The following is a 134,256-nucleotide window of genomic DNA, read 5'->3' as shown; positions in this document are numbered from 1 at the left end:
CCATGAAAGTCGAGGCTTTGTCCCTTTTATTCTCTGCTATATCCCATAGCATCCTGGCAGCTAGAGTGTAGATGCTAATAAAGAAAAACAAATGTATTGAATAAATGCAGGTATCCAGAAGGGATCATAATAATTAATAATATCCACCCATCATGGTTGTTACAAGGATTAAATGACATCAAGCATGTAAAGAAACTAGAACAGGGTCTGGCACACAGCAAATAATACATAATAACCATTAGTATTATCATCATTATTGTTATGTCTTTTGGGTGGATTTTTAAGATCCAGACGAATTTAGCCACTAGCTTTGCCTTGTCCCGGCTGGGGAACCCCGAGCAAGTCACTTTACCTCCTGCTCCTTCAGTTTCCTTGTCTGTTAATTGGGCTGGAATCCTCCACACCCAGCAGGCTAAAATTGAAGATCAGCAAAATGCTTATTGGCAAAATGGGATGATGGTGACTCTAAGCAGGACTGGTGGCATGGGGGATGGGAGGAAGTGATGAGGTTCAGCAGATGACGTCAACAGGAACTGGTATAGATTGGACCTGGGGTGAGGGAGCAGGAAGGGATCACCTGTAGCCATTTCTCCACAAACCAGTTATGATGATGACTTTTTATGCTGTAGCTGTTTCTTCTCTTGTTTTGGGTTTGTTTGTTTTGTACATATTGGTGGGGGTCTCTCACTATGTTGCCCAGGCTGGTCTCGAACTCCTGGGCTCAAGTGATCGACCTACCTTGGCCTCCCAAAGTTCTGAGATTATGGGCGTGAGTCACTGTACCCGACCATGTAGGCTTTTTTTGTTTTTTGGTTTTTTTTTGCTTTTTTGTTTTTTGAAACAGGGTCTTGTCTGTTGCCCAGGCTGGGGTGCAGTGGTGAGATCTCAGTTCACTGCAACCTCCACATCCCGGCTTTAACCAATTCTCCCATCTCAGCCTCACGAGTAGCTGGGATTACAGGGCTGCATCAACACACCTGGCTAATTTTTGTATTTTTAGTACAGATGGGGTTTCACCATGTTGGCCAGGCTGGTCTTGAACTCCTGACCTCAGGTAATCCACCAGCTTCAGCCTCCCAAAGTGCTGGGATTACAGGCGTGAGCTACCATGCCTGACCTTGGCCATGTAGATTTCTTTCACACCTTCCTTATTCCTTCTTCAGAAGCTGAGGCCCCATGAGGGGAAGCTGGTAGCCAGGGGTCTTTTCAGGTATCTGTGGCCCAATTAGGCCCAGATGTTAATGCTGTCATCCACGGCTGGAAAAGGCCAAGAAACTAAGAAGAGCTGTGGACGCACAGACTGGCAGAGACACCGAGAGGGCACTGCGACCGCACTGCACAGATGAGCAAAGGATGGCCAACTCCAGCATTCCCTCCTCCTCTCTAAGCACCTCCAAAAGGCCTGCTCAGGGAGCTCTGGCCACCGTTCTCAAGCAATTGCCTGACGTTTTTACTGACACTGAGGGCTGGAGACAGTCCCTTTCCCAGGCAGCTATGCGTCCATTTCCTAGAGAGGGAAACTGAGTCCCAGAGAAGGCGGGTGTGGCTGGAGGCCATGGGTCAGTCACAGGCAGAACCATGCCCTGAATAAACGTCTTGGCACTCTCTGACTTCTTTCCCTGGCATCACAACGGATCCCAGTGCCCATTTGTCACATAAGGAAACTGAGGCTGGCGTCTTCGATGAAGCCTGGCAGGGGTCGGGGTCACACACGGAGTGCAAGGCTGTCCAAGCCTTCAAGGTCATTCTGACTGATCTCTGAGCCTTAGCAATACAGGACGTGGGCCCAAGAGCATTTCCAGCACAAAATGGCGCCTTGTAGAAAAATGTAGCCGGAGTTCCAGCGCCCACCTCCACCACGGCTCAAAGGAGGGGGCGCGGGCGGCAGCGCACACTTCATTTGCATATATAAAAATCAACGGATTTCGTTGGCTGGCAGCGGTTTGATATGCACGAAACTGGGTCGTCCTCTGACCGGTCTCTGTCAGCCATTGGCCCATGCGAGTCTCGTGACCCACCAGTCACTAAAGCGCATCCCTATTGGCCCGAGCGCCTTCCATCAGGCGTTTAAAACCCCGAGTCCCGCCTCTCCTCGCCACGCTCCAGCCCCCAGGAAGACCGTTAGTCGCGTGCGCGACTTCCTCAGCGTCAGGGCGCGCCCGCGCGTATGCCGGGCCGTGGCGGCGTCTCATTCAAACGGCCCAATCAGCGGCCGCGTCGCCTTCCCCGTCCCCTTCCTCTCTTCTTCCCCTTTTCAGCCCCTCCCTTCTTTAAGAACCCTCCCCGACCCCCGCGGGCCCCCATTGGCCGGCCTGCTACCCAGCCCTCTCCGCCACTTCCCTCGCTTCTGACCACAGTTTGCGGGGAAGGGAGCGAGCGCGTCGAACACCAAGGAACGTGCGCGCTGACGTCACGGTTGAGGCTCGGGTCTGAGGGGCCGCGGAGGGCGTGGCCTGCGGGCGGTTATAAAGAGGCCGTGGTGCGCGCGCGGCCGGTTCAGTGCTGCCGGGCACCGGGGCGGCGGATTAGGGTAGGCTGTGCGCGGCGGACGTCGGAGGCAGCGGGGAGCGGAGCGGGGCCGCCGGGGCCTCTCCAGGGCCGCAGCGGCAGCAGTTGGGCCCCCCGCCCCGGCCGGCGGACCGAAGAACGCAGGAAGGGGGCCGGGGGGACCCGCCCCCGGCCGGCCGCAGCCATGGTGAGCACGGGCGGTGAGGCCCAAGAGGGTGGTCCGAGGTGTCCCTGAGGGAGGAGTTGGAGTCTCAGGGGCCTCCGACGGGCGGCCTTGAGGGGTTTGAGGGCCAGCCTGGGGGTCCCTGACCCGGGATGGGCCCGAGGGCCTTCCCGCAGGCGGAGCAGGAGCTCGGGCGGCCCGCAGTCTCCCTGGCGGCGAGGGCTCCGGGCGCTTTGCGGCCCGCCCATGGGTGTTACCAGGAGCAAAGACGCCCCGCCGCCATCTCCAGACCTGAGCCGGGGTTTCAAGGATGCTCTAACCAAAAATTAGTGGAGAAGGGGGAGAGAGTAGATCTCTGGCCTACGTGGAACCACTGGGGCCCAAGCAGGGTTAGGAGCGGGCTTTAGGGGGTGGTTTCTAGGGTGGGTGGAGTTATCTGCAAGCCCCCCCCGTGAACCGCCCCCATTTCTGTTGGAAACTCTGCCTGGGCTGGTGGCTTGAAGCATCCTGGGTGAGAGTCTGGGAGTTCAACGGTGATTGACAGCCTGGGGCCACTGAGTCAAGACTTGGGCAGTCTCAGCAGCTTTAGGCCCTGCGGGAAGTCCAGCTCTTAACACTCGCTCACCCTGCTCTCCCATCCGTGCTCAGAACTCCAACGTGGAGAACCTGCCCCCGCACATCATCCGCCTGGTGTACAAGGAGGTGACGACACTGACCGCAGACCCACCCGATGGCATCAAGGTCTTTCCCAACGAGGAGGACCTCACCGACCTCCAGGTCACCATCGAGGGCCCTGGTGAGTTTGGAAGGAAAGAGAGAAGGGGCTGCTGCTTAGATTCTCCATCACCCTGCTCTAGATCACCCTACCGGGAAGTACCCATTACAAGCTGGCCTCGTGTCAGGTGCTGGGGATGCATTGGTGGATAGGGCAGGACGCCACAAATGACAATTATGTACTCTTTTCCCGTAAGGGTTGACAAATACCTGGTTATTGAGTTAGTATATCATGGGACGGTACTCTACATTTGAAGCAAGGCTTTCAGACATGGCTTCCCTGGACCTGAGGGTGGGTAGGAATTAAGTAGGAATGGGAAGAGAGTTCCAGGTGGTGGGAATGGTGTCAGCAAGGGTCTGGGAGGGTGGGCCAGATGATCTCAAACTCCATCCTGCTGTGAGTGTCAGGGATGAGGAAACAAGCCAGATGCAGATTGTGCGGAGACGGGTCATAAATGATTTGCGGGTCACATGATTTGCGGAGCGATTTAGAATACTGTTTCATGCAGGCTACATTTCTATTATCACCAGAATTCCTACAAAGTCAGGATTTGAGCAGAGCCCGTGAAGGAATGGTCTCGTCCACTGTGGTGATGGTGGTAGGTGGTCAGGAAAGACTTGGCAGTGGTGACAGTTGAGGTCCTTCATGCCTTGCTGCAGGGGGCACGGGATCATGACAATGGGAAGGCTCCCAGAAAGGCCCTGGGGCAGGTGGAGCTGGGTGCTTGGTAAAAACACATGAAGAAAGTTGATGGTGAAGCTGCCAAGATCTTTTAGGGCTTCTAGGCCTCTGCAAGGAGTTTGTAGAGGAAGCTGGTGGAAGGTTTAAAGCAGGGGTGTGATAAATCCCTCCAAAGTTCCTATTGACTGAAGTGAGGAAAGCCGGCCTGGCAGGGGAAAGAACCCAGAGGCCAACCAGGAAGCTAGCCTTGGAGATGGGATGAGATTCGGGAGAGGACCTAGCAGGCCCATGCTCAGGCTGCTGATGGGCTAGGGGAGGGACAGTATTTTGACCCAAGCAAGTGGGTGAGTGGGAGAAGCGTTCACTGAGGTGGGAGGTTGTGGAGTTGACAGACAGTTGGATCCTTGATCTGAAAGGCATATAAGTGGGCATCTTATAGGAAAGTGCGTACTTGGGTCCCTGCCACCTGGGAAGGGCCTGTGACTGGAGTGGTCACTTGGGCTGAGAAGGGGTATCCAGGAGGGTGCAGACAAGCTTGATAGTGACACAGGTGGGGGCTCCAAGATGGGCATCATCTCTGACGTTCTGGGGGAGGTCCTGTGGCCCCCTAGGAACCCAGCCATTCTTGCTCTTTTTTTTTTTTCCTCTCTGAACGGAGTCTTGCTCTGTCACCTAGGCTGGAGTGCAATGGCGCAATCTCTGCTCACTGCAGCCTCTGCCTCCTGGGTTCAAGCAGTTCTCCTGCCTCAGCCTCCCAAGTAGTTGGGATTACAGGCGCGTACCACCATGCCCAGCTACTTTTTTGTATTTTTAGTAGAGACGGGGTTTCACCATGTTGGCCAGGCTGGTCTCGAACTCCTGACCTTGTGATCCACCTGCCTCAGCCTCCCAAAGTGCTGGGATTACAGGTGTGAGCCACCACGCTTGGTTTTTTTTTTTTTTTTTTTTTTTTTGGAAACAGAGTTTCACTCTTGTTGCCCAGGCTGGAGTGCAATGGCGCGATCTCGGCACACTGCAACCTCCGCCTCCCGGGTTCAAGGGATTCTTCTGCCTCAGCCCTCCGAGTAGCTGGGATTACAGGCATGCGCCACCACGCCTAGCTAATTTTGTATTTTTAGTAGAGACGGAGTTTCTCCATGTTGGCCCGGCTGGTCTTGAACTCCTGACCTCAGGTGATCCGCCCACCTCAGCCTCCCAAAGTGCTGAGATTAGAGGCGTGAGCCACCACACCTGGCCTCATGCTCTTAAGAATTCTACAGCCTGACTGGGCATGGTGGTTCACGCCTGTAATCTCAGCACTTTGGGAGGCTGAGGTGAACAAACTACTTGAGCCTAGGAGTGCAAGACCAGCTTGGGCAACATAGTGAGACCCTATCTCTTAAAAAAAAAAAAGTAGCCAGACCTGGTGGCATGCGCGTAATCCCAGCTACTTGGCAGGCTGAGATGGGAGGATCACCTGAGCCCAGGAATTGCAGGCTGCAGTGAACTGAGATTGTGCCACTGCACTCCAGCCTGGGTGACACAAGAGACCCTATTTCAAAAAAAGAAAAAATCCTCCAGTCTGTTGGCAGAGCTGGCGGGGCACCCACCTGCATCACAATCAGACTGCGGAGACTAGACTTTGGGGTGTTGAGGTGCCTTGGGACTCCTGAGTGCCCTGACCCTGTACCCCTCCCTCCACTCCAGAGGGGACCCCATATGCTGGAGGTCTGTTCCGCATGAAACTCCTGCTGGGGAAGGACTTCCCTGCCTCCCCACCCAAGGGCTACTTCCTGACCAAGATCTTCCACCCGAACGTGGGGGCCAATGGCGAGATCTGCGTCAACGTGCTCAAGAGGGACTGGACGGCTGAGCTGGGCATCCGACACGTACTGCTGGTGAGTTCTGGGCTGGGGCTGGGCCTCCTGCCTCCTGCCTCTGGAGGTCTGCTGGTGTCTGAGCCATAGCGCTTTGTTTAGTTTTTCTGAATCAACTCTGAAGTAGTTGAAGGTTTCCACATGAAAATCCATGTTGCTAGCTTTCCTAGAAAGACGAACAGTGCCAGACCCAGGACACCCAAGTACTGTTGAGAAGTGCCCAGGGGCACCTTACTATGCAACGAGTGGTGAGTTTGTATTGTAGGATGGTTTTTCTCTTCTCTCTTTTTAAAAAACAAGGATAGGGTAGGCCAGGTGCAGTGGATCACTTGAGCTCAGGAGTTCGAGACCAGCCTGGCCAACATGGTGAAACCATGTCTCTAGTAAAAATGCAAAAATTAGCCGGGCATGGTGGCACATGCCTGTAATCCCAGCTACTTGGGAGGCTTGAGGCAGGAGAATCGCTTGAGCCTGGGAGGCGGAGGTTGCAGTGAGCCGAGATCGCGCCACTGCACTCCAGCCTGGGTGACAGAGTGAGACTCTATCTCAAAAAAAATAAAATAAAATAAAAAATAAAACAGGAATGGGATCTCATTTGTTGCCCTGGCTGGTGTCGAACTCCTGAACTCAAGTGATCCTCCCACCTCGGCTTCCCAAGGTGCTGGGCTTATAGGAGTCAGCCACTGCGCCTACCCTGTAGGACAGTTTTCTGACAGGTGGAGGTCAAGGGTCTAGTTAGAAGCTCTCTTTCTTTCTTTTCTTTCTTCTTTCTTTCTTTCCTTTTTCTTTCTTCCCTTCTTTCCTTTTTGTTTTAAAGATACAGGCTTTTTGTTACCCAGGCTGGAGTGCAGTGGTGCAGTCATAGCTCACTGTAGCCTTGAACTCCTGGGCTCAGGTGATCTTCCTGCCTCAGCTTCCTGAATGGCTGGTGTTACAGGCATGCACCACCATACCCAGCTAGTTTTTATATTTTTATGGTTTGCAGAGATGGGGTCTCATTAGAGGCTTTTTTGCTAAAGCTGAGCTTACATGCCGTAAAACTCACTGTTCCAAAGTATACAGGTCAGTGGTTTTTTAATAGCGATAGGGTTCATAAACCAGTGTTTCTCAGCCAGAGGTGATTTTGCCCCCCAAGGGGTATTATGCGTTGTCAGGAGACCAAAAAGGTTGTCACAACTCGGGGGTGCCACTGCATCTAGTGAGTGGAGGCCAAGGGTGCTGCCCAAGTCCTGCAGTGTACGAGATGGTTCCGTGACACAGAATGACCTGGCTGCGGTGTTGCCGAGGTGGAGGCGTCCTGGTCTAGGCTGGCGCTCCAGGCTGCTTACAGCCTGCTGCCTCCCCACCCTTCCCACAACCTGAAAAACAAAAAGTTAACTAAATTTCTAATGAGTCCCTGAGGCACGTGGCAGAGAGGGTGGGGAATTGGGGTTTCCTGCCATGGGGAGGGAGAGGATTGAGCTCCAAGGTAAACAGACCCCAAACCTTTCCCTCCCACATGCACCGCCTCCCTTCCCCTGGGGTGTCATTGGAGGCTGCTGGGGACATTGGCACCGAGCTCCAGGCCTACTTGCTGCTAGGTCAGCATCTGGGCCTGTCAGGGGCTCAGCCAGCACGAGAGCCGCAAGAAGAGCAGCCAGACCTGCAGTTTGGGTGCAGTGATAAGAATTAGGGTGGGAACCTGCGTCCTGGTCACCATCAGTGATATCTGCTGAGCATCTGCTGAGCCAGGTACTGTGTGTGTCATAGTAGCTCCAGGGAGCAAACTGCTGTGGCCAGTTTGCCCAGACCCACTTCAGAGGGTCCAGCTGGGGCTGCTGGAGGCCTGGCTGCAGGTCATACCTCTGCACTCCAATTTACCCCTCAGGACGGGCTGTGAAGAGTGTTGAGAGGAATCTCTGGACCACCCTCGAAGTGCACCTCGGCCAGCAGTCCTGGTGTCTTGCCCTCTTGTGTGTGGTCCAACCCAGCTGGAGTCTTAGGCTGTGAACTTCGGATTTCTGATAAAAGACAGTGAGAGGTCAGGATTTATGCTGTATCTGGAAAGATGGGGAGCTTTAGAGTCCAACACGCAGGTGTGATTTCCTCAAATCCTGAGGCCCTGGGGAAGTCTCTTCCCTCTCTCCAGCCTCCAGGCCTCACTCATTGAACCAGAGGGCCTCTAAGGTCATGCTGAACTGCACGGAGGCAAATTCAAAACCATGATAGGACTCAAGTCTGGGGCTCAGGCAAGTAATGAACTCCTGAGAGGGGGCCTTGGTGTTTCCCCCATCACCCAGCAAGTTCCACAGAGGACCAGGGATATTTTAAACTATTGGGCCTATGGTATCGTGTCCTTTTGGGAACATCTGCTGTGAGGCAGGTCACAGGAAAGTGGCCTCTGAGGGAGACAGGGAGCAAAGATGAGGGAGGATGTAGCATAGGTGGGGCCTGGATCTGCAGCTGAGTTGGGAGCAGAAGGAACAGCCAGAGCGGAGGCCACCCTCTTGTGGAGGCTTGGGGGTCCCTGTAGGTTGCCCGACCCACTGTGACCCTGGGCCTCTTCCCACAGACCATCAAGTGCCTGCTGATCCACCCTAACCCCGAGTCTGCACTCAACGAGGAGGCGGGCCGCCTGCTCTTGGAGAACTACGAGGAGTATGCGGCTCGGGCCCGTCTGCTCACAGAGATCCACGGGGGCGCCGGCGGGCCCAGCGGCAGGGCCGAAGCTGGTCGGGCCCTGGCCAGTGGCACTGCAGCTTCTTCCACCGACCCTGGGGCCCCAGGGGGCCCGGGAGGGGCTGAGGGTCCCATGGCCAAGAAGCATGCTGGCGAGCGCGATAAGAAGCTGGCGGCCAAGAAAAAGACGGACAAGAAGCGGGCGCTGCGGCGGCTGTAGTGGGCTCTCTTCCTCTTTCCACCCCCAACCTCTCCTGTCCCCTCCCTCCAACTCTGTCTCTAAGTTATTTAAATTATGGCTGGGGTCGGGGAGGGTACAGGGGGCACTGGGACCTGGATTTGTTTTTCTAAATAAAGTTGGAAAAGCAGCTTCTGTGTCTCACAGATGCCCCAGGACCGCTGCATGGTGCCACGTGGCTCTGGGAGTTTGGCTCCCCTGCACAGGCCCTGGGTCCTTGTAAAGCCTCATGGACTGCAGCAGTGGGTCCATCTAGCTCACCAGCCTTGCTGTTTGAGGTTTGGGTTCACCTCTTTGTTCTGTGGGGGTAGAGCAGTCACAACCCCCCTTTGGAGTCAGATTTCCAATCTAAAATGGGGTGAGGACCTGGAGCTGCTGTTCCTGGTGGCCTGAGTGGCACTGCCCTATTATTTCTCCCTCTAGAATAATGGACATGTTGGTGTGGCGGTGGTATTCCTGCTCAGGACGGCGCGAGCAGTCTGGCATGAGGCTCGCCTCGTCTGTCTGGTTCTAGACTGGGCCAAGGTTCAGTCCCCTTGAATCATCTGATCCCGCTTTGTGCTAAAGATTGGTTTTTCCCTTGTGAGCAGCAAAGCCTGTTCCCACGTGTATATCTGCACAACAGATCACAAAGCCAGTGGCTTAAAACAACACCCACTTCAGACTTTCTGTTGGAAGTCTGGACACGGCTGAGCTAGTCTCTGCTCAGTGCTTTGCAGGCTAAAATGGAGGTATTGGTTGTTGGTGTTCCTTAGTCTGGGTCCTCTTCCAAGCTCATGGTTGTTGGCTGATTTCAGTTCTTGTAGAACTAGGGCCTTAGCTCCAAGAAGCTGCCCCTCCTTGGGCCCTGGCAGGTCTGATTTAAGGGCCCATTCCCTTTGAAGTGCGCACCCGATTAGGTCAGGCCCATCCAGATACTTAAGTGATAATGACTAAATCACAGGGGTAAGATCCCAGCTTAGTCTTAGTTTCTGCCCTCAAGGGGAAGGGATTAACCTGGGTGTGCACACCAGGGGGTGGGGAAACTTCCCATTCTATTAATGGGTTTAGGTTATTTAGACCAATGTCTCATTAATTTAAAAAAAAATAAAAAATAGGCCAGGCGCAATGGCTCATGCCTGTAATCCCAGCTTTAGGAGGTGAAAGGATCACTTGAGGCCAGGAGTTAAAGATGATGAGCACGGGCAGCACAGTGAGATCCCATCTCTACAAAAAGTAAAATACATTTACAATACAAATCTAAAAGTTCTGACCCATAGGAGAGTGGAAAACTCAAAGGCTGCTTTTGTCCTGAAAGAATTTGCCTATTCTAATAAAACAGCTGAGGTTGAAACGGCACTCAGCCTCTGAAAGGGGTCTGACCCTTCCTTGAGCCCTTGCCTCCAGTGACAATCTCCCAAGCTAAGGGAGAAAAGGAACCAAAAGTCTGCACTCCTCCCTACTCTAGCAGTGCAGGGAGCGAAGGAAAAACAAGGGAAGAAACCCTTCAGATTTTCAGATCAAATTCACATCACTGGCCGTCCAAGAAATCTTAAGCTCTGCATTTATCGTGAAGCATTTCTGCATGAGAGAAGCAAACAGTCCTTGCTGAAGGAAGGTGCCCGCATCCTGGGCCTCAGGGAACCCACTGAGATAATTTAACGTAGTGCATAATAAAAATAATATTTGCCCTTAGCCCCTGACAGAGTTCCTAAATCCCTTGTAATCTCCTGGGTATTAATAGGAGCAGTCTTTGACCTAGTGAAGTCATCTGTGGCGGGTCCCTGCGTAGCTTCAGGAAGGGGGTTGGTCACTAGAAATACCAAGACAGAATTAGACAGCTGGGAATGTCAGCCCCACCCATACCTACCAACCTCTGGGAAGAGAGGGGCTGAAGGTTGAGGTCAATGAGCGATGCTCAATGACTTGTCTAATATGCCCATGTAATGAAACCTCCATTAAAACACTAAACGAGGTTGGGCGCGGTGGCTCATGCCTGTAATCCCAGCACTTTGGGAGGCCAAGGCGGGCAGGTCACCTGAGGTCAGGTGTTCAAGACCAGCCTGGCCAACATGGTGAAACCCTGTCTCTACTAAAAATACAAAAATTAGCTGGACGTGGTGGTGCATGTCTGTAATCCCAGCTACTTGGAAGGCTGAGGCAGGAGAATCTCTAGAACCTGGGACACAGAGGTTTCAGTGAGCTGAGATCATGCCACTGCACTCCAGCCTGGGTGACAGAGCGAGACTCCGTCTCAAAGAAAAGAAAAAAAAATTAGCCAGGCATGGTAGTGTGCACCTGTAATCTCAGCTCTTCGGAGGCGGAGGTGTGAGAGTCACTTGAGATGGGCAGGTTGACGCTGCAGTGAGCTATGATCGTGCCACTGCACTCCAGCCTGGGTGACAGAGGGAGATCCTTCCTCAAAACAAACCGGGCATGGTGGTTCACCTGTAATCCCAGCATTTTGGGAGGCCGAGGCTGGTGGACCACTTCACGTCGGGAGTTCAAGAGCAGCCTACCCAACGTGGCGAAACCTCGTCTCAACCTCGTCTCAACTAAAAATATAAAAATCAGCCAGGCATTGTGGTGCATGCCCGTAGCCTCAGCTATTCAGGAGGCTGAGGCAGGAGAATTGCTTCAACCCAGGAGGCGGAGATTGCAGTGAGCCGAGATTGCACCACTGCACTCCAGTCTGGGCAACAGAGTGAGACTCTGTCTCAACACCCCTGCCACTCCCCCCAACACACACAACAAAATGTATAAAGAGTTCCTACAAATGAATAAGAAAAAAACACACAAAATGAAAGAAAAATTGGCAGAAACACTTGAACAAGCACTTCACAACACAGGAAATCCAAATGGTTACTCAACACATGTAAAGGTACTCAACATCATTAGTAATTGGAAAAATGCAAACATAAACCAAGATTGATGCCATTATACTCCTAGAAGAACAATTAAATCTGAGAATACCAAGTGTTGGCAAGGTGGCAGAGCACTAGGAACTCCTATAGACTCCAGTTGGAAGAGTGAGATGGTAAAGCCCGTTTTGAAACTTTGTAGTAAAGGCAAAAGAACTCAATACTCAACAACCTTTTTTGTTTCGGTTTGGTTTTCATTTACATCGAGGTTCCCTTTGTTTCTATTTCTTCACAACCATCCATGCCGGGGTAACTCCCTCCTCTGTCTCAAGCCCAAATCCCACTCTAGAAATTCACATTCCCATTTGTTTCTTTTTGTTTTTTTGAGACAGAGTTTCACTGTGTCACCCAGCCTGGGGTGCAATGGCGCAATCTCAGCTCATTGCAACCTCTGTTTTATGGGTTTCAAGCGATTTCGTGCCTCAGACTCCCGAGTAGCTGGGATTACAGGCATGTGCCACCAAGCTGGGATAATTTTTGTATTTTTAGTAGAGACAGGGTTTCACCATGTTGGCCAGGCTGGTCTTGAACTCCTGGCCTCAAGTGATCCACCTGCCTCAGCCTCCCAAAGTGCTGGGATTACAGGCGTGAGCCACCGCGCCCAACCTCACATTCCCGTTTCTGACTCTATAGGACACAGGTTGTTTTCTTTAAAAAGATGCGGTATCACTATGTTGTCCAAGATGGACTCAAACTCCCGGGCTCAACTGATCCTCCCACCTCAGCCTCCCTAGTAGCTGGGACTATAAGCACGCACCACCATGCCCAGCTCTCATGTACTTGAACATACACAACAGGTTTAAAACATTTGTCCTGGCCGGGCGCGGTGGCTCACACCTATAATCCCAGCACTTTGGGAGGCCGAGGTGGGTGGATCACAAGGTCAGGAGATCGAGACTATCCTGGCTAACACGGTAAAAACCTGTCTCTACTAAAAATACAAAAAAATTAGCTGGGCATGGTGGCGGGCGCCTGTAGTCCCAGCTACTCAGGAGGCTGAGGCAGAAGAATGGCGTGAACCCAGGAGGCGGAGCTTGCAGTGAGCCGAAATCGCGCCACTGCACTCCAGCCTGGGAGACAGAGCGAGACTCCGTCTCAAAACAAAAACAAAAACAAAAACATTTGTCCCAATTACAAACAGTATAAACATGCTTGTATAGTCAAGAAACAATACTATACAGCACAAACATAATCAAAACTAAGCAAGTCACAAAAGATACTACTACAGCTTGAATGCCTTCATACACAATTCAAAAATAGGCAAAAATAAATTCTCCTGCTAAACATACATATGGTGGTGGTAAACTATAAAATAAAACAAGGAGGCCGGGTGTAGTGGCTCACGCCTGTAATCCTAACACTTTGGGAGGCTGAGGCAGGCAGATGGCTTGAGCTCACAAGTTCGAGACCAGCCTGGGCAACATGGTGAAACCCTGTCTGTACAAAAAACACAAAAATTTTCTGGACGCTGTGGTGTGCACCTGTAGTCCCAGCTACTCAGGAGGCTGAGGTGGGAGGATGGCTTGAGCCTGGCAGGCAGAGATTGCAGTGAGCCAAGATCGTGCCACTGCACTCTAGCCTGGGCGATAGAGCCAGACCTTGCCTCAGAAAGAAAGGGAAGGGAGGCCGGGTGCCGTGGCTCACACCTGTAATCCCAGCACTTTGGGAGGCCGAGGCGGGCGGATCACAAGGTCAGGAGTTCGAGACCAGCCTGGCCAACATGGTGAAACCCCGTCTCTACTAAAAATACAAAAAATTAGCTGGGCATGGTGGTGCGCGCCTGTAATCCCAGCTACTCGGGAGGCTGAGGCAGGAGAATGGCGTGAACCCGGGAGGCAGAGCTTGCAGTGAGCCGAGATAGTGCCACTGCACTCTAGTCTGGGTGACAGAGCAAGACTCGTCTCAAAAAAAAAAGGCGGGGAGGGGAGGGGATTCCTAAAAGTGGCCAGGGTTGAATACTTGGGTGGTTTTGAGGGTCTGGTAGTCTTCCACTTCCTGACCTGGGTATTGGTTACATAGGTGTTTTATGATTTTTTTAAGTGTATAAATACATTTTATGCACTTTTCTGTGTGTATGCTGTATTTCAGAATTTTTAATTTTAAAGTTTTTTTTTCACAGGGTTACATTCTTGTTGCTCAGGCTGGAGTGCAGTGGTGCCAACATAGCTCACTGCAACTTCAAACTCCTGGGCTCAAGTGATCCTCCAATCTCAGCCTCCCAAGGAACTGGAACTACGGGTGCACACTACCACGCCCAGCTAATTTTTTTGTACAGATGGAATCTCACTGTGTTGCCCAGGCTGGTCTCAAACTCCTGGGCTCAAGGGATCCTCACATCTCAGCCTCCCAAAGTGCAAGGATAACAGGCGTGTGCCAGCACGCTCAGCCAAAGGTTACTGTTAAGTCAAAAAAAGCAAGGTGCAATATGCCATGTATGGGACACTACCAGTCATGTAAAGAAGCAGGGGGCAAAAGAATACATATATAAATTTCCTTGCATTTGCATAGAATTTCTCCAGAAAAATACACAAGAACCTGGTAACATTGGTTGTCCCTGATCTAGGGAACTGGCTGTCCCAGATACAAGAATGAAAGGGAGCCATTTCATTATAGAAATGTTTATCTTTAAAATGAGAAAAAAAGGCCAGGCACGGTGGCTTATGCCTGTAATCCCAGCACTTTGAGAGGCCAAGATGGGTGGATCTCTTGAGGTCAGGAGTTCAAGAGCAGCCTGGCCAACATGGTGAAACCCTGTTTCTACTTAAAATACAGAATTAGCTGGGCATGGTGGCGCATGCCTGTAATCCCAGCTACTTGGGAAGCTGAGGCAGGAGAATCGCTTGAACCCAGGTGGTAGAGGTTGCAGTGAGCCGAGATCGCACCACTGTACTCCAGCCTGGGCAACAAGAGTGAAACTCTGTCTCAAAAAAAAAAAAAAGGAAAAAAAAGAAAAGCTAATATTCATCACATGGTATTCCAACTCTCCTTCCTTGAGACAAATAATATTTGCATATTGTGACTATCCAGAGGCATCAGATGCATAAGCAAGCAAATACACATGCATCTTATTTTTTAAATATTTAAAAATATTTAACAGGAATGTTGGCATATCATTTACACTATTTGCAGGTTGCTTTTTTTCACTTAATATATTTTAGAGATTGGTCCAAAACATAAGCTTTTTCATGTCTTAAAAATTCTGGGTGGGGCCAGGCACAGTGGCTCACGCCTATAATCCCGGCACTTTGGGAGGCTGAGATGGGAGGATTGAGCCCAGGAGTTCAAGACCAGCCTGGACAACATAGTGAGATCGTGTCTCTCTACAAAACAATTTTAAAAATTAGCTGGGTGTGGCAGCACACACCTGTAGTCCCAGTCTCTCTGGAGACTGAGGTGGGAGGACTGTTTCAGCCCAGGAGTTCAAGGCTACTGAGAGCCTTGATCTCGCCACAGCACTCCAGCCTGGAAAACAGAGTGAGATTCGTTTTAAAATATATATAAATAAATAGAAATTCTGGGCTAGGTGCAGTGGCTCACACCTGTAATCCCAGCACTTTTGGAGGCCAAGGCAGCAGGATCACTTGAGGTCAGGAATTCAAGCCCAACCTGGGTAACACAGTGAGGCCTTGTCTCTACAAAAATATTTAAAAATTATCTGGGTGTGGTGGTGCACACCGGTGGTGCCAGCTACTTCGGAGACTGAGGTGGGAGGATTGTTTGAGCCCAGGAGTTCAAGGCTGCAGTGAGCCGAGATTGTGCCACAGCACTCCAGCCTGAGCAACTGACCTTTATCTTTTTGTTTGTTTGTTTGTTTTTGATATGGAGTCTCGCTCTGTCACCCAGGCTGGAGTGCAGCAGCATGATCTTGGCTTACTGCTACCTCCGCCTCCTGGATTCAAGTGATTCTCCTGCCTCAGCCTCCCAAGTAGCTGGGACTACAGGCGTGCACCACCACACCCGGCTAATTTTTAGTATTTTTAGTATAGATGGGGTTTCACTGTGTTAGCCTGGATGGTCTTGATCTCCTGACCTTGTGATCCACCTGCCTTGGCTTCCCAAAGTGCCGGGATTACAGGAGTGAGCCACCGCACCCAGCTGAGACCCTGTCCCTTTAAAAAAAAGATTTGTGGCTGGGTGCAGTGGGTCACACCTGTAATCCCAGCACTTTGGGGGGCCAACGTAGGGGATCACCTGAGGTCAGGAGTTCGAGACCAGCCTGGCCAACATGGTGACACCCCGTCTCTACTAAAAATACAAAAATTAGCCAGGCGTGGTGGCAGGCCCCTGTAATCCCAGCTACTTGAGGGGCTGAGGCAGGAGAATCACTTGAACCCAGGAGGCGGAGGTTGCAGCGAGCTGAGGTCGCAGTGAGCCGAGGTCATGCCATTGCACTCCAGCCTGGGCAACAGAGCAAGACTCCGTCTCAAAAAACAAACAAATAAATAAATAAATAAATAAATAAATAAATAAATAAATTGGTGATTGGCAGGGCAGGGGCTAGAGGGGACATGAGTGGGAGTGGCTACTTCATGGATACGGTGTCCATTCGGGATGACAAAATGTTCTGGAATAAGATAGGGGTTGTGGTTGCAAAGCTTTGTGAAGACTAAAAATCACTGAATTGTGCACTATAAAAGCGTGGACTTTATGCTACATGAATTATACCTTTTTTTTTTTTTTTTGGAGACAGTCTTAATCTGAGCCTAGGGACCAGCTAGGAGCTTCAAGGAGGAGAGAGGCCTCAGAGATTGCAGCCTAAGGAGGCTGGGGAGACTGGACAGGGCCAGATCCGAGGTCTTGCTGGCCCTAGAGAAGGGTTTGGGCTTTTATTCCTCATGGGGGTGGGGGGAGGGGCGGTGTCGGCCAAGGGAGGATGACAGGTCTGATTTATCATTTATAAAGATCAATTTGGTACTGTGTAGAGAGCAGCCTGGAGGGACAGCAGGGGAGCGGGCGGGTGTGGGAGGCCGGTGGGAGCAGGGGCTGCTGGAGGTGTGATTCAGACATGCTAGGGATGGCTGGGCCTGGTGGAGGGCCACTTGTTCAAGAGAAACAGAGGAGAGGGGTGCTGGGGAGCCTCTGGGGGATTAGCCATTGAGGGGTGTGTTTAAATGAGTGGCTTCGTCAATGCAGCGCTGATGGCCATCGAAAGGGGCCCGCAGCCTGTGTGTGCTGATGGAGAGACAGCCCAGTGCGTTAGGGAAAAGGAGCAAGGTGGAGGTTCCTGTTGCCATGATCCGATCTGTGTAAGACATTAAAAGATGAGGCTGGGGCCGGACGCAGTGGCTCACGCCTGTAATCCCAGCACTTTGGGGGACCGAGGCGGACGGATCACGAGGTCAGGAGATCGAGACCATCCTGGCTAACATGGTGAAACCCCATCTCTACTAAAAATACAAAAAACATTTAGCCGGGTGTGGTGGTGGGCGCCTGTAGTCCCAGCTACTCAGGAGGCTGGGGCAGGAGAATGGTGTGAACCTGGGAGGCGGAGCTTGCAGTGAGCAGAGGTCGTGCCACTGCACTCCAGCCTGGGTAACAGCGCGCAACTCCGCTTCAGAAAAAAAAGATGAGGCTGGGTGCGGTGGCTAACGCTTGTAATCCCAACACTTTGGGGGACCAAGGCAGGAGGATTGCTTGTGCCCAGGACTTCAAGACCAGCCTGGGCAACACAGTGAGACCCTGTCTCTACAAAATATCTTTTTAAATTAGCCAGGCGTGGTGCTGCACACCTTAGTCCCAGCTACACAAGGGGCTAAGGTGGGACAATTGAGAGAGCCCAGGAGTTAGAGGCTGCAGTGAGCCATGATTGCGCCACTGCACTCCAACCCAGGCCACAGTGAGACCGTCTCTTAAACAAACAAAAAGATGAGATCTGCATGCGTCTGTGTGAGGCGGCTAACTCAGGGGCTGGCATCCTGAGGCTTTCTTCCCCGGCGTGCTCTTCTTTCATGACCACGTGCATATTTCATAATGCAAGATTTTAAAGCAGATGATTTTATTCCAGTAACTGGCTACAAGAGAAACAGGGGAATCAATACCATTCCTGGGCAGAGCCAAACAGCCTGGGCTGGAAATGCAGCTGAGGACAGAATGATATTCACAAACACGGGCAGGAGGCTGGGAAAGCTCACAGCCCCACAGGACAGTGGGGCAGACCCGGAGCCACCAGGCATTACTGCACATGGATCTGGCATGTCTTCCAGGTGCTTGGGAAACACGAGCATTGGTTTATGTACAAATTAGTCATAGGCTTGTGAAGACATCTGTGATCATCTGAGTCCATCTGATCAAAATATTTATAAAAATACTCATTAATTTATTCCTACAATCAAGATTTGTGGGCACAGTCAAGCAGGTTTTGCACATTTCATTTTCTCATCAACCCTGAGTAGTAGGGTCTATTGACATGCATGTTACAGATGAGGGTACGAAGACACAGAGAGGTTGAGGAACTTGCCCAAGGCTGCAAAGCCACAGAGCAACGGAGCCCTGACGCAGTAGATGCCAGCATGTCCTGCGAACAGAGCATGCCTCAGTCCCGAGTCTCTGCTGCTGTGGGGAGTCTGGAGTCCCCAGCGCTCTGCACAACCTTGGGCTTGGCAGCCTTCCAGAGTGTGCCCTACGCTCACTCACTGTGCAGTTACTGGACGGAGAGCTGGAGAGACAGCAGTGAACACTGAGACACCTGCCTTATGGAGGGCTGTGAAAGGCACTCAAAATGGTCTTTTACATATGGGAAACTGAGGCATGGTGCTACTAAATGAGCTAAGTCCCCACAGCTGGGAATAACTGGCAGAGCTGGGACTGGAACCCAGGCAGTTTGATTCCTGGCTTCTGTGAACCATTAGCCCTGAGCTGAAAATGCTGCTGGGCATCACTCTTGGGGACAGGATGACCTGGGGGAGGTTCTTTCAGCACTCTGGATGTGTCCCCACTGCCTGGGCCTGTTGTTTCTGATGAAGACAGCTACTAACGTTATCAGGGACCTTCTGTATGTGACAAGACGCTTTTCTTTTGTTCTCCAAATTTTGTCTTTGGCTTTCAGCATTTTTACTATGGTGAGCCTGCCTGCTTTTTTCTTAAATATCATGTTTTTGGTTTAACTGGTTTTCCAATTTCCAGGCCAACAGACATGACTTGTGTGAATAAAGTTTGAATAGATGGCCCCATCCAACATCTCCCTCTCCAAGATGAGGTCTAGAGGAAGGAAATGGTGTATCCATGTTTGCTCAGCACACTGGGGACTCCAAACTCTCTGGGGCTGAGAGCATCTCCCTCCCTCCAGCCCTCTCCTGGTTCCTCCACCCCAACCCACCAGTAGCATTCAGATACCAGACATGGCCTCCCCAGCCCAGCCACACAGACAGGCTGGCCACCCACAGGAACAGAGGCCCACTAAGCTGGGCTGTGTTACAGATGAGACCAGGGGAGGCCACACAGCAGGGAGGATTCAGATAGGGATGGAGGAAGCCAGCAGGACTCCACAGGGGGTGGGGCCTAGAGGGGCAAGGCTCCAGGGCAGGCGAGGAGGCGGTTAAGGACAAGGCCTTCTGAGCAGGAGCAGCTACATCAGAAAGCCTCAGGTGCCTGTAATCCCAGCACTTTGGGAGGCTGAAGCAAGTGGGTAATTTGAAGTCAGGAGTTCGAAACCAGCCTGGGCAAAATGGTGAAACCCCGTCTCTACTAAAAATATAATACTGAGCTGGGTGTGGTGACACCTACCTGTAATCTCAGCTACTCGGGAGGCTGAGGCAGGAGAATCGCTTGAACCTAGGAGGTGGAGGTTGTACTGAACTGAGATCGGACCACTGCACTCCAGCCTGGGCAACAGAGCAAGATTCCATCTCCAAAAAAAAGTCTCCAGCGAGCAAACTCTCAGGACCGGTGGGCCTCAGCCTTTAGACATTCAATATTCACCATTCATTAAGCATCTTATTATATGCTGGTGTGCTAGACCAACCCCTTGCCCACCAGCACAGGACAAACATGACACAGATAAACCTGCCAGCTTGTTGGCTGCAAATCAGTGCTGTGGAGGACAACTGAAGCAGGTGCCAGGGGAGAGGCCTCACGAGAAGGGGCCATCTACTAAGTGAGCAGTGAGCTCTCCTTATGCAGGCGGAGTCCCAGCGGAGTGAGGCCAGCCAGAGATGGGCCTGAGTGGGATTGGGACAGTGGAGGGTCCTGAGCAGGTACCAAGTCACCCAACTCAGTTTTAAGGCAACCCCTCTCAATCTGAGTTAACAGCCCCAACTAATGGAAGGACAGAGGATATGGTAATCCACAGCAGAGGCTGGCAAGAAGTGGTCAGATTTGCTCTCCTTCGAGCTGGGCAAGGCTGCAGCAGGCAGAACTGAGGTCAGAAGGGCAGTAGTCTGCCTCAAAACGCAGGGCTCCCAGCCCTCTATGACCCCAACCAATGGCAAGTCGAGGCCCTGACAGTCCCTTTACCTCAGTCAGGGCCATGGGTGGTCTCAGACAGGGAGCAGAGTCCTTCTTTGAATCGGGTACCCCAGGATGGCAGGAACCAGGGGTGCCCTGGATGCTGGATCCTTGGCCCCTGGCAGTGGCTGACAAGAGAGTTAGGTGCCCAGGAAACATGTGAGGATCAACAGCAGGACTGTTTCCCCATCCAGGCCTCACTGCGTGTCATGGTGTCTTCCAGGCTGGAGTGCAGTGGTGGGGCTCATGGGCTCACTGCAGTCTCATACTCTTGGCTCAAGTGCCCCGCCCACCTCAGCCTCTATTCAACCTCTGAGGAGCTGGGACCACAGGCGGCGTACCAGCACACCCAGCTAATTTTATTTTAGAGACGGTGTCCCATTATGTTGCTTAGGATGGTCTCAAACTCCTGGCCTCACAAGCTGTAATAAACACTAGGGAGCAAACAGGCCAAAGGAAAGAGGGCTGGGCAATCAGGAAAGCTTGGGTGACAGGGTGGCCCAGGAGCAGCCATTGAGCTGAGACCTGAGTGACAAGAGCCAGCTCAAAGAGACAGGGGAGAGATGGGGACACCTGGAGGGCTGGGAGTAGGGGGACGATGCTAAGGCTGTTCAATTCCTGCTGGCTGTACCCTGGGGCTGCCACCTCCCTTACAGGTATAAGCCACCACACACCAAGTTGCCCATCTGAGAGACGAGGTTGCATCAAGTAAAGCCCATCCCCTCCAAGTGTGGCTGCACCCACTGCTTGGATGCAAAAGTCATCTCATCTTCCTCACATGATGTCTGTCATCCCCCAGGTCTTGGGAACACCCCAAGTCCCCAAACCGTGCTACAGCACCAGGGCCCAGGGCCCTGCCCTCAGCCTGCACCCTTCTGGGCTAGAAAAGGCCTTTCTTCTTCTGAATGGAAGCCACTGCCCCAGCTGGGATTCTTCAGGCCACCTCACAATGGAACAGTAGGTCTCGATCACAAGTCAGAAAGCTTTTTCTGTGAAGACAGTGACCCTTGCCCTCACCAGGGTCAAGGCAGCTACCCCACCCCTCCTGCATGGCCAGCCATTGACATCACCTCCAGATGGACAAGGTGACATGCAGAGTTTTGATGACATGGCCTGAATGACAACACACAGGGCCAGAGCTCCCCAGAGCGTTTCAAAAAGGGAGGCCCAGTCGAGGCAGGTGAGAAAGCCAGCTGACTTTATTGCTTTGGGGGCAGGGGGCTCAGGAGCTCTTGGTGGGGCGGGTCCGCTTCCTCTTCACCATCACAGGCTTCTGGCTGCGCAGGATGGCGCTGGCCCTGCGGATGGCTGCCTGGGGGCGGGGGAGCAGAGCAAGGCTCAGCTCATACACTCCACAAGCCGCCCCCTAGGCCCATGCTGGGGGGTGGGGAGTAGGTTGAAAGCAAGAATCCATCCCTCTCCAGCCCATACTGCAACCAGTAGTGGGAGGCCCTTCCCCACAGCACTGGCCAGTCTCCCTCAGCCTGATCCCCAAACCCCAGCTCACCATGCGTAGGTCGGGGCGGTACTTATTCTTGCGGATCATGTGTCTGATGCTGCTGAGCGTGGCGCGAGCATTCTTGTTGATGGTGGTCCGCACATAGGAGGTGGCAGGCTTCCGCTGGCCTGGTTGGGGGTCAGGGAGGTCCTGGGGTCAGTCCACCTAACCCGCACCTTTAGCGCACCTCGCAGGTGTGGACAGTCTCACACTGAGAAGCTGAGCACCCTGGGCCCATGGCAGGCGCCTGGGCAGGCTAGCAGGTAGCTGTTTCCTCACCTGTCCATTTCACAGAGGCTCACTCATCATCACAGAGTACTGAGGACACAGCTTCTGTCACACTCATAGCCCAATTCTGTCCACCACCAAAACACTCCTTTCTCATGCCAGGAAGCTGCTGCTTCAGTTAGGATCTGATCCAGGTCCAGCCAGAGCCCACGCTCCTGGCAATGGGTATGAACAGCTTCTCAGGAACCCCAGGCCCATCCCCACAGCAGTGGTTCAACATCAGCTTGGCTGAGAGGCCCAGCCTCACTCAGGCCAGACCCTTAGTTTAGGAAGGGCCACCCATGTATTCGGCAATCCAAGAGGGGAACGCTTTCGGGACTCCCCAGAACGGGGTCCCCAGGTGCCAAGCAATTGGCTGCTCCCTGGACTACGTGTCCCTGAGACAGGAGGATCACTAGCCAACAGACTGCGTTTGTTGCTGCCACTGAATAAAAGGACCCTTGGCTCTGAGGCAGTTCCAATCAAGGACCTGAGAAAAACTCACTCTAAAAAAACAAAATACAGCCCTGTCAAGAACACATGTGAAGCTGGACTCCTCCATTAGAGACCCCCGACTCACATGAACACTCAGGGAATCCCCAAAAAGGCCTGCACCTGACAGCACAATGTATGGAGTGGGGTCCTCAAGACCTCTTCTCTAATCTACACAGGCAAAATGGGAATCAAATGGCTGCGACCAACCCAGCCTGTCCTCTCGTAAGTGTGGTAGCGAGGGCCCCTCCCCTGTTGTGCCTCAATTTTCCCACCTGTGGGATGAACCCATCCATCCCCACCCTGACTTGCTTTGAGAATTTCATCTGAAAACATCAACCCTGTGCCTTAACTCTCAACAACCACCGAGGAAATTCAGGTCCTTTTCCGTTTCTCCACTTTACAGGTGAGGACAAGGGCTCAGACGCGCGCGGCTCACAGAGCTGGCAAGTCGGCCGAGAGGGAAGCGGGTTCCCAGACCAACACCCTGGCGCCAGGGATGCCCGCCGCGATGGCAGTTACCACTCTTCCTGCCTGAGTAAAAAATCACAGCTCCCTGACCCGGGAAAGGGGCCGCTCTCTGGCCCAAACCAGACAAAACTCACCGGATCTCCGCTTAATGACCACCACGACACCTTTGCCGTCGGCTGCCGGCTCCACGCCCACAGTCTTGCGGTGAATCAGTCCGTTGTAGCGGAAGGAATTGCGGGCCTTCAAGTTATTGGGCTCCTGGGAAGGAGGCGGCACAAGGCATCGTGAAGAGGCGACCCGGAGACATGCGAAGGTCCCGCCCTCTGACCCAGAGTCAGGGACTCAGGACCCTCCTCCCGCAGGAGCCACGCATCCGGGCCCCACTTACAGTGCTGTAGGTCTGCTTATTCCTCTTGATCAGGAAACTGGAGCAGTTCCGCACGACCATCCATTGCAGATGCGCAGACATGGCGGCGGCTACGGGGAAACGGGCACATGGAAAGCGTCAGACACAGAGAACTAAACCGGCTTTGAGCCACGGGCACCGCTCGGACAGCAGAGGAAAAGAGCGACTGGGAACTTGGGTGAATGGGAGACTCCTAAGGGCAGTCAGCGACCTAGAACTCTTGTCAGGCGGGACTGAGTGACCTAAGGCGGCGGGACCGAACTCAGGCAGCCGAGACTAACCGCGGGGAATGAGAGTGAGGGGAAAATAACGAAAATTCACAACGACTTCAGGGGGAGGGGTTAGGGTCCGCCAATGATCCTTGAGGTGCAAGGGAAGAGGGCAGGCAGAGGACTGAGAGGGAATGCGCGGCGGGCGCGAGATGGCGACCACGCCAGGAGGACGCACACTCACCTCCTTTCGCAGCGGCGACCTGAGACGGAAAGAGGAACGCAAGGGGCGGGGCGACGCCTTTAATACCGTACACGCATTTCCGCTTCCTCTCTGGGCGGGCACGACGGGAGTTGCCGGTCCCCACCTCCGAGGCGGCTCGATGATGTTCGGCTACTCCCGCCGACCAATCGCTCAACGCTCGGGAATATTCGGAACTCTTCGGTTAGAGGGCCGAGAGCGTATTCCGAGGACCGTTCGGAAGTTTTCGGAACTCTACCTCTGGATTTCCGAGTGGCTCCAATTCGAGAGGTCCTGGGACCCATACCTCAGCCTTGTCTCTCCGGTGTTGCTCACCCAGCGCTTGTCACTGTGATTGGCATATCATGGGCGCTCAACAAACATTTGTTTTATGAATGAACTGGTGAATGTGTGAACTATATAAGCCTAGCCCCGGCACCTTTGGATATTTCCGGTCTTCGTAAGCCCTCGAGGTGATGGCCAATGAGGGCGCCGAGGCCCGCTCGGGTATTTTCGGAACCCTCCGGAAACGCTGTTGGGAGAGGTGTGTATGTTCGGAAATACTCCGTCTTCATTCGGAATCCCTCGGCTAATCCCGGCAGCCCCCTTGCAGTTCGCCCTGCCCAGGGTTTTCTTGAAATAAAACTGTTAAACTGTTTAACCCTGGGGAGAACCTACACGAAAACTTCTCGCAGACTGCCACCCCAGGGGAGCGCGGATGCTCTCTAAGGGAGAGTTGTTTGGACGGAGGGAGATTTTCATGTAGCTGCTCTGGGCTCCTTTTAGGATTCTATAGATTTGCCAGTCCTCTTCCCTGCCCTCCACCTGTGCCTCCAGCCTATGGTGTGCCTGTCACACCCCATCAGCTCCCTGGGAGGTTATGATCCGTTGTCCGGGCCACCCTAAAGGGGCAGGAGCCTTGCCTGATATTTCTCTGTGTCCTCGGCCTCACCCACGCGGCATGGTGCTGGGGAGGCCTCAGAGACTCCTACTGAACAAAAGGAATGAGGGTGCCTGTGTCACCTCCCCAGGGCTCCTTAACGTGCGGTTACACCTGGGCACTCCTTGGGGCAGGGGCTTCGTCTGGTCCATAGGACTATCCATAGGACAGTCGGGGTTCGCCCAGCTTCCTCCACGGGTGCGCTCTGGACCTGATGGGTCTCGTCCGTCTCTGTGCCCGTAGCTTCATTCTCTGGGTACACAGGAGACCCCAGAAGACACGGGCTGAGTGAAGGAAACTCAGCTTCCGCGGAGCCCGGAGCTTCCCCTCTTAGATCACCCCGACTACTGGTTCTCGCGTCCGAGTTCCTTGGTGTCTAAGGGCCTTGTCTGATCTGCACTGTCTGATCTACACAGGCTTCGGGAGGCGGACACTGAGCAGAAACAACGCCACGCCTGGCTCCGAGTGTCCCACGCTGCCACCACTAAAATGCCCTGATTTTTGGCCATGTGTGACCTCCCTGGGTGGCACGGGCCCTAGGCACCCGTGGCTGTGCGCCTGGCTACCACCAGCTCAGGCCTCTGAGCAATAGCCCCTGCACGGAAACCACGGCCAGGGTAACCCCGGCCGGGCCGGTTCGCGCCCAGCCCGGTTCAGGTGACCAGGCGGGAGCTTGGCACACCTGGCGCCGTCCCCTGACCCCGCCCCGGGCCGGGCCGCACCCCGGAACGCTCTCTCTGGGCGCCAGTGGCGGCGGTGCAGGGCCATGGCGGCGGCGCCAGCGGTGTGCGCCACGCAGGGGACCACGCCGGGTGCACCGTCCGCGCCGGCGGCCGCGCCAGCACCCGCGGCCGGCCTGGGCCGCTGCCGGATGGCGCTGCTGCTGGCCGTGGCGCTGGACGTGGCGGGCATGGCGGCGCTGCTGACTGGCGTGTTCGCGCAGCTGCAGGTGCGCGGCCGCGACTTCGGGGACCTGCTCATCTACTCGGGCGCGCTGCTGGTGTTCCTGAGCCTGCTGGGCTGGATCCTCTGGTACACCGGCAACATCGAGATCTCGCGCCAGGAGCTGGAGCGCGACTACGGCCTGCGGCCCTCGGCGCTCGCCCGCCTGGCGCGCAAGCTCTCCCGCCGCTGGTCGGCGCCCGCCGCCGCGGGCCAGCGCCCCGCGCCCGGCTCCCGGAGAGCGCGCCGAGCCGCCCGCGCGCCCCCGCCGCCCGCCGCCGGCTCCCGCCGCGTGCGCCTGCAGCTCTCCACGCTCGAGGCCGGGCCCGGGGTGGCGGGCGCCGGCAGCGAGTGAGGCCCAGGTGAGGGGCGGGCGGGGCAGGGCGGGGAGACGGAGGGACCGAGGGAGGGACGGGAATGAAGACAGACGGGGGAGCGATGGACAGATGGAGACAGAGAGCGGCCATGGGGAGGTAGAGTCCCAGGGCGGGGTGGAGACCGGGACGGGAAGACTGTGGCGGAGAACCGCAGACACAGCAAGCACAGGTGCATACGTGGGGGAGGCTGTGAGACCCTACCCCTGGCGATGGGAAGTGTGGGGGCCGAGTCACACAGTTAGGCCCCCCGCACGGGGAGAGCCCCAGCCTCCAGGTACACCAGGCTCCATTTTTTGTTTTGTTTTGTTGTCGTTTGGGGTTGTTTTGAGAGAGGATCTCTCACTGTCACCCAGGCTGGAGTGCAGTGGCGTGATCTCAGCTCACGGCAGCCTCGACCTCCTAGGCTCAAGCAGTTCTCCCACCTGAGCCTCCCAAGTAGCTGAGAATACAGGCGCGCCCCACCTTGCCGGGCTAGGCACCTCCTGAGCTCATGCGATTTGCTCTGCCTAGGCACCTTGCCGGGCATGAGCACCTCCTGAGCTCATGCGATTTGCTCTGCCTAGCCTCCCAAAGTGCTGGGATTACAGGCGTGAGCCACTGAGCCCAGCCCAGGCCCCATTTAATCCTCTCGATGTAACTGGTCTCCGAGGTCACTACTATTACCATCCCCATTCTGCAGTGGAGGAAACTGAAGCGCAGAAAGGCGCCACATTTGCCCAAGGCCACACAACACGTAGGTGGAGGAGCTGGGATTCTCCTGACCTGTAGGCATGGGAAAGGAGGAGTAAGAAGGACCAACAGCAGGAGAAATGAAGCCACCACACATTCACTCCCCTTTCCCCTCTACCTTCTATCTCTTTCCTAAACACATCTTTCCAGCTAGCCTGCCTCTGCTCAAAGACCTGCTGTGGCTCCCTCTTCACCTTTGGTTAAACTGAAGCACTCACTGGCCTGTGGACCCCCCATATTTTGGCCCCATTTCTCCTGCCTCCCTGCACTAATGGTGTCTCTCAGTCCACAGATGGCCAGTTGGTCCCTGTTCCTGCTCTTCTCTATACCGGGAGTGCCCTTGGCTGTCTCCACTCCACCCAGAAAACTTCCCACGTGTTTAAGATTTAACTCAATTTCTCTGGGTCTTCATATTGTCTGAGTGACCCCTCTTGCTGCTTGTATGGCCATGTGCTGTGTCTATGTTGTTACTGTCTCGCCCACCTGACAGGGAGTGCCTTGAGGGTAAGACCTAGGTCCCTAGCGTCCTTGTTCCTAGCATTGCCCAGCAAAAAGTGTGAAATCAGGAAAGGTTGATGGTTGGGTAGGGAAGTGAAAGGATGGATGGATAAATGGATGGAAGAATGGATGGCTGGATGGGTGGATGGACGGATGGATGAGTTGGTTGATGGATGGATGGGTGAATGGATGATGGGTGGGTGGGTGGCTGGGTGGATGGGTAGATAGATGGGTGGGTGGATGGATGAGTTGTTTGATGGATGGATGGGTGAATGGATAGATGGGTGGGTGGATGGATAGGTGAATGGGTAGATGGATGGGTGGATGGACGGGTGAATGGACAGATGGGTGGGTGGGTGGATGGGTGAATGCATGGGTTGGTTGATGCAGGGATGTGGTTGGATTGATGGATGGATGGGTTGTTTAATGGGTAGATGTGGGTAGGTGGTGAATTGGGGAATGAACCATGAATAGATATGGTTGGAGAGGGAGCCCTGCCTGATAAAGGGGCAAGAGCCTTTCCTGATACTTCTCTGTGTCCTCGGCCTCACCCATGCAGCATGGTACTGGGGAAGCCTCAGAGACTCCTACTGAACAAAAGGAATGAGGGTACCTGTGTCACCTCCCCGGGGCACCTTAACTTGTGGTTACACCTGGGAACTCCTTGGGGCAGGGGCCTTGGCTGGTCCATAGGACTATCTATAGGACAGTCAGGGATTACCCAGCCTCTGCGCGCTCTCTGGATAGATAGGTAGATGGGTGAATGGGTAGTTGATTAGATGGTTGGGGCTGAATGATAAGTACACAGATGAGTGGATGAATGCATTTAATGACATTTAATGACACATGGATGGTTGGGTGACTGAATCCATTTCTCAAATAGGGGTTTGGTAAAAGAATTAAACCCTGTTATCCTAGGACATTCTATGCAGGTAAATAATTAACTTTTTTTTTTTTTTTGAGACGGAGTTTCACTCTTGTTGCCCAGGCTGGAGTGCAATGGCGCAATCTCGGCTCACCGCAACCTCTGCCTCCCGAGTTCAAGCAATTCTCTTGCCTCAGCCTCCCGAGTAGCTGGGATTACAGGCATGCACCCCCACACCCGGCTAATTTTGTATTTTTAGTAGAGACAGGGTTTCTCCATGTTGGTCAGGCTGGTCTCAAACTCCCGACCTCAGGTGATCCGCCCACCTCGGCCACCCAAAGTGCTTGGATTACAGGCGTGAACCACCGCGCCCGGCTGGAATTAACTTTTCTCCTATGCATCCAGAATGCTACCAGTTATATATTATTCTTTGTGAGATTTGGGGAAATAGTCACCCCAATCATATGCTATGTGCTGTGGTTCAGAGAAGGAACTGGGGTAAGAAAGCATGAACATCTGCTTGCACGGGCGAAGCGTAAGCTAACATGAAGCTTGGCATAGAATGCAAACATAAGCACCTGTAGTTACTGTTACCTTTGGAAATCCTGGCTGAGCACAGTGGCTCACGCCTGTAATCCCAGCACTTTGGGAGGCCGAGGTGGGAGAATTGCTTGCTTGAACCTGGGAGGCAAAGGCTGCAGTGAGTCAAGATCACGCCACTGCACTCCAGCCTGAGTGACAGAGTGAGACCCCGTCTCAAAAAAAGAAAGAAAAGCAAAGAACATTCTTTATGAGGTCGGGCATGGTGGCTCATGCCTGTAATCCCAGCACTTTGGGAGGCCGAGGTTGGTGGATCACCTGAGGTCAGGAGTTGAAGACCAATCTGGCAACCATGGCGAAACCCTGTCTCTACTAAAAATACAAAAATTAGCCAGGCATGGTGGTGGACGCCTGTAATCCCAGCTACTAGGGAGGCTGAGGCAGGAGTATCACTTGAATCTGGGAGGCGGAGGTTGCAGTGAACCAAGATCGTGCCACTGCACTCCAGCTTGGGCAACAGAGCAAGACTCCATCTCAAAAAAAGAAAAGGAAAGGAGGGGAGGGGAGGGGAGGGGAGGGGAGGAGGAAAGGAGAGGAGAGGAGGGGAGGGGAGGGGGGAGGAGGGGAGGGGAGGGGGAAGGAGCGGAGGGGAGGAGGGGAGGGGAGGAGGAAGGGGAAGGAGGGGAGGGGAGGGGGGGAGGGGGAAGGAGGGGAGGAGGGGAGGGGAGGGGGGGAGGGGGAAGGAGGGGAGGAGGGGAGGGGAGGAGGAGGGGGAAGGAGGGGAGGAGGGGAGGGGAGGGGGGAGGGGGAAGGAGGGGAGGAGAGGGGAGGAGGAAAGGAAAGGAGAGGAGAGGATGGGAGGGGAGGAGGAGGGGAGGGGAGGGGAGTGGGGGAGACGAGAATCCTTTACGTAGCTTAAACACCTAACACAGCTGCACAGGCCTCCACTCTTGGAGCCTCCACCAAAGACTCAGACCACACTGACTCGAACTTAGGCCCCACTTACAAGGAAAATGGGCCTGTTCAAACCCAGGACTCTTGTTTACTGGGGAGAGTGAGCAGCTTCCAGCACATGAAAGACAGAGAACCTGAATTTTAGCAGAGGGACCCACAGGTTCTGGCTCTGGTAGCCCCCACAACCTCCGAGACCACCATGAGTAGCCGGGCAGAGCCACCCCCATCGCTCTGTTGTTCAGGCTGGAGTGCAGTGGTGCAATCACAGCTCACTGCAGCCTCCATCTCCTGGGCTCAAGCAATCCTCCCACCTCAGCCTCCCAAGGAACTGGGACTACAGGTACCAGAGACGGGGTCTTCCTATGTTACCCAGGCTGGTGTCAAACTCCTAGGCTCAAGTGATCCTCCTGCCTGCAGCCAAAATGCTGGAGTGAGGGTCTGAGATGAGGACCACCATGCCCGGCCTCCCTCTGTCTTCTCTGTGTCTGCCTGTTTCCCTCTCTCTCACTCTTTGTCTCTGTGTCTCTGTCTCCCAGGTCTCTTTCTTTGTCCCTGTGCTTCTGTCTTTCCCCTTCTGCATGTCTTCGTCTCCCCGTTTCCGCCTCTCCCTGGCTCGCATTCCCTGTCTTCTACCCGTTGATTTCAGAGCGTTAAAGGCACACACGCGTGCACACACTCAGCAAATGGGAGCATGCAGGGCGAAGGAGCAAGTGTGTGAGTCCATGTGAGCGGCAAGGGCGGGTGGATGGGGCTCCCTGCCTCTGCCACCCCAGGCAGAGAGCCCGGAACAGGGATGGGAGGGGTTCCTGAGCAGTCGCTCACTCCACCCTCCCTCCTGCAGACAACCCCTCGGCTTCAGCTGTCAGGACCGGACTGAGATGTGCAGCTGCCCCTACATCCGTGGCCAGCCGGACGCTCCCTGTCCCCTCTCCCTCCTCACTTGGATAAAAAGCAGATTTGCCTTAGCGCTGCATGTCTGTCTGGGAGAGGGACCCTGCTGGGGTGGGAATGGAGACGAGGTGGCTTGCTTCCTTCTAGCACCCAGGTGGGTCTAGCACCCAGGTGGGCCTAGCACCCAGGTGGGCCTGGCCATACCTGAGGTGAGGCTGCCCCTGCCCTGGGGAGACCAGGAGCCCTGGGGATATAGGAGCCTAGCCTTATGCTGGCTCCTTCTCAGAGGGGACCAGGGAGGGGGCGGGGGATAAGGATATCATCCCAGACCCTCCACTCTACCGCGACATCCCCGTGTGAGTTTGGGTTCACTGAGAAGCAGACACGGAGACAAATTGGACTTGCAAGATATGTATTGGGGAAACACTTTTGAAGGGTAGCTCGGTGCAGGGAGAGGGAGGGAGGGATGGGTAGGACTAGTCTTAGACTGTGCCGCACCTCCAAGAAAATTGCCGCTGGCCCCTGGGGAGCTGGGAGCTGAAGTCATCATCCGTGAGGGAGGCCCCTGCCCTTCGAAAAGGCACCTGTACCCGGAACCCCCACCCCTTGCCTTGCCATGCTCAGTTATTGGTGGAGAGCAGCCCATGGTAATCTAGGTGCATCTGGGGTGGGGGCGGGGGGCACTGTCAGTCACTGGCACTCCATGTAGGAGACTGAGGGGCACGTTTCCACGGCTGTAGCGTGCCCCTCTCCCCGTCCAGTCGAGGCACCCCTCAGACCCCGCCACCCCCACATACCCCCAACTCCCTCATTTCAGACCCGCACTCCAGCACTCTTACACCTCTATCCCCTCAGTCCAGGGTCCCCATGATCACAGCCCAGGACACCCCCATGAGCGCAGATCCCCCTCAGCTCAGATCCTCCCCACTTACCTCCCAGATCTCTCTCATTCCAGGGTCCCCCTCAGCTCACACCCCCACAGCCACAGCCTGGGGCCCCCTAAGCCTCCATCCCCAAGCCCCCTCCAGCCCCCACCTGTTACCCCAGCCTCTGTGTGCACCGTGCCCCCTGCTCCCCATGGCTCTCAGAGAAAAGAACACGCATCCGTCCACCATATCTGTATTGAGCAGTCCCCCGGGGACTCCCCTAATCCTCCTCTTCCTCGCCCTCTGTCTCCTCACCCTCCTCCGTCCCTTCCCCCTCGGTGCCACCCTCCGCATCCTTGGACTCTTTGGACAGGGCGACTGGCACGCTGCCCACGGACGGCGTCTTCTTGGTCCCTCGGTGCTTGGAGAGCAGCGAGACGGACTTGGACAGGTCACACGGACCCGCCAGGAAACCGGGCATATGCAGCACGTCCCGGCGCTTGGCCCACCTGCAGGGAGCAGACGGCTCAGCCCCCGCCCTCTGCCGGACCCTCCCCCGGGGGTGAAGGCGCCCGCCCTATCCCAGGCCCACTCGCCAGAACAGGCAGATGCTGCAGCTCAGGAGGAGAAGGCCGCTGCACATCCAGACCAGCGCCCACATGTGCTTCCTCCGCATGTTTTCTGGAGAAAGGAGGAAGGGTTAAGACCCGGGGCTCCCGACCGCCAGACCCACCCCCCAGGGACCTGGGACCAGGAGCCCTCACCGTCTGGACGCTGGTGGTAGCAGACCCCATCGCGGTAGCAGCACCGGAGGCGCAGGCAGAGGTTGGGGCTATCAATGGCCGCCTGGCCCCCACAGCTCTCCCGGTCCCATATGTCACCCTCACAGCCTGGGGACCAACCACCAGTGGCTTGCTTCATCACAGCGCCCCGCTCTGAAGGCCTCATACACGGGATGCCAAGGCCACGCTCCTGGGCTGCCTTCCTGGTGCTTACTCTGTGCAGGACCCCGGGGTCCAGGCCCAGCCCCTCCTCCCTCAGACCCAGAGGTCCAGGCCCAGCCCCTCCTCCCTCAGACCCAGGGGTCCAGGCCCCAGCCCTCCTCCCTCAGACCCAGGGGCCCAGGCCCAGCCCCTCCTCCCTCAGACCCAGGGGTCCAGGCCCCAGCCCCTCCTCCCTCAGACCCAGGGGTCCAGGCCCCAGCCCTCCTCCCTCAGACCCAGGGACCCAGGCCCAGCCCCTCCTCCCTCAGACCCAGGGGTCCAGGCCCAGCCCCTCCTCCCTTAGACCCAGGGGTCCAGGCCCCAGCCCCTCCTCCCTCAGACCCAGGGACCCAGGCCCAGCCCCTCCTCCCTCAGACCCAGGGGTCCAGGCCCCAGCCCTCCTCCCTCAGACCCAGGGGACCAGGCCCAGCCCCTCCTCCCTCAGACCCAGGGGTCCAGGCCCCAGCCCCTCCTCCCTCAGACCCAGGGGTCCAGGCCCCAGCCCTCCTCCCTCAGACCCAGGGGCCCAGGCCCAGCCCCTCCTCCCTCAGACCCAGGGGTCCAGGCCCAGCCCCTCCTCCCTCAGACCCAGGGGTCCAGGCCCCAGCCCTCCTCCCTCAGACCCAGGGACCCAGGCCCAGCCCCTCCTCCCTCAGACCCAGGGGTCCAGGCCCAGCCCCTCCTCCCTCAGACCCAGGAGTCCAGGCCCCCAGCCCCTCCTCCCTCAGACCCAGGGGTCCAGGCCCAGCCCCTCCTCCCTCAGACCCAAGGGTCCAGACCGCCCCCCTCCTCCCTCAGACCCAGGGGTCCAGGACCCAGCCCCTCCTCCCTCAGATCCAGGAGTCCAGGCCCCAGCCCCTCCTCCCTCAGACCCAGGGGTCCAGACCGCCCCCCTCCTCCCTCAGACCCAGGGGTCCAGGCCCAGCCCCTCCTCCCTCAGACCCAGGGGTCCAGGCCCAGCCCCTCCTCCCTCAGACCCAGGGGTCCAGGCCCAGCCCCTCCTCCCTCAGACACAGGGGTCCAGACCCCAGCCCCTCCTCCCTCAGATCCAGGGGTCCAGACCCCCCCTCCTCCCTCAGACCCAGGGGTCCAGGACCCAGTCCCTCCTCCCTCAGATTCAGGAGCCCAGGCCCAGCCCTCCTCCCTCAGATCCAGGATCCCAGGCCCCCAGCCCCTCCTCCCTCAGATCCAGGAGTCCAGGCCCAGCCCCTCCTCCCTCAGATCCAGGAGTCCAGGCCCCCAGCTCCTCCTCCCTCAGATTCAGGGGTCTGATCTGGGCTCCCCTCCCTGGGTGACCCCGTATTTCAGCGGCTGCTCACTCCATGGGTAGAAGAATCCCTGGATTCCATTTCCATCTGCGAGAGAAAGGGCAGTGTTAGGGCTGTGTGGGGCCGGGCGTCCCTCCTCAGCTCCCCCGCCGCACCAGCCCCTCACCTGCCGAGCCCTGCAGCAGCAGGAGCAGGCCCAGCACTAGGATCCCAGAGCCCAACATGTCGCCTCCCCAGACCTCTGGGGCCACTGTGGGAAGACGCCTTACAGGACATCACCCCAGCAACCGGCCCCGCCCGCCAGGCCCCAGGATTCTGAGTTCTGTTGCTAGGGAGTCCGCGCAGTGACGGGGACGAAGGGGGGTGGGGGGGCTTCACACCAGCCTGGCCATGCCTGGTCTAGGGTGTCCATTCTTTAGGGACCTGGTGGAAGAGTGGGGGCGTCTCAGGTTTAGAAGAGCCTCCTTGGCCACTTGTGGCGGGAAAGAGAGGTCTGGAAGGGCGTGGGAGTCTGGGGTGTGTCTCCATATCACCCGGGGCGCCCTGAGGGGTAGGGAACTGGGAGGCCTTGCTAGGGAATTCCTTTCCTAAGGAAACTGATACCTGAGAAGGTGGATTCGGGTGGCCCAAAGGCTCAGGAAACCCCATTGCTAGGGAGTCTTTCGCCTTAACAACCAGGGGAAGGGGAGCTGTGAGACACAGAGGCCTCACTGAGCCCCATTGTTAGGGAAGGTCCCCCTGGCAACAAGAAGACCTGGGAGGGGGATGAGACAAGGGGCCGGAGCCTAAGTCCGGGGGTCTCCTGGTCCAGGGGTCTTGAGAAAGGCTTTTCATCTCAGGCCCGCCAGGCCTGCTGTCTAGGGAATGTTTAGCAGGGAAGGTGATAGGGCTGGGCGCGGTGGCTCACGCCTATAACCCCAGCACTTTGGGAGGCTAAGGCAGGCGGATCACCTGAGCTCAGGAGTTCGAGACCAGCCTGGCCAATATGGGGAAACCCCGTCCCTACTAAAAATACAAAAATTAGCTGGGTGTGGTGATTACTTGCCTGTAATCCCAGCTACTTGGGAGGCTGAGGAAGAATTGCTTGAACCCAGGAGGTGGAGGTTGCTTGAACCCAGAAAGTGGAGGTTACAGTGAGTCGAGATCGTGCTACTGCACTCCAGCCTGGGTGAAGGAGTGAGACTCTGTGTCAAAAAAAAAAAAAAAGAAAAAAGAAAAAAAAAAAAAAAAACAGGGAAGGGGACAGGCCATGTGGGCCCCTGCTGAGTTTGAGGGACTGGTGGGCCAGAGCTGCTTGGAGACTGTAATGGTGGCTCCTGGGCAGGGAGCCCGCATTTCCCTCCTAGATTTGTTTCCCTTCTGTGAACAGAGGTTAGAGAATGGTGGGAAGGAGTCGGCCAAATGGAGATCCTGAAGCTTCCACATTGATTCCCCCCACCATTCCCCAGTGACTGGGAGAAAACTTGGCTTCCAAGAAGAGGAAGCCGGAATGGGGGGCTGGGTTGGGACCATAATCCCTAGTGCACCCCAACTCATCCACTCAGCTTTGCAGCACAGTGAGGAGGGAGTCTCAGCTCCCTGGGACAGTCTCTGGGCTAGAAGTCCTGCATCTGAGGGAAAAGGGGGTTGGAAACTCAGACACCTGCATTAGAGGGAGAAGGGGCTGGAGCCTGGACTCCTGGGTCTGAGGGAGGAGGGGCTGGGGGCCTGGACTCCTGGGTCTGAGGGAGGAGGGGCTGGGGCCTGGACTCCTGGGTCTAAGAGAGCCTTGAGGGGCTGGGGGGTCCTGGACTCCTGGGTCTGAGGGAGGAGGGGCTGGGGCCTGGACTCGTGGGTCTAAGGGAGCCTTGAGGGGCTGGGGGGTCCCGGACTCCTAGGTCTGAGGGAGGAGGGGCTGAGGGCTGGACTCCCAGGTCTGAAGGATGGGGATGGGAGCCAGAATTGGGTCTGAGGGAGGAATGCCTGGGGACCTGGACTCCTGGGTCTGAGGGAGGAGGGGCTGGGGGCCTGAACTTGTGAGTCTGGGTGGATGGTCTAGGAGCCAGACTCCATTTATCAGGAAGGCCCGTGGGGTGACTCCCTGTGTTACCCATCTCTCCTGTAAACATCCTGGTGGGTACTGAGTGGGCCCCGGGCTGCCTTCGTCAGAGATGACACAGGTTAGAGGGGGCTCTGCAGGGGGCCGGGGGTGGGGGTCAGAGGGGTTGTGGGGCTGAGGCCGGGCAGCTGCTGACCGTTTCCTGTGTCAACATCATCTGGACCCACTTCCCAATTCCCGGGATTCCTCAGGGATCAAGGAGGGGGTGGGGGGCGGGGCCGCCTGGCCTTGGACCGCGGCTTGGGACTGGGGGGGCCCCGCCGTCACGGCCCTCACCGCTAATGACAGGTTTGGGCTGCCTCTGTGGCCGGCCTGCCCCGTCACCCCCCAGAGGCCAGACAGGACCCCCCAGGGACTGACAGACGGACACACACACAGCCTGGGACCTGCTGACCTCACACCCTGCCGGCTCGGCTTCCCCTGGGGGCCGCGCGGGAGCCAGGACTCCCTGGCCATCCCCGACGTCCCCGTGGCTTCTCCCCAGTGTCTGTGACCACCCCAGGGCCTGGGCCCTGGCTGCCCAGTCTGTTTCCGAGCCTCCAAGCTGGTCTCTAGCTTCCACTGGGTTCCGCAGCCCTGGCTGCCTCCTGGGGCCTTTGCTGCCCCTGACTCTCCAGCTGTGTTTGTCTCTGTCATCTGTCATTTTCTTGGGACTCCCCAGTCCTGCCTCTGGGTCTCTTTTCTGATCTTCATCTCTTGCTCTGTCTCTCTCTCTTTCTCTTGTTTGCACAGAAGTAGCCCAATGTGTCCCACCCTGGCCTGGGCAGACCCAGGAGTTGCCAGTAACTCCCAGCCCTGTCACTCTGCACCCGCCCCATCTACCTGTACCTCCTGCAGCCACACTGCGGGGATGGAGTCTGAGCCCACAAACCAGGGCTGGGGACCCAGACGAGACAGGAAACTGGCAGCGGCTGGGACCCCGGATTTGTCCCAGACCCATGACCTTCCCCACACATGCTCCCCAAAGCGCAGAAGGGCCACAAGATCCTCCTCTACCTTTCTTGAACTAGAATTTAGGGTCTGGACTCCTGGGTCCAGGAGGGAGGAGGGGCTGGGGGTCGAGACTCCTGGGTCTGAGGGAGAAGGGGCTGGGCCTGGACTCCTGTGTCTGAGGGAGGAGGGGCTGGGCCTGGACTCCTGGGTCTGAGGGACAAGGGGCTGGGGGCCTGGACTCCTGGGTCTGAGGGAGGAGCGGTTAGGGACCTGGACTCCTGGGTCTGAGGGAGGAGGGGCTGGGCCTGGACTCCTGGGTCTGAGGGACGAGGGGCTGGGGGCCTGGACTCCTGGGTCTGAGGGAGGAGCGGTTGGGGACCTGGACTCCTGGGTCTGAGGGAGGAGGGGTTGGGGACCTGGACTCCTGGGTCTGAGGGAGGAGGGGCTGGGTCCTGGACTCCTGGGTCTGAGGGAGGAGGGGCTGGGCCTGGACTCCTGGGTCTGAGGGAGGAGGGGCTGGGGCCTGGACTCCTGGGTCTGAGGGAGGAGGGCCTGGGGTCCTGGACTCCTGGGTCTGAGGGAGGAGGGCCTGGGGGCCTGGACTCCTGGGTCTGAGGGAGGAGGAGCTGGGGATCTAGACTTCCGGGTCTGAGGGAGGAGGGGCTGGGGGCCTGGACTCCTGGGTCTGAGGTAGGAGGAGCTGGGACCTGGACTCCTGGGTCTGAGGTAGGAGGAGCTGGGGCCTGGACTCCTGGGTCTGAGGGAGGAGGGGCTGGGGGCCTGGACTCCTGGGTCTGAGGGAGGAGGGGCTGGGGTCTAGAGTCTTGGGTCTGTGGTAGGAGGAGCTGGGGCCTGGACTCCTGGGTCTGAGGGAGGAGGAGCTGGGGTCTGGACTCTTGGGTCTGAGGGAGGAGGGGCTGGGGGCCTGGACTCCTGGGTCTGAGGGACAAGGGGCTGGGGGCCTGGACTCCTGGGTCTGAGGGAGGAGCGGTTAGGGACCTGGACTCCTGGGTCTGAGGGAGGAGGGGCTGGGCCTGGACTCCTGGGTCTGAGGGAGGAGGGGCTGGGGGCCTGGACTCCTGGGTCTGAGGGAGGAGGGGCTGGGGTCTGGACTCTTGGGTCTGAGGGAGGAGGGGCTGGGGTCTGGACTCTTGGGTCTGAGGTAGGAGGAGCTGGGGCCTGGACTCCTGGGTCTGAGGTAGGAGGAGCTGGGGTCTGGACTCTTGGGTCTGAGGGAGGAGGGGCTGGGGGCCTGGACTCCTGGGTCTGAGGGAGAAGGAGTTGGGGACCTGGACTCCTGGGTCTGAAGGTGGGGGGGCTGGGGGCCTGGACTCCGGGGTCTGAGGGAGGAGGAGTTGGGGGCCTGGACTCCTGGGTCTGAGGGAGGAGGAGTTGGGGGCCTGGACTCCTGGGTCTGAAGGTGGGGGGTTGGGGGTCTGGACTCCTGGGTCTGAGGGAGGAGGAGTTGGGGACCTGGACTCCTGGGTCTGAAGGTGGGGGGGGTTGGGGGCCTGGACTCCGGGGTCTGAGGGAGGAGGGGCTGGGGGATTGGGCTCTGGTCCCTGTAGGTGGATGGGGCTGGCATTACCGGAACCCTTTTCATGCTCCCCAGCTGGCCCCAGGCCAGTCCCCCATACCCTCGGGCTAGTCCATCCCCCAAGCTGGTGGCCTGAGTCACCTTGGCTGGCCCCGCCGGTCTGGGGGGGGGCTACGTCAGCTCTCCCCTCACTGACGCAGCCTTAGGCCCCCCACACTGACTCAGCCGGAAGCAGGCCCCCTGAGGGGCGGAGACCCAGTGGTCAGAGGCCTGGGTCCCAGCAGGAGCCAGTGCTGGGGAGGGCCCCTGGGGGGCCCTGAAAGGGGTGGCTGTGACAGACCAGAGAGAGGATGAGAGAGCTCTTACCTGAGGCGATGAGGTCATGTCCCACCGTGGGGGGGCTGTGACCTCACCTCCTTGGGGACCTGAGCAGTTGCCCTTCCAGTGGTGCTGGATTGGGAAGGGGAAGCCTCCAACCAGCCCGGCACAGTCTCGGAGGCTGGCACGAGGGGGTCTGCACGGAGCCTCAGAGCCCCTACCACCTCCGTGCTCTCAGTCCCATCCCGTCCTTCCCTGCCATGTAGGTCTGGGGGCTCTCGGGGACATGGCTTGGTATCTCTGCCCCTTGCTTGCTCTGTCGTGAATCCCGGGTCTCCTCTGCCGCCATGCCTGGGGCTGGCCCGCTGTGAGCCTGGGTAGGCTTCGCTGCCACCACCCTGGCCTGCGGGTCCCCTCCCCCCTGCACTCGTCTCCTGCCTCCACCTCTGTGCAGCGACTTCCAGGGCTCTGGCCCCTGGCCCCGGTTCTGGCCACTGTCTCAGTGTCCCCACCGTCCCGTCTTCACCCCATCTTGCTCCTGCCTCTCCCTCATCCTCCCCGTCTCTCTGGAAGGCAACCTCTTTTTCTCTGTGTCCCTGATGTGTTCATAAAAATTAACGAGGGGAATAAGGATGGTTAGCACTGACTTTGAGCTTCACGTGAATGAGCTGGCTTTATCCTCATCGTGGCGTTTAGGTGGATGAGGGTGCATCATTAACCCCCCTTCACAGATGAGGAAACTGAGGCACAGAGGGGGAGAGTCGCATATAGAGGTCTTGCCTCTATGGAGTGTCTCAGCGCCTCTTTCTCTTGGTCCTCAGTCTCCGTCTCTCTTCCTCCTTCCTGTCTCCATCTGCCTCTTTGAGAAAGGCTTTTCAAAAGGCTGGGTGTGGTGGTTCACACCTGTATTCCCAGCACTTTGGGAGGCTGAGGCGGGAGGATAACCTGAGCTCAGGAGTTTGAGACCAGCCTGGGCAACATGGCAAAACCCTATCTCTACTAAAAATACAAAAAATAGCCAGGTGTGGTGGCGGGCACCTGTAATCCCAGCTACTCAGGAGGCTGAGGCAGGAGAATCACTTGAACCTGGGAGGCGGAGGTTACAGTGAGCTGAGATCACACCACTGCACCCCAGCCTGGGCGACACAGCGAGACTGTCTCAAAAAAACCAAAAACGAGGCCAGGCACGGTAGCTCACACCTGTCATCCCAGCACTTTGGGAGGCCGAGGCAGGCGGATCACGAAATCAGGAGTTCGAGACCAGCCTGGCCAACAAGGTGAGACCCCGTCTCTACTAAAAATACAAAATTAGCCGGGTGTGGTGGTGCACACCTGTAATCCCAGCTACTCAGGAGGCTGAGGCAGGAGAATCGCTTGAACCCGGGAGGCGGAGGTTGCAGTGAGCCGAGATTGTGCCATTGATCGTGCCATTGCACTCCAGCCTGGGTGACAGAGTGAGACTCAGTACCAAAAAAGAAACAAAAAATGAGAAAGACTTTTACTCTGCCCCCATTGCTGAGTCCCCAACATCTCAGCGTCTCTGTCTTTCTAATATCTTCTGTCTCCCTGTTTCTGTCCCTGGGGCCTCTCCGTCCCTGTCACTCTGCCCCGTGTCTCTGTTTGCCTGGTGCCTTTTTTCAGCTGCTGCGTCCTCTGTCTCAGAGTCTTGGTGTCTCTGTTCCTTTCCCCTCGGGGTCTCCCTGGGTCTCCCCAAGTCCCTCCTGCTGTCTTCCTCTCACTCTCTGATCTCTGACTCCCAGAACCTCTCCCTCTGTCTCCAGGGCTGCCCCTCTGATCCTCTCTGCTTCTCTGGTGTGTCTCTCTGGCTGCCTCCATCTCTGTGGATCTCCATCTCCCTGTCTCTGTCTCAGTCTCTCCTTCACTCGGTGTGTGTGTGTCTCTCTCTCTTCCTCCCTTCCACTCCCTCTTCCTCCTGCCTCCACCTCTCCAGGCCCCTGTCCTGTCCCTCCGTCAGGCCTTTCTCTGCCTTTCCATCCTCCTGCCTCCCAATCTCTCTCTGCTAGTCCTGGTCCAGCTGGACCCCCCACCCACAGTCGGGCCCCAGCGCTTGAGCCTGAGTGTCTGCTCCGGCCCGTGGAGGTGGAGGGAGGGGACGCCAATGACCTCACCAGCCCCTCTCCGACCACCCCCCCTTTCCCTTTTCAACTTTTCCAACTTTTCCTTCCGTGCCCTCCTCCGAGCGCGGCGGCGTGAGCCCTGCAAGGCAGCCGCTCCGTCTGAATGGAAAAGGCAGGCAGGGAGGGTGAGTCAGGATGTGTCAGGCCGCCCTCCCCTGCCGCCTGCCCCCCGCCCGCCCGCCCCAGCCCCCTATATAACCCCCCAGGCGTCCACACTCCCTCACTGCCGCGGCCCTGCTGCTCAGGGCACATGCCTCCCCTCCCCAGGCCGCGGCCCAGCTGACCCTCGGGGCTCCCCCGGCAGCGGACAGGGAAGGGTTAAAGGCCCCCGGCTCCCTGCCCCCTGCCCTGGGGAACCCCTGGCCCTGTGGGGACATGAACTGTAAGTTGGTTCATGGGGAGGGTGGAGGGGACAGGGAGGCAGGGAGGAGAGGGACCCACGGCGTGGGTGGGAGCAGACCCCGCTGAGTCGCACAGAGAGGGACCCGGAGACAGGCAGCCGGGGAGTCAGAGCCGGGGAGGAGAGCAGCTTCGGAGACAGGAGGCGGCGGAGGAGATGGGCAGAGAGAGACACAGACAGGCGCGGATGGAGGCAGCCAATCAGAGGCGCCGCAGGAGGGACGGGCCAGACAGGGCCCCGAGAGGGAGCGAGACGCGGAGACCGAGCAGGGGCAGGGACGGAGGGACTGGTGCCGGGAGGGAGGTGACCCCCATTGGCCCAGGCCCCAGGGAGCCCGCGGGGACCGTGAGACTCCCTGGGATCCCGGCAGAGAGGCTCCGGAGGGAAACTGAGGCAGGGTCCGCGGAGACCGGCGCAAGCCAGGGAGTAGCGACCCCAGCCAGGGGGAGGAGAGAGACTGGGCGCGGGCGGAAAGCGGGGAGAGCCGGGCAGATGCGGCCGACGGACGCGCGGACAGACCGACGGCTGGCGGGGCCAGGGGGCGGGCTGGGGGTGTGCGAGGCGCGGGCGGCCGGGGAGCGCTGATTGGCTGGCGGGTGGCCGGGTGGGCGGGGCGGCCGGGGTGGGCGGCGGGGAGCGAGCCCCGGACCCCCGCGCCCCCCGTGCCCCCCGCCGCCAGGTCTCCCGCTCCCGCGGCCCGGCCGGGCCCGTGGTTCTGCCCCTCTCCGCCCAGGTGCGCTGCGGCCCGGGCTTCTGCCGCCCACCCTGCGGGGCTCCTGGGAGGGCGTCTAAGGGGTCTCCCATGGGAGAGGTCCGCGTCTCCGGGGCTCCGTCCTGGCTTCTGGCTCCCTCCCCTGCTCCCAGCCAGCTCGGGCTCCCGCGGCCCGGGGAGGGGGCAGGTTCTGGCCTGTGCCTCCCCCACCATGCCCCGCCCCGGGGCCCAGATTCCGGCGTCCGGGGGCGGACGGGAGACGCCCGGCCCGTCTACCCGCCCCGGGCCGCGTCTGCTCCGACGGGCGGGGCAGCCAGAGTCAGGGAGGGAGAGGGAAGCCCGCCTGGCCCTGCGACCTGCCCGCGGGCGTTCCACCCTGGGACTTAAGACCTCCAGCTCCAACCTCCCTAAGGCCGGGAGTCCAGGCCCCAGACCCTCCTCCCCGAGACCCAGGAGTCCGGACCCCAGCCTCTCCTCCCTCAGACCCAGGAGTCCAGGCCCCAGTTCCTCCTCCCTCAGACCCGGGAGTCCGGGCCCAGCCCCTCCTCTCTCAGACCCGGAGTCCAGCCTGAGCTCTCTTCCTTATCCTGCCCCCAGGTGTTTGCCGCCTGGTCCTGGTCGTGCTGAGCCTGTGGCCAGATACAGCTGTCGCCCCTGGGCCCCCACCTGGCCCCCCTCGAGTTTCCCCAGACCCTCGGGCCGAGCTGGACAGCACCGTGCTCCTGACCCGCTCTCTCCTGGCGGACACGCGGCAGCTGGCTGCACAGCTGGTAGGAGAGACTGGGCTGGGGCCAGCCCAGGAGTGAGAGGCAGAGAGGAACTGAGAGGAGTCTGCCGGCAGGCCACTTGGAGGGGTTCTGGGCTCTCAGGTGGCAGAGTGAGGGAGGGGAAGGGTTGGGGGCCTGGCGTGGGGGATGGAGGGAGCCCCGAGGCTGGACAGGGGCCACCTCACAGCCTTTTTTCCCTGCCAGAGGGACAAATTCCCAGCTGACGGGGACCACAACCTGGATTCCCTGCCCACCCTGGCCATGAGTGCGGGGGCACTGGGAGCTCTACAGGTAAGGGCAAGGGAGTGGGCTGGGGACAAAGTGGGAGACAGGCGGTGAAGGGGGCGGGTTGGATGAGGGGCACAGCAGGCACTGGCCGGGTGTTCTCTGATGTCCTGGCTCCGTCCCCAGCTCCCGGGTGTGCTGACAAGGCTGCGAGCGGACCTACTGTCCTACCTGCGGCACGTGCAGTGGCTGCGCCGGGCAGGTGGCTCTTCCCTGAAGACCCTGGAGCCCGAGCTGGGCACCCTGCAGGCCCGGCTGGACCGGCTGCTGCGCCGGCTGCAGCTCCTGGTATGTCCTGGCCCCAAGACCTGACACCCCAGACCCCCACCCCTGGCCCCAAGATCCTGTGGCGTGAGTCCTTGAAGCCTGAGACCCCAGACCTAAGTGCAACAGCCCCGCTCTGAGACCCCAGACCTAAGTGCAACAGCCCCGCTCTGAGACCCCAGACTTAAGTGCAACAGCCCCGCTCTGAGACTCTGACACCCTAACAGCCCCGCTCTGAGACCTTGACCCTAACAGCCCCGCTCTGAGACCCTGACACCCTAACAGCCCCGCTCTGAGACCCTGACACTGCAACAGCCCCGCTCTGAGACCCTGACACTGCAACAGCCCCGCTCTGAGACCCTGACACCCTAACAGCCCCGCTCTGAGACCCCAGACCTAAGTGCAACAGCCCCGCTCTGAGACCCTGACACCCTAACAGCCCTGCTCTGAGACCCTGACCCTAACAGCTCCGCTCTGAGACCCCAGACCTAAGTGCAACAGCCCCATCCTGAGACCCCAGACCTAAGTGCAACAGCCCCGCTCTGAGACCCTGACACCCTAACAGCCCCGCTCTGAGACCCCAGACCTAAGTGCAACAGCCCCGCTCTGAGACCCTGACACCCTAACAGCCCTGCTCTGAGACCCTGACCCTAACAGCTCCACTCTGAGACCCCAGACCTAAGTGCAACAGCCCCACGCTGAGACCCCAGACCTAAGTGCAACAGCCCCGCTCTGAGACCCTGACACCCTAACAGCCCCGCTCTGAGACCCCAGACCTAAGTGCAACGGCCCCACTCTGAGACCCTGACATACTAACAGCCCCGCTCTGAGACCCTGACGCTAACAGCCCCGCTCTGAGACCCTGACACCCTAACAACCCCGCTCTGAGACCCTGACACCCTAACAACCCCGCTCTGAGACTCTGACACCCTAACAGCCCCCCTCTGAGACCCTGACACCCTAACAGCCCCGCTCTGAGACCCTGACCCTAACAGCCCGCTCTGAGACCCTGACACCCTAACAGCCCCGCTCTGAGACCCTGACCCTAACAGCCCTGCTCTGAGACCCTGACCCTGCAGTCCCAAGATCTTGTGGCCCTGAGACCCTGAGGCCCTAGACCCCCAAATCCTGACCAGAAACTTCAAATTCTCACCCAAGATCCTGAGACTCCATCATCCATGACCTCAAAGTCCCCAAATCCCAGCCCCTAAGACCCAAGACCCCATCCTGAAGCCCAAAGCCTTGAGAATTCAAATCCTCACCTCAAGACTTGGAGACCCTGGCCCCATGACATTGAAAACCATGGACCTGGCCAGGCGTGGTGGCTCACGCCTTTAATCCCAGCACTTTGGGAGGCCGAGGCAAGTGGATCACCTTAGGTCGGGAGTTCAAGACCAGCCAGACCAACATGGCGAAACCCCGTCTCTACTAAAAATACAAAATTAGCTGGGCGTGGTGGTGCATGCCTGTAATCCCAGCTACTCGGGAGGCTGAGGCAGGAGAATCGCTTGAACCTGGGAGGCGGAGGTTGCAGTGAGCCGAGATCGCGCCATTATACTCCAGCCTGGGCAACAAGAGCAAAACTCCCTCTCTCAAAAAAAAAAAAAAAAAAAAAAAGAAGGAAAAGAAAACCATGGACCTCCAGACCCTGAGACCCCAGGCCCCAGCCCTGAGATCCTGACACCTTAAAGATCCCAGGCCTTAAGATACAAGACCCTGACCCAAAGCCAGCCTTGGGACCCTGGCTGTACAAACCCAACACCTCCAGGACCTAGACCCCGAGTCCTGAGGCCCTATGTCTCACTCCCAACATCGAAAACCCTGACACCTCAGATCCTGAGCCTGCACCTGTACGACCCCAAGACCCTCACTTCCAAAGCCAGGCCCAAAGCCCTGAGACCAGAAGACTTCAAACCCTGGTTCCTGGGCCTAACTCCAAAGACCCTGGATCTCAAATTCCAACTTCTAGCTCTGAGACTCTAGCCCTAACCCAGGAGTTCCTGAACTTGAACCCAGGACCCCACCTCTAAGACTTCAGCCCTGAGATCCAGGGCCTGACCCTAGACTCGAGCCTACAGACCCCAGATACTGTCTGTAAAACCCCAGCTCTGGTGGGGTGCAGTGGCTCACTCCTGTAATCCCAAGGCAGGGGAGGCCAAGGCAGAAGGACCTCTTGAGGCCATGAGTTTGAGACAGCCTGGACAACATAGCAAGACTCTGTCTCTTAATTATTATTATCATTATTTTTTGGAGACAGAGTCTCGCGCTCTGTTGCCCAGGCTGGAGTGCAATGGTGCCATTTCGGCTCGCTGGAACCTCCGTCTCCTGGGCTCAAGCGATTCTCCTGCCTCAGCCTCCTGAGTAGCTGGGACTTCAGGTGCACACTGCCACGCCCGGATAATTTTTTTGTATTTTAGTAGAGACAGGGTTTCACCGTGTTGCCCAGGCTGGTCACAAACTCCTGAGTTCAGGCCATCCGCCCTCCTCAGCCTCCCAAAGCGCTAGGATTACAGGCGTGAGCCACCGCGCCCAGCCTCTTAATTTTTTTAACAACAACAACAACAAAAACCCAGCTCTGAGATTCTAGCCCTGGCAACTCTAAAAGTCCCAGGCCCGATCCCTCACCTAGAACCAAGATGCCAGCCCTGACTCCACAGACTTCACCCCCCAACCCCCACACTTAGCTCTGGAAGCCCATCCTGACTCCAGCCTCAATTTTCTGAACCCCACAGCCTGAAGAGCTCCCGGCCTAAACACTTCACCCCACGCACCACAGTCCCCCTGTGAATGTGCAGCCCCGATTCAGCCGCAGCTCCACATCACCCCTGCCCTGCACCCCCGCTGCACCCTCTACCTGTGGCTCACCTTCTCTCCTCTCCCCACAGATGTCCCGTCTGGCCCTGCCCCAGCCACCCCCAGACCCGCCGGCACCCCCGCTGGCGCCCCCCTCCTCAGCCTGGGGGGGTATCAGGGCCGCCCACGCCATCCTGGGGGGGCTGCACCTGACACTTGACTGGGCCGTGAGAGGACTGCTGCTGCTGAAGACTCGGCTGTGACCTGGGGCCCAAAGCCACCACCGTCCTTCCAAAACCAGATCTTATTTATTTATTTATTTCGGTACTGGGGGCGAAACAGCCAGGTGATCCCCCGCCATTATCTCCCCCTAGTTAGAGACAGTCCTTCCGTGAGGCCTGGGGGGCATCTGTGCCTTATTTATACTTATTTATTTCAGGAGTGGGGGTGGGAGGCAGGTGGACTCCTGGGTCCCCGAGGAGGAGGGGACTGGGGTCCCGGATTCTTGAGTCTCCAAGAAGTCTGTCCACAGACTTCTGCCCTGGCTCCTCCCCCTCTAGGCCTGGGCAGGAATATATATTATTTATTTAAGCAATTACTTTTCATGTTGGGGTGGGGAGGGAGGGGAAAGGGAAGCCTGGGTTTTTGTACAAAAATTTGAGAAACCTTTGTGAGACAGAGAACAGGGAATTAAATGTGTCATACATATCCACTTGAGGGCGATTTGTCTGAGAGCTGGGGCTGGGTGCTTGGGTAACTGGGGCAGGGCAGGTGGAGGGGAGACCTCCATTCAGGTGGTGGTCCCGAGTGGGCAGGGCAGCGACTGGGAGATGGGTCGGTCACCCAGACAGCTCTGTGGAGGCAGGGTCTGAGGCTTGCCTGGGGCCCTGCACTGCATAGGGCTGTTTGTTTTTTGAGATGGAGTCTCGCTCTGTTGCCTAGGTTGGAGTGCAGTGCGGCAATCTAAGCTCACTGCAATCTCCACCTCCCGAGTTCAAGCAATTCTCCTGCCTCAGCCTCCCGATTAGCTGGGATCACAGGTGTGCATCACCACGCCCAGCTAATTATTTATTTCTTTTGTATTTTTAGTAGAGACAGGGTTTCACCATGTTGGCCAGGCTGGTTTCGAACTCCTGACCTCAGGTGATCCTCCTGCCTCGGCCTCCCAAAGTGCTGGGATTACAGGTGTGAGCCACCACACCTGACCCATAGGTCTTCAATAAATATTTAATGGAAGTTTCCAGAAGTCACCCTGTGATTAACAGTACCTGTATGGGACAAAGCTGCAAGGTCAAGATGGTTCATTATGGCTATGTTCACCATAGCAAACTGGAAACAATCTAGATATCCAACAGTGAGGGTTAAGCAACATGGCGCATCTGTGGATGGAACGCCTCCCAGCCGCCCAGAGCAGGGACTATCATTCAGGGAGGCTAAGGAGAGGGGCTTACTTTGGATCTAGAAAGATATCCTGACATTGGCCAGGCATGGTGGCTCACGCCTGTAATCCTAGCACTTTGGGAGGATAAAGCGAGTGGATCACTGAAGTCCAAGAGTTCAAGACCAGCCTGGGAGACATGGCAAAACCCTGTCTCAAAAAAGAAAGAACAATGTCCTGACATGAAACAGCAGGCTACAAAACCACTGCATGCTGTGATCTCAATTTTGTGTTTTTCTTTCTATATGTGGATTAAAAAAAAAAAAATCCTAAAGGGAAATATGCCAAAATGTTGACAATGACTGTCTCCAGGTCAAAGGAGAGAGGTGGGATTGTGGGTGACTTTTAATGTTTATGATTGTCTGTATTTTACAGAATTTCTGCCATGACTGTGTGTTTTGCATGACACGTTTTAAAAATAATAAACACTATTTTTAGAATAACAGAATATCAGCCTCCTCCCCTCCAAAAATAAGCCCTCAGGAGGGGACAAAGTTGACCGCTGATTGAGCCTCTCAGGGCTGTGCACTAAGTGTGGGCTTTTTACTTACACAATCCTCCTGGACTCTTGAATACGCTCTGTTTTACAGGCGAGGGAAACTGAGTCTCAGACAAGGAGTGGGGACTCTGTTGCACAAAGTCACACAGCTAGGGAGAGGTGGAAGTGGGATTCTGCACCATGTCTGGCTCTTTCCCAAAGCTCTCTTTGCAAGTCGGTGTTGAGGAATCCTTGCCGCAGGCACACACATGAGATATGGAAAAACAGGTTCAGTAAGGATTTGGGTCTTACCCAGGGCCTAGAGAAGGGTCAATGGCAGAGTAGGGATGATAATTCAAATGCTTTAGTTACTTTTCCCTTTACAATAACCCAGACAGACTTCCCCGTCACTAGGGGCCCCGTGTTGTCACTAGTTTGAGTCTGGGGTTGGAGGTGCCCATCCTGGGCCCGGAGTTTCGATTCACCCATCATAGCCCTCAAGACTCCAGGCTGGCCGGGTGCGGTGGCTCACGCCTGTAATCCCAGCACTTTGGGAGGCTGAGGCGGGTGGATCACTTGAGGTCGGGAGTTCAAGGCCAGCCTGACCAACATGGAGAAACCCTGTCTCTACTAAAAATACAATCCAGCTACTCGGAAGGCTGAGGCAGGAGAATCGCTGGAACCTAGGAGGTGGGGGTTGCGGTGAGCCGAGATCACGCCACAAACAGCCCTATGCAGTGCGGGGCCCCAGGCGAGGCTCAGACACTGCCTTCACAGGGCTGTCTGGGTGATCTTGCCTCTGTGGAGGCAGGGTCTGAGCCTCGCCTGGGGCCCCGCACTGCATAGGGCTGTTTGTTTGTTTGTTTTTGAGATGGAGTCTCACTCTGTTGCCTAGGCTGGAGTGCAATGCCACAATCTAAGCTCACTGCCTGGGCAACAAGAGTGAAATTCCATCTCAGAAAACAAAAAACAAAAAAAACTCCAGGCTGTATCCCTGGAGGAGAAGAGAGCCCACAGTCCCCGGAGAGTTCCTGGAAGAGGCCCCTGTGCGTCCGATGAGGTCACAAAGCCCCTCCACCAGAGGCTCCTCCCCCAGACCCCTGCTGTCCACCCTGGCAGGGCCATGGCAGAGGCCCGAGTCTCCCAGCCTGGGGCATCTCCACGCTCTGTAACGCTGAGCTCCAGGCACCCGTGAAGCCCCGGGGGTCAAGGCTGGTGGACCGGGGCTGGGAGGCCTGCACGCCTGGGTTCTGGGTCCCTAAACCAGTACCCATCCACCACAGCCACCATGATCTGGCTTCGAAACAGGAGGTGCCTTGAGCCGCTCCAGGGCACGCCGAAGTGGGTCCCCGTTCTGGGGGAGCTGCAAAAGACCCTCCAGAAGGGCGAGTACCTGCCCCTCCGTCCGCTGCCCATGTTCGAGAGTAACTTTGTTCAGGTCTGCAGTTCCCAGTGCCCCGGGGCTGAGAGGGACAGAGGGGAAGCAAGGCCTCCCATGCTGGGGGATCTTGAGAGGGAATGGGATTTACCAGTCCCTGTGTGGGGGACGATCAGGAGGGAGGCTCAGGCTGTGGCTGCTGGAGGAAGGAGTGGTCCCAGCCCTCTCTCCCTGGCTGCCCCAGGTGACCCATCAAGGGGGCCCGGTGTTCGTGAATCACAGAACCAACCGGCTGGCCATGGGCGTGGCCGCCTCCCTGCCAGGCCTGGTGTTGCCTGACATCTTGCTGATCGGCCAGCCCGCCGAGGACAGGGACTGCTCAGGCCTCGTGCTGACCAGGTGCCGCATCCCCCAACCCCTTGGCCGCCCCCTCCACCCCTCCTGCTCTAGACGCTCCCCTCCCCCTCTCCCAGGATGCTCCCCCTGGACCTCGTCCACCTCTGCGTCCATGACCTCTCTGCCTGGCGCCTGAAGCTGCGCCTGGTCTCGGGCCGTCAGTACTACCTGGCCCTGGATGCCCCCGACAAGGAGGTGGGCTTCCTGTTCCACTGCTGGGTCCGCCTCATCAACCTGCTTGAGGAGCCAGCTGCCACCTGGACCCCCAGGACCATGCGCACGGCCCCCCTGGATGTGCCGCTGGCCGAAGCGCCTGCCTCCACCTGGCACCTGCAGGTGGGATGTCAGCTCCACAGACCAGGGCATGGCAGGTCCCGGGAACCCTCCGGCCAGATCCAGAGGGGACTGGGACCAAGAGCCCAAAGTCTAGGCCGGGGTCCTGGACCCCTGAGTCGAGGGAGGAGGAGCTGGGGGCCTGGACCCCTGAGTCGAGGGAGGAGGAGCTGGGGGCCTGGACCCCTGAGTCGAGGGAGGAGGAGCTGGGGGCCTGGACCCCTGAGTTGAGGGAGGAGGAGCTGGGGGCCTGGACCCCTGGGTCTGAGGGAGGAGGAGCTGGGGGCCTGGACTCCTGGGTCTGAGGGAGGAGGAGCTGGGGGCCTGGACTCCTGGGTCTGAGGGAGGAGGAGCTGGGGGCCTGGACTCCTGAGTTGAGGGAGGAGGGGCTGGGGGCCTGGACCCCTGAGTCGAGGGAGGAGGAGGTGGGGGCCTGGACCCCTGAGTCGAGCGAGGAGGAGCTGGGGGCCTGGACTCCCGGGTCTGAGGGAGGAGGAGCTGGGGGCCTGGACCCCTGAGTCGAGGGAGGAGGAGCTGGGGGCCTGGACTCCTGGGTCTGAGGGAGGAGGAGCTGAGGGCCTGGACTCCTGGGTCCGAGGGAGGAGGGGCTGGGGGCCTGGACTCCTGGGTCTGAGGGAGGAGGAGCTGGGGGCCTGGGCTCCAGGGTCTGAGGGAGGAGAGGCTGGGGGCCTGGACTCCTGGGTCTGAGGGAGGAGGGGCTGGGGCCTGGACTCCTGAGTCGAGGGAGGAGGGGCTGGGGGCCTGGACCCCTGAGTCGAGGGAGGAAGGCCTGGGGCCTTGGACTCCTGGGTCTGAGGGAGGAGGGGCTGGGGATCTGGACTCCTGGGTCTGAGGGAGAAGGAGCTAGGGGCCCTGGACTTCTGGGTCTGAGGGTAGAGGGCTGGCAGTCTGAACTCCTGGGTCTGAGGGAGGAGGGGCTGGGGGACTCCTGGGTCTGAGGGAGGAGGGGCTGGGGGACTCCTGGGTCTGAGGGAGGAGGGACTGAGGCCTGGACCCCTGAGTCAAGGGAGGAGAGGCTGGGGCTCTGGACTCCTGGGTCTGAGGGAGGAGGGGCTGGGGGCCTGGACTCCTGGGTCTGAGGGAGGAGGAGCTGGATCGTCAGGTCCTGGGAGCAGGAGGGGGCCTAGGCCTCTGACTGGGTAGGTGATGGAGATGTGGAAGCCCGGGCCCCTCCTGCCTCCCTCTATCTCTGCAGGACCAGCCCATCAGCAGACATGCAGGTGAGCAGGCCCTGCTGTTCTTCAGGACCTCTGGGTTCTCCCCCTCGCAGGGACAGAGCTGCACCCTTTGGCTCTTCCCCCTTCCTTGGTGGGGCCCTCCACAAGCTCCTGGGGTAGGTCCTCGTGCCCTCCCCTGGGGTCCGTGACCCAGGATGTCTCCTCTCTTCCCAGTCAGGGCTGCTGAGCACAACTTTCCTTATAAGACGGTGGCTGCTCAGAGACAGAGGAAGGCCAAGGTGAGCCGGCGGGGCGGTGTGGGCCCAAGGGGCTGCCCCCGTCTAACCGTCCCTTCCTCACCCACTCCAGGCGCTCAAGCGCAGTTTCAGGTCTCAGGCTGTGGGCGACTCCGTGTCCCTCATCTGGTCACAGCTGGAGCATGCCGACGTCAGGAAGAAACCTGCAGAAAAGAAGTGGGCGTGGGGTCTTGTTGCCGGTGGGTGGGTGGGAGAAGGCGGGAGACCCCAGCCCAGATGCCACCAAAGTGCCACGGTATTGCTCCTGCAGGTCCCACTCAGACCCCTACCCCGACAGAACTCACACCCAAATCCGCTTGTCTGGTAAGGTCAACCCACCCCACCCCCTGCCACACTGTGTGGCTCTGGTTCCTGCCCCAAAGGGCTCAGACTGCTCCCCCATCCAGAGAAGACCAGCGTCACTATCTGGACCATCTTCAGCATCATTTCCAGCACTGCCAACCAGACACAGTCCTCCCCAAAGGCCAGCCTTATACCCGGGGCAGGGCCCAGGCCCCGGAGCTGAGGGAGGAGGGGCTGGATGCCTGGACCCCTGGGTCTGAGGGAGGAGGGATGAGGGGCCTGTACTCCTGGGTCTGAGGGAGGAGAGACTGGGATCTGGACTCCTGGGTCTGAGGGAGGAGGGGTGGGGGGGCCTGGACTCCTGGGTCTGAGGGAGGAGGGGTGGGGGGCCTGGACTCCTGAGTCTGAGGGAGGAGGGGCTGGAGCCTGGACTCCTGAGTCTGAGGGAGGAGGGGCTGGAGCCTGGACTCCTGAGTCTGAGGGAGGAGGGGGCAGGGGTCTGCCCTCCCGGGTCTGGGGTCTCCATGCATCCTGATCATGCATCTTCTCCCCTCTGTCCACCTACAGGCCTGCACATCTGCATCTGATGAGGCCACAGGCCAGGGACATGTGGTTGAGAGCCCGTCACACTATGTCTCAGCTGACAGCCCTGATTGCTTCTTACTGGGCTCCTGCAGCTCCCTGGACCCATGCCTGTGGCATCAGGACATGGAAGACCTTGTGGACTCTGAGGGCAGCACTTTGTCGTCTGCTGCCTCCGGCCTGGCTCCCTATCCCCCAGCTGCCTGCCTCTCCACACCCTACTCTTCCATCCCCAGGGGCAGGGAAAAGGCCGGGCCTATGGGCTCCCACCAGGGGCCGGGGCCACCACCCTGCCAGAAGGCCCCATCTGGCCCTGTCACATCTTGTAAGGCACCATTCCTCGTTGACCAGTCCCAGAAGCTCCCAGCTGTACCTGCTCCATCCCAGAAGACCCCAGCCATACCTGCTCCATCCCAGAAGGCCCCAGCCATACCTGCTCCATCCCGGAAGGCCCCAGCCATACCTGCTCCATCCCGGAAGGCCCCAGCCGTACCTGCTCCATCCCGGAAGGCCCCAGCCGTACCTGCTCCATCCCGGAAGGCCCCAGCTGTACCTGCTCCATCCCGGAAGGCCTCAGCTGCATCAGCTCCATCCCGGAAGGCCCCAGGCATACCTGCTCCATCCCAGAAGGCCTCAGCTGCATCATCTCCTCCCCGAAAGGCCTCAGCCATACCTGCCCCACCCCAGAATACCCCTTCCCCATCTCAGAAGGCCCCATCTGTACCTACCATTCCCCAGAAGGCTGTGTCCCCCACTGCTTCAAAGAGGAAATCTCTGCTCCTCCCTGCCCCATCCCAGAAGGCTCTGCCAACCTCACCTACCCAATACCAGATGGCGCTGGGCCCGCCTGCCTCACGGGGGAAGCTCCCTGGCAATTTTGACGTGTTGCCAACAGGAATTCCTGGAAGAGCCGTGCTGGAGAGAAGCCAGTCTGGAGGGAAACTGGAGCCGGTGGTGACCGTGCACACCCAGGAGACAGACGTGGTGGAGATGACAACTCAGGCTAAGTCCCCGGAGTCGCCCTTCAGCGTGACCAAGAAGGAGTCCAAGGACATCCTGATTAGCCAAACCGAGGAGGTGACCCTGGAGGCCTTCAGGGGCCAGGGGAAGTTGGAGGACTGGGCCCACTGGGCGAAGCTTGAAGAGAGGTCCCTGGACCTGCCTGGTGTGAGATCCAAGGAGTTGCAGCAGCGGAAGAGATGGGTCAAGACGAAGGAGCTGGCCGTCGAGGGCCCCTCCCGGGAGCACAGCAGGCCCTTCTCTGTGGAAGCGCTCACCCTCGCCAAGCTCACGATCATGGCCAACTCCAAAGAGCAGCGCTCGAAACCCGCTTTGGTCTCACTTCCCTCCTGGCTGTTGGCGACTTCGCAGGCGTCTGCCACTTCAATGATAGCTTCCATGCCCTCCCGCCCAGGCCAGCTGTCCTCACTGGAGGGGAGGCCAGTGGTGGTCAGAGAGCAGCCAGAGTCGTACACCTGGGTGAAGGAGGGCAAGCGGCAATGGGGCGAGATGAAGGAGCCACCCTGGGACCCCGAGGGGCCACCCAAGGTGCCCTTTCGCTCCAAGCCCACCTCTGCCAGTCTGAAGAGGGAAGGAATCTCCCAGGCGCCTATCCCCCTGCCCACCTCACAGTGGGAGGACTTACTGCCATCGCCCCTCTCGGAGACCCCCATCTCAAAGATGGAGGCCACAGCCAGGGCGTCCCAGCAGCCCAAGAGAGTGTCACAGGAGCCTGTGAGGATGCCAGCCCAGCAACCCCTGGCCACTGTGGGGTCGTCTTCAGAAATTCTTTTGCCCATGCTCTTAGAACTTGAAACTGTGAGGAACACGGCCACCAAAGCAGAGGAAATACAGGAGGAATCGGGCGTCTTTAACCTTCCGCCCAGGTAGTGGGGGTTAGCAGCTAGCATTTACTGTGGGCTCTGCTGTTTAGGAGATAAAGTTGATCATTCTTTCCTTTCACTTTTTTTTTTTTTTGACAGGGTCTCACTCTGTCACCCAGGCTGGAGTGTGGTGGTATGATCTTGGCTCACTGCAACCTCCGCCTCCTGGGTTCAAGCAATTCTCCTGCCTCAGCATCCTGAGTGGCTGGGATTACAGGCGTGTGCCACCATGCCCAGCTAATTTTTTGTATTTTTAGTAGAAACAGGGTTTCACCATGTTGGCCAGGCTGGTCTTGAACTCCTGACCTCAAGTGATCTGCCCGCCTCGGCCTCCCAAAGTGCTGGGATTACAGGTGTGAGCCACCACGCCCGGCCCCCTTTCACTCTGATATATAGTGAGCGCCGACTCTGTGCCAGGCATTGTTCTAGGCAGTGGGGATACAGTGTCCGACCGTGGGGCTGGTGGTGGTGGGATGTGCTCCTGGCTTCGAGCAGGTAGAGATCAGGGACGCTGCTCAGCATCCCACAGTGCACAGGACAGCCCCCACCACAGCCCAGGTGGTCTAGGGAGCCCTCATTGAGCTGGGGTTGTTTGTGTGAAGACCTGGAGGAGAGGACGGAGGAAGCCATGAGGACATCTGGGGGGAAAGCATCCCAGCGGAAGGAACAGCCACTGCAGTCCCCGAGGCAGGAGTGTTTGTCATGTGCTGGACCACGGGGATGCCGGGGTGGGAAATGCAGTCAGAGGCGCAGCAGGGGGGGCACCCATCATGGAGGACTTGGCAGACAATTTTCGGGACTTTGGCTTTGACTCTGAGCAAGCTGGAGGGTTTGGAGCAGAAGAATGTTGGAGACTGATTTATGTGTGAAGAGGCTGCCTCTGGCTGGGGCGTGGAGGATGTAGAGGGGGCAAGAGTGGGCACCTGGAGGACAGAAAAGGCCACAAAGACCCCATTTCCATGAAATGTCCATAACAGGCCGACCCGTAGAGACAGAAAGTGAATCATTGGAGGCCAGGGGTCTAGTGTGGAGGAAGTGGGAGTGACTACTCATGGGTTGGAGGTCCCCTCCCCTCCCCTCCTCTTCTCTTTTCTGACGGAGTCTCGCTCTGTCGCCCAGGCTGGAGTGCAGTGGCGCGATCTCAGCTCACTGCAAACTCTGCCTCCTGGGTTCAAGCAATTCTCCTGTCAGCCTCTTGAGGAGCCTAGTAGCCGGGACTATAGGTGCGCACCACCACGCCCGGCTAATTTGTATTTTTAGTGGAGATGGAGTTTCACCATGTTGGCCAGGCTGGTCTCGAACTCCTGACCTCAGGTGATCTGCCCGCCTCCGCCTCCCAAAAGTGTTGGGATTACAGATGTGAGCCACCGTGCGCAGCCAGATTGGAGGTTTCTTTGTGGGTGATACAAATGCCCTGGAACTAGGTAGAGGTGGTTGCACAACATTGTGAATGTGCCACACGCCACTTTAAGGGGTACTTTAAAAAATGGTGACAAGTTTGGGCAAAAGAGCAAGACCTCATCTCTACAAAATATGAAAACAAAAAAAGTCGGTGGTTGAAGCCTGTAATCCCAGCACTTGGGGAGGCCGAGGAGGGTGGATCACGAGGTCAGGATTTCAAGACCAGCCTGGCCAAGATGGTGAAATCCCATCTCTACTAAAAATACAAAAATTAGCCGGGCATGGCGACGGATTGCAGTGAGCTGAGATCGTGCCACTGCACTCCAGCCTGGGCAACAGAGCGAGACTCGTCTCAAAAAAAAAAAAAGTTAGCTAGGCATGGTGCCACGTGCCTGTGGTCCCAGCTACTCTGGAGGCTGAGGTGTGAGGATTGAACTGGAAAGTCAAGGCTGCAGTGACCCACCATCGTGGCACTGTACTCCAGCCTGGGCAATAGAGTGAGACCCTGTTTCTTTTCTTTTTTTTCTTTAGAGATGGGGTTTCGCCATGTTGGCCAGGCTAGTCTCGAACTCCTGACCTCAGGTGATCCATCCGGCCTCCCAGAGTGCTGGGATTACAGGGGTGAGCTCTATTGCCAGGCTAGAGTGCAGTGGTGTGATCATGGCTCATGGCAGCCTTCATCTTCCTGGGCTCAAGTGATCCTCCTGCCTCAGCCTCCAAAAGCCCTGCCAAGTTTTTGATTTTTTTGTAGAAAAGAGGTCTCACATGTTGCCCAGGCTGAAGTGCAGTGATGCCATCACAACTCACTGCAGCCTCAAGCTACCCAGGCTCAGGTGATTCTCCTGCCTCAGCCTCCTGAGTAGCTGGAACCACAGGCGTGCACCAACACGTCTGGCTAATTTTGGTATTTTTTGTAGAGATGGGGTTTCACCATGTTGTCCAGGCTAGTCTCAGACTCCTGGACTCAAGCAATCCTCCCGCCTCTGCCCCACAAAATGCTAGGATTACAGGCATGAGCCACCGCACCTGGCTGGGATTCTTAATTCGTACATTTGGCTGTCAGTGTGAACAATCCTGAGTCAGGCCTGATACTAACCAGGCAGGAGGGAGAGAAGCTTAGCAGGGATCTAGAGGTGGAACCACCTGCCCAGATTCCAGTTACTTGTCTGCCCCCAGAGCCAAGACTCATTGATTCCGCCTCGGATTTATTGTGCATTTACTACTGCCAGGCTCTGCCCCAGGCCAAACACACAGCAAGACCCGCCCTGGGGGACGCTCTCCTAAGCCAGGCATCTGCAGCTCTTAAAGCCCTGGGTACCTCTCTCTCCCTACCCTGTCCCCCAAAGCTCTCTCTGGCTTGCTTTCTCCCTGCAGCCTGCAGCACTCCCAGCACTCCGAGTGGCCGGATGCGGGGGCTTAACCCCAGTGGGAAACTGTCCAGAGGAGCCCAGCGCTGCCAGGTACCCTTTAAGACCCTGGAGATCTGCCTTAGACCTGGGGGCGGGGGGAAGGGGGGCGAGGGGGGAGGGCGGGGGGAGGACAGGGGGCGGGGGGGGCGAGGGGGTTCCCAGGAGCCCGGACCCCACCGCCGCTCTTTCCTCTTAACCCCACAGGCCCCCAGGGTTCTGTGCGCACCGACTGTAAGAAGCGGAATGTTGAAAGGCCGCTTGGGGGGATTTACCCCGTCTGGTAGATACCAGAACTATGGATATGCCTTTATATATTGGGGGCGGGGGGGGCGGGGGCGAGCCCGTGGAGCCGCCCAACTTCGCAGAGATTAAAGCTTTACCCTGAGACTCGGCGAGTCGCACCTCGGTGCCTGTGTGCGCGCGCAGGCCCCCGAGGGGGCGTCGGGGGAGCAAGGGGTGGGGTGGGGGCGCCCCTACCAGCCCCGCGGTGCACGACGGCTCCCATTGGCTGGGGCTCGGGCGTCCTAGCCAATCCGGCCGCGGGGTGCGTTTCTCCTGAGCCGGGTGGGACCGCACCCCGCGGACTCAGAAGCGAGCGGCACCCGGGGACCATCCCACAGCAGATTCAGTGGCCGCCAACGTCAGGCTGGTGAGGGCACGACGGGTGGGGTTCAGTGGCGGGGGTCAGGATGGGGGGACGGGTGGGAGCGAGGGCACCCCCTCGGCCCCACGGAGTCCCCGTCCCGTCCCGCAGCAGTTGCCTTCTTCGTGGATGTTGGATGTGGAAGCCCAGGAGCCCCCCAAGGGGAAATGGTCGACGCCGCCCTTCGACCCGCGCTTCCCCAACCAGAACCAGACCCGTAACTGTTACCAGAACTTCCTAGGTGAGACCTGTTCAGCCAGGTTATGCGGGGAGCAGGGTGTGACAAGGGAAGGCAGGGAGGGGCACCCCCACCCTAAGTCCCGCGGAGACCGTTAGGGTGGGAGGCAGGGCGGGTCTGGGTTGGTGGGGGCGGGGCCGGGTTGGTGGGGGCGGGGCCGGGTTGGTGGGGGCGGGGTCTGGCAGAGAAAAGGCGGGGCTGAGCCTGGAGGGGCGGGGCGAGGTTGGTAGGGGAGAGGCCTGATCTGGAAGTTGTGGGGCCGAGTCGTGAAGGTGCGGGGCGAGGTAGGTAGGGGCAGGGTCTGGCTAGGAGGAGCAGTGTGAGGGAGGTAGGGATCGGGGCCTGGCTGGGAAGGGCGGGATGGAGGCCTCGAGGGGAGAGGGAGGCGGGGCGAAGCAGCGAAGAACAGGGGCGGGTCCTGTCCTGGAATGGGCGTGGCTTGCCGCGTGACCCCCCCGCCCCCTACAGACTACCACCGCTGCCTCAAGACCAGGACCCGCCGCGGGAAGAGCACGCAGCCTTGCGAGTACTATTTCCGCGTGTACCACTCGCTGTGCCCCAGCAGCTGGGTGAGTCGGCAGAGGGGGCGCCGGGCCAGGCGTGCGCAGGGCTAGGCCGAGGCTGAGCCGGCGTCCCGCTCCCTGCCTTTCTGCTTCCCAGGTGGAGAGCTGGAACGAGCAGATCAAGAACGGGACTTTCGCCGGCAAAATCTGACTGCCCGAGCGCGGCTTCCTCTGAAGATGCAGTGACCCTGCATCTTTTTGTCTCGCGGAGCCCCGGTCTCGGTTATCCACCCCTACCTCCCAGTGTCTAAGCCGCGAATAATGTTATGCTGTTGCTGATGTTTCTTCTTAATGCGCAGCCAGCGATGCGTCGTGGTGGTGGTGGGGATCCTCCCTGTGCCCGTGTCCGGGCTAACACTGCTTTTTCCGATAAGGGGCAGGTGGAGGACTGCTGCTCCATCAGGTAGAGACGGCTGTCAGGGCCCTAAGATAGGAAGCCTAGTGCCTCCCGTCCCCCTTCTCCCTCTCCATTCCAGCAGGTAGATGCCTCGTGTTGACAGCTACGAGCCAGCCCAGGGTCCCCAGTTCTCAACACTGTCCCACCCAGATGGCTCCAAGGTGCTCCTGCCTCTCAATCACCACACCTACCTCTCACCTCAGTCCTTCCCCACTCCCCTCCTGCCTGGACCATCTCCCCAGGCTCCTTCCCCATCCCATCTCGGGTCCTGAGGGGTCTTCTTTGTACCACCCAGCGCTGACTCCATCCCTTCCTCCCCCACTCTCCATCATGACCCCGCTGCCACCTGGCTCATTTCCTCTCCCAGAACATCGAGATCCCCATCATGTGAGCCAGCTTATTCCCAACAGAGTCCCCTGGTGTCCACCCTTTCGGCACCCGCACCCACAGCCAGGAGTAGCAGGCTGCTCAGTTCTCCAATGCATTAGGCTCACCCCGCACCCCAACCCCGCAGAGGCCGCTGTCAGTCTCTCCCACCATACACATCACCGCAGTTTCTCCCATGAGCCCCGCCAGACTGCCAGCACCCAGAGGACGCTCAGAGCTCCCTCGGAATCATTCTTTACTCCTTCCCCATCCTGGCAGTAACACGGAACCGCATTCTGGTTCTAGATGCCCTTTGAAGTCTTGCCTCTCCCCAGGCCAAGGAGTGCCACTTGACAGAGCCCTAGTGTTCTAGCCTGGTCCTGCTGAGGGAGTCGTGAGACCAGTCAGCCTGGGGTGCTGGTTTTCCCAACGGGCACTCCCTGAGCTATCGGCCTCCCAGAGGGGCTCTTAGGAGGGGGAAGCCCCATCCTCTGACTGAAGCGGTCCTATGAGGCCCTGTTCAACCCCTGGGTTCAAAGGTGACTACAACTAATCATGACAACTTGCAGGGTGACCCTAGACAAGCTTCTTGACCTGTGTGAACCCAAGGTTCCCCAAGGCAAACCAAGATGGCTCAGGGCCCCATTATCAGAGGAGGTGGGGCTGGGTGAGTTCAGAGGACTGACTCCATCCTGCTCCCTGCCCCATGATGACCTGTCCATCGCCTGCCCTCCATGCTGCCCAGGACACACCCTAGACGGGCCATCCCCCAGGATGACGCCACCTCTGAGATCTTGGCCTCCTGGCTCCGTCTCTGACCACAACCCAAGAATGGGGTGAGGGCACAGGGTGTGGACTCAGCTACAGGAGGGCTTCCTGTTCATGCAACGTCACCAGAGCCTTGACGAGTGCACAGAGGTGCCGGCAGAACCACGGGGGCAGGACCCCTCTCTGAGTCACAGAATGGAGCTAAATTAGTGAGGTCACCCAGGTAACATCCCGAGCACAGGGTGCCACACCTGTGCAGCCACAAGGGCCTCATGACCTCCCCAGAGCTGTGTCTAGAACCCATTTTTGCCCTGTTGGCCAGCCTTCCTCCTTCCTCCTTCCTCCTCCCTCCTCCTCCCATCATCCTATCTTCACTGCTTCCAGACCTCATCTCAGCACATTCTGACACTCCCAACCCCCTCTGCAGCCACCACTGCCCCACTGATGCCTGAGCCAGGGGCAGGGGCAGACCTGCCCGGCCTGGCCTCCAGCCTGGTGGACCGTCACCTGTGCAAACTCTGAACACCACCTCCAGGTGCTCCGGCTGGCTTTCCCTGGTGTCCAGTAGCCGCCTCCTGAGACCCCTAATGCCAGCCTCACAGTCTCAGCAACCTCCCAGGTCAGAGAAAACCAAGGCCACTCCACTTATTCCCGCCCCCACCCAGAACACCTGCATCCTTGTTAGCTCAACCTCCTCCTCCCCCCTTCTTTCTCTCCTCCTTTTCCTCTTCTTTCTCCTCCTCCAACCCCATCTCTTCAATCCTTCCATCATCCACTTTCCCCTCCCTCTGCAGTTCTTCCCTCAGAACCTCCTCCGTCCTCCCAGCCTCCAGACCATGGATCCTGAAGGCCACCTGCTCTGCCTCCCCTGCTCACTGTCCCCTGGCTCCTAGGGGCCGCAGCTTCGCCTCCTCTCTCTGGGTCTCCCCCTTTCCCATCCTGAAGGTGGCAGAGCCCGAATGGTTCTGAGAATGAGTTCAATCTAGGCCCTGAAGGTACTAATCATGTGGCCTGGGACAAGTTCCCTAGCCCCTCCGCACTGTGGTCTTTTCATCTGAAATATGGTAACAATGACATAATAATGACACCTCACTTTCTAGGGTTGTGGGGAGGATGGCGACGTGAAAACATATAAAGTAGTTAGAACAGTGTCTGGCCCCGCTCTTCACAGTGTGTGGGGTCTCTAGCCATAGGGACAATCTGAGCCACTCGAATCAGCATGTCGGCCCAGTCCTGGTGCCCCATATTGTGCTGGACAGTGGGACTGACTGACAGGACAGACGGCCCAGGGATGACCCCATAAACCGGTCCTGGAGCTCTTGGAGGCGTCTGGTTACTAGCTTGCAGCATAAAGGGCCAGAGAGTGCCCCCAGAGGGAGACATGGGGTCAGGATGAGGGTCCTTGGCCAGGGCCCTGCCTGCCTGCCAAAGGCTGAGAGCAGTTCTAGTGCCACACACCCAGGTCAGCACCAGTTGTATTTCCTGTTTCACTAAACTTCCTTCCACCTTCACCTACAGCCACCAGCCTTCGAGTTCCTTGTTTCCCTTGCTCTGGCCTCCACGTGTATGATGGGGTTCTCAGGCCCAGGCTTCGACCAGAGGACCCTCCGCCACCACCGTTTCTTCCTGTCCTTGAGCTCCTTGGTGAACTCATGACCCCAGGCCCCAGCTCCACCAGGATGTCCCCCAGGTCCTGCCAGCTGGGAAGTGCCAGCATGAACGCCTCAAACTTTGTGGAAGCCAGGGTCCCCTGCAGCTGAGGGACTCCAAGCAGACACACCTGCCCTCCCCAGGCCAGCTCCTGTCTGTATGGGCGAGATGACTGAGAGCACCCAAGCCCCCAAGGCTGTCCTGACCCTCCACGCTACAACAAGGACAGGGAATGATCACTACGGGCCTGGCGTCTTCCCTCCCCCACCACCCGGTGCTGCCCAGCTCAAGCCAGAAGCTGACTTTGGCCCCCATGGGGACATCAGGCAAGGTCTGGAGACATTTTTGGTTGGGGCGGAGGGATGCTCCTGGCATCAAGTGGGTGGAGACAGGGAAGCTGCTCAACATCCTGCAATGCATAGGACAGGCCCTGCCCAGAAACACCAGCTCAGCATGGCAGCAGTGCAGAGGCCAGGAAACCCTGATCACCAGTTTCTAACGCCCTCACCATTTTTATTTTTATTTTTTTTGAGATGGAGTTTCGCTCTTGTCACCCAGGCTGGAGTACAATGGCGCGATCTCAGCTCACTGCAACCTCTGCCTGCCGGGTTCGAGTGATTCTCCTGCCTCAGCCTCCCGAGTAGCTGGGATTACAGGCACGCGCCACCACACCCAGCTAATTTTGTATTTTTAGTAGAGACGGGGTTTCTCCGTGTTGGTCAGGCTGGTCTCAAACTCCCGACCTCAGGCAATCTACCCACCTCGGCCTCCCAAAGTGCTGGGATTACAGGCATGAGCCACCGCACCCGACTTGCCACTAGTTTTTAGCCCTTTTTGTTGGGGGTGGGGTGGGGGCGAAGGAGAGGCAGATACAGAAACTTGTGAGAATGTGATAAACGCTCTGAACCCCCTATAAAAAATGTGCATGTAAATATATACTCTCAACATTTAAAAGATTTCAGAAGGTTCCCGGAAGTTCCAATGTCCACCCATGAGTCCTCAGCTAAGGCTCCCTGCTCCGCCGTCCTCTTTGTCTAAGAGCTGTGGCAACAGCTGAATTTCAGAAACAAAAGGCCGGGTGCAGTGGCTCACACCTGTCATCCTAGCACTTTGGGAGGCGGAGGCAGGAGGATCGCTTGAGCTCAGGAGTTCGAGACCAGCCTGAGCAACACAGTGAGACACAATCGCTACAAAAAGATTTAAAAATTAGTTTGATGGGGTGGTGTGTGCCTATGGTCCCAGCTACTCGGGAGGCTGAGGCAGGAGAATTGCTTGAATTCAGGAGGTGGAGGTTGCAGTGAGCCGAGATGGTGCCACTGCACTCCAGCCTGGGCCACAGAGCGAGACCCTGTCTCAAAAAAAAAAAAAAAAAAAAAGGAAAGAAATGAACAGCATGGCTTCAGTTCACTCAAGAGACACATCCCTGGAGACTGCCACTGGAGCCATCTCTCTGCCGTTTGCTGACCTGGAGCTCTCTCCGTCCTTATTTTTAACATGAGAAAGAAAACAAACAGGGTTTAGCAGGATTTGCATTATAAGAGGAATTTTCTCCCTGCAAAAGAAATAGAACAGGCCACATTATCCAACGTATCTAAATGAGTTTTAAAGTAAACAAGGTTTGACCTGTTCTCAACTGCCCCCTTGTCCCTGCCTCCCAGGGCCACCGCTGAGGTGCTCATGTGGCCACTCCTCCCTGTTGCTCCGTCTCCACCAGGGCCAAGGAGAGCTTCCTGATACCTGCAGCCTGGCCTCGTCCACCTCCACAGTAAGCTTGTTCAAGGCTGGCAGATGCGGAGGCGCACATGGGGGGCCTGGAGCCAGCGGGTGACCTGTAGCTGCCCAAGTGAGATGGGCTCGGTGGCCCAATGAGAAACGTGTCTGTGAGAAGCTGGAGGTACCTGGGATCAGGGAGTGCTCACGGTCAGCCGCTGGTATTTCCTTTTGCAAAACGAGATGGCAGGGAGAGCTAAGACGCCCTGGCAAAATCCAGATCCTGGATTGGACCTGAAGAAACAAGATTCATCGTCCTGGTCTTACACACGGCAAAGCCCAAGATGCCACAGCTGAGGAAGGTCCTGTCAGCGCCGCCTCCCCCAGGCCCGGCTCTGGTGTCCTGGGCAGCCCCCACACCCTCACTCAGCCAGGACCCCAGCAGTCTCTCTCTGTTTTGGAGTGAGATGTGGGAGGGGCATCTCATTGAGAAGCGTGAGAAGGGAGAAGGGCCCTCAAGTCCCCACGTGGCCTTGGCAAGTCACTCTGCTTGCTAAACCTTGTTGACCTCGCCTGGAAAATGGGAGGACCCCCTCCTAGGAGAGGATGGGTCTGAAGGCATTTTTACAAGCACAGCCTGAGTGGGGATGGGGCTCCAGTCTCAGTCCCCTAGTCCATCACCCTCCCAAATCCCTTTCCCGACAGCTCTCAGGGCCAAAGGCCTGGGTTGCCTCCTCCCCCTCTCACCAGCACAGCTGAGGGACTCACCCTCCTCACATCCCTTCAAAACATAAGCCAAAAAAATAAACCGCCAAGGGTACTGCTTATAACAAGGTTTTAATAAAATAAAAAGTTCAAGTGCTTCCAATCCCCCAACATACCCCTTTCTGGTGTGGGGAGGGGAGGGAGCTCCCCCCCAATAGCACCAGGATAGCACCATGAGAAAGATGAGGTCGCACCCGGCCTCCCTGAGACCCACGGGGGGTGGTGAGGGGAACATGCCCCCAGACACCCCCCAACCTTCCCCCCACCGCAGACAGCTGCAGAGCTGAGAGCGAACCCAGTCCCCTCGTGAGGGCAGTCTCTGGGGAGTGCCACCCCCTACATCAGTTCCACCTCCTCCTGAGGCCTCTACTTCTGGGGAGACGCCGTGGGGTGGCCCCTGCCCCTTATGGCTTTGCTCCCTGGGGAGGAAGGGGCTGAGGGAGGCGGATGGCTCCTGCAGTCCTGAGGCTGGGGCAGGGGTGGGGAGGGCAGCAAATGGCCAGGGCTCCCTGTGGGAGTGGGAGTGGCTCAGGGGTCAGCAGTCACAAAGGGTCAGGGGTCAGATCCCTGGGGGTGTCCAAACCAACCCCATTCCAGGGTCAGAGCTATGCTGGAGTCAAGGGTCAGCTTCCTCCCAGAGGTCCAAGGGCTCCTTCTGGAGGTCCTGGGGAGCAGCTAGGAGACAGACCCTGTCTCCCTGCTGGGCCTCCCCGTCCGGCCTGTCACAGCTCTTCACCGTCGACATCCAGGTCGATGGAGCCGTGGCTGACCACAAGCCGTAGGCGCTTGGGTGGGGAGAAGGGGGCGAAGGCGAGGGCCTGCTTCGGGATCAGGATGGGGCCTGGGGGCCCAGCAGGGGCTGGGGTGGCTGGTGGGGCTGGGGCCAGGCGACGAAGGTCCACACGCACCACGTAAGGCAGCCCATAGCGCCGGGCCCAGTGCCAGTCCTGCTGGGGGACCCAGCGGGCGTGGGGAGGCTGGCCCAGGGCCACCAGGGCCTCTCCTCGCAGGCGGCAGTGGGGGCCACAGCCTCCCCATCGGTGCAGGGAGACGCGGGCAGCGTGGTGGGTGGAGAGCACTGGGGCCCTCCGGGGCCGGGGCCGTCGGCGCTTCCGGGGCCGCACTCGGGGCTGGGGCTGAGGCAGCCACTGGAGCCAGAGGGGTGAGGTGTCTGGGCGGGTGCTGCAGGCTGGCAGGCGCAGGGGCTGGCAGGCGGCTGTGAAGGCCCAGGTGGCAGGGAGAGGAGGAACAAAGGAGAGGTGAAGTCAGTGCAAGCTGGGCCGGTCCTCCTCTGGACAAGGAGGCAGCTCTGCCCTGCGCTCCCCAGAGGAATGATGTGGGCAGAACTGCTCAACAGCGAGGGCTGCCAGGGACTGAGGGTGGGACGGAGGGTTCCAGGCTAGGCAGAGAGCTCAGAAGAAAGGAGACAGATGACCAGGAGCAGAAAGGGGAGGGGCTGCCGGGATGGCAGGGAGGGGTGCTCACCGCAGAATGGGTCCCGGCGCAGTGGGGACGGGTGCACGCAGGCCCGAGGGCCCAGCAGGCCCTGTCGGCTGCCGCTGTCCAGGCCTTGCTGCAGCCGCCGCTTGGTCTCACGTAGCTGGTACTTGTCCAGGGGCCGTGGTGGCAACGCAGGCTCCCTAGGCCTGGTTCGGAAAGCTCCTTCACCTTTCCTGGGAGACCGGGTGAAGGGGAGATGAGGCCGGGTGGAGGGGAGATGAGAGGCTGGGGTTGGACACACTCAGGGATGGGCCCCGAGGGTGCGTTTCTGGGCTCAAGAAGCCCAGACGCCCCGAACCCACCCGCCTCTCACCCGGTCCCACCTCTCACAGGTGTGGCATTCACAGTGCTCATTCTTCTCACCGAAGAAGCCCTCGCCGTAGAAGCATGTCACCTCGTCCCCGGGCTCGATGTCCCGGAGCACCTTCACGCAGGCTGCGTTCCCATCTGCAGGCACAAACTGAGGGCCAAGCCCACTCAGCGCCCTGGCCCAGGGCACAGGGGAGGTCTCACCCATTCGCCACGCCTGGCCGGGCACCCTGGCCCTGAGCATCCTTTCCTGGAATGGGGCAACAGCTGAGCCCCTAAAAGTGGCATTCCGAGGCGGCTGCCTTGCCCAGGGCCTGTCCTTTGCCTGTAGCCCCTGGACAATCCACCCACTGGCTGGTTTCCACCCCTCCCTGCAGGACGATGATCTAACCTGACCTTCTGGCAGCGTGCAGTGCCAGCAGTGGTGACCGCTCCCTCCAGCCTCTGTGGCCCCGTGCCAAGCCCCACCTCCTCTGCCACACCCAAGCCCATCCCCTCCTGAGCTGCCTGCCCCCTGCCAGACTGAGCCTTGGCAGCTGAGGTCCGAGCTCTGCCTGCCATGGACCGCCCCCACTTCTCTGAGGCCCGCCTCCACTCCACAGCCCAATCCGCGTGTGCTCTGGCCCTGCCTTTGGGATCATTCACCCAGGAGCTGCCCCACAGGCTCCTCCTGGGCCCCACACAGCTGCGCCTCCCTCCCTGTTCCCCGTCTAGAAGGGGGCATGACCACTGTCCACCCAACTGTCCATCTACCCATCCACTCAAGCCTGACATTTGCCTGGGAGTAGCCCTCGCCACATGCCTGCCTGACGGCCCCCAGACCAACCGGCCACTCCTCCTGAGTGTGCCACCTCCCGCATCCTCATCCTCCTCGCCTCCCTGAGACCCCTACTGGAGTCAGCCCCTCATCACCTCTTTGTGGCCACCCTGCCTACAGCCTCTCCCCTTCCTGCCAAGCCTCCTGCACATGGGCCTCCAGGGTGACCTAAAAACCAAGCTTCCCATTATACGCCCTGGGGGAGCTTCCGTGGCCCGCTGGCCCGGGCCACAAGGCCTTGCTGCCCGACCAAAGCCGTCACTGGGCACCCCTAGACCTCTGGTGTGCCGTGTCCTGCTAGACGCCCTTCTTTGCCCCTGATTTCCTTTAACACCTAGGGAAATTCTGCTCCTCCGTCGATGCCCAGCATGGCACCTGCAGAGCCTGTCTGAATGCCGCCTGCAGAGCCTGTCCGAATGCCGCCTTTTGTTTCCATCCCCCCCAGCGTCTGTGTGTGCTGTCAGATCAGGGCCACGCATTCGCTGTCCAAAACCCTCCGGCACACTTGACCAGCCTCAGAGTTCCTGGGCAGATCCTCACCAACCCCATCTGAGATGAAAAACCAAAGGCCAGGGGTGGCATAGCCAGGACCCCAACTCAGTTCTGACTCTGGAGCTGAAAATCTGGACCCCTTTGTCATGCCTCCTGGGGTGCCCCACCGAGGTCTGTGCTCCAGAGGATGCACCCTCAATGCCGCCCTGGAGCCAACCCTCCTCATTCCTTCCGCTTCCGGGCTACAGGACAACCAGCGGCCTCTCCTGGGCATGTCTGGACAGCGTCCTGAGTCCTAGCCCCTGGGGCTCTCTGGCCTCCCTGCTCCTGCTACTACAGCTGCCTGCGTTGTTCCCTGCAAGGCCGGGGGCTCCCACCACAGGGCCCTGCCTCCCTGCCACACTCCCTGTCCAAATTGGCACAGCTCCCAGCTTGGTTTTCAGAGAAGAAAGATGGCCAGCAGCTGGCAACCAGGGTTCCAGCGCAACTGCATAAACAGCCGGGCAACTCTGGCCAAGCTGGAACCCCTTCCTCCTTTCTGGTAGCCTTGTGAGCAAACACCCACTCTGCTCCTTCCAGGACCCATGGGAAGCCATGGAGACATGGGGCAGCATTTGGCTCTTTTTTTTTGAGACGGAGTCTCGCTCTGTCACCCAGGCTGCAGTGCAGTGGCCCGATCTCAGATCACTGCAAGCTCCACCTCCTGGGTTCACACCATTCTCCTGCCTCAGCCTTCCGAGTAGCTGAGACTACAGGCGCCCACCACCGCGCCTGGCTAATTTTTTGTGTTTTTAGTAGAGACGGGGTTTCACCGTGGTCTCCATCTCCTAACCTCGTGATCCGCCCTCCTCGGCCTCCCAAAGTGCTGGGATTACAGGCGTGAGCCACCGCACCTGGCCAGCGTTTGGCTCTTTACTGACCAAAAACCCTTTCCCCAGGCCACAGGCACCCTTTCTTCCCGCGTGCCCACTCCTCCCGAGTCCCAGGGACTTACCTTGCAGTTGGGTTTGCAGTCTGGAGCCAGTCGGGGCAGGAGAGAGAAGAGAGGTCGATGAGCTCAGCAGCTCAGTTGCAGAACCCTCCCACTACATCCCTCCAGCCCCGCCTGGCTCTGTCCCGTCCCGCCCATCCACCTGCCTGACCCTCACCATGGTTGATGAAGGCGGCTGGGCCCAGCCACAGCTGAGCACTCCGCTTGCGTGTTGAGTACATGATGCTGAAGTCGTTCTCACCGGCCCTCAGCAGCCCCTCATCCGCCTCCCGCAGCTCTGCAATGCAGCCCACCAGCAGCTCCAGCTTCTCATTCTTTTTCCTGCCAAGAGGCCAGGGGGCGGGGCTGTGGGCGATGCCTGGCCTCCTGCAGGTGCTCGGGGTACTCGGGCCTCCGGCACAGAGGCACCCAGGAAGCAGGGACTCCTGTGCGCTGGTGCTGGCTACTGGCGATCCAGTCTTCCAGATCTCCCTCTTCCCCTCCCGCCTGGGTGGGCTTCCCTGCTCCAGCCCACAGCCTCACAGGACCCTTCTGCTGAAAGCCTTCAGGACAGCACGCACACAGCAGATACAGCCCCCCTTCTCTCCCCTCGCTCTCATAGCACCTCCTGCCCCCAATTCCCTCCTGCCTGGACTACCCCCTACTCGCCCCACCAGACCCTCAGGCTGGTGCTTCCCCTCTCAGTGTGAGCCTCGCCCTGGGAGCACCTGCTCATTCCTCACAGCTCCCCTGCAGCGTGTACCAGCTGGGACCAATGACTGTATGTTGACTTGTCTGCCACCCGCCTCCCCACCAGACTGTGAACCCTGCAGGGGCAGGGGCAGGGGCTCCTCACTGCACTCAGGGGTGTTTAACACGTGGTGGGGGCTCAGGTCACGAGGAGGTGAGGACAGTGCAGCCCTGAGCAGAAGCCTAGTTCTTTCCTCGAAGCCCCAGGAACCCTGGGGTCACATCTGGTGTCTCCTGCTCCAGTAGCACCACAGTAGCCACAAAGGTCTTCCGGGATTAGCCCCACCACCTTCCTAGGATGCCCAGAGGACCAGGCACCTCTCTTTTCCCCGGTTGGCCAGTCCATGAACAGAGGGTCTCTCTTGTCCCCTCTGAGCTCTATCTCCTCCAAGGATACCCGGAGGGAGTCCTGCCCTCTTACCAAGCGCGAGTGGACACGATCTTGGCCCCGTTGGTCTCCATGGAGTAGCGCGTGCAGGGCAGGATGGTAAAGCCACTTTCCGGCAGGAAGGCACGGAGGTAGCGATAGACCTGGTGAGGGTGAGGGTGGGGGTGAGGAGGCGGGGCAGGGGCATCTTTGGCCCTCTCTCTCCAGGACTCTAGGCCTGCCGTGCCGCTGACTCACTGTGTGGTCTTGGGGGCCTCATGTTCCCTCTCGGGGCCTCAGTTTCCTCATCCATCAAATGAAGAGGTTGGACTACATCTCAGAGGGCCCCCCCAACTCTCCTCTCCTAGGATTCTCTGAGCCTTGCCTCAGATGGTCCCAGGGGCTAGGAAGTCAGGGGGCCCCAGGGGCTGCGCTGAGGGACTCTAGAGCGTCTGCCAGGCGGGACCAGGCCCGGTGAGCGGGGAGGACACGCGGTGAGGGCGGGGGAGGGGAGGGCGCCCTCACGTGGGTCTTGAGGGCAGCCTCCTGCCGCGGGCCCCGGCTCTGGAAGTAGCGGGCCGTCCAGCCTCCCAGCGTCAGGGCCCGGTACGCAGCCTCCAGGTCCCGCTGCCTCAGGAAAGTTTCCAGCGCTGAGCGCAGGTGCTGCTGTCGCCGCAGGGGGGGCACAGGGCTGGGGGAGAGGGCATGCCTGGGTCCCAGCGCCTTCCCGGGCCCCGGCCCCAACCCCCACTTGGAGCTGAGGGGAGGACCAGGCTGAGGAGAGGGCTGAGGGGCGGCAGCGGTGCAAGAGGAGGGGTCCTGACCCCTTGGGCCCACCCTCGCCCCCAGGCTGCCTCACCTGACGTTCATCTTATGGGTGCGGAAACCGAGGTAGGGGTCCAGGACAAGGCTGGTGGCCAGGTCGTCGTTCTCGCACAGTTCTCGTGCTGTCACTCTGTCGGGCCCCATGGTGCCCTGCGGACCATGCTGCCTCTGGCAGAGAGCAGGAGCAGGTGAAGGCAAGGCAGGCGCGGGGAGCCTGGCTTGGTGCTGACTCCACTCCCGCGCTACTCAGAAGCCATGGGGGACGCTGGTGAGCCCCAAAATCTCATCTGCAAAATGGGGGGAAAAGCAGTGCTGACTTCACCAGGCCACTGGCGAAGATGGAACGCAACAAGTACTTCTGAGACTAGGGAAACCCCAGAGCCATGTCAGCCATCACCTTAGCATCTCTACCCCCTCTTGCTCTGCAGCGCAGACACAGGCCCCCCCTAAACACACAACCCCCACATGCACACGCACGCATGGGCACCAGGCACACCCATGCACACTCAGACTGACACACACAGATGCTCCTGCCCATGTGCACAGAGACCCCCTACACACACACATCTCTGTGGGCCCAGGGAAGGCTGACTGATTGGCAGCCGGGATCACCCTAAAGGCTTAGCACCGTGGGGAGCCGCTTCACCTCTAGCCCTCAAGGAGGAAAAGTCAAAGCTTCCCGCCAGCCCGAGGTCCCGCCCTCCACCCCTACCTCGACCCAGCCTCGGTCTCCGCCCCCTGCCTCCCCGGCAGCCTTCGGGAGTGGTCAGGAGGCTCCGGGTGAAGCCCCAGGCAGCCTGGAGGCGGGTGGCGGGAGGGAGGGCTGGGGAGGGATCCCAGCACCTGCTCCCTCTCCAAGGATTCCAGGGGAAGGGGGCTCAGAGGACAAAAGCGGGGGTGGGGAGGGGAGCAAAGGAAGACTATGGGGAGGCAGCACAGGTCAACATTTACAAAAACATTTTTTTAAAGCGGAGCCGGGAGAGAATGGAGAGATGAAGAAAACCACCCAAACCCCTAACCCGGACGGAGGGCCAGCCTCTTCCCCGCACCGGGGCGCCCCAGGCTCATCTGCGCCCGGGAGAGGAGGAGATGGGGCAGGCCAAGGAGCGGGAGCTGCAGAGACGGCTGTAGAGGGTTCGGGGACAGACTGCGAGGCTGCGGGAGATAAAGAGGGGGCGCTGCGGGAGGGCGCCAGGGACAGTGGGGAAGCTGGAGAGGGGGCTGGGGGCAAGGACAGAAACGCACAGCGGTGGGCACGGCAGGGGGCTGTGGGAGGGAGAAGGCTGCAGCCGGGCCTGGGGGCGCTCAGAGGGGTGTGAGGAAGGGATGGGAGTGCCAGGGAGGACAGAGAGCGGGGAAAGGCCTAGGGACTCAGGGAGGAGCCAGATGGGAGCCCTGGGTCGGGGGGCGGTCCAGGGATGGCGAAGATCCTGGGTGTCCAGTGAGTGAAGGGCCTGAGAGGGCGGACAGGGGCCCAAGGATCCAGACGGGGCTTGGTGGGGCCCAGGGGGATCCAGGAAAGGGAGACCCTAGGGAAGGGCCTGGGGGCCCAGGGAGGCGCCTGGGTAGGCGGTGAGAGCCCAGGGCAAGGGACCTGGAGGGTCAGAGGCCGACCTCAGGTTCCAGGGAGAGCCAGGAGAGGGACTGAGGGGTCAGGGAGAGGTTCTAGGGCACAGAGAGACCTAGAGGGTCCAGGAGGAGGCCCGGAGGATGAGAGGAGGTCGGGGATTGGCCCTGAGAGTGCAGGGAGGGCCCGGGGGTGAGACAGGGTCAGGGAGAGGCCCTGAGGGTGCAGGTAGAGGCCTGGGGGTGCAGGGAGAGGCCTGAGGGTGCAGGGAGAGGCCTGGGGGTGCAGGGAGAGACCTGGGGGTGCAGGGAGAGGCCTGGAGGGTGAGGTCAGGGAAAGGCCCTGGGGGGTGCAGGAGGAGGCCTGGGGGTGCAGGGAGAGGCCTGGAGAGTGACAGGAGGTCAGGGAGAGGCCCTGAGGATGCAGGGAGGGCCGTGGACGTAAGAAGGGGGTCAGGGCCCGGGTGAGGAAGCACAGGAAGGAGGCTGCAGTGCCGCGGGGCCCGAGGCCCGGCGAGGGGCCGCGAGACGTGGGCGCCTGGACACGAGGAGGGGCCGGGCGGGGTGGGGGGCAGTCGGGGCAGGGGGCGACTGGGGAGCCAAGGCGGCGCGGGGCTGGGGCCGTGAAGGGGCTCAGAGATCGGGCCCCGCGCCGCCCCTCACCCGCTTCTCCTCCTCCTCCTCCTCAGGCGCCCGCGCCGCCGCCGCCAACACCTCCCACTGCCTCCTTCGGCTCTCGTCAAACACTGTCGCCGCACCTCCCATCTGCTCTCCGGGCCCACCCCGCCAAGGCCACTGAGGCTTTCTATTGGCCACAGCCACCGCCACTCCTCCGTTGCTACGAAGCTCACGGAGCTCCCATTGGCCAAGCCCCACTCTTTCCCTCCCCGCCCGGCCCTCGTCAATACACAGATAAAATCCCGCCACGCCCCCGCCGCCGTCAAACGCCGCGAACTGTTGTCAGTGGTTCACATCGCTGTCCTTTAGTCGCTGCCATGGAGACGTGTCCCGCCTCCTCTCCAACTGCGGCCCGAAATCGACGCACTCATTGGCCGAAAGCGCAGTCGCTCCGGGCGAAACTCGGTTTGGGTCGGGTTATTCAGGTCCAAGTGGAAAGAGGGCGGGCTCTGCCAGCTCCAGTACTCGTATGTGATTGGCTAGCCTTGGGACAACTTCTTTTTCCATTGGGTAAGGCCTCCGTCCATCACCGTAGAGTCGCGGCCTCCCTTTTCTATTTCTCCGAGGAAAGCTTCTGCCGCAGGAGGGAGAAAGCCGGAGCGGGCCGGAGGGAGGCGGTGAATGCGCGCGCACCGCCATCCCTCTCCCCTCCCGCCCCGCGAGGTCTGCGGTTACCAAGGCGACGAAGCTTTATTGACAGCTCTGCCAGGCTACAAAGGGCTCCTCAGTCTCTCTCCCTTCCAGACCACTGTCTCTCTCCCTCCCTCTCCGTTTACACCGTTGCGTTTTGGGAGTATCCACAGGCACTCTGCGGGACCTTCCCGCGATATGAACGGGGTCGGATGGAGGGGAGGCTGAGGAAGGAGTGGGGACTTTTGAGACAAGCCCTGACTCCTGGGGCGCTCCCCTGGGGCACCCCCTAATTGGGATCACCGCCTACCTCAATCCTAGAGGCAAACGTAACTAACAATTCATCATAATTACGCCCAGAATAATAAGCTCCACACTCAGAACAGGCGGTCTTTGTTTGCTTGTTTGTTTGTTTCGCCACAGCCATTCTTCCCTTAACGACACTGATACCATCTGGGCAGTGCGTGCTCAGGCGATGTCGTCATCCTGCCAACATCCTAGAGCAACATCACTCGCACCTACGTGGCAGGGCTGCTGGCACCTGGGCTGTAAGGTGGCCAGAGGCTCCTGGGCCACACAGCTGTGCAGCATGTTACTGTCCAGTAACACAATGTAGGCGCTTGTGTGTCTACACATAGAAAAGGTACCGTAAAAATTCGGTATTATAATTTTATAGGATCACTGTCAGACATGCGGTCCACTGCACAGCTATAAATCGTGGGCACTTAAAACAATGCATGGCACAGAGTGGGTGCTGTTTTGGTGTGCTGTTTTTGGTGTTTTGGTGTGTGTGTGTGTGTGTGTGTGTGTGTGTGTGTTGTGTGTGAGACAGAGTATCGCTCTGTCGCCCAGGCTGGAGTGCAGTGGAGTGATCTCGGCTCACTGCAGCCTCCGCTTCCCAGGTTCAAACGATTCTCCTGCCTCAGCCTCCCAAGTAGCTGGGATTACAGGCATGCACTACCACCCCTGGCTAATTTTTTTTTAGACAGAGTTCCCTCTTGTTGCCCAGGCTGGAGTGGAATGGTGCAATCTCGGCTCACTGCAACCTCTGCCATCCAGGTTCAAGCGATTCTCCTGCCTCGGCCTCCCAAATAGTTGGGATTACAGGCATGCACTACCATGCCTGGCTAATTTTTTTTTTTTTTTTTTTTTTTTTAGTAGAGACGGGGTTTCACCATGTTGGTCAGGCTGGTCTCGAACTCCTGACCTCAGGTGATCCGCCCACCTCAGCCTCCCAAAGTGCTGGGATTACAGGCATGAGCCACCGTGCCTGGCCTGTATTGTGTTTTGAGACAGGGTCTTCCTCAGTCGCCCAGGCTGGAGTGCAGTGGTGCAACGATGGCTCGCTGCAGCCTCAACCTCCTGGGTTCAAGCGATCCTCCAGCCTCAGCCTCCTGAGTAGCTGGGACCACAGACGCATGCCACCATGCTCAGCTAATCCTTTAATTTTTTGTAGAGACAGGGTCTCTCTAGGGGCTCATTCAAGGGATGCTCCCTTCTCTCTCTCTTTTTTTTTTTTTTTTTTTTTTGAGAGAGGGTCTTGCTCTGTCGCCCAGGCTGGAGTGCAGTGGTGCAGTCTCGGCCCTCTGCCTCCCAAATTCAAGTGATTCTCCTGCCTCAGCCTCCTGAGTAGCTGGGATTACAGGTGCCCACCACCACGCCCAGCTAGTTTCTGTATTTTTAGTAGAGGTGGGGTTTTGCCATGTTGGCCAACCTGGTCTTGAACTCCTGACCTCAGGTGATCCACCCACCTCAGCCTCCCAAAGTGCTGAGATTACAGGTGTGAGCCACCATGCCTGGCCTAGGCACTTTGTTAATATGTACTGAATGAATGTATGAATGACCAACCAATAAGGATGAAGCTGACAGTCTCTGCGTTGCTCTGTCACTTTGAGGAAGTGACTTGCCATCTCTGGGCTTCGGGTTCCCATCTATAAAACAAAGACCATACACTTGTTTGGCTTCCAGCTTTCCACCCTTTGTTCATGCTATTTCTTCTCCAACAAGGACTATCCCCTAGCCCCATGCTTTACCTCCCTAATCTCTCGTGAGCTCTGAAATACCCCCTAACTCAGGCAGGCACCACTACAGCTAAAGTCGACCACACCTTTCTCGGGACCATCACTTTGACCAGGACCATGCCGGCAGAAGGGAACTGGGGCTGGGGACTTGCCACGGAGCAGCCAGAGGAGACAGAGGTGGACAGAGGTGGCCATACCAGAGCAAGGTGATGCCTACTGTAACTCTCTGGTCATCAGTGGGGAGAGACAGGTGACCAGCTCCATAAGAGAAAAGCAGCCTTACCCAGGGAGGGGGAAATGGCAAGCATAAAGGACTTCATAGAAACCTCAGCTAACTGGAAAAGTCGTATCAGTGTCTATGAAGTACAGTCCTTCTACTAGTGGGTGGGTGTACACTCTAGAGAAACTCTCCGACTTGGAATAAAGAGATAAACGCAAGAATGCTCGCTATCGTGTTTGTAACAGTGAGGAACTGGAAATGGTTTCCATCACCCGAAGAATGGAAACATGGATCCTGGTATATTGATACAGGGGAACACCACAGGTCACTGAAAGTAGATGCACCAGTGTCCCATATATCACCTGGGACAATCCCTAGTTGCAGAAGTCTACAATGCCATTGACACGAAGTTTTAAAACACATACAATGGCCGGGCACGGTGGCTCATGCCTGTAATCCCAGCACTTTGGGAGGCTGAGGCCGGTGGATCACCTGAGGTTCGAAGTTTGAGACCAGCCTGGCCAACATGATGAAACCTCATCTCTACTAAAAATGCAAAAACTTACCCGGGCATGGTGGCGGGCGCCTGTAATCCCAGCTACTTAGGAGGCTGAGGCAGGAGAATTGCTTGAACCCAGGAGGCAGAGGTTGCAGTGAGCCGAGATTGCGCCACTACACTCCAGCCTGGACGACAAGAGCGAAATTCCATCTCAAAAAACAAAACAAAGCAAAACAAAACAATGGTTGCATGTGGATACATGTTGCAAAAGGATACACACGTGAAGGGCATGACTAACACAGGATGGGGGAGGGAAGCGGCCGCCCCTAAGGGTGGGGAGGGAAGAATGCAATCGGGAAAGCTACACAGGACATTGGTATTTGAAATTTTGTTTAAGCCCTGCGGTGGAATCCATGAGTTCATTATATTTTTCTTTCTTTCTTTTTTTTTTTTTAACTACACCTGTAACAAAACTGCATTTCTTTCTTTCTTTTCTTTCTTTCTTTCCTTTTCTTTCCTTCCTTCCCTCCTTCTTTCTTTCTTTTCTTTTTTTTTTTCTTGAGACAAAATCTTGCTCTGTTGCCCAGGCTGGAGGGCAGTGGCACGATCTCAGCTCACTGCAAGCTCCGCCTCCTGGGTTCACGCCATTCTCCTGCCTCAGCCTCCCGAGTAGCTGGGACTACAGGCGCCTGCCACCACGCCCGGCTAATTTTTTGTATTTTTAGTAGAGACAGGGTTTCACTATGTTAGCCAGGATGGTCTCGATCTCCTGACCTTGTGATCCACCCGCCTTGGCCTCCCAAAGTGCTGGGATTACAGGCGTGAGCCACCGTGCCCGGCCTCTTTTCTTTCTTTTTTAGTTATTTGATTTTCAATCCCACTGACATGAGTTCATCAGTTCATTATATTTACTGTCTGTTCTTTTTTTCTTTCTTTCTTTCTTTTTTTTTTTTTTTTTGAGATGGAGTCTCTCTCTGTCTCCCGGGCTGGAGTGCAGTGGCGCGATCTCCGCTCACTGCAAGCTCTGCTTCCCGGGTTCACACCATTCTCCTGCCTCAGCCTCCCGAGTAGCTGGGATTACAGGCGCCTGCCACCACGCCCGACTAATTTTTTTGTATTTTTTTTTCAGTAGAGACGAGGTTTTACCATGTTGGCCAGGATGTTCTCGATCTTCTGACCTGGTGATCTGCCTGCCTCGGTCTCCCAGAGTGCTGGGATTACAGGTGTGAGCCACCGCGACCGGCCTATTGTCTGTTCTTTTCTGTTTGTTTGTTTGTTTGTTTTTGTTTTCTTAGAGACAGAGTCTCACTCTGTTGCCCAGGCTAGAGTGCAGTGGCCTGATCTCGGCTCACTGTAACCTCTGCCTCCCAGGTTCAACCAATTCTCTGCCTCGGCCTCCCAAGTAGCTGGGATTATAGGTGCCCACCACCACGCCTGGCTCATTTTTTTGTATTTTTAGTAGAGATGGGGTTTCACCATCTTGGCCAGGCTGGTCTTGAACTCCTGACCTCATGATCCACCCGCCTCGGCCTCCCAAAGTGCTGGGATTACAGGCATGAGCCACCGCGCCTGGCTACTGTCTGTTCTTTTCTGTAAGTCAGAAATATTTCATAATACAAATAAAATTTTGACCCACCAATTCCACTTCCAGGGTTTTATTCTTTTTTTTTTTTTTTTCTTGAGACGGAGTCTTATTCTGTTGTCCTGGTGAGCCAAGGTGGCACCATTGCACTCCAGCCTGGGCGACAACAGAGCAAGACTCCATCTCTAAATAAATAAATAAATAAATAAATAAATAAAATAAAAATAAAACCTTCAGACCTCCTGAGAACTCACTCATTATCACGAGAACAGCATGGGGGTTCACCATGATTCAATTTCCTCCACCTGGTCCTGCCTTTGACATGTAGGGGTTATGGGGATTAAAATTCAAGGTGAGATTTGGGTAGGGACACAGAGCCAAATCATATCACTCAGCATTGTTTAAAAAACAGAAAAGTAGGTCGGGCGCGGTGGCTCACGCCTGTAATCCCAACACTTCGGGAGGCCGAGGCGGGCAGATCACCTCCGAGGTCAGGAGTTCAAGACCAGCCTGGCCAACATGACGAAATGCTGTCTCTACTAAAAATACAAAAATTAGCCAGGCGTGGTGGTGGGCGCCTGTAATCCCACCTACCCAGGAGGCTGAGGCAGGAGAATCATTTGAACCCGGGAGGCGGAGTTTGCAGTGAGGCAAGATCACACCACTGCACTCCAGCCTAGGCGACAGAGCAAAATGTCGAAAAAAAAAAAACACACACACAGAAAAGAATGTCCAACAGTAGGAGATGGTTGGACCAGTTCTAGCATCTCTCAATCTCTCACAACATAGAATAACATGAAAGCTGTTACTGAACTCTTACTACACAGCAGCCACTTTGCAAATAGCCCTGTGAGGGAGGGGCTGTTATAATGCTCATTTTACGGATAAGCAAAGTGAGGCTTACAGAGATGATGTAACTGGCCCAGAATTAACATCCAAGTCATGGGATTCCAGAGTCTCGTGCACTTTGCACTCTCAAGCTCTGGGCCACACTGCCCAGAAAGAAACCAGCTGCTGAAAGCTGGCGGGGTGGGTCTCAGACTTCAGGTGGCATAATAAAATAAGAAGGAATGACTCATGCTGGGACACGGATGGCCCCTGAAAACATCATGCTAGGTGAAGAGAGCCAGAGACGAAAGGCCACATTCGGTACGACGCCATTTCTATGAAATATCCAGAGTAGGTAAATCCCTAGAGACACAAAGCAAATTCGCGTTGACAGAGGCTGGGGCAAGTGACTGCTAACAGATACGGGCTTTCCTTTTGGGATGATGAAGAAGTTCTGGAAGTAGATAGTGGTGATGATTGTACCTAATACCACTGAACTGTACACTTTAAAACAGTTAAAATGGGGCCGGGCATGGTGGCTCATGCCTGTAATCCCAGCACTTTGGGAGGCTGAGGTGATGGGATCACCTGGGGTCAGGAGTTTGAGACCAGCCTGGCCAACGTGACGAAACCCCATCTCTACTAAAAATACAAAAAATTAGCCAGGCACGGTGGCAGGCACATGTAATCTCAGCTACTCGGGAGGCTGAGGCAGGAGAATCACTTGAACCCAAGAGGCGGAGGTTGCAGTGAGCCAAGATTGCACCATTGCACTCCAGCCTGGGTGACAGAGAGAGACTCCGCCTCAAAAAAATAATAAAATAGTAAATAAAATAAAATAGTTAAAATGGTATATATATATTTAGAGACACATATAAGCGTCTCTCTGTCACCCAGGTGCAAATGCAGTGGTGTGATCATAACTCACGGCATGGCCTCACGACATTGCTCATGTACCTACCACTGAGTTGTACACTTTAAAGTAATTAAAATGAAAATTTTAATCCATTAATTAATTTTTGAGACAGGGTTTCACTCTGTCACCCAGGCTGGAGTGACATAATCATAGCTCACTGCAGTCTTGCTCCCCTGGGCTCAAGCAATTCTCCCACCTCAGCCTCCCAAGTAGCTGGGATTGCCGGCACATGCCACCACACCCGGCTAATTTTTAAATTTTTTGTAGAGATGGGATTTCCCTATTCTGCCCAGGCTGGTCCGGAACTCCTGGCTTCAAGCAATCCTCCAGTTTCAGCCTCCTACACACTGGGATTACAGATGTGAGCCACGGCGTCTGGCTGTAAAATGGTGAATTTGGTGTTTTTTTGTGTTGAACTACACACACAAAAAGAAAAAAAGGTGGAGTGTGGGGAGTCAAAGTCACCTTGGGAATGTGATTAAAATACAGATTCCAAGGCTCAGCCTCAGTGGGGACCTGGTCAAATATTCAATAATTTTTGTTTGTTTGTTTTAAATAGGGTCTCACGCTGTCGCCCAGGCTCGAGTACAGTGGTGTGATCCTAGCTCACTGCAGCCTTGACCTCTTGAGCTCAAGCCATCCTCCTGCCTCAGCCTTCTGAGTGGCTGGGACCACAGACATGCACCACCACATCTGGCTTTCTCATTTTTTGTAGAGATTAGGTCTTGCCATGTTGCCCAGGCTGGTCTTGAACTCCTGCTGCCTCAGCCTTCCAAAGTGCTGGGATTACAGGCATGAGCTACTGTATCTGGCCCTATAAGTAGACTTATTGTATACTATATATTAATTTATATACACACAGGGACCTATATAGCTATATCTATATACATATATGATTGCATACACACACATACACACCTCATCATTCTCCTGCTCCAATTTTGCAATGAATTGATATTTTGTGGTAGCTCCCAAAATGGCCCTCAATGACCCCCCATCCTCCATTTCTTTTTTTTTTTTTTTTTCTTGAGACAGAGTCTCGCTCTGTTGCCCAGGCTGGAGTGCAATGGTGCGATCTCAGCTCACTGCCACCTCTGCCTCCTGGGTTGAAAGGATTCTCCTCTCTCAGCCTCCTGAGTAGCTGGGATTACAGGTGTGCGCCACCAAGCCCGGCTAATTCTTGAATTTTTAGTAGAGACGGGGTTTCACCATGTTGGTCAGGCTGGTCTCGAACTCCTGACCTTGTGATCCACCCACCTCAGCCTCCCGAAGTGCTAGGATTACAGGCTTGAGCCACCACACCCGGCTCCCCATCCTCCACTTCTGGGATTCATATCCTTGTGTAGCTCTTCCCACCTTGAACAGCGCTGAGCTGTGTAACCAACAGGATATTGCAAAAATGATGGCGTGTCAAAAGTTAGATCCTAAAAAAACTCTGTGGCTTTCACTTTGCCCTCTCTGGGATGTCCGTGTCAAGAGGACGTTGCAGGCCGGGCGCGGCGGCTCACACCTATAATCCTAGCACTTTGGGAGGCCGAGGTGGGTGGATCACCTGAGGTCAGGAGTTCGAGACCAGCCTGGCCAAAATGGCAAAACCCTGTCTCTACTAAAAGTACAAAAAAAAAAAAAAAAAAATAGCCGGGCATGGTGGCGGGTGCCTGTAATCTCGGCTACTTGGGAGGCTGAGCCAGAAGAATCATTGAACTCCGTGGGCGGAGGTTGTAGTGAGCCAAGATTGCACCACTGCACTCCAGCCTGGGCCAAAGAGTGAAACCCTGTCTCAAAAAAAAAAAAAAAAAAAAAAAATATATATATATATAGAGAGAGAGAGAGAGAACATTGGAGCTGCCCTGCGGAGAGGTCCATGTTTTGAGGAACTGAAGCCTCAAGCCGGCAGCCAGAGAGGAACCGAGGCCTCCCGCTAGCTGGTCAGCCATGTGCTTGGGCCACCCCGGCAATAATCCTCCGGTGTCCATCAAGCCTTCAGGTGGCTGTGCAGCCTAGGTCCATGTCTTACTGCAACCTTCCAAGCACCCCAAAACCAGAATCGCTCAGCTAAGCCGTTCTGAAATTTATGACCCATAAAAACCAGGTGAAGTAAATGTTTACTGTTTTCTGGAGTGGCTGTGGTTAATTAGCACACACCTAGATTAAAATCTAACTTTTTAGGCCTGGCACAGTGGCTCATGCCTGTAATCCCAGCACTTTGCGAGGCCAAGGCAGGCGGATCACAAGGTCAGGAGTTCGAAACCAGCCTGGCCAACATGGTGAAACCCCGTCTCTACTAAAAATACAAAAATTTGCCGGGTGTGGTGGCGGGCACCTGTAATCCCAGCTAGTTGGGAGGCTAAGGCAGGAGAATCACTTGAACCCGGGAGGCGGAGGTTGCAGTAAGCCGAGAACGCGCCACTGTGCTCCAGCCTGGGTGACAGAGCCAGACTTCGTCTCAAAAAAAAAAAAAAATCTAACTTTTTTACAATGGCCCCCTGGCCCCACCCAATTTTTCCCCTCATTACCTCTCTCACCTTTTTGGAACTATTCTTCCCACCGCTCACCTTGGTAAGGTCCCACCACGCCCGGCTAATTTTTTGTATTTTAGTAGAGATGGAGTTTCATCATGTTGGCCAGGATGGTCTCGATCTTCTGACCTCGCGATCCACTCACCTCGGCCTCCCAAAGTGCTGGGATTACAGGTGTGAGCCACTGCGCCCAGCAGAGCTTTAAATCAGTGCAAGTCGCTTCTGAGAATGGGGCCCCTGGTGGCTACACAGGTTACCTCCCCCTGGCTACCACTGCATATCTCTTTATTTATTAGTTTATTGCTGGAACATAAGTGCCAGGAGGGCAGGACCCTTGTCTTGTTCAGAGTTGAGTCTCAATATCAAAAAGCAGTGCCTGGCATATCACTGGCATGAAATAAAGATTTGCTGAATGAGGCTGGGCGTGGTGGCTCATGCCTGTAATCCCAGCACTTTGGGAGGCTGAGGCGGGTGGATCACGAGGTCAGGAGTTCAAGACCAGCCTGGCCAAGATGGTGAAACCCTGTCTCTACTAAAAATACAAAAATTAGCCGGGTGTGATGGCAGGCACCTGTAATCCCAGCTACTAGGGAGGCTGAGGCAGGAGAATTGCTTGAACCCAGGAGGTAGAGGTTGCAGTGAGCCAAGATTGAGCCACTGCATTCTAGCCTGGGTGACAGAGCAAGACTCAGCCTCAAAAAAAAAAAAAAAAAAATTGCTGAATGATTCAATGACTAACCACAACAATGCAAGAAGTCAGATCCTGAAGAAAAGAGGGAATATTAGGTCAAAAGAGGATTGTTATCCATTGAATGGGAGAAAATATTTGGAAATCATTATATCTGATAATGATCGCCTTATAATCCAGAATATATAAAGAATCCTTGGCCAGGCGCGGTGGCTCACGTCTGTAATCCCAGCACTTTGCGAGGCCGAGGCGGGCGGATCACGAGGTCAGGTGATCAAAAGCATCCTGGCTAACACGGTGAAACCCCGTCTCTACTAAAAAATACAAAAAAAAAAAAAAAAATTAGCTGGGCGTGATGGCGGGCACCTGTAGTCCCAGCTACTCGGGAGGCTGAGGCAGGACAATGGTGTGAACCTGGGAGGCAGAGCTTGCAGTGAGCCGAGTTCGCGCCACTGCGCTCCAGCCAGGGCAACAGAGCAAGACTCCTTCTAAAAAAAACCACAAAGAATCCTTAAGCCGGGCACGGTGGCTCACACCTGCAATCCCAGCACTTTGGGAGGCTGAGGCCGGTGGATCACCTGGGGTTGGGAGTTCGAGATCAGCCTGGCCCACATGGTGAAACCCTGTCTCTACTAAAAATACAAAAAAAAAAAAAAAAAATTAGCCTGGTATGGTGGCAGGCGCCTGTAATCCCAGCTACTCCGGAGGCTGAGGCAGGAGAATCACTTGAACCTGGTAGGTGGAGGTGGCAGTGAACTGAGATCATGACACTGCACTCCAGCCTGTGTGATGCAGTGAGACTCCACCTCAAAAAAAAAAAAAAATTCTTACGACTCAATAATAAAAAGACAGACAACCTAATTTCAAAAAAGAACAAAGGATCTGACATTTCTCCAAAGAAATATGCAAATTGCCAATGAGTGCATGGAAAAATGTTCAACATCATTAGTCACTAGGGCAATACAAATTCAACCCACAAAGAGACACCACTTCACACCCTCCAGAATGATTACCATCAGAAAGACACATCAAGTGGGGGACGGTGGCACAGGCCTGTAATTCCAGCTACCTGGGAGGCTGAGGCAGGAGGATTTCTTGAGGCCAGGAGGCTGAGGCAGGAGGATCTCTTGAGGCCAGGAGGCTGAGGCAGGAGAATCTCTCTTTTCTTTTCTTTGAGATGAAGTGTCACTCTGTCACCCAGGCTGGAGTGCAATGGCGCGGTCTCGGCTCACTGCAACTTCCGCCTCACAGGTTCAAGCCATTCTCCTGCCTCAGGCTCCCGAGTAGCTCAGATTACAGGCATGTGCCACCATGCCCAGCTAATTTTTTTTTTTTTTTTTTTTTTTTAGTACAGACGGGGTTTCGCCATGTTGGTCAGGCTAGTCTCCAACTCCTGACCTCAAGTGATTTGCCTGCCTCAGCCTCCCAAAGTGCTGGGATTACAGGTGTGACTCCTGGCCAGGCAAAGGGATCTCTTGAGGCCGGGAGTTCGAGTCTGTAGTGTGCCATGATACTACCTGTGAATAGTCACTGAACTCTGGCCTCGGCAACAAAGCCAGATCTCGTCCCTAAAAAAGACTGTAATGTAATTTTAAAAAGACCGATAATACCAGGCACTGTTGCCGGTGTGGAGAGATTGAAACCCTCATGCACTGCTGGCAGGAATGTAAAATGGTGCAAATGGTGTAAACATTGCGGAAAGTAGTTTAGCAGTTCCTAAAAATGTTACTATACAACCCAGCAATTCTACTTCTAGGTAGAATGGTGGCAGGTGCCTGTAACCCCAGCTACTCGGGAGGCTGAGGCAGGAGAATTGCTAGAACCCGGGAGGCAGAGGTTGTAGTGAGCCGAGATCGCGCCACTGCACTCCAGCCTGGACAACAAGAGCAAAAGTCCATCTCAAAAAAAAAAAAAAAGAAAAAGAACATATGAGCGAATGGCTGGCCGGATGGGCAGGTGGGTGGATGAGTGGAGAAATAACAAGCTGGAGAAATACACAAAGGCATGAACATATGCACAGATAAATGGGTGTTTCAGGAGAAGGTTGGAGGGGTGAAGATAGGGAGGGATATTCAAGGGCATTGCATAGCACATAGGAAGGAACTAGACTTTACAGCCAGACGGACCCAAGCCGCTCCACTCAGTAGCTGAGTGATATTGGGCAAGTACGGTAGCCAGGTGGCACTCCCTTCGTGAAAGAACTTGATTAGCAGGGAGGACTTCAGCTGGTCTCCAGCCTCCAGCAGTAGCACCTTCAGCAGTGTTTGATTTGGATTGATATTACATTCTTTTTATGCAGACTGGACCAATGACTAAGCATGGGCTGGGGAGTAGAGCCTGGCCATTTCTGCCCATGTGGACACCTCTAAAGTCAATGTGCTAAAGTGTTTATTTATTAATTTATTAAATTTAATTTTTTGGCCAGGCGCAGTGGCTCTCGCCTGTAATCCCAACACTTTGGGAGGCCGAGGCGGGCAGATCACGAGGTCAGGAGATCAGGGCCATCCTGACTAACACAGTGAAACCTCACCTCTACTAAAAATACAAAAAAAAAAAAAAAAAAAAAATTAGCCGGGTGTGGTGGCGCGCGCCTTTAGTCCCAGCTACTCGGGAGGCTGAGGCAGGAGAATCATTTGAACCCGGGAGGCGGAGCTTGCAGTGAGCCGAGATCGCGTCACTGCACTCCAGCCTGGGCCAAAGAGCAAGACTCCATCTCAAAAAAAAAAAAAAAAAAAAAAGTTAAATTTAATTTTTAAATTATTTATTTATTTATTTATTCATTTATTTTTTGAGACAGAGTCTCGCTCTGTCGCCCAGGCTGGAGTGCAGTGACGCGATCTCGGCTCACTGCAAGCTCCGCCTCCCGGGTTCCTGCCGCTCTCCTGCCTCAACCTCCTGAGTAGCTGGGACTACAGGCACCCGCCACCACGCCCGGCTAATTTTTTTGTATTTTTAGTAGAGACGGAGTTTCACCATATTAGCCAGGATGGTGTTGATCTCTTTTTTTTTCTTTTATTATTATTATTATTATTATTATTATTATTATTATTATACTTTAGGTTTTATGGTACATGTGCGCAATGTGCAGGTAAGTTACATATGTATACATGTGCCATGCTGGTGCGCTGCACCCACCAACTCGTCATCTAGCATTAGGTATATCTCCCAATGCTATCCCTCCCCCCTCCCCCTACCCCACAACAGTCCCCGAAGTGTGATGTTCCCCTTCCTGTGTCCACGTGTTCTCATTGTTCAATTCCCACCTATGAGTGAGAATATGCGGTGTTTGGTTTTTTGTTCTTGCGATAGTTTACTGAGAATGATGATTTCCAATTTCATCCATGTCCCTACAAAGGACATGAACTCATCATTTTTTATGGCTGCGTAGTATTCCATGGTGTATATGTGCCACATTTTCTTAATCCAGTCTATCATTGTTGGACATTTGGGTTGGTTCCAAGTCTTTGCTATTGTGAATAATGCGGCAATAAACATACGTGTGCATGTGTCTTTATAGCAGCATGATTTATAGTCCTTTGGGTATATACCCAGTAATGGGATGGCTGGGTCAAATGGAATTTCTAGTTCTAGATCCCTGAGGAATCGCCACACTGACTTCCACAAGGGTTGAACTAGTTTACAGTCCCACCAACAGTGTAAAAGTGTTCCTATTTCTCCACATCCTCTCCAGCACCTGTTGTTTCCTGACTTTTTAATGATTGCCATCCTAACTGGTGTGAGATGGTATTTCATTGTGGTTTTGATTTGCATTTCTCTGATGGCCAGTGATGATGAGCATTTTTTCATGTGTTTTTTGGCTGCATAAATGTCTTCTTTTGAGAAGTGTCTGTTCATGTCCTTCGCCCACTTTTTGATGGGGTTGTTTGTTTTTTTCTTGTAAATTTGTTGGAGTTCATTGTAGATTCTGGATATTAGCCCTTTGTCAGATGAGTAGGTTGCAAAAATTTTCTCCCATTTTGTAGGTTGCCTGTTCACTCTGATGGTAGTTTCTTTTGCTGTGCAGAAGCTCTTGAGTTTAATTAGATCCCATTTGTCAATTTTGGCTTTTGTTGCCATTGCTTTTGGTGTTTTAGACATGAAGTCCTTGCCCATGCCTATGTCCTGAATGGTAATGCATAGGTTTTCTTCTAGGGTTTTTATGGTTTTAGGTCTAACGTTTAAGTCTTTAATCCATCTTGAATTGATTTTTGTATAAGGTGTAAGGAAGGGATCCAGTTTCAGCTTTCTACATATGGCTAGCCAGTTTTCCCAGCACCAGCGTTGATCTCTTGACCTCGTGATCCGCCTGCCTTGGCCTCCCAAAGTGCTGGGATGACAGGCGTGAGCCACGACGCCCGGACCACTCTAAGCATTTTAAAGTATAATTCGGTGTCATTTAGCACATTCACAATGTTGTGCAACCTTCGTCTCTATCTAGTTCCAAAACAGTTTCATAACCCCATAAGGAAACTCCAATTAAGCAATCATTTCTCATCCTCCCCTCTTTCCATCCCTTGAAACCACTGACTTGCTTTCGGTCTCCATGGACTTGCGTATGGGTGATCTTTGCACCACATCTCCCAGCTGACCTGACCGGGGTTCTCAGAACTGCACATGGTCTGTGATTCTTCCACTCTCCCCCGTCTCCTTTCTCCAGGTCAGACCCAGACCCACTCACGTCGCAGTCTGAAGTCTCTCCCAGCCACTCCTGGTCTTTCTCCTCCTTTTTTTTTTTTTTTTTTTTTTTGTATTTTTAGGAGAGACTGGGTTTCACCATATTGGCCAGGCTGGTCTTAAACTCCTGACCTCGTGATCTGCCCGCCTCGGCCTCCCAAAGTGCTGGGATTACAGGCTTAAGCCACTGCGCTTGGCCTTTCTCCTCCTTTATCCTTCAGCAACCTCATCCCCAGTCAATCTCTTGCATTTCTTTTCTTTCTTTCTTTTTTTTTTTTTGAGACGGAGTTTCGCTCTTGTCCTCCGGGCTGGAGTGTAGTGGCACAATCTCAACTCACTGCAACCTCCACTTCCTGGATTCAAGTGATTCTCCAGCCTCAGCCTCTTGAGTAGCTGGGGTTATAGGCACCCGCCATCGCGCCCAGCTAATTTTTGTATTTTTAGTAGAAACGGGGTTTCGCCATATTGGCCAGGCTGGTCTCGAACTCCTGACCTCAGGTGATCCACCTGCCTCAGCCTCCCAAAATGCTGGGATTACAGGCGTGAGCCACTGGGCCCGGTCAGACAGGCAGTCTTTTAGGGTCTTACGTGGATAACCCCAACAAACCCTCACAATTGCATGAGGGCAGACCATCATGATCCTTGTTTTGCAGACAAGAAAACAGAGGTCCGAGACCTGTCTATCCCTAGAGGTGTACATCCCCTCCCTGGGGAAGGTTCTGAGACCTCTGTGTTCCTAGACATCTACATCCCCTCCCTGGGGAAACTTCCAGGCAGAGGACGTAGACATCTAGGGATACAAAAATAAAAATAGGCCGGCCGCGGTGGCTCACGCCTGTAATCCTAGCACTTGGGAGGCTGAGGCGGGCGGATCACCTGACGTCAGGAGTTTGGGACTAGCCTGACCGACATGGAGAAACCCTGTTTCTACTAAAAAAATACAAAATTAGCCAGGTGTGGTGGTGCATGACTGTAATCCCAGCTACTTGGGAGACTGAGCAGGAGAATCGCTTGAACACAGGGGGCGGAGGTTGCAGTGAGCTGAGATTGCGCCAGCCATTGCACTCCAGCCTGGGCAACAAGAGCGAAACTCCATCTCAAAAATAAAAAATAAAATAAAATAAATAAAAATAAAACTAAAAACCAGTCCTCACCACCAACCAGAAGCGGTTTCCTCAATATGAAAGTGCAACGTCATCTTTCTCAGAGGAAAAGCACAGCCTCTTCCCCTCAGCTGAGCCAGGCCAGCAGCCCTAGCTTCTGGAAGGATCCTTCAGGCTCCAGACACCCAACCTACCCATGGCCGGTGAGTGGGGCTTAATTCCCAACTTGAAAGTAGCCCGGCAGGCTGGAGGCCTGTCCCCTATCCTCCCAGGGAGGGCCCAAGCAGGTCATATAAGCACCGTGGGGACACCAGTGAGCCAAACTCATCTTTGTGCCAGGACACTGAGTTGGGTATGGAGGCTCAGAGTGGGGACAAGTCTTCCTTAGGATCACCTGGGCTTTCTCATCTTTATTATTATTATGTTTTTGGAAGAGAAGTGGGAACCAGCCAGGTGGCAAACACAGGGCAGGGCAGGGCAGGGCAGGGCAGGAGAACAGTGTTGAGGGCCGACGGAGGAGCAGGTAGCATGGACCCCTCCCTCCCCTGGACTCCCTCATAGCCTTGTGTGACTTCCTTTAGAGGAGCTGTCACCCGCTGATCATATGTGTTGCCCACAGACAGGGACCCCCCTGAGGGCAGGGGATGGCTCAGATTCACGTCTGGGCAAACGGAGACCTCCGGAAAAAGAAGCGAAAGGAGGAAGACGAGACCCAGACGAGAGGCATTTGGCGGCAGAAGGGGTGAGGAGAACTTGGAGAGCTTTGCTCTCTATCAGCCCCACTGGGACAGGATTTATTTTTTATTTTATTTTATTTATTTTTGGAGACAGAGTCTCACTCTGTCACCCAGGCTGGAGTGCAGTGGTGCGATCTCGGCTCACTGCAACCTCCGCCTCCTGGGTTCAAGAGATTTTCCTGCCTCAGCCTCCCAAGTAGCTGGGACTACAGGTGCCCGCCACCACACCCGGCTAATTTTTGTATTTTTAGTAGAGACCGGGTTTCACTATGTTGGCCAGGCTGGTCTCAAACTCCTGATCTTGTGATCTGCTTGCCTTGGCCTCCCAAAGTGCTGGGATTACAGGCGTGAGCCACCGTGCCTGGCTACCCAGCTAATTTTTTTTTTGTATTTTTAGTAGAGACGAGTTTTCATCATGTTGGCCAGGCTGGTCTCGAACTCCTGACCTCAGGTGATCCACCTGCCTCGGCCTCCCAAAGTGCTGGGACTACAGGCGTGAGCCACCTTGCCTGGCCGACCCCGGCTGTTTAAAAAATAAAAATAAAAAATAAAGGAATGAAACACTAATACATGCCACAACATGGATGAATCTCAAAAACATTACACTGAGCATAAAATACACCAGACAGGCGCTGGGCGCGATGGCTCCCGCCTGTAATCCCAGCACTTTGGGAGCCTGAGGCGGGTGGATCACCTGAGGTCGGGAGTTCGAGACCAGCCTGGCCAACATGGTGAAACCCCATCTCTACTAAAAATACAAAAATTAGCCAGGCATGGTGGCGCAGGCCTGTAATCCCAGCTATTCAGGAGGCTGAGGCAGGAGAATCACTTGAAACCAGGAAGCAGAGGTTGCAGTGAGTCGAAATTGCACCACTGCACTCCAGTCTGGGTGACAGAGGGAGACTGTCTCAAAAAAAAAAAAAAAGAAAGAAAGAGGCGATGGTTGCATAACATTGGGAGTGCACCAATGTCGCTGAGTCGCACATTTTTTTTTTTCTTTTTTCTGAGACAGAGTTTTGCTCTTGTCACCCAGGCTGGAGTCCAATGGCATGATCTGGACTGACTGCAACTTCTGCTTCCCGGGTTCAAGGGATTCTCCTGCCTCAGCCTCCGGAGTAGCGGGGATTACAGGCTCCCGCCACCACACCCAGCTAATTTTTGCATTTTTAGTAGAGATGGGGTTTCACAATGTTGGCCAGGCTAGTCTCGAACTCCTGACTTCAGGTGATCTGCCCACCTCAGTCTCCCAAACCGCCGGGATTACAGGCATGAGCCACTGCACCTGGCCGAGTTGTACACTTTAAAATGGCTAATGTTATGTGGATTTTATGTCCATTAAAAGAAACGAGGTGGCATACTGAGAGAGGAGGTGGCTGGGACTTCTGTGTCTAAGGGAAGAGTTCTGGGGGCCTGGACTCCTGCATTTTGGGGAAGGAGGAAGGAGTTGGAACTTGGACTCCTGGGTCCCCAAGGGTGGAGGCTCAGATCTGAGTCCAGGGGAGGATAGGGCTGAGAGTTTGGATGTTGAATACACAAAGCTGGAGGAAGGAAATTAGGGTCCCCCAAAGCTAACGTGCTGCCTGTGAGGTTCTAAGGAGACAGGACACGGTGGTTTGGGGATAGAGAGCCCTTAGGAAGTGGCAGTCAGATCGAAGGACCCAAGCAGTCCTGCAGCCTGGACTTTGCCTCTGCAGGATGTCTGCCTGAGCCCCACCCCGAATGCCAACCCTTCTTCCCTGAGCTCACCCAGCCCCAGCTCCAGGACTGAGAGCCCCAGGAAGCTTGGAGAGGTGAGCATCCTGGGGAGGCCCTGGAGGCTGGGAGGTGCATGGAGGTGCTGGGAGGGCAGGGAGAAACTCCCCAAGCAGGAGAATGTGTGAGCTAGGACTGAACACTGAAACAGGTGGAGAGATTGCTTGGAGTGGAGGACAGCTGGCCGATTAGATCAGACCCCCCACCCGTGACTTCTACCTGAGAGCCAATGGGGGCCCAGAGGCCAAGGCCACAATCTCATGCACCTGGGCCCTCCTCAAGGGGCTGGTTCTTCAGGTGTGAAGGGGAGGGGGGAGAGAGAGAGAGAGAGAGAGAGAGAGAGAGAAAAGAGAGAGGGGCCCAGCTTCAGCCCCTCTCATTCTCCTGCAGAGCCCAGCATGTGAGGCTTACCTGTTCCTGTCCCTGCGGGCTGGGCTATCTTGGGGTCTGGACCTTGTAAGTGTCAGAGGCAGGAGGGACTCCGGAGTCTAAGGAAGGAGGGCCTAGAGGTCTGACTCTGGGTCTGAGGGAGGAGGGGCTGAGGGACTGGACTCCTGGGTCCCGGGAAGTAGGAAGAGGCCATGACTCCAAATCCCTAAATACCAAGCCAGGAGGAGGTCAGAAGCTGAAGATGGCTGTTGGGAGAGAGAAGGAAAAGGGTCAGGCGGCAGGAGCAGTCTTTGGCTGGGGGACTTTTCGGATGGAGATGTCATCGCTGAATGCTCCCTTCCCACCCATGCTCAGCCTGCCTGGGGAACTCCAGCAGGGAAAAGGGGAAGGGTGAGAGGAAGGAGAGTGGAGGGGAGGAGGCAGGGTCGTCAGTGCTCTGTATCTCCCAGCCAAAAACAGAAGCTGCACCCAGAGAGCAGGCGGACCTGAGGCCCTCACTCTCGGGTACCCGAGTAGGTAAGAGCTGGGAGGTTGGATGTCAGGAGCTGGAGAAGAATATCTGTATTCTAGGAGGAACGGGGGCCCCGGAATTCTGGGTCTTCCAGGCTGGAGAGAGCTGGAGGCTCAGATTCCTGGTTCCTGGGGAGGGAAGGGCTGAGACTTTGGACGTTGAACCCACAAAGCTGGAGGAAGGAAATTAGGGGCCCCTAAAGCTAAGGTGCTGCCTGCTAGGTTCTGAGGAGGGAGGACACGGCAGTTTGCGGGTAGAGAGCCCCTCAGGAAGTGTTGGTCAGACCCAAGACCCCAGGCAGCCCTCCAGCGCGCTCCAGCTGGGACTTTGCTTCTGCCTTGGCCTGTCTGAGCCCCAACCCGAATGCCAGCCCTTCTTCCCTAAGCTCACCCAGCCCCAGTCCCAGGACTGAGAGTCCCAGGGATCTTGGAGAGGTGAGCATCTCCGGGAGGCCCTGGAGGCTGGGAGGTGCAAGGAGGGGCTGGGAGGACAGGGAGAAATTCCTCAAGTAGGAGAATGCGTGAGACAGGGTTGAACACTGCGGGATAGGTGGGGAAATTGCCTGGAATGGACAGCTGGCCAATTAGATCAGACCCCCACCTGTGACTTCTGCCTGAGAGCCAAGGGGGGGCCTAGTGGTTGGGGCCACAATCTCATGCACCTGGGCCCTCCTTGGGGGCTGGTTCTTCAGGTGTGAGAGAGACAGGTGTCCAGCCTCAGCCCCACTCCTTCACCTGCAGAGCCCGTCATGTGGGGCTACCTGTCGCTGATGCCTGTCTTCCTAGCTGTCTGGGCTATCTCTGGCGTCTGGATCGTGTGAGTGTCAGAGGCATGATGGACTCCTGGGTCTGAGGGTGGAGGGGGCTGGGGCCTGGATTTCTGGGTCTGAGGGAGGAAGGGGTTGGGGGCCTGGATCCCTGGATCTGAGGGAGGAGGAGCTGGAGGCCTGGACTCCTGGGTCTGAGCAAGGAGGGGCTGGGGGATCTGGACTCCTGTGTCTGAGGGAGGAGGAGCTGGGGGATCTGGACTCCTGGGTCTGAGGGAGGAGGGGCTGGGGCCCTGGACTCCTGGGTCTGAGGGAGGAGGGGCTGGGGTCTGGACTCCTGGGTCTGAGGGAGGAGGGGCTGGGGGCCTGGACTCCTGGTCTGAGGGCGGAGGGGGCTAGAAGTCCTTGTTTGTTTGGTCAACAGAAGGAAAAGTTGTTGGTGAGAGTCACCCACTCACTCTGATTTCCTCCGTAGTTTTGCCATTGCAGTGACCAACAGGACTGTGGACCTCAGTAAAGGCTTTCCCTACATTAGGTAATTCTGCCCGAGGGTAGGGATTTGGGGGGATCGCCGCTGCAGGAAAGTGTAGGCCCTAGCTTGGATTGCCCAGGATGACCCCTTTGTCTTCCCCAGCATCTGCGGATCCTTCCCCCCTCAGAGCTGCATCTTCAGCCAGGTGCTCAATATGGGAGCTGCTCTGGGTAAATATTGCCCAGCCCTTTGGTTCAGTGCTCCCCAGCCCAGCCAAGCGAGCTCCGAAACCGCTCCTTTCTCAAACCCAGGAGTCCATGCCCCAGGACCCTCTTTCCCCAAAATCCGGGAGTTTGCCGCTTTCTCCCTCACCTTGCTCCCCTCGGTTGCCTCTCTGGGTCCCAGGAGTTCGGGGTGGGTCTCCGTGCCACTTCCTTCTCCCCTCTACTCCCAGCTGCGTGGATCTGCATTGTCCGTTACCACCAGCTCCGGGACTGGGGCGTCGGAAGGTGGCCTAACCAGCTGATCCTATGGACGGGACTTCTCTGTGCCCTGGGCACCTCTGTGGTAGGCAATTTCCAGGTGAGACCCAGTCGGCGCCCAGGGTCTGCCCCGGCTGGCGTCTGGAACTACAACTCCCAGCATGCCCCGCGGCCATAGGCTTATTGTCTCGGGGGCTGGTTCCCGCGCGGCCTCCTGGGACTTGTATTTTTCTGTGGCCAGTGGCCTTGGACTGGCTGGATTCCTTTGCTCTCTTGAGTGGGGCACTCCGAGCGAGGCTGTTTGTATGTAGGACTTCGTTGACTTCCAGGAGGTTGGGATAATTTTCTGCCAGCCCCTCTCCCTAGCTCATTTAATGATGAAATTACTGGTCCAGGCGCAGTGGCTCATGCCTGGAATCCCAGCACTTTGGGAGGCGGAGGCAGGCGGATCACCTGAGGTGAGGAGTTCGAGACCAGCCTGGCCAACATGGTGAAACCCCGTCTCTCCTAAAATATACAAAAATTAGCCAGGCGTGGTAGCAGGCGACTTAATCCCAGCTACTTGGGAGGCAGAGGCAGGAGAATCGTTTGAACCCAGGAGGCGGAGGTTGCAGTGAGCCAAGATCGAGCCATTGTACTCAAACCTGGGAGATAAGAGTGAGACTTCTCTCAAAAAAAAAAAAAAAAAAAAAAAGAGATGAGATTACTGGCCGGGCTCTGTGGCTAACAGCTGTAATCCCAGCACTTTGGGAGGCCAAGGCAGGTGGATCACCTGAGGTCAGGAGTTGGAGACCAGCCTGGCCAACATGGTGAAACCCCGTCTCTACTAAAAATACAAAACATTAGCTAGGGGTGGTGGCAGGTGCCTGTAATCCCAGCTACTCAGGAGACTGAGGCAGGAGAATCACTTGAACCCAGGAGGCAGAGGTTACAATGAGCCAAGACCATGCCATTGCACTCCAGCCTGGGCCACAAAAGTGAGACTCAGTCTCAAAAAAAAAAAGAAAGAAAGAAAAGAAATTACTGAGGCTGGCACAGTGGTTCATGCCTGTAATACCAGGACTTTGGCAGGCTGAGGCTTGAGCCCAGGAGTTCAAGACCAGCCTGGACAACATAGCAAGACTCTGTCTCTACAAAAAATAAATTAGCCAGGCGTGGTGGCGTGAACCTGTAGTCCCAGCTATGCAGGAGGCTGAGGTGGGAAGATGGAGGATTGCTTGAGCCCAGGAGGTCGAGGCTGCAGTGAGCTGTGATGGTACCACTGCACTCCAGCCTGGGGAACAGAGTGAGACCTTGTCTCCAAAAAGAAATGACTGAGATTTACTCATTCTTCATGTTAGGCACATTGATTGAGCATTTGCCAGCCATTGGCAGCAGGCTTTCCATTTTGTACATGACTTCATTCCATCTCCATGAAGACTCTAGCTAGGTCACTCATTGCCCGTGGACCACAGAGAATATATTTATATTTATATATACATATACATACATATATATATATATATATATACACACACACATATATTGGAGATGGAGTCTTGCTCTGTCACCCAGGCTGGAGTGCAGTAGTGCGATCTTGGCTCACCGCAACCTCCGCCTGCCGGGTTCAAGCGATTCTCCTGCCTCAACCTACCAAGTAGCTGGGACTACAGGCACCTGCCACCACGCCCGGCTAAATTTTTTTTGTATTTTTAGTAGAGACGGGATTTTACCATATTGGCCAGGCTGGTCTTGAACTCCTGTCCTCAAATGATCCACCCACCTCAGCCTCCCAAAGTGCTCCACAACTATTTATTTACTTATTTGAGACAGAGTCTTGCTCTGTGGCCCAGGCTGGAGTGCAGTGGTGAGATCTTGGCTTACTGCAACCTCCATCTCCTGGATTCAAGTGATTCTCCTAACTTCGGCTTCCAGAGTAGCTGGGATTACAGGCGCTCACCACCACGCCTGGCTACCTTTTGCATTTTTAGTAGAGATAAGGTTTCACCATGTTGGCCAGGCTGTTCTCAAACTCCTGACCTCAAGTGATCTGTCCACCTTGGCCTCCCTAAGTGCTGGGATTACAGGCACGAGCCACTGTGCCCAGCCCTCAACCTATTATTATTATCTTGCTATTCTAAGGAGTATTTTTAGACATTTCCCCCTGGTTATCCCCTCTTCCCATGAAATTTTAAGTATTTATTTTATTTATTTTTTATTTGTTTATTTATTTTTGAGATGGGATCTTGCTCTGTTGCCCGGGCTGGTGTGCGATGGTGCCATCTCAGCTCACTACAACCTCTGCTTCCTGGGCTCAAGTAATCCTCCAGCCTCAGCCTCCTGAGTAGCTGGGATTACAGGCCTCAGCCACCATGACAGGCTAATATTTGTATTATTATTTTTTTTTTTCTTGAGATGGACTCTTGCTCTTGTTGCCCAGGCTGGAGTGCAATGGTGCGATCTTGGCTCACTGCAACCTCTGCCTCCTGGGTTCAAGCGATTTTCCTGCCTCAGCCTCCTGAGTAGCTGGGATTACAGGTGCCCACCACCATGTCTGGCTAACTTTTTGTATTTTTAGTAGAGACGGGGTTTCACCATGTTCGCCAGGCTGGTCTCGAACTCCTAACCTCAAGTGATCTACCCGCCTTGGCCTCCCAAAGTGCTGAGATTACAGGTGTGAGTCACCGTGCCCGGCAATATTTGTATTTTTTGTAGAGACGAGGTTTTGCCATGTTGCCCAGGTGGGTCTCGAACTCCTGAGCTCAAAGTGATCTGCCTGCTTCACCTTCCAAAGAGCTGGGATTACAGATGCGAGCCACCGCACCAGGCTGAAATTTTAAGTATTTTAAAATTTTAATGGAATATATGCTGTGTATCTGTGAGTCACATACAATTGTAATATTTAAGAATTTTTCACCTGCAAGACCAATTTTTGGGGAAATATCTGTCCCCCGCCTTGAGAATGCAAGATTTATCCCACTCATATTTACTGAGCATCTGCTATGTGCCAGTCACTGTTCTAGGAATTGAGGCTACAGCAGTGAACAGCAGATTTAAATGCCTCTCCTTGTGGAGCTGACAATAGCCGATGTGCTTAATAAGCCCATCACTCGGTATGGAAAGTTGGCGATCACTGTCTACTGCGTTGGTGAAGGGCCCCGGCCCCTCTGGTGCCCCTTACCCTCCTTCCCAGAGTCTCCCTCCCAACTCCTCCCTTCTCCTCCCAGGAAAAGAACCAGCGGCCCACGCACTTGGCAGGGGCCTTCCTTGCCTTCATCTTGGGTAATGTCTACTTCTGGCTGCAGCTCCTCCTGTGGAGGCTGAAGAGCCTGCCCCAGCCCGGGGCTGCCTGGATCGGGCCACTCCGCCTGGGCCTCTGCAGCGTCTGCACCATCCTCATTGTGGCCAGTATCCTTCTTCTATTCGGGGTAGGGCTTGGGGGTGGCTCTTCACTGGAGTCGGTCTTCCTGCCTGGCTGTCTGTCACTGGGGACATCTCTTCCTTTCTCTGGACCTCAATCTTTGCACAGGATTATGGCTTTGTCGTCGAGAATGCCGACTTCGGGGTCAGGCTGCCCAGGTTGGAAGCCCCTGTCCTCCACACGGCAGCTGGGGGAAACTTCTGCGGGCTGTTACTTCTCGGTGTCAGTGGTTTCCTCATCCCTCAAATGTGGATGACGACAGGGCTGACCTCAGGGTTGTGGAGGGGATAGGATAATAGGCATACGGTGCTTAGATCTGTGCCTGGCACATAGTGAGTGACCAATAGACGCTGGAAGAATGATATACTAAGAACAGTCCCTTGAGGGCACCCACTCTGTGCCAGGAATCATGGTGGTGGCTACAAGTGAAAACGGGTTCAGACAGGAAAAGTCTTTCAGCCAGGATGCATGTGAAGTTCTGTAGTGGAGCTGGTGATAGGCTGCAGGTGGCTTGTGCAGGCTCTGAGAGGCATTCTGTAACTGCTCTTCCTAACTCCATGTCCTGTGATATCATGTGAGTAGCTTGAAGTCCCATCATGGAAGTATTTTTACCACTGTAATTGGCAGGTGCCACCAACCACAGCCAGTTGTTAAACATTTACTAGCACACCACATGATGGTTGACTCAATTCCAACTCATTTCTGAACCATCCCCAGAACCCAGGCACTTTCCACCAGCACAGTGTACTTCTAGATGGGTCAGGTCACTCTCTGAGGCCTCAGTTTCCATATCCATAAAATGGATTTGCTTTTATCATCATGATTATTATTATTTATTCATTTTTGAGACAGTCTTGCTCTGTCGCCCAGGCTGGAGTGCAGTGGCGTGATCTCAGCTCACTGCAACCTCCGCCTCCCGGGTTCGAGCAATTCTCCTGCCTCAGCCTCCCAAGTAGCTGGGACTACAGGCACCTGCCACCACGCCCGGCTAATTTTTGTTTTTTTTTTTTTTTGAGATGGAGTCTCGCTCTGTCACCTAGGCTGGAGTGCAGTGGCGTGATCTTGGCTCACTGCAAGCTCCACCTCCTGGGTTCACACCATTCTCCTGCCTCAGCCTCCCGAGTAGCTGGGACTACAGGCGCCCGCCACCATGCCAAACTAATTTTTTGTATTTTTAGTAGAGACGGGGTTTCACCATGTTAGCCAGGATGGTCTTGATCTCCTGACCTTGTGATGAGCCCACTCCAGCCTCCCAAAGTGCTGGGATTACAGGCGTGAACCACCATGCCTGGCCTTTTGTATTTTTAGTAGAGACGGGTTTTCATCATATTGGCCAGGCTGGTCTCGAACTCCTGACCTCATGATCCACCTGCCTTGGCCTCTCAAAGTTCTGGGATTACAGGCGTGAGCCACCACACCAGGCCTATTATTATTATTATCATTATTATTATTTATTTATTTATTTGTTTTGAGACAGAGTCTCACTCTGTCGCCCAGGCTGGAGTGTAGTGGCATGATCTTGGCTCACTGCAACCCCCACCTCCCAGTTTCAAGCAATTCTTGTGCCTCAGCCTCCCAAGTAGCTGGGACTACAGGCATGCACCACCACACATGGCTAATTTTTGTATTTTTAGTAGAGACAGGGTTTCGGCATGCTGAGCAGGCTGGTCTCAAACTCCTGACCTCAGGTGATCTGCCCGCCTCGGCCTTCCAAAGTGCTGGGGTTACAGGTGTGGGCCACTGTGCCCAGCCCACAGTGATTAATTCTGATAGGTAGAGTGTAGAGTGAGAGAAAGGAGGGGCTGCAAACTCAGACTTGGGGGGGGGTCTTTCTCATTTGTGGGGAGGCCCAGAGCGTGCAGGCATTCAGAAGAGAGTAGAGAGAAACCAGCTAAGGCCCTGTGTTGGTTGTATTAAGTGCATCCGTTTCTTGGGAATTTTCTCAGCAAAATGGAAATAGTGATCGTATTTCCTGGAGTGACAAAGTGTATCTTCACAAAATAGTTGAGAGGGCTGGCCCCTCAGCCCAGCCTATAGTGACTTGGGGTATGAGACCATCAGGTCTCCTTTGCAGGGGCCCTGATGGTGATAAGATCCAGCCCCAGATCTTCTAAACTAGCCCTGATGATCAGTTTAGCCACAGGGACCTTCATTCTGTGGGACTCAGTAGTCTCTTGGGTGGGGTAGGTGGGGGAGGGAACCATAAAGACAGCTAGCTGAGTGTGGTAAGGGATGGAAGTCTGTAAAGACGGGCCTGAGACTGGCTGGATTCTGAGCCTGGCCTTGCAGAAGGAGCTGCTTGTGGGCTGGGAGGTTGAGGGCACACTGCATGTGCACGGAGCAGTAAGACCAGCCTAGGGAGGAGTGAGGCTGCTGGCAGGGCCGGGGCTGAGGATTCTCTAAAATAAGGGATCAGAGGCTTGGGTTTCTGCCTGGGGGTGATAGAGAGCCACATGAAGTTTCCGGTCAGGCACTGTGGCTCACGCCCAGAATCCCAGCACTTTGGGAGGCTAAGGCGGGTGGATGACCTGAGATCAGGAGTTCAAGACCTGTCTGGCCAACATGGTGAAACTCCATCTCTACTAAAAATACAAAAATTAGCCAGGCATGGTAGCACACGCCTGTAGTCCCAGCTGCTCAGGAGGCTGAGGCACAAGAATCGCTTGAACCTGGGAGGCAGAGGTTGCAGTGAGCCTAGATCATGCCACTGCATTCTAGCCTGGGCAACAGAGCGAGACTCTGTTTCAAAAAAAAAAAAGACCAGGTCTCGCTCTATTGCCCAGACTGGTCTTGAACTCCTAGCCTCAGGCAGTCCTCCCACCTTGGCCTCCCAAAGTGCTGGGATTGTAGGCGTGAGCCACCACTTCTCAGCCCCCTTAGAAATCCCTGAATGAATGGAATAAGCTGTCCGGGAGGAGTGAGGTGGTGAGCGGCTCCAGTGAGAGAAGTTCCAGAAAACAAGAGCTGTCTCTGCTAGGCTGGAGCCTGGGGTCTGCAGGGGCTGGCAGAGTAGAAAAAGGTCTTAAGGAGCTAGTGGGATGCTGAGGGTCCTCTGAACCCTGCTCGTCCAAAGGAGGGACGGGGCAGACCAGGAGAGAAAGGCACAAGACATGAGGAGAGGGCTGGAGAGAGATGGGTAAGGCAGATAGGACAAGACTTGGGGTGACCAGCTGGCCAAGAGGGATGAAGAGGGGGCCAGGGGGAGTGTCTGCTGGGGCACATGAGTGGATGGTGGAGTTGTCGTGGAGGAGGGGACACTCAGAGAAATAGATTTTATAGGGAAGAGATTAGGCTCTGAGAGTGAGCAGGAGGGGCCTGCAGGCCATGGGTAGCAAGGTGGATGTTCAGGAGAAAGTTGCAAAACACAGTCCGAGGCTGGCGGCAGGGAGGGAGGCGTATTTAGGAAATCATGCGTGTTTAGAGGCAGAAGCAATGGCAACTGGGTGTCCTGGACAAGTAGGGAGGCAACCAGGCCCTTCCCTGGGTCAGGGAAGGGAGACAGAAACTTTTTGGGATATTGGGAATGCAATAGTAACGGGGGTGCACGCAAAGGAAAGCATGTGCGAGCAGCTTGAGATGGAGACCGGCTGGAGAGCATCGGAGACCAAGGCGAGGCCCCGTCTGTGAGGAGCTACAGGGGAAGGGGAGAGCTGAGGATGGGGACACCCAGAGACGGTCTCTGCCCAGCGCAAGGTGGCACAGAGACCAGGCCGGGCTCCGCGTCTGTCACGGTAGCAGTGTGGCCCTTGACCCTGGGGCAGTGATCGTCCTCCACGCCTGCTCGCTGCGTAGCGTCTCTGCGGCCTGCGAGTGGCTCGTGGCCATGCTGCTGTTCGCGCTCTTCGGTCTCTTCGCCGTTGACTTCTCCGCCCTGGAGAGCTGCACCCTGTGTGTTCAGCCGTGGCCCAGCCTCAGCCCCCCGCCGGCCTCCCCCATCTCCCTGCCGGTCCAGCTGTAGCAGGCACCCTGACCCGGGCCTCGCCCTCACCCGTGAAGCAGGAAAGATGGGGCCAATCCCAGTGCCCTGCACCCAGCAAGATGAGCCGCTGGGGATCTCTCCAACCAGCTGGGGCTGCCGCTGACTGACCTGGAGCCGGAGGACCTGTGTGCCGGCGCGGAGGGCCTCTGAACAGCTGGTGGCAGCCAGCATCCCAGTCCCCGCCTTCGGGCCCTGCCCCTGCAACTGGGCACCCAGGAAGCGAGAGGCCAAGGCCAGCCAGCTGTCCCTGATCAAGGCTATTTATTATTATCATCTTTTTTTTTTTTTTTTTTTTTTGCCGCCGGCGGAATCAGAGACACGGACGCAGGCAGGATCACGCGAAACCAGAATTCCTTCCGGAGAGCAAATCCGTACAGAAGGTTGTGGGGGGAGGATCAGGGGAGGAGGGGCCCGGGAAGAGGGGGTTGGGGACGACACAGGGACAGAGGGCCCTGTCCGGATCTGCTAAGCCACCCCAACCAGCTCCCGTCCCTCCCCCACCCCACCCCGCAGAGAGATTGATCAATAAATAAAATAATAAATTAATCAATAAATAAAATAGAAACAGCTCCCCCGCCCCCTGTTCCCCTAGAACCACCCCCAGTTGGGCACGGCCCGCGGAGCCCCATCCCTGCAGGGCAAGGCCGGTTTTTGTGTCCACCCCCCTCCCGACATGTTCCTTGGGCCTTATTTACAGATTCACAGTTGGGGGCAGGGAAGGGGGGTGGAGGGGGGTCCCCTCCCTCCCCAGCCCCCTGGGGTCAGGGCAGAGGAGTCCCGTTGGTGGCCAGGAGCTTCTTGTCCTTGGGGGGGCCTCGGCGGGGAGAGCTGCTCAGCTCTGGGTCTGGGCGGCCAGGTGGGGGCTGCAGGCTTCGGGGTGGGGCACCAGCAGGCCGGGTCTGGGCCCCGTTCTTCTCATCTGCAAGGGAGGAAGAGGTTTTTCGTGGGTTCCACAGCCCAGGGTTGGGGTTCCCATTATCAGGGGATGGGGGCAGAGTCTCATCAGTCGGTCTCAGTAACCCCGAGGCTCCAGCTCCGATCCCCGATAAGGCCCAGTCTGTCCACCACCTGGCCTTGAATTGTTTACTCGGAGGACGCACCCCAAGTGACAAGGCCTGGCTCCCCTAGGACAGGGGCTGCACTCTATGCCCCCTGCAACCCTGGGGCCAGGTTAGTCCAGGGAGACCTGGGCCGGGCCTGACTTTAGGAGACTCTCAGATTCTGGTTATGACACCGTTCGCTAAGAAACAGCCTGCCAGGACAGTGCTCAACCTTCATAGCAAGAGGGCCCCCCTGGCTCTCTCCTTCTCTGGTGGTTGGGGAGAAATGTTCCATGGAACTGGGCTCAAGGGAGCCTACTGGTGGGGAGGGGGGGTCTCAGGCCCCTCATGCTGGGCCAGCCTGACTCAGGTCACTCTCTCCTGGGTCCTGAGGCCACTTCCTCTTGGGGACTGTGGTGGAAACACTGGTTGCTGGGTGGTCTCCAGCAATTTCTATGGGGCCTAGGATGTTACCTGAGGTCCCCTGGCGGAGACCTCGTTTTTCTTTTAAGAGAAACTGAGGGGGCTGGGCGCAGTGGCTCACGCCTGTAATCCCAGCACTTTGGGAGGCCAAGACAGGCAGATCACTTGAGGTCAGGAGTTTGAGACCAGTCTGGCCAACATAGTGAAACCTCGTCTCTACTAAAAATACAAAAATTAGCCGGGTGCGGTGGCAGGTGCCTGTGATCCCAGCTACTCGAGAGGCTGAGGCGGGAGAATCGCTTGAAACCTGGGAGATGGAAGTTGCAGTGAGCTGAGATTGCACCACTGCACTCCAGCCTGGGCAACAGAGCGAGACTCTGTCTCAAAAACAAACAAACAAAAGAAAACTGAGGGGCTTGTCATAGCAACCACAGTGACTCGGAGGCCTGGCCCCCCACTCCATTCTCCTTTATGAGACAGGTGGCTGAGCCCCCGGGGTGCCTGTTAGTCCTACATCTTCGAGGGTGTGCCCGTTTTGAGACCCCTGGTTGCTGAGGCCAGCTTTCCTTGGCAACGGGGTCCAGTGGACCTAATTTGCTTTCCGGTTGCCCCTAGCAACCATCAGAAAAGAGGGATTCTGCACCTCAGCACGACTGCCATTTGGGACTCAGCTGTCGTGGGGGGCTGTTGTGTGAATTGTAGGGTGTTTTGCAGCATCTCTGGTCTCCACCTACAGGAGGCCATTGGCAGCCCCCTGCTTTCCCCAGTTGAGAGGAGGAAAAATGTCTCCAGACGTTGCTAAATGTCCCTAGGGGGTTGTGCTAGGCTGAACAACGGCCCCCTGCAAAGATGTCCACATGCAAATACCGAGAACTTGTGACTATGTTTCTTGATGGAGGAGAAGAGATCCTGTGCTGTGGGGAAGGTGAGAGACCATGAGGTAGGGGATTATCTTGGAGTATCTGTGCAGGTCTCACTGAGTCACCTTTTCCCAGCTAAGGTCAGTCAGAGGGATATATGGCATCACTGGCTTTGAAGATGGAGGAAGGGGCCTTAACCAGAGCGCCTAGGAACTGGAACACACAAGGGAACAGACTCCGCCCGAGAGCCTCCAGGAGGGAGCGCAGCCCTCCAGGCACCCTGTTAGCCTGTGGAGACCATGTGGGACTTCTGACCTCCAGGACTGTACAATAATCGCTTGTGTTGTTTCAGCCACCAAGGCTGTGTCATTTGTTGACGGCGGCCATAGGAAACAAACACGGGGTGAAACCAGCTCCCCTAGTTGAGAACCATGGCTCCAGAGCAAAAGACCTGACCCTGGGACTCAGAGTTTCTGGGGACAAGGCCAAAGCTGCCCTGGCCCCTGGCCTCAACGCTGGGCCCTGTTTCCTTTCAGCAGGGGTCCAGGGGTCCAGGGGTCCAGGAAGGGGCATGGGTCCTGTGAGGCTGATGCTGCCCGACTCCCCTCAGAGCAGACGGCTGTCCACGTGCCCTGCAATGGGGCCCAGTACCCTGTTTCACTGCGTCCCCCGTGACCCCGTGTCTCAGGAATGAGGGCTGATTTCCAAGACAGGCGCTCTCTTCCCTTGAGAATTCTGGCTACCTCTGGTTGCTTGGGCGAGTGCCCGTTATGCTCTCTACTGAACACTGCATCCTCCCAAATTCATGTGCCGAAACCCAATCCCAAGGTGATGGTATTAGGAGGTTATGTTGGGAGGTGATGAGGTCATGAGGGTGGGGCCTTCATGAATAGGATTAGTGTCCTTAGGAAAGGGGCCCCAGAGACTTCCCTTGCCCCTTCTGCCATGTGAAGACACAGCACCAACGTGCTGTCTGTGACCCAGGAAGCAGCTCTCACCAGGCACCAACGCTGCTGGCAGCTTGATCTTGGACTTCCCAGCCTCCAGAATTGCCAGCAATAAATTTCTGTTATTTGTAAGTGTATGGTATTTTCTTATAGTAGCCTGAACGAACTAAGACACCTTTGCAACAAACCCTCTGCTGTCCTGATTGCTAGAGAATTTGAGTCTTTGATGACCAGGACTGGGAGCCCGGGAAGGCTGGATTCCCCAGAGCAAGATCTTGCACATTCCCATGAACTCAGCTTAGAATTCTGGTTGCTAGGGACCATTAGGCCCTAGCCCCAAGGTGAGGTGACTTCTGAGACCTGCAAAGACGGTGGCCAATTTGTCCTGGGTTTGACTCAAAGCCCTGCATCCCAGAAACACCCTTCAGTCCCAAGCAAACCAGGACGGTGGGTCACCCTCCTCCTGGACAGAGGTTCCACGACCCCCAACACAGAGCCTGTCATCTTCTTAGGGACTCCTGGGAGCCAGTCCTCAGGTTGCTAGGGAGAACCTCCTCAGGCCCCAGCCTCTCGGGGAACCTGCTCACAACTCTGCAGATAAGACCTCAGCTACGACAATGGTGAAGGAGCCCACCAGCTGGGTGTCCTCTGCAAACCAAACCCCAGAGTACCTGCTCATGCTGGACCTCTGCCCGCCACCCACTGCCCCTGCCACCCACGGCCCCCGCCACCCACGGCCCCCGCCACCCATGGCCCCCGCCACCCATGGCCCCTGCCACCCACGGCCCCTGCCACCCACCTGCCAGGGCCTGCACGGAGGGCTGGTCATGAGTACTCAGGAGCTGTGCCTGGATGGTCTCCACCACTCGCTTGAACCGACGGCTGGGACCTGGAGGGACAGGCGGGCAGAAAAACACTGACTGGGGGTCCAGGACCAGGAAGACCGTCCCAGCCTGCAGAACCCAGTCCCTCCACCAAGCACACAACACCCCCACTGCGTCTCCATCTCCCCTGCTCCGCTGGGGCCACATCAATCCACAGTTTGCAAATGGGTCTGTGCTGCTATTTAAGCATCACAGTCAAACTCACATACCTTCAACTTCAAATAACAGGTGTTGGTTTCTATTCAAATAGATACTATTGCTTGTTGTTAGTTTCTAGCGGAGGCCATGAAGGACCAGAAATGTAAGAATAAGTTGGAGCCAGACACGGTGGCTCATGCCTGTAATCCCAACACTCTGGAAGGCCGATGTGGACAGATCACTTGAGGTTGCTCACGAGTTCGAGACCAGCTAGGCCAACATGGCGAAACCCTGTCTCTACTAAAAATACAAAAATTAGCTGGGCATGGTGACGCGTGCCTGTAATCCCAGCTACTCGGGAGGCTGAGACAAGAGAATCTCTCAAACCCAGGAGGCAGAGTTTGCAGTGAGCCCAGATTGTGCCACTGCACTCCAGCCTGGATGACAGAGCAAGACTGTCTGAAAAAAAACCAAACAACAACAAAAAAAAAAAAAAAAAAGAAAAGAAAAGAAAAAAAAAAAAGAAATCGGAGAAAGCCTTTTCTTTTTCTTTTTTCTTTTTTTTCTTTTTTGAGACAAGGTCTCATTCTGTCACTCAGGCTGGAGTGCAGTGGCGCGATCACAGCTCACTGCAGCCTCAACCTCCTGGAATCAGGTGATCCTCTCACGTCAGACTCTGGAGTAGCTGGGACTACAGGTGCATGCCACCGTGCCTGGCTTTTGTGTGTGTGTGTGTGTGTGTGTGTATATATATAAATTTTTTTGTTTGTTTTGTAGAGATGAGGTCCCATTATGTTGCCCAGGCTGGTCTCAAACTCCTGGGCTCAAGCATTCCTCCCACCTCGGCTTCCCAAAGTGCTGGGATTACAGGAGTGAGCTCATGCCTGGCCTCAGAAAAAGTCTTACAATTGAGAAAGGTCTGCACATTAGCCTTTTTTTTTTTTTTTTTTTGAGACAGAGGCTCGCTCTGTCGCTCGGACTGGAGGGCAGTGGCACAATCTTGGCTCACTGCAACCTCTGCCTCCCGAGTTCAAGCGATTCTCCTGCCTCAGCCTCCTGAGTAGCTGCGATTACAGGAGCCCACCACCATGCCAGGCTTATTTTGGTATTTTTAGTAGAGATGGGTTTCACTATGTTGGCCAGGCTGGTCTTGAACTTCTGACCTGCTCGCCTCAGCCTCCCAAAATGCTGGGATTACAGGCGTGAGCCACTGCGCCCAGCCTGCATGTTAGTCTTTAAGGGGGACAGAAAAATAAAGAGTCATAATTGGTTTTGGTGACCGAAAACCCACAGTTCCATAGCTGTTTGGTTTAGAAATCCTTGGGGCAAGCCCCTCTCCCACCTGTGACGTATTAATATTGGTGACAAAGAGATCGGCGATCCCTCCCTATCCAAACGCTCACTATCAGGACTGAGGAACCAAGCAGAGAGCAGAACTGGAAGCAAGGCATTTTAGTGGCTTTCCTTTCTTGTGCCAAGTCTCGACTGGTCATGGCTGCCTGGAGTTAAAGTTCCTGAGGCTGCCACTGAGCTTAGCAGGAATAAGCACTGCCATCCTTGGTGATGTCTGCTCTGGGCAGACTGATATTAGACAGCAGTGTGCTGTGTCTTCACCCTTTGGCTCTACCATCTTAAAGTAATAGGAAGAGCTGGGCTCTCTCCTCTGAAGTTGGGAGGCCTGGGTTGGGCTGCAGCTCTGCCACAGGGTATTGTGTAACTCTGGCCAAGTCCATTGACCTCCCTATGACTCAGTTTTCTCCTCTGTAAAATGGGTGATTACTAACACCTCAGTAGGCTGCTTGGAAGCTTCAAGGAGATAATGCATTCATTATTTACACTGTAAATGCTGGGGAAATGCTGATGAGAGTGGGGAAATAGAGGATGGGCTTGTGGGGGGGTCTGTGTGGGGAGGAGGAGCACAGAGAGTCGGCACCAGCTGAACACCATTTCCTCCTCCTGCTGCTGCACTCCTGGGCCCCTACACTATCTCAGCTGTGGTGAACAGTCCCAGCACTGGGCTGCAGGCAGCCTAGCCAAGAGACTCACCCGAGATGAGAGTGAAGGTGACAGAGTAGATGCCGCCACCTCCGCTGCCGTCCCGTCGCGGGGAGGGCTCTGGACCCTCAGAGGAGCTGATGTCCACCTGGAAGCGGACGGGCTTTTGGAAGACGGAGGGGCCGCCACTGGCCTTGTACTCGGCCCTGAAGCTGGTCTGTGACAGCACGCTGTGACTCAGGCTGGGGATCTGAGCGAGGTAGGAACATAGGAAGGGGTGAGCCCAGGGAACGGATACCCAGCCCCACAACCAGCTCTGGCCAAGGAACTACAAGTCCCATGAGCCACTGGAGGGAAAGAAGGACAGGAAATGCATTGTGAGGCCCCACTGCCTGCAAGGACTTGTAGCTTTCTCTATCCTATCAGCGAGTAAGGGAGGAATGGTTGGACAACCCAGTCCTAACGTCATGAGGACTCTGATAGCTAGGTGACAGCCTCAGACTCCAAGACCACATGAAACACTGCTTGTTCCCTTTACAAATGCTTCCCATAGCCATATCTGTCACAGAAACTCTAAGTCCCATCAGCCCCTAGGCATAAAACCACAGACCAGCAATGGGGCAGCCTTAACATTGCCTGGGAAGTTTCTTCGGCTAGTTTCAAACCTCGCCGTAGGGGAATGGGAACTCACCAATCCTTGAGGACATTGCAATTCAGGATCCTATCTCCCCAATTCCAGGCCTCTGGCCACGATAAATCTTTCCTGCCTACAGACTTCTAACCAACTCTGGCCATAAAACTACAAATCCCATGAGCCCCAGGAGGAAGCCAAGCCTATGCTAAAGTGGTTAGCCCCAAGGGCTGCTGGGACTTGTAGTTCTGCGGGAGCCAGGCTCGACGGGGACCCAGGCCCCTCACCGACAGAAAGGCATGGACGATGTCTGCTTTGATGCTGCTGAGAGGTTTGTCCTTTAGCACGAGGAATATTTGTTCTTCTTTGTCCAAGGAGATGAAGTTCCCGAACCAGGAGCGTTTTGCCAGCCTGAGTGGGAGGGGGTGGTTGGAGGAGTGTTAGGAAGGCGCCAAGGGCATGAATCCCCTGCATCCCCACTCATTCCTTCCCTGTTAGACTCACTCCGGGGAGGACTCTGGCGTCAAGCTGGACATCTCCTCAGCGGTAGGGACTGGTAGGGGGAAGGCAGAGAACGTGGTCAACACCTGTCCATCGTCCCAGTTGCCAGCACACAGGCCTGCACTCGCCCCCTCCCAGAGATCCAGAGCCTTGGGTTGCAGCCTCAGCCAAGCCAGCCCTCCTGGGCGGGGCTCACAAACCACGGGCCAATGGGAGGTGATCCAGAGCCCCAAAGGGGCGTGCCCTTCAATCGGGGTCCTCCTCCAGAGCTAGAGGCCCCACCTCTCTCCCCAACAGGTGCACCTCTCCTCCAAACCCCCCCTTCTCTAGAACGTGGGAATCCAGGCCCCCAGTCCCTTCCTCTCTAAACACACCAGACGGACATCCCTGGGACCAGATTTTTAGCCCCTAGCCTTCTCCCCACATTAGGACCCAGCAGTTCATGCCTCCATACCCTGCATCTTGCGCCGGTGAAAGCGAGGGGAGCCCAGGAAGCTGTTGCGGATGGAGTTGAGACGACTCCTCCAGGCGGCTCCCCCGACGCCACCGCCGGGGCTGGGGGGTGGTGTTGTCCCCGGGGTCCCGGTGGGACTGGCCCGGGGCGTGTGCAGAGGCGAGTGCAAGGGGGTCCCGCCAGAGGAGCGCGGGGAGCCTGGGGGGCCGGGCAGGGGTGTGGAGCGGGCACTGGGGGGCGGGGGCTGCTCCCCGGCGCCCCCACCCCTGGGGCCCCGAGAAGGCAGCGTCTGCGTTTTGGAAGTCGGGGAGCCCCCGCCTCGAGCCTCATCTCCAGCCCCCGGCTCCGGTGAAAAGGAAAAGACCGGACTCTGCAGAGGACAGGAGACTGAGATGAGCGGGCGGACTACAACTCCCAGAAGGCTCTAGGAGCCCCACTCATACGCACACTCACGGACGCTGGCCCGGTGCATGCTGGAACTTGTAGTCCAACTACCCTCCTTCCCAGGCCCCAGTGCAAGGATAGCAAAGACTTTCTATCATGCTGTGGGCTGAAAACCCAGCCCATGCAGAGACTAGTACACAGCAGGCACTCAACTAACTTTTGTAAAATCTCTTCAGGCATGCAATCCTAAGGAGGTAGAAATGGCCAATGGACCAAAATACTTTGGAGGCCTTGGGTCTTTGGCCCTCCAGAGACAAAGAAGCAAGTCAGTCGTTTCTGCTACTCAATCTTTGCTCCGTGTCTCCACCCCTTTCTCCTTCTTAAATCCCACTGGGGACCTGGCCTTACCCTTGGGCTGCTTAGAGGGCTGGAGGACAGACCCGTGGAGGCTCCACTGACGCTACGAGATCTGTTTCCAGGATAGATTAAAAAAAAAAAAATCAGATGGGAGGGTTTCAAAAACCACAGATGTTCCCTCACTTCTACAGTCCTTCCAGGTGAGGAAATGAGGCCCAGAGAGGGGAGGTGAATTGTCCCAAGGACACAGCACATTTGAGGTAGAGCTGGGGTTAGAATCTTGAACTCCTAGACCCAGGGATTGTGGATCCTCCTGAAGGGACAGGGGCTCCCACCTCTGGCTGTGCTGGGCCATCTCCAAGGCCCGTCGGGTGGGTACAGGGGAGCCACCACCCCCGGCATCAGTGATGCTCAGGACTTCCATGGACTTCCGCTCTGGCCGCCGCTTCCCGTGACGGCTCAGCATGGGGGAATCCACACGCTTCCGGGGTGGGTCTGAGGGACAACAGTTTCAACCCAATCAAGAGATGGTTTCACCCAGCTGTGCACACTTACAACTGCCTCGGAAACTGCACAGATGGGGAAACAGGCCTAGAGTGGAGAGGGGTTTTGATAAATGTCAAAGAGCAAGTCAAGCAGTCTAAAGCTGGAAGCTCAGAGTCTGCAGCCCCTTCTTTCCTTGGGAATCTGGGGTCCCGGTGCCCAGCCTCTTCCCATCTCGAGACCCAGGTGTCTGGTCCCCTAGCCCTGCCTTCTCACCAACATCATTCCGGGGAGGCAGGTCCTGGTCCTCACAGCTGGGATACCGCTCCTTCCGATCCAAAAGCAGATAATATATCATCTTTTCTTGGTTCTCCCTAAGGCAGGGGATGGGAAAGGTGGAAAGAGGTAGCAGAGGGCTGAGGTCCGAAATCAATGCTCAGAGGAGGTCTCCTCGGCTCCCTGTATTTCTGCCCATGGTTCCATTTTTTCCAGGCATCAGTATGGTCAGTTTCTCTGGTTTAGGGTACATCTCAGCTGTGTTTCACTCAATTATAATAACACTGTAACACCTAACATCCAGGCACGTACTATTTGTAAGTACTATGTATATGTAAGTACTATGTCGCAGCATCTATTAATACTTTCTTGGCGTGTTTCTGGGCCGTTTTCTCTGCTGGTTCCATCACTCCCAGGCGGGAGCTTCAAACCATGCCTCATGAGAGGCCAGGGTGCCTCGCCCGGCGCTCTGCATGTGCGCAGGGAGCTGCTGCAGCTCGCCCCACGTGGGTACACGGGTGCAGGGGTCTTGGGGTCTTACTCCTCACTGCGCAGCTCGCGATGCAGCCTCTCGCGGTCCCTGAAGCAGCCCAGTGATGCCATGCTCTCTAGGACGTCGGGGTCCAGCTCTCCGTTGGATGGTAGGCTCCGCATGGCTACCCGGCGGCCTGGGGCTGGCTCCAGGCACGGGTCTGGCTCGTGTTTCCCGCCTCTGGGGAAGTGGAGAAACATTATTGGGAACCAGGCTTCTGAGATTCAGCATTCTTCATTCTAGACTCAAGGATCCCAGACCCCAAAATCCAGAGTCCAGGCCCCGGCCCCTTCTCTCTCATACCCAGGAATCCAGATTCCCCAGACCTCGCCCCCCATCTCAGACCCAGGAGTCCAGACCTCCAGCCCCTTCTCCCTCCGACCGAGGGGTCTAGGCCCCCGGCCCCTCCTTCTTCAGACCCAGGAGTCCAGGCCCCCAGCCCCTCCTCCCTCGGATCCAGGAGTCCAGGCCCCCAGTCCCTTTTTCCCTCAACCCCAGGAGTCCTGGACTCCTAGCTTAGGCCCTCCTGCCTCTGACCCCTAGACTCCTTCTCTAGCTGTGTCCTCTTCCCCCAGGACCCATAAGTCCGAGTCCCTAGCCCTTTGCCTCTCAGGAACCCTGGCATTCCACCCCTCCCAGCTGCCTCTACTGCTTTGGCCCCTCCCCTACTTCCGCCAGGGACCCAAGAGTCGTTACCCCATACTCACAGGTACCAAGGATGCTTCTGAATTTGCTCCAGCTGTGAGGGTGGTGAGTCGTAAAGAAGCAGAAGTGAGGTCGTACGCACATGTAGGGGCGCAATGAAAGGCTAGGGTGGTTTTGGGGTCCCTGATCATCTCCCCGCCCACCCCACCGGGGGCAAGATGACATATTACGTCGCCCTCTAGTGGCGGTTGAGTGCATCGCCCCGCGCACGCGCGGTCTCCGTGTACCCCGGACCGGCCGCATTACTTTGCCGCATGCGCAGTGGCATCCTGTTCGTCTCCTTACTCCTGCGCCCTCCCGCTGCCTGGGGCTCCCTGCTCCAGTCTTGCGTAGCCCCCTCCCCAGTTTGGAGCGGCAGCTGTGCTGGACCTTGGGTTGCGGCTCAGTTGGCGATCCCAGTCACCCTGGGGACTGACGGGCAGGTTCTGGAAACCCACCCCCATGACTCTTCTAGGGGGTTCTGTCTTCATCAGCCACTGTTCCCCCCTCCGCCGGTCTCCCCACAGCTCACACTGAGCCTTTTTTCGGGCTCCACTTCGATCATTCCCCTCAGGAGGCTCTGGCAGTCTGGAGGAATGAAGTGGGGCATGTGGAAGACGCCCCGTTTCACCTTCTCCAGCAGCTGGCGGAGGTTGTCGTCATCAAAGGGCAGAGCCCCCTGGGCAAGAGATAACCAGGACCCCTCATTAGCACATTTCACCCTCACCACAAGCACTGGAGATGGGGAACTACAGTGATCTCCACCTTATGGGCAGGGAAACTGAGGCACAGAGAGGCTCAGCAATTTGCCCAAGGCCCCTAGCTCGTCCATGGCAGAGCAGGCACTTGGCAAGGAGCAGCTTGGAACCCCGCTTACGAAGCTAGAATTGCAGCATGGAGGCTATTCCTTTTAGACAGCTTTCCCCCCACAGCAGTTTCGGAAGGGTTGTCTCTCATTCACTCATTCAACAAAAGGTGAGCATCCGTTACGGGTCAGGGATCCAGCAGTGAACAAAACAGGCCTCTGCCCTTGCACAGCTCCAAACAAATAGCTATACAATGACGAGCGACTGAGTGAGGCTTCTCCCAGGAGGTGCAATGGGAGCAGAGACCTGAATGAGGCTGAGCCCTAAATCAATGACTGGTGTCCTTATAAGAGGAGAGGAGGACGCAGACACAGAGAGAACAGTCATGTGATGATGGAGGCAGAGATAGGAGTGATACAGCTGCAACCGAAGGAACACCAAGGACACCAGAAGCTAGAAGAGGCAAGAAAGGATCCTTCCCTAGAGCCTCCAGAGGAAGGAGGGCCCTGCTGACACCTTTTCTTTTCTTTCTTTCTTTTTTGAGATGGAGTTTTGCTCTTGTCGCCCAGGCTGATGTGCAATGAGGCGATCTTGGCTGACTGCAACCTCTGCCTCTCCCAGGTTCAAGCGATCCTCCTGCCTCAACCTCCCGAGTAGCTGGGATTACAGGCATATGCCACTATGCCTGGCTAATTTTTGTATTTTTAATAAAGACGGGGTTTCACCATGTTGGCCAGGCTGGTCTCGAATGCCCAACCTCAAGTGATCCACCTGCCTCAGCCTCCCAAAGTGCTGGGATTACAGGCGTGAGCCACCACACCCAGCCTAATTTTTGTATTTTTAGTAGAGACGGGGTTTTACCACATTGGCCAGGCTGGTCTTGAACTCCTGACCTCAGGTGATCCACCCGCCTCAGCCTCCCAAAGTGCTGGGATTACAGGTGTGAGCCACCACGCCTGGTCCCCTGCCTTGCTTTGAATCCTTGCTCTGGGGCTTATACCTGCATGACTTCAGGCAAGTCACTGCTCTGAAAATGGCAATGGGTCATCACAACACCCACCTCACAGACTGCATCAGAATGAACTGACCTAGTACATGACAGTGCGGGGCCCACAGTCAGGACTGTTACACGCTGGCTGCTGTGATGCACTGACCACAGACCCCACCACATCCTGCATTCTGACGTAGCCACCAGCAATGAAGCAGGGAACAAAATCACATCCCTGCTCTCCTGGAGTTGGCCTGGGACACTGCCTGACACACACTCCACACTCAAGTCATCAGCAAAGGTGGTGGAATGAGCAGAGAAGTTGCATTCCAGAGGGGACAGGAAACAAACAAGTGAACATATCATATGGGGCGGGAGGGAATGCTTCCAATCACCAGGGCAAGGGTTGGAGGGGAGCCAAGGGGACCCGCCATGGACAAAGACTCATGGGAGGTGACGGTGTGAGCCTTTGAGGGCTTTTCCGGGTGTTGCAAGCTCCCAGTTGCCCCTGGTATCTGAGGCCTGTGGACGGAGAATGCGGAGATACAGAGAAGGCACCTCTGAATGCCGATCTTAGGGTATGGAAGCCTGGGTTTGACTTCTGGTTGCCTGATGCTCAAGCACAGAGCCTCAGTTTCCTCTCCTCTGTGAAACAGACATAATGATCCTGCCAGGAAGGGTACGGTATGGATTAAATATTATAACAACAGGCTGGGCACAGTGGCTGACACCTGTAATCCTAGCACTTTGGGAGGCCAAGGGGGGAGGATCACTTGAGATCAGTAGTTTGACACCAGCCTGGCCAACATGGTGAAACCCCATCTCTACTAAAAATACAAAATTTAGCCGGGCAAAGTGGCGGGCGCCTGTAATCCCAGCTACTCGGGTGGCTGAGGCAGGAGAATTACTTGAACCCAGGAGGCGGAGGCTGCAGTGAGCCAAGATCACACCACTGCACTCCAGCCTAGGTGACAGAGAAAGTCTCCATCTCAAAAAAAAAAAAAAAAACCAAAAAAAAAAACCAAATTACAACAACAATACAGTTGATTCTTGTTATTCTCGAGAGTTCTGTTCTATAAAGTCACTGCAAACTCTCAATGAGTGAACGAGTCACGGCTACTGGAGGAACTATAGTTAGTAAGGTTCCTTTGACCCTCTCGTCACATTTTTGTCAGCCAGTCATTACATAACCTTGTTTGTATGTGTTTGTTTAAAGACACTTTTCTTTTTTTACTGAGACGGAGTCTAGCGCTGTAGCCCAGAGTGCAGTGCCACGACCTTGGCTCACTGCAAGCTCCGCCTCCCAAGTTCAAGCAATTCTCATGCCTCAGCCTCCTGAGTAGCTGGGATTACAGGCACCCGCCACCACGCCCGGCTAATTTTTGTATTTTTAGTAGAGATGGAGTTTCACTGTGTTGGCCAGGCTGGTCTCAAACTCCTGACTTCATGATCTGCCCGCCTCAGCCTCCCAAAGTGCTGGGATTACAGGCGTGAGCCACCGCACCCAGCCTAAAGACACCTTTCATATGTACTGTGTCATTGATGCGGAACTCATGGCCAGCAGCACTGCAAGTCATTCCTGAACAAAGCACGCCCATGAGAGGGGCTTTCTCCAGAAGGGACATCACAGCCTCCCGCGCTTAGGAACACCAGACGGCACTTCAGAAGCACTTGGCTTCGCGGCCATTTTAAACAGCGAAATTGCCACCAACAACACAAAAATGCGAAAAACGTGACACAAAATAGGTGGTGAAAGGGGGATTGTTTACAGGATGAGAGCTGAAACAGGGTCACTTTGTTTGACCTCAGCCGGGAACCTGCACCTTGGGTGGGCGGCTCAGGTCTCCCCTGCTCTGGGCATGTCTGCCAATGACTGTGAAAGCACCTCCAGGACTATTTTGGGTTACAGATACATTTTGACAGGTGGGCAAATTTGCAAATATGGAATCTGCAAATGATGAGGAACTATTGGAACAAGAATAAACTACTAGGCCAGGTGCGGTGGCTCATGCCTGTAATCCCAGCACTTTGGAAGGCTGAGGTGGGCAGATCACTTGAGGTCAGGAGTTCAAGACCAGCCTGGCCAACATGGTGAAACCCCGTCTCTACTAAAAATACAAAAATTAGCCAGAAATAACTTGAACCCAGGAAGTGGAGGTTGCCGCCAACAAGATCGAGCCATTGCACTCCAGCCTGGGCTATAGAGCAAGACTAAGACTTCATCTCAAAAAAAAAAAAAAAAAAAAAAGAAACAAAAAAAAGAAAAACTACTAATAATAATCATCAAGCATTGTGCCAGGGGCTTCACGTGCAGCATTTAATTTAAACCCTCACAGTGGGCCGGGGGCAGTGGCTCACACCTGTAATCCCAGCACTCTGGGAAGCTGAGGTGGGTGGATCACCTGAGGTCAGGAGTTCGAGACCAGCCTGGCCAACATGGAGAAACCCCGTCTCTACTAAAAATACAAAAAAATTAGCCGGGCATGGTGGCAGGTGCCTGTAGTCCCAGCTACTCGGGAGGCTGAGGCAGGAGAATCTTGAACCTGGGAGGCGGAGGTTGCAGTGAGCCGAGATCGCGCCATTGCACACCAGCCTGGGTGACAAGAGCGAAACTCTGTCTCAAAATGAAAAAATAAGTAAATAAAATAAAAATGAAAAGAAAACCCTTACAATGATAGGTATGATGTGTATTCCTATGGTGCAGATGCGGACACTGAGGGAAGGTGACTGGCTGGCTCGGGGAGAGGGAGCAGGGATTGGAACTCGGCTGGATGGGCTCCAGAACCAGGCTTTTAGCCAGCAAGTGAAGAAGGGCCGAGTTCTGAACGTTCTTAGCTAGTCTCCAGAGCACCTCGGCTGTTCTCCCCATGGAGTGGTGAGCCCCGGGAAGGCAGCTTGGAGCTGGCCTCATCGCCCTTAGTATCCGTTATGTAGCCTGGTGGTTAAGAGACCAAGGACTGACCCCAGGCCTGCGGCTTATCAGCTGCGTGCCCGTGGGCCAGTCACTTCCCCTCTCTGGGACCGCTGAGGGAATTGTGTGAAATAACATGGTCGGGACAGTGCCTGGAATAAAAAAAACTGCTTATGGCCGGGCGCGGTGGCTCACACCTGTAATCCCAGCACTCTGGGAGGCAGAGGCGGGCGGATCACCGAGGTCGAGTTCGAGACCAGCCTGGCCAAAATGGTGAAACCCCATGTCTACTAAAAATACAAAAATTAGCCAGGCGTGGCGGCACATGCCTGTAGTCCCTGCTACTTGGGAGGCTGAGGCAGGAGAATTGCTTGAATCCAGGAGGTGGAGGTTGCAGTGAGCCGAGATGGCGCCACTACACTCCATCATGTGTGACAGAGCAAGAATCCGTCTCAAAAACAAACAAACAAACAAAAAAACTTATGTATTCTTTTTCTTTTCTACTTATTTATTTATTTATTTATTTATTTATTTATTTTTGAGACAAGGTGTCACTCTGTCATCCAGGCTGGAGTTCGGTGGCATGATCATGACTCACTATAGCCTTGACCTCCAGGGCTCGAGCAATTTTCCCACCTCAGCCTCTGAGCAACTGGGACTACAGGCATGTGCCACCATGCCCGGATAATTTTTTTTTTTGAGATGGAGTCTCGCTCTGTCTCCCAGGCTGGAGTGCAGTGGCATGATCTCGGCTCACTGCAAGCTCCGCCTCCTGGGTTCACACCATTCTCCTGCCTCAGCCTCCTGAGTAACTGGGACTACAGGCACCTGCCACCACGCCCGGCTAATTTTTTTGTATTTTTAGTAGAGACGGGGTTTCACCACATTAGCCAGGATGGTCTCGATCTCCTGACCTCGTGATCCACCCACCTCAGCCTCCCAAAGTGCTGTGATTACAGGCATGGGCCACCGCGCCCGGCCATGACTGGCTAATTTTTTAACTTTCTTTTGAGATGGGGTCTTGCTTGCTATGTTGCCCAGGCTGGTCTTGAACTCCTGGGCTCAAGCAATCCTCCCACCTCAGCCTCCCAAAGTGCTGGGATTACTGGCGTGAGTCATTGCGCCCGGACAATTGCTGATTTATTCTCGCTAGAGGTGTTCACTGGGGGCTTACATGTGTCAACTTTAGGTTTGCAAAGGCAAGCCAGCAAAATGAAATAAAACACACAAAGACAAACGCCCCGGACATAGGCCCTGACCTCAGGGAGCTGATGATATGGAAAGGAAGGGAGATGCCACTCAACAAATTAGGCAACCAAATGCACAGCAACAACTCTGATCGTTGCCAGGAAGAAGGGAGCCTACCACGGGGGGGTCTGACCTCACAGGAGTGGGGAGGAAGAGCGGGGGCAGGGGAAGCTTCCTGGAAATGTGACAACTGAGCAGAGAGCTTGAAGAAGTCTAGATATGAACTAAGTGAGCAACAAGGCTAGTAGGTAGCAGAGTGTCCCAGGCAGAAAGGCCCTGTGGTAGGAGCAGGGCTGATAGCCTACGATCTGGCTATATATATTTATTTTTAGACAGGGTCTTACTCTGTCGCCCAGGCTGGAGTGCAGTGACGTGATCTCGACTCATTGCAAACTCCACCTCCCGGGTTCAAGTGATTCTCCTGCCTCAGCCTCCTGAGTAGCTGGGACTACAGGCATGCGCCACCAAGCCCAGCTAGTTTTTGTATTTCTGGTAGAGATGGGGTTTCACCATGTTGGCCAAGCTGGTCTCAAACTTCTGGCCCCAGGTGAGCTGCCCCCCGCTTGGCCTCCTGAAGTGCTGGGATTACAGGTGTGAGCCTCCGTGCCCGGCCTGGTTATACTTATTACAGTATCGCAATGCCCTGGAATCAGCTGGTAAACAGTCATTGTATCAAGCCCTCCAGGTGCTCCTGGATGCCTTGTTCCTTTCTGGGGTTCTTCCTGGAGACTATCCCATAGTTCTTTTATGTTTTTAACCCACAGTTCTGTGAATGAAAAGGTTAGCTCTGCACAGAGTGGGGGAACTCCAGGATCTTGGTCTGTTGGTTAATGTAGTATCTTTCCCATTACCAGTGAAATATTCGAGAGATGGGCTGGGCTCGGTGGCCTCACGCATGTAATCCCAGCACTTTGGGAGACTGAGGTGGGCAGATCAGTTGAGCCCAGGAGTTTGGGACCGACCAGGGAAACAAGGCGAAACCCTGTCTCTGTGAAAAATACAAAAATTAGCTGGGCGTGTTGGCAATAGCCTATAATCCCAGCTGCTTGGGAGGCTGAGGTGGGAGGACTGCTTGAGCCTGGGAGATTGAGACTGCAGTGAGCTGTGATGGTGCCACTGCACTCCAGCCTGGGCGACACAGAGAGACCCTGTCTCAAAAAAAATAAATAAATAAAAATAAAAATAAAATAAATTCAGCTGCCAGACACGGTGGCTCATGCTTGTAATCTCAGCATTCTGGGAGGCCGAGGAGGGTGGATCACTTGAGGCCAGGAGTTCGAAACCAACCTGGCCAACATGGTGAAACTCCGTCTCTACTAAAGATACAAAAATTAGCCAAGCGTGGTGGCAGGCACCTGGAGTCCCAGCTACTCGGGAAGCTGAGGCAGGAGAATAGCTTGAACCCGGGAGGCGTAGGTTGCAGTGAGCCAAAACTGCACCACCGCACTCCAGCCTGGGCGACAGAGCAAGACTCTGTCTCAAAATAAATAAATAAATAGGCCGGGTTCAGTGGCTCACACCTGTAATCCCAGCACTTTGGGAGGCAGAGGCAGGTGGATCACCTGAGGTCAGGAGTTCAAGACCAGCCTGGCCAATGTGGCGAAACCCTGTCTCTACTAAAAATTCAAAAATTATCCAGATGTGGTGGTGGGCGCCTGTAATCCCAGCTACTCAGGAGGCTGAGGCAGGAGAATTGCTTGAAGCTGGGAGGCAGAGGTTGCAGTGAGCTGAGATCATGCCACTGCACTCCAGCCTGGGTGACAGGGCAAGACTCTGTCTCAAAATAAATAAATAAATAAAATTCATAAATAAATTCAGGAGATGACCCCCAGGTGAGGATGGAAGGTACTGTCCTATGCTCCCACCAGGTGGGATTGATCTAGAAATGACAGGAGAGGTGAGGGCGCCTTACCACGAGCAGGGCGAAGAGGATGACTCCACAGCTCCACATGTCTGCCCGGCGGCCATCATACTTTTCCCCCTGGAAGGGAAGGCCAGTTGTGACTTCATCGCTCCTCACTGCTGCCTCCACCCCTCTCCCCTCCACCCGCCCCTCACTCACCTTAATCACCTCTGGACACGCATAATGGGGGGACCTGAGGGAGAGAGCTGATGTGAGCCTCCAGCCGGCTTCTAAACCCCTGCCCAGGGCCTCGGGAGCCCAGTCCCCACTCACCCGCAGCTGGTCTCCAGGAGGCTGTCCCCCACCTGCAGGGATGCCATGCCGAAGTCTGCAATGCGGATGTTGTTTTTCTCATCCAAAAGCAGGTTCTCGGGCTTTAGGTCTCTGTGGCTGAGACAGCCAGGTGGGACTCAGGCCTCTCCCTTCCTCCCAGGAGACCCAGGCCCCACTCACTGGCGCTAACAGTGGAAAACTTCTGCATATTTTTTGGATTTTTAGGGGATGAGAGACCATTTATTATCATTCATTAATTTTAGTCTTTTTAAAAATTTTTAATTTTTTATTGTATGTATGTATGTATGTATTTATTTATTATTATTATTATTATTATTATTATTATTATTGGGATGGAATCTCGCTCTGTCTCCCAGGCTGGAGTGCAGTGGCACGATCTCAGCTCACTGCAACCTCTGTCTCCTGGGTCCAAGGGATTCTCCTGCCTCAGCCTCCCGAGTAGCTGGGACTACAGGCCGCACCACCACGCCCGGCTAATTTTTGTATTTTTAATAGCGATGGGGTTTCATTATGTTGGCCAGGCTGGCCTCGAACTCCTGACCTCGTGATCCTCCCGCCTTGGCCTCTCAACGTGCTGGGATTACAGGTGTGAGCCACAGCGCCCAGCCTTATTTATTTATTTATTTATTTATTGAGATGCAGTCTCATTCTATCACCCAGGCTGGAGTACAGTGGCATGATCTCGGCTCACTGCAACCTCCGCATCCTGGATTCAAGTGATTCTCCTGTTTCAGCCTCCTGAGTAGCTGGGATTGCAGGCGTGTGCCACCACACCCAGCTAATTTTTGTATTTTTTTTTTTTTTTGAGACGAAGTCTCGCTCTGTTGCCTAGGCTGGAGTGCAATGGTGTGATCTCAGCTCACCACAACCTCCGCCTCCCGGGTTCAAGAAGTGCTGGGATTACAGGCATGAGCCACCGCGCCAGGCCTAATTTTTGTATTTTTAGTAGAGACAGAGTTTTACCATGTTGGCCAGGTTGGTCTTGAACTCCTGACCTCGGGTGATCCACCTGCCTTGGCCTCCCAAAGTGCTGGGATTACAGGGCTGAGCCACCGCGCCTGGCCTATTTTATTTTTTATTTTTAGAGATGGGCATTGCTTCTCGGCCTTTTGGCTAAGATCAAGTGTATGTTTAGAGATGGGGTCCCTTTCTGTTGCCCGGCCTGGAGTGCAGTACCACAATCATAGCTCACTGCAGCCTTGACCTCCCCAGCTCAAGTGATCCTCTGGCCTCAGCCTCTTCAGTAGCTGGAGCCACAGGCGTGCATCACCATGTCCGGCTTTGGAAACCTTTTTTTTTTTTTTTGAGACAGAGTCTCACTCTGTCGACCAGGCTGCAGTGCAGTGGCACAATCTCGGCTCACTGCAACCTCCGTCTCCTGGGCTCAAGCAATTCTCCTGCCTCAGCCTCCCGAGTAGCTGGGATTATAGGCATGTGCCACCACGCCCAGCTAATTTTTGTATTTTTAGTAGAGACAGGGTTTCACCATGTTGGCCATGCTGGCCTCGAACTCTTCACCTCAGGTAATCCACCTGCCTCGGCCTCCCAAAATGCTGGGATTACAGGCGTGAGCCACCGCGCCTGGCCTGGAAACTTTTTATAATAGACAATTACAAACGTGCCCAAAACTGGAGAGAAAGTAAGAGGAAGCCTCACTTACCCATCTCCCAGCTTCATCCATGATCAGCTTAGGGCCAATCTCATCTCATCTCTGTCCTTTACATACTCCTCCCCAACCCAAATTAGTTTGTAGGAGATCCCAGACATTATATTAGTTTATCTGTAAGTATTTGAATATGTACAAAGTGAGATATTTTGAGGTAAAGCTGATATGCAGCTGGTTCTTAAAATCCTTGGTTCCTGTCTTGGGACCTTCCCACCCCTGAACCAAACTCCTCAAGGTTTAAGGGTTGGTGTCTGGGGAGAGAGGGAGTGTATGCAGTTTCCATTTGGCCTGGCCATTAACTGGGTCATACTTGTTAAATATGTTGAATATCTCCCCCTAGAGGCCAGGGTTTCAATATCAGGGTTTTGACAATCTTGTCAACAGGAAGGTGTCGAAAATTTAAACAGGGCCAGGTGTTGTGGCTCACACCTGTAATCCCAGTACTTCAGGAGGCCGAGGTGGGTGGATCACCTGAGGTCAGGAGTTCGAGACCAGCCTGGCCAACATGGTGAAACCCCGTCTCTACTAAAAATACAAAAAATTAGCTGGGCATAGTGGCGGGTGCCTGTAGTCCCAGGTACTCGGAAGGTTGAGACAGGAGAATCGCTTGAACCTGGGAGGTGGAGGTTGCAGTGAGCTGAGATCGTGCCATTGCACTCCAGCCTGGGTGACAGCGAGACTCCGTCTCAAAAAATAAAAAAAGACAAAACCGAAAATTTAAGTAGGTGGCCTTTTTATCAACAAGCTTTACCGCAAGTCTGAGTCCCTCTACCGTGATCCCCACCCCATCTCCAAAACACATCTTAGTGAGAGAGATGTGCAAATGAAGGAGGCTAAAAGATGAAGGCATTCATTTTGTACCTTAACAGTTATAAAAACGTTGCACATTTAATATCTGATTTGGAGGCTAAAGTCAATTCAATGAAAAAAATAATAACTTTTTATTTTTTTGAGACAGGGTCTCACTCTGTTGCCTCACTGCAGCCTCAACCTCCTGGGTTCAAGCAATCCTCCTACCACAGCTTCCCAAGTAGCTGGGACCACAGGCACACGCCACCACATCCAGCTAATTATTTTTATTTTTTGGAGAGATGGGAGGGGTCTCACTTTGTTGCCCAGGCTGGTCTCGAACTCCTGAGCTCAGGTGATCTGCCCGCCTTGGCCTCCCAAAGTGCTGGGATTACAGGCGTGTGCTACCATGCCCAGCCAAAAAAAAATCTTTACAAGTGGACATATAGGCCAGGCGCAGTGGCTCATGCCTTGAGCCCAGGAGTTTGAGACAAGCCTGAGCAACATAGCAAGACTCTGTCTCAATAACTAAACTAAACTAAAAATAAATAAATAAATAACCCTTACTCAACCCTTACTTCACACCATATACAAAAATTAACTTGAAATGGATGCCAGACCTAAATGCAAGAGCTAAAACTATACAACTTCTAGAAAACATACAAGAGGACCTTAGTGACCTTGAGTTGGGCAAAGGTTTCTTAAATAGGACAGAAAAAGCATGAGGTGTAGGCCGGGTGCGGTGGCTCACGCCTGTAATCCCAGCACTTTGGGAGGCCAAGATGGGCAGATTACAAGGTCAGGAGATTGAGACCATCCTGGCTAACATGGTGAAACCCCATCTCTACTAAAAATACAAAAAATTAGCCAGGCATGGTGGCGGGCGCCTGTAGTCCCAGCTACTTGGGAGGCTGAGGCAGGAGAATGGCGTGAACCCAGGAGGCGGAGCTTGCAGTGAGCCGAGATCGCGCCACTGCACTCCAGCCTGGGTGACAGAGCAAGACTCCATCTCAAAAAAAAAAGAAAAAAAAGAAAAAGCATGAGGTGTAAAATAAAAAAATCAACAAACTGGAATTTATCAAAATGAAAAATCTTTTGCTTTTCACAAGACTGTTATAAAAATGTAAAAACATGGTACAGACTTGGAGAAAATAATTTAAAAATGTATACTGATTAAAGACTTGCATCTAGAATAAACAATTCTTTTTTTTCTTTGTTAAATTTTCCCCCTCGTTCTTACTGTCATCATACAGAATAATTTTTAGGAGTTATTCCTACAGTAATCTCTTGTTCCTAGAATAAAAAATTGTTACAAATCAATAATAAAAAGACTAAATCAAATTTTAAAAAATAACTGAATTAACAATGGGCAAAGAGGCCGGGAGTGGTGGCTCAGGCCTGTAATCCTAGAACTTTGGGAGGCCTAGGCGGGCAGATCACCTGAGGTCAGGAGTTCGAGACCAGCCTGACCAACATGGTGAAACCCCGACTTTACTAAAAAAATACAAAATTAGCCAGGTATAGTGGTGTGCACTTGTAATCCCAGCTACTCCGGAGGCTGAGGCAGGAGAATCAATTGCACCTGGGAGGCAGAGGTTGCAGTGAGCCAAGATCACACCATTGCACTCCTGCTGGGCAACAAGAGCAAAACTCCATCTCAAAAACAAAACAAAACAATACAAAAAGGGCCATGTATGGTATGATTCCATTTATATAAAGTGTCTAGAATAGGTAAATCCATACAGACAGAAAATAAGTTGCCGGGGGCTGGGGGCAGGAGGGGAATAGGGAGTGACTGCTTACTTAATGGGTACAGGGTGAGAAAATGTTCTAAAATTCCACAGTGGCAGATGTATACCGCTGCAAATATATCAAAAACCACTGAATTACACACTCTAAAAGGAGGAATTTTCTGGTGTATGAGTTATGTCTCAATGGGATAAAGTTTGGGGGCCGACCACATGGCTTTTGCTCAGCCCTCCACATGCCCCCAAGGGCCTGTCTGCTGGGCAGCCCTCAGCCCCTCCTCCCCCTCAAGCTGCCCACTCACCAGATGGAGTAGCTGTGGCAGAAGTCCAGCGCAGACACAATCTGGCGGAAGAACTTTCGGGCCTCCTTGGGCGTCAGTCTCCCCTTCTTTACCAGGTAGTCGAATAGCTCACCCCCCGAGACGTGCTCCAGAACCAGGTACCTAAAGGATATAGAGGGGGCAGAGGGCTGGAAGGGGCATGTGGAGGACCAAAGGGCCTGGTCTCCCACTTCCGTTGGCCCCTGGTGGCAGAGAACTCCAATTCCCATGATCCTTGGGAGAAAGAGACTCCAATTCCCATGGGTCCCTGGGAGGAAGAGACTCCAGTTCCCATCAATTCCTGGGAGGAAGAGACTCCAGTTCCCATCACTCCCTGGGAGGAAGTGACTCCAGTTTCCACCAGTCTCTAGGAAACCAAACTCAAGTCCCATTAGCCCTCGGCAGCAGAGCCTCCCATGTCAGCTTCAGAGGGGAACCAACACTTTGACTCGTAATGGTTTCAGGAGATAAGGCGACTCTATTAGCACCTGAAGGTCAAAGACCCCCTCTTATAGGACCCTGAGAAGTGAAGATACCCCTACTCCTATTAGCCCCTAGAAAGCCAAGCCTCTAATTCTCTCTGGAGTGAGGAAACTCAAATTTGAATTCATTTTTGGGTATTAACGATTGCAAGGTTGCACCAGTCCAAGCCAGCTTCTGTGAGGCAACAGACAACAACTCCCATCAGCGCCTAGAAGTTAAAAACCCCCACTTCTGGCCAGACACGGTGGCTTATGCCTGTAATCCCAGCACTTTGGGAGGTCGAAGTGGGTGGATCACTTGAGGTCAGGAGTTCGAGACCAGCCTGACCAACATGGTGAAACCCCGTCTCTACTAAAAATACAAAATTAGCTGGGCACGGTGGCGCGTGCCTGTAATCCCAGCCACTCGGGAGGCTGACGCAGGAGAATCACTTGAACCCAGGAGGTGGAGGTTGTGGTGAGCCGAGATCGAGCCATTGCACTCCAGCCTGGACAACAAGAGCAAAACTCTGTCTCAAAAAAACAAAACAACAAAAAAACCCCAAAACCCACTTCCCATAAGCCTCTGGGACACAGGGTTCCAGTTTCCATCAACCATTTTTGTTGTTGTTTGGAGTTTTGTTTTGTTTTTTTTTTTTTTTTTGAGGCAGAGTCTTGCTCTGTTGCCCATGCTGGAATGCAGTGGCACAATCTTGGCTCACTGCAGCCTCTGCCTCCCAGGTTCAAGCAATTCTCCCACCTCAGCCTCCCAAGTAGCTAGGACTACAGGTGTACCACCACACTCAGTTAATTTTTGTATTTTTAGTAGAGATGGGGTTTTGCCATGTTGGCCAGGCTGGTCTCAAACTCCCAAGTTTTATAGTTTTTTTTTTTTTTTGAGACAGAGTCTCACTCTGTCGCTCAGGCTAGAGTGCAGTGGCGTGATCTCAGCTCACTACAACCTCCACCTCCCAGGTTCAAGCAATTCTCTGCCTCAGCCTCCCAAGTAGCTGAGATTACAGGTGCCTGCCACCACGCCTGGCTAATTTTTTCGTATTTTTAGTAGAGACGGGGTTTCACTGTCTTGGCCAGGTTGGTCTTGAACTCCTGACCTCGTGATCCACCTGCCTTGGCCTCCCAAAGTGCTGGATTACAGGCGTGAGCCACCGCGCCCAGCCTCCATCAACCATTTGGATTCTAGACTCCAAATCCCATCAGGCTCTGGGAGGTTAAAACTAATTCCTATCAGCTTCTGGGAAACAAAAGCTCAACTTTTTTTTCTTTTTAAGACAGGGTCTCACTCTGCTGGAGTGCAACAGCACAAAAACGGCTCACTCCAGCCTCGACCTACCAGGATCACGCAATCCTCCCACCTCAGCCCCCCAGGTAGCTGGGGCTACACGTGCACACCACCATGCCCGGCTAATTTTTTTATTTTTTGTAGAGACAGGGTTTTGCCATGTTGCTCAGGCTGGTCTCGTACTCTTCAAGCAATCCGCCCATCTTGGCCTCCCAAAGTGTTGGGATTACAGGCATGAGCCACCGCACCTGGCCCCAAAAGCTCAATTTCTATGAGCTCTCAGATGGCTGGGATTCCTGCCCGAAGAATAAACTCCCACGGCCCTGCCTCCCTACGCCAAGAGTGGAGTGGGAGCGCCCATGCGCCGGTCCGGACAATAGCCCCTCCCTACCACCACACCTGGGAAAGCCTGCGAGCAGGTCCCATGAGCGCCGGGCAGACAGCTTCCTGTGAGGTGAAACCTGCGCCAGCATCGACGGACCTGATGTCAGTTCATCCTGGGGACTGGGTGCCGGCGGGGGAGCACGAGGGCTGTCCCCTCTCCAGCTTCCCAGCCCAGCTGTCCTTTGGGTCACCAGAGTTTGGACAAAGAGGCCCATTCTCTGGAGTCTGGACAGCTGGACCCCCACCCCACCCCCATCTCCTTTGAGATACTGACTCAGAACTCCTAAGGCGGCCCATTGTTGGGGTGTCCAGCCACGGCACCCGAAGTTATGCCGGGGGAGAAGGGGGGCTCTCCAGTGCTCCAGAGTGGGGGTTTGGGAAGATCCTTTGGGCTTTGCTAGGCCCCTTGCCTTACAAACAGGAGGCATCTGCCCATATCAAATTGGGTCTGGTCGAGGGCACCCTGCTTGTCTAGCAGAGGGCATTCCATGCAGTGCCACAGGGCGAGGAGCTGGAGCTGGGGACACGGTAGGAGGATGGTTGCCCTTGGCCTCAGGCCCAACACAGCGTGAAAACAGTGGGGTTCCCTGTGTGTCGGGGGCTTCCTTGTGCAACAGGCAAGGGACTGGGCCTTCAGTGGTCCAGCCTGGAGAGCTGCAGGTCCCCCAGGCCCCCCAGGCCCTGTTTCTGGAGAAGTCCCACCCTGGTAACCTGGAGAGGGAGGATGGGGTAGGGTTGGGTGTCTATAAATACCTACAAATATTTCTTGTTCTCGTAGACGTCGTGGAGCTTGAGGACATGTGGGTGTTCGATGAGCTTCAGGATGGCGATCTCCCGCTCCACCTGAGGGTCAAGAGGGGTGGGGACACGGGAAAAGAGGTCAGCACGGCCCTGTCCCTGCCCTCAGCCCCGGAGGCCCCCCCTGCCCGCAGGCACACTGCAGCAGGCGCACACACCTTCATCAGCACCGACTCCGACAGCTTCTCCCGGTTCACGATCTTGATGGCGACCTTCTGACCCGTGATGCAGTGGACCCCGAGTTTAACCAGCCCTGGGGGAGCAGGGTGAAAATGTGGGGTGTTCCGCTGGGTCCCCTTTGTCCCCAGCGCCTATGTCCCTCTTGGCCACCCTGTTTGCTCATTCCTCCTGGGCTGGCTGTTTAACAATGGCCTGAACACATCAGACCTGAACTCCTGGGGCTGACAGCCCACACTCCCACAAAACCACCCTTCCCCTCCCTCCTGCCAGTCCGTTCCTCCTGACTGTCCATCCAGCCAGGTGCCCCTCTCCTCTGCCAGCCACCCCTAGCCCTCACCCTCTCCGTCCTGGGGAGCCTGCCTGCCACGCATTCTTTCCTCACCATGTCTCCCCGAGTCTGTCTCCTCCAAGCCCCCGCGCCCCCACTTTCTCTGTCTCTCTCTCCATCACTTCCTTGTATTCTCTACTTTTCAATCTTTTGGAGACCCTATGACTCCCAACGAATATAATCTCACATTTGCCCCTCCCCAGACCACCCTCCACCTCCTCCTGAACCCCCTCCCAATGAATATAATCTCACATTTGCCCCCTCCCCAGACCACCCTCCACCTCCTCCTGAACCCCCAGCCTCAACTGCCTTCCTAGGTCTTCTCTTCATGGCAGCCCTAACAGACAGCACGCAGACACCAAGGGTATGTCCGGTCTCCTAGCCCACACCTCTCCTCAGGACCCTCGACTCCGGGACCTGAGCCCCCAAAGCCACAGACCTAGCCCTGACTAGCCCCTAAAGCTACAGGCCCAGGAGTCCAGACCCCCAGCCCCTCCTCCCTCAGACCCAGGAATCCAGCCCCCCAGCCCCCTCCTCCCTCAGACCTAGGAGTCCAGGCCCCCAGCCCCTCCTCCCTCAGACTCAGCACTCCAGACCCCCAGACCCCTCCTCCCTCAGACCCAGCACTACAGGTCCAGCTCCTCCTCCCTCAGACCCAGCACTCCAGGCCCCCAGCCCCTCCTCCCTCAGATCCAGCACTCCAGACCCCCAGCCCCTCCTCCCTCAGACCCAGCACTCCAGGCCCCCAGCCCCTCCTCCCTCAGACCCAGGAGTCCAGGCCCAGCCCCTTCTCCCTCAGACCCAGCACTCCAGACCCCCAGCCCTTCCTCCCTCAGACCCAGCACTCCAGGCCCCCAGCCCCTCCTCCTTCAGACCCAGGAGTCCAGGCCCAGCCCCTTCTCCCTCAGACTCAGCACTCCAGACCCTTAGCCCCTCCTCCCTCAGACCCAGCACTCCAGACCCCCAGCCCCTCCTCCCTCAGACCCAGCACTCCAGACCCCCAGCCCCTCCTCCCTCAGACCCAACACTCCAGGCCCCCAGCCCCTCCTCCCTCAGACCCAGGAGTCCAGGCCCAGCCCCTTCTCCCTCAGACTCAGCACTCCAGACCCCCAGCCCCTCCTCCCTCAGACCCAGCACTCCAGACCCCCAACTCGTCCTCCTTCACACCCAGGAGTCCAGGCCCAGCTCCTCCTCCCTCAGACCCAGCACTCCAAGCCCCCAGCCCCTCCTCCCTCAGACCCAGGAGTCCAGGCCCATCCCCTCCTCCTTCAGACCCAGCACTCCAGGCCCCCAGCCCCTCCTCCTTCAGACCCAGCACGCCAGGCCCCCAGCCCCTCCTCCCTCAGACCCAGTCCAGGTCTGACCCCTTCTTCTCCTGTAACTCAGGAATTCAGGTCAGCAACACCTTCACACTCTTACCACTCAGGATCTGGGGCTTTGACCCTCTCCTTTTCCCTAGGGTCTCAGCTCCCAGTTACGGCCCAGACGGTCCCCACTCCTGCAGGCTCTGGCCCTGAGCTTCATAGAGACTCTGGGTGTTCAGCTCCCATGTCACCTCCACCCACCATCCATCCGGCAGGAAGGAGGCCGCGGCCGGTGGCCAGCGTTTAGCAACAGCAGAGGATGAACGCCCTTTCCACAGCCGCTCCAGGAGACGGGCCTGCTGCAGCCCACCTTCCCACCCTCCATCCTGTTTCCCACTCTGAGCCAGCATGCCAGAGAAGGGCAGAATGTCCTAGGCCCCACGGCCTCTGTCACCCCAACTTGCTGCCTGGAGAGCGGGAGGCCAGAGGACAGTGGGGAGGGAAGAGGTTTCCCAGGACGGATGCACTCCACCCCAGTCTGCAGCTGTACTGCAGCAAGAACCTCAGCTCCCAGCCTGGCCCCACTCCGCAGGCCGCCTCCATCCTCTCCCTGGCCCTGGAGCCCCTCCAGCCTCTGCCCCTATGAGGACTGGAGCAACGGGGCCCCAAACTCCCTGTCCCAACACTCGAGGTTTCAACCACCCTCCTCCCTCAGACTCAGGAGTCCAGGCACCCAGCCCCTCCTCCTTCAGACCCAGAAGTCCAGACGCCAGACCCTCTTCCTTCATACTCAGGAGTCCAGGCACAGCCCCTCCTCCCTCAGACCCAGAAGTCCAGACGCCAGACCCTCTTCCTTCATACTCAGGAGTCCAGGCCCCCAGTCCCTCCTCCCTCAAACCCAAAAGTCCAGGACCCCAGTCCTCTCCGCCCTCAGACCCAGGAGTCCAGACCCCCAGCCCCTCCTCCCTCAGACCCAGGAGTCCAGGCCACCAGCCCCTCCTCCCTCAGACCCAGGAGTCCAGGCCCCCAGCCCCTCCTCCCTCAGACCCAGGAGTCCAGACGCCAGACCCTCTTCCTTCATACTCAGGAGTCCAGGCCCCCAATCCCTCCTCCCTCAAACCCAAAAGTCCAGGACCCCAGTCCCCTCCTCCCTCAGACCCAGGAGTCCAGACCTCCAGCCCCTCCTCCCTCAGACCCTGGAGTCCAGGCCACCAGCCCCTCCTCCCTCAGACTCAGGAGTCCAGGCACAGCCCCTCCTCCCTCAGACCCAGGAGTCCAGACCCCCAGGCCCTCCTCCCTCAAACCCAGGAGTCCAGGTCCCCAAGCCCTCCTCCCTCAGACCTAGGAGTCCAGGCCCCCAGCCCCTCCTCCCTCAGACCCAGGAGTCCAGACCCCCAGCCCCTCCTCCCTCAGACCCTGGAGTCCAGGCCCCCAAGCCCCTCCTCCCTCAGACCCAGGAGTCCAGGCCACCAGCCCCTCCTCCCTCAGACTCAGGAGTCCAAGCACAGCCCCTCCTCCCTCAGACCCAGGAGTCCTGACCCCCAGGCCCTCCTCCCTCAGACCCAGGAGTCCAGGTCCCCAAGCCCTCCTCCTTCAGACCTAGGAGTCCAGCCCCCAGCCCCTCCTCCCTCAGACCCAGGAGTCCAGGCCCCCAGCCCCTCTCTTCCAGGACCTCAGAGTCTGCGCCCCCCACCCCCTCCATCCAGGAACCCAGGAGTCTGAATCCCAAGTCCCTTCTCTATGAGGGGCCCAGGGGTCTGGGCAGTCAGCCCCTGCCATTTGAATACCCTGAGTCCCGCCTCTGCCGTCACCTCCACCCTGCCCCGGCCCCAGGTGTCCGCTCCTGCTAGGCTCACCTGTCTGTCCTTTGCCCAGCGTCTTCTCCAGCCGATAGGGGCCCACATATTGGGCGTGCTGGGGTGGGTGGGGGTGGGGGTGGGGGAGGTGGTAGGCGGGAGAGCCCCCGCCTCCCTCCTTGGCCCCGGACGACATGGTGCCCTTGGTCCCGGCCCGACCGGTCCCCCGGCCGCCCCCCCTGCGGCCGGTCGCCCCGTCTCTCCGGTGGGGGCCGGCGACCGCTCCGTCCCGGCCCCCCCGGCTGCCCCCCACCTCTCCGGGGGTCCCCAGGGGGCTGGGCTGGCCCCCCCCAGTCGGCGGGCCGCGGAGCTGGGGGAGGGGGGGCTGGCCCGGGGGGGTCAGGCCCCGGGAGTCAGCATGGCCCAGGGGGGCTGCGGGGCCCCCCCTCCCCAGCCCGTTTCTGGCCGGCCCCCCGCTTCCTGCGCCTCCCCCCGCCGGGGGGGTCTGAGGTGCGGGCCGGCGGATGCTGCAGGCCGAGGTCCCCCCCGCCCCCCCACGCGCCCTCTCTCCTCCGCCTCCTCCTCCTCTCCGCCTCCCCCCGCCACCTCGTCCTTTCTCTCCGGCACGCTGACATCACCATCCGGGGACTCCGGGCCCTTCCCCAAAGTTAACCCTTTCGGAGGGGGGAGGGGGAGCGAGGGGGGGCAGGGGGCGGGCCTCCAGCTGGAGGGATGGAGAGGAGGTGGGAGGATGCAGGAGAGAGGATGGAGGGAAGGATGGAGAGAGAGAGAGGACCCAACAGAAGGGGCAGAGATGGAGATACACAAAGAGAGATGCTGGCTGACACAGAGACGGGAGACAGGCAGAGACAGCAAGAGGGATGGAGACCACCAGAGACAGGCTGAGGCAGAGAGGGAGGAAGGGCAGAGATGGACAGGGACAGAAGAGAAGGAAGGAATGGCAAGCCGGGAAAACAGACAGGGAGAGGGAGAGAGAGCTGCTGGAAGCCGACAGAGGGATGGAGAGAGTCAGAGATTCAGAGAGACAGAGAGAGGAAGACCAGCCAGAGAGGTGGGGGGGAGGGGGCGCAGGTGGAGCTGTAGAGAGAGCCAGGGGGTACACACAGGTGGAGGGACACGTGCTGGGGAGAGGTGGGGACATATCAAGGGAGACAGAGACAGAGAGGGGAAAGAATTCTTGGAGTTGCTGACCCAAAACTCATGTCTGTTTCCCCAGCCCCCTAAGGCCAGCCATCCAGGGTAAGGGTAAGTCTGTGTCCCCACCAATGTCAAGGCCCCATATCTACCCACAGCCCAGAGTGATTTAGGATTCTCTTTACTTCTACAGAGAAGCTTCCAGAACCCCCTCAGTTTCCCTGTGTTATGTTTTTAGACCCCCATATATTCTCTGTGCTCGTCATGGGGTCCTTTATATCTTCATGTGGGCCCCAGTATAGCCCATAGATCCCCACTGTAGCAGGTCCACAAGCCTGTGCTCTGCCTGTGAGTAACCCGCCCCTATTAGCTTTCCGCATAAACCGTAGATCCCTCTATGTCATGTACCCGCAAGTGTTAGACACCCATTTAATTCTCAAGTCCCCTGTAAAGCATACCCAGGGCTGGGCAAGGTGGCTTATGCCTGTAATCCCAATACTTTGGGAGATGGAGGTGGGAAGATCAGCTTGGGCAACACAGTGAGACCCCATCCCTACAAATTTTTTTTTAAAAATTAGCCAGGCATGGTGGCATGTGCCTGTAGTCCCAGCTACTTAGGAGGCTGAGGCTTGAGTCAGTGAGTTTGAGGTTGCAGTGAGCTACGTTTGCACCACTGCACTCCAGCCTGAGCAACAGAGTGAGGCCCCGTCTCTAACAAAAATAAAATAAAATAAAGTGCACACAGGAACCTATTGGCTCCTGTGAGATTTCCCAGTCCCCCATTCAACACCTTGAGTCCACACATCTTTAATGAGTGCCGAATCTCAGCCAGGCACTCTTCCTGTTGGTAAGAACGTGGCAGTGACCTAAATCAGCAAAAAGGCCTGTCCTGTGGAGCTTCCATGCTGGTGGATGAAACAGATGATCAACAAGGTCAATAGGCAAAATGTATGGTGTGTTAGATAATCATGTCCGTGCTGAGGAGGTGACTACAGCAGGGAAGGGGGTTAAGAGGGGCCTGTTGAGCAAGGTACAATTTTAGGCATCTGGCTTTTTTTTTGTATTTTTAGTAGAGATGGAGTTTCACCCTGTTGGCCAGGCTGGTTCTGTAACTTTTTTTTTTTGAGACGGAATCTTGCTCTGTCACCCAGGCTGGAGTGCAGTGGCACAATCTCAGCTCACTACAACCTCCACATCCTGGGTTCAAGCAATTTTCCTGCCTCAGCCTCCTGAGTAGCTGGGATTACAGGCACCCGCCACCATGCCTGGCTAATTTTTGTATTTTTAGTAGAGATGGGGTTTCACTATGTTGGTCAGGCTGGTCTCGAACTCCTGACCTCGTGATTTGCCCACCTCAGCCTCCCAAAGTGCTGGGATTACAGGCGGAGCTACCACACCTGGCCTGGTTCTGTAACTATTAATGAGTCCCTTTTTGGTCTCAAGTGTCTTGCTATAGATGAAAAATTATATGATCACCCTTTTTTTTCTGTTTTGTTTTTTGAGACAGGGTCTTCCCCCTGTTGCCCAGGCTGGGGTGCAGTAGGGTAATCATAGTTCCCTGCAGCCTCGACCTCCTGGGCTCAAGTGATCCTCCTGCCTCAGCCTCCTGCCTAGCTGTGACTATAAGCAGATGCCATCACACATGGCTAATTCTTGTATTTTTTTGTAGGGATGGGGACACACTACGTTGCCCAGGCTGGTCTCGAGCTCTTGGATTCAAGTGATCCTCCCACCTTGGCCTCCCAAAGTGCTGAGATTATAGACCTGAGCCACTGCCCCCGGCCATGTATTATAAACTGATAGACTTGTACATAGATGTCCATGTCCTAATTCCCAGGATCTGTGCATAAGTTACCTTGCATGGCTGAAAGGACTTTGCCCATGTGACTGAGATAGGGAGATTATCCCAGTTTTTTGGGTGAGCTCGATGGAATCACAAGAGTATTTGTGAGACGGAGGCAGGAGGAGCAGTCAGTGATGGAGATGGGAAGGTGGAAGCAGAGCTTGGGGTGATGGGGCCACCTGTCAAAGAATGAGTGTGGCCTCTAGAAGCTGGAAAAGGCAAGAAAAACATTCTCCCCGAGAGCCTCCAGAAGCGATGCAATCCTGCTGACAGTTTGATTTCAGCCCCGTGAAACCCATTTTGGATTTCTGCCCTCCATAACTGCAAGATAATAAATGTGTGCTGTTTTAAGCCACCACATTCTTAGTAGTTTGTTAACAGCAGCAATAGGAAACTAATATAATAGCACATCCACAGGCCCAGATGCATCTCACAGCACAGGGCTAGAAACACCACACACACACACACACACCCACACACACCCCACACACACACACACCCTGTTTGGTCTTCCTGTTTCTGCCCAAAATATCCCCCTGCACAACCACGCCCAGCAGGTGCTTGATACGTTTGTGACTGTGTGCCCGTTTTGCGTTGAGCACAACCTTTTCCTGGAGGAAAACGCCTCCTATCCAGGATCAACACGAGAGTTTCTTTAAGCCCAGTCCAGGGCCAACACCTCTGCAGATCGGCCTGCATCAGCACGTGCCCAGGCCTAAACCCCACTTCTGGAGCACAGAGGCCTCGGGCCTACCCACCAAGCTGGCTCCTCTGGCGCTCTGAATCTTGCTGGGCTCTGGGGCACTTTGCTTTCCGGCTCTAGGCCTCAAGAATCCTCTCTTCTCCACCTGGCAGGACATGGGGAAAAGTCCATGAGGGAGAGGCTGAGTGATGAGAGGGATCCACGCCGCAGCCCCATTTGAC

General features: G+C 55.9%; 10 protein-coding genes and 2 long non-coding RNA genes across 18 annotated transcripts; 7 read left to right on the top strand and 5 right to left on the bottom strand.

Annotated features, from left to right (window-relative positions):
- The first annotated feature begins 2,454 nt into the window (after positions 1 to 2,454).
- Positions 2,455 to 8,889, top strand: UBE2S (ubiquitin conjugating enzyme E2 S). Its single transcript, XM_024236634.3, has 4 exons — positions 2,455 to 2,695; positions 3,320 to 3,467; positions 5,814 to 6,004; positions 8,535 to 8,889. Exons 1-4 carry the CDS (start codon positions 2,693 to 2,695, stop codon positions 8,859 to 8,861), a joined length of 669 nt encoding a protein of 222 aa, XP_024092402.2. The 5' UTR covers positions 2,455 to 2,692; the 3' UTR covers positions 8,862 to 8,889.
- Positions 6,825 to 8,535, bottom strand: LOC134760659 (uncharacterized). Its single transcript, XR_010138518.1, has 2 exons — positions 7,826 to 8,535; positions 6,825 to 7,341 (listed from the first exon to the last, which is right to left on the bottom strand). It is a non-coding gene; the product is annotated as an uncharacterized LOC134760659 (long non-coding RNA).
- Positions 8,890 to 21,402: 12,513 nt separating the features above from the next.
- On the bottom strand, positions 21,403 to 23,962 carry RPL28 (ribosomal protein L28). The gene is made up of 5 exons (XM_002829788.6): positions 23,809 to 23,962; positions 23,338 to 23,426; positions 23,084 to 23,207; positions 21,729 to 21,847; positions 21,403 to 21,533 (listed from the first exon to the last, which is right to left on the bottom strand). Exons 2-5 carry the CDS (start codon positions 23,416 to 23,418, stop codon positions 21,444 to 21,446), a joined length of 414 nt encoding a protein of 137 aa, XP_002829834.4. The 5' UTR covers positions 23,419 to 23,426; positions 23,809 to 23,962; the 3' UTR covers positions 21,403 to 21,443.
- A 1,485-nt stretch (positions 23,963 to 25,447) lies between these two features.
- On the top strand, positions 25,448 to 30,615 carry TMEM238 (transmembrane protein 238). The gene is made up of 2 exons (XM_024236633.3): positions 25,448 to 26,049; positions 30,492 to 30,615. The coding sequence occupies exon 1, from the start codon at positions 25,512 to 25,514 to the stop codon at positions 26,040 to 26,042; it is 531 nt and encodes a 176-aa protein (XP_024092401.1). The 5' UTR covers positions 25,448 to 25,511; the 3' UTR covers positions 26,043 to 26,049; positions 30,492 to 30,615.
- A 1,024-nt stretch (positions 30,616 to 31,639) lies between these two features.
- TMEM190 (transmembrane protein 190) lies at positions 31,640 to 34,399 on the bottom strand. Its single transcript, XM_054539083.2, has 6 exons — positions 34,262 to 34,399; positions 33,825 to 34,081; positions 33,710 to 33,745; positions 32,172 to 32,297; positions 32,004 to 32,088; positions 31,640 to 31,916 (listed from the first exon to the last, which is right to left on the bottom strand). Exons 2-6 carry the CDS (start codon positions 33,880 to 33,882, stop codon positions 31,688 to 31,690), a joined length of 534 nt encoding a protein of 177 aa, XP_054395058.2. The 5' UTR covers positions 33,883 to 34,081; positions 34,262 to 34,399; the 3' UTR covers positions 31,640 to 31,687.
- A 6,505-nt stretch (positions 34,400 to 40,904) lies between these two features.
- Positions 40,905 to 47,789, top strand: IL11 (interleukin 11). 2 transcript variants are annotated; one of them, XM_024238327.3, is made up of 5 exons: positions 40,905 to 41,064; positions 42,392 to 42,564; positions 42,766 to 42,852; positions 42,973 to 43,134; positions 45,996 to 47,789. In XM_024238327.3, the coding sequence occupies exons 1-5, from the start codon at positions 41,058 to 41,060 to the stop codon at positions 46,164 to 46,166; spliced, it is 600 nt and encodes a 199-aa protein (XP_024094095.1). In that variant the 5' UTR covers positions 40,905 to 41,057; the 3' UTR covers positions 46,167 to 47,789. The 2 variants fall into 2 exon arrangements, with proteins under 2 accessions (XP_024094095.1, XP_054395057.1); XM_054539082.2 differs by lacking the exon at positions 42,392 to 42,564 and having other exon boundaries at positions 40,911 to 41,064.
- A 1,087-nt stretch (positions 47,790 to 48,876) lies between these two features.
- GARIN5B (golgi associated RAB2 interactor family member 5B) lies at positions 48,877 to 57,372 on the top strand. Of its 4 annotated transcripts, XM_054539077.2 has the most exons (11): positions 48,877 to 49,257; positions 49,442 to 49,596; positions 49,671 to 49,929; positions 51,143 to 51,167; positions 51,339 to 51,403; positions 51,474 to 51,577; positions 51,672 to 51,724; positions 51,808 to 51,884; positions 52,271 to 54,171; positions 56,944 to 57,029; positions 57,183 to 57,372. In XM_054539077.2, the coding sequence occupies exons 1-10, from the start codon at positions 49,108 to 49,110 to the stop codon at positions 56,987 to 56,989; spliced, it is 2,835 nt and encodes a 944-aa protein (XP_054395052.2). In that variant the 5' UTR covers positions 48,877 to 49,107; the 3' UTR covers positions 56,990 to 57,029; positions 57,183 to 57,372. The 4 variants fall into 4 exon arrangements, with proteins under 4 accessions (XP_054395052.2, XP_054395053.2, XP_054395054.2 ...); XM_054539078.2 differs by lacking the exons at positions 51,143 to 51,167; positions 51,672 to 51,724 and having other exon boundaries at positions 48,903 to 49,257; positions 51,784 to 51,884; XM_054539079.2 differs by lacking the exons at positions 51,143 to 51,167; positions 51,808 to 51,884 and having other exon boundaries at positions 48,903 to 49,257.
- Positions 57,373 to 57,434: 62 nt separating this feature from the next.
- Positions 57,435 to 58,696, top strand: LOC100451317 (cytochrome c oxidase subunit 6B2). Of its 2 annotated transcripts, none has more exons than XM_054539081.2 (4): positions 57,435 to 57,627; positions 57,736 to 57,862; positions 58,328 to 58,428; positions 58,520 to 58,696. In XM_054539081.2, the coding sequence occupies exons 2-4, from the start codon at positions 57,751 to 57,753 to the stop codon at positions 58,571 to 58,573; spliced, it is 267 nt and encodes an 88-aa protein (XP_054395056.1). In that variant the 5' UTR covers positions 57,435 to 57,627; positions 57,736 to 57,750; the 3' UTR covers positions 58,574 to 58,696. The 2 variants fall into 2 exon arrangements, with proteins under 2 accessions (XP_054395056.1, XP_009231415.1); XM_009233140.4 differs by having other exon boundaries at positions 57,733 to 57,862.
- A 5,435-nt stretch (positions 58,697 to 64,131) lies between these two features.
- Positions 64,132 to 72,449, bottom strand: KMT5C (lysine methyltransferase 5C). Its single transcript, XM_024238405.3, has 9 exons — positions 72,338 to 72,449; positions 70,143 to 70,395; positions 69,809 to 69,974; positions 69,338 to 69,447; positions 68,345 to 68,508; positions 68,191 to 68,210; positions 65,902 to 66,038; positions 65,564 to 65,751; positions 64,132 to 65,294 (listed from the first exon to the last, which is right to left on the bottom strand). The coding sequence occupies exons 2-9, from the start codon at positions 70,250 to 70,252 to the stop codon at positions 64,801 to 64,803; spliced, it is 1,389 nt and encodes a 462-aa protein (XP_024094173.1). The 5' UTR covers positions 70,253 to 70,395; positions 72,338 to 72,449; the 3' UTR covers positions 64,132 to 64,800.
- A 15,674-nt stretch (positions 72,450 to 88,123) lies between these two features.
- LOC129051797 (uncharacterized) lies at positions 88,124 to 90,552 on the top strand. The gene is made up of 3 exons (XR_008516290.1): positions 88,124 to 88,235; positions 88,652 to 88,774; positions 90,464 to 90,552. It is a non-coding gene; the product is annotated as an uncharacterized LOC129051797 (long non-coding RNA).
- Positions 90,553 to 92,113: 1,561 nt separating this feature from the next.
- TMEM150B (transmembrane protein 150B) lies at positions 92,114 to 100,753 on the top strand. The gene is made up of 6 exons (XM_024237637.3): positions 92,114 to 92,238; positions 92,664 to 92,723; positions 92,823 to 92,890; positions 93,115 to 93,242; positions 96,349 to 96,529; positions 100,304 to 100,753. Exons 1-6 carry the CDS (start codon positions 92,171 to 92,173, stop codon positions 100,498 to 100,500), a joined length of 702 nt encoding a protein of 233 aa, XP_024093405.1. The 5' UTR covers positions 92,114 to 92,170; the 3' UTR covers positions 100,501 to 100,753.
- Positions 100,754 to 100,855: 102 nt separating this feature from the next.
- On the bottom strand, positions 100,856 to 130,978 carry BRSK1 (BR serine/threonine kinase 1). 2 transcript variants are annotated; one of them, XM_024238330.3, is made up of 19 exons: positions 130,395 to 130,978; positions 126,885 to 126,979; positions 126,686 to 126,771; positions 123,766 to 123,906; positions 119,240 to 119,356; positions 119,126 to 119,159; positions 118,976 to 119,044; positions 111,643 to 111,789; positions 111,134 to 111,165; positions 110,436 to 110,606; positions 109,895 to 109,992; positions 109,471 to 109,630; positions 109,187 to 109,247; positions 108,395 to 108,764; positions 107,944 to 107,992; positions 107,727 to 107,850; positions 106,860 to 107,058; positions 104,591 to 104,680; positions 100,856 to 101,440 (listed from the first exon to the last, which is right to left on the bottom strand). In XM_024238330.3, exons 1-19 carry the CDS (start codon positions 130,528 to 130,530, stop codon positions 101,283 to 101,285), a joined length of 2,337 nt encoding a protein of 778 aa, XP_024094098.2. In that variant the 5' UTR covers positions 130,531 to 130,978; the 3' UTR covers positions 100,856 to 101,282. The 2 variants fall into 2 exon arrangements, with proteins under 2 accessions (XP_024094098.2, XP_054395051.1); XM_054539076.2 differs by lacking the exon at positions 130,395 to 130,978 and having other exon boundaries at positions 126,682 to 126,771.
- Between the last annotated feature and the right edge of the window lie 3,278 nt (positions 130,979 to 134,256).

The sequence above is a fragment of the Pongo abelii genome, chromosome 20 (assembly GCF_028885655.2).
Source record: "Pongo abelii isolate AG06213 chromosome 20, NHGRI_mPonAbe1-v2.0_pri, whole genome shotgun sequence".
NCBI classification, from domain to species: domain Eukaryota; kingdom Metazoa; phylum Chordata; class Mammalia; order Primates; family Hominidae; genus Pongo; species Pongo abelii.
This window is presented reverse-complemented; position numbering and strand designations above follow the sequence as displayed.

What these genes read in the sequence shown, in the direction of transcription:
- UBE2S (XM_024236634.3), top strand. An exon ending in GGTCACCATCGAGGGCCCTG is followed by an intron (nt 3,468 to 5,813) that starts GTGAGTTTGGAA and finishes CCTCCACTCCAG; the next exon opens with AGGGGACCCCATATGCTGGA. An exon ending in GCATCCGACACGTACTGCTG is followed by an intron (nt 6,005 to 8,534) that starts GTGAGTTCTGGG and finishes CTCTTCCCACAG; the next exon opens with ACCATCAAGTGCCTGCTGAT.
- RPL28 (XM_002829788.6), bottom strand. Translation starts at nt 23,418, where the DNA reads ATGTCTGCGCATCTGCAATGGATGGTCGTGCGGAACTGCTCCAGTTTC. An exon ending in GGTCATTAAGCGGAGATCCG is followed by an intron (nt 21,848 to 23,083) that starts GTGAGTTTTGTC and finishes ACCCCCAACCAG; the next exon opens with GCCAGCGGAAGCCTGCCACC. An exon ending in ACCGCCCCGACCTACGCATG is followed by an intron (nt 21,534 to 21,728) that starts GTGAGCTGGGGT and finishes CCCCGCCCCCAG; the next exon opens with GCAGCCATCCGCAGGGCCAG.
- TMEM238 (XM_024236633.3), top strand. Translation starts at nt 25,512, where the DNA reads ATGGCGGCGGCGCCAGCGGTGTGCGCCACGCAGGGGACCACGCCGGGT.
- TMEM190 (XM_054539083.2), bottom strand. Translation starts at nt 33,882, where the DNA reads ATGTTGGGCTCTGGGATCCTAGTGCTGGGCCTGCTCCTGCTGCTGCAG. An exon ending in CTACCACCAGCGTCCAGACG is followed by an intron (nt 32,089 to 32,171) that starts GTGAGGGCTCCT and finishes TCCTTTCTCCAG; the next exon opens with AAAACATGCGGAGGAAGCAC. An exon ending in TGCAGCATCTGCCTGTTCTG is followed by an intron (nt 31,917 to 32,003) that starts GCGAGTGGGCCT and finishes TGCTCCCTGCAG; the next exon opens with GTGGGCCAAGCGCCGGGACG.
- IL11 (XM_024238327.3), top strand. An exon ending in GGGCACTGGGAGCTCTACAG is followed by an intron (nt 42,853 to 42,972) that starts GTAAGGGCAAGG and finishes CTCCGTCCCCAG; the next exon opens with CTCCCGGGTGTGCTGACAAG. An exon ending in TGCGCCGGCTGCAGCTCCTG is followed by an intron (nt 43,135 to 45,995) that starts GTATGTCCTGGC and finishes CTCTCCCCACAG; the next exon opens with ATGTCCCGTCTGGCCCTGCC.
- GARIN5B (XM_054539077.2), top strand. Translation starts at nt 49,108, where the DNA reads ATGATCTGGCTTCGAAACAGGAGGTGCCTTGAGCCGCTCCAGGGCACG. An exon ending in TCAGGCCTCGTGCTGACCAG is followed by an intron (nt 49,597 to 49,670) that starts GTGCCGCATCCC and finishes CCCCTCTCCCAG; the next exon opens with GATGCTCCCCCTGGACCTCG. An exon ending in AGAGACAGAGGAAGGCCAAG is followed by an intron (nt 51,404 to 51,473) that starts GTGAGCCGGCGG and finishes CACCCACTCCAG; the next exon opens with GCGCTCAAGCGCAGTTTCAG.
- LOC100451317 (XM_054539081.2), top strand. Translation starts at nt 57,751, where the DNA reads ATGTTGGATGTGGAAGCCCAGGAGCCCCCCAAGGGGAAATGGTCGACG. An exon ending in CTGTTACCAGAACTTCCTAG is followed by an intron (nt 57,863 to 58,327) that starts GTGAGACCTGTT and finishes CGCCCCCTACAG; the next exon opens with ACTACCACCGCTGCCTCAAG. An exon ending in CGCTGTGCCCCAGCAGCTGG is followed by an intron (nt 58,429 to 58,519) that starts GTGAGTCGGCAG and finishes TCTGCTTCCCAG; the next exon opens with GTGGAGAGCTGGAACGAGCA.
- KMT5C (XM_024238405.3), bottom strand. Translation starts at nt 70,252, where the DNA reads ATGGGGCCCGACAGAGTGACAGCACGAGAACTGTGCGAGAACGACGAC. An exon ending in AGCCGCCTTCATCAACCATG is followed by an intron (nt 68,211 to 68,344) that starts GTGAGGGTCAGG and finishes GACTGGCTCCAG; the next exon opens with ACTGCAAACCCAACTGCAAG. An exon ending in ACTGCAAACCCAACTGCAAG is followed by an intron (nt 66,039 to 68,190) that starts GTAAGTCCCTGG and finishes CTTGGCCCTCAG; the next exon opens with TTTGTGCCTGCAGATGGGAA.
- TMEM150B (XM_024237637.3), top strand. Translation starts at nt 92,171, where the DNA reads ATGTGGGGCTACCTGTCGCTGATGCCTGTCTTCCTAGCTGTCTGGGCT. An exon ending in AAAGGCTTTCCCTACATTAG is followed by an intron (nt 92,724 to 92,822) that starts GTAATTCTGCCC and finishes TGTCTTCCCCAG; the next exon opens with CATCTGCGGATCCTTCCCCC. An exon ending in CACCATCCTCATTGTGGCCA is followed by an intron (nt 96,530 to 100,303) that starts GTATCCTTCTTC and finishes ACCCTGGGGCAG; the next exon opens with TGATCGTCCTCCACGCCTGC.
- BRSK1 (XM_024238330.3), bottom strand. Translation starts at nt 130,530, where the DNA reads ATGTCGTCCGGGGCCAAGGAGGGAGGCGGGGGCTCTCCCGCCTACCAC. An exon ending in GCTGGGCAAAGGACAGACAG is followed by an intron (nt 126,980 to 130,394) that starts GTGAGCCTAGCA and finishes CTGCTCCCCCAG; the next exon opens with GGCTGGTTAAACTCGGGGTC. An exon ending in GCCCTCTAAGCAGCCCAAGG is followed by an intron (nt 108,765 to 109,186) that starts GTAAGGCCAGGT and finishes TGTCCTCTGCAG; the next exon opens with AGTCCGGTCTTTTCCTTTTC.